The sequence below is a fragment of the Gigantopelta aegis genome, chromosome 3, assembly GCF_016097555.1.
Source record: "Gigantopelta aegis isolate Gae_Host chromosome 3, Gae_host_genome, whole genome shotgun sequence".
Classification (NCBI taxonomy): Eukaryota; Metazoa; Mollusca; class Gastropoda; order Neomphalida; family Peltospiridae; genus Gigantopelta; species Gigantopelta aegis.
Window position 1 is genome coordinate 9324210 of NC_054701.1, and position 118797 is coordinate 9443006.

The following is a 118797-nucleotide window of genomic DNA, read 5'->3' on the forward strand; positions in this document are numbered from 1 at the left end:
TGAAAAGAAAATCTACCCTGATCTGTTAAATAATAGATTAAGCCATCACATTCATATTGAATTGTCATGTCTACATTAAACGGTGTTTACGTAGCTGAAATATACATTAGCCAACATATGTGTAATGTAATATAACATATTAAAGGAAAACTACCCTCGGTGGATGATGTCCATATACCTTCGGTAGTTAAGTATGGTAAAATCCACGCTTTTGAAATTTTAAGAGTCATCTTTTCTGAAAACCACTCCTGACATGGATAGTAAATATGCAGTAAGATTATTGACATCTTGTTACAAAAAAAAAAAAAAAAAAAAAAAAAAAAAATCAAACTTTTACACATGAAAAGAAAATCTACCCTGATCTGTTAAATAATAGATTAAGCCATCACATTCATATTGAATTGTCATGTCTACATTAAACGGTGTTTACGTAGCTGAAATATACATTAGCCAACATATGTGTAATGTAATATAACATATTAAAGGAAAACTACCCTCGGTGGATGATGTCCATATACCTTCGGTAGTTAAGTATGGTGAAATCCACGCTTTTGAAATTTTAAGAGTCATCTTTTCTGAAAACCACTCCTGACATGGATAGTAAATATGCAGTAAGATTATTGACATCTTGTTACAAAAAAAAAATTTAAAAAAATCAAACTTTCACACATGAAAAGAAAATCTACCCTGATCAGTTAAATAATAGATTAAGCCATCACATTCATATTGAATTGTCATGTCTACATTAAACGGTGTTTACGTAGCTGAAATATACATTAGCCAACATATGTGTAATGTAATATAACATATTAAAGGAAAACTACCCTCGGTGGATGATATCCATGTATCCTCAGTAGATACATGTAAGTATCATAAAATCCACCCTTCTGAAATGTTACATGTCTGTTTTTCTGAAAACTACCACTGACATCGGTAGTAAACATACAGTAAGATTATTCACATCCACTTAAAAAATAATAATATAATTTTAATGGAAATGTAAATGCACATATGTAATAAAATGGAAATCTACCCTGATCAGTTAGATAGTTGATGAATAATTCATATTCATATTTAATTTTCAGTGTCTACATAAATTGGAGGGGCCGGACGTAGCCCACTGGTAAAGCATGGTCGGTCTAGGATCGGTCCATTTTTATTGGACCATTGTGCTATTTCTTATTACAGCCAGTGCACCACCACTGGTACATGTATATCAAAAGCTGTGGTATGGTGCATATAAAAGATTACCTGCTACTAATGAAAAAATATAGTGGGTTTCCTCTCTAAGACTATGTCAGAATTACCAAATGTTTGACATCCAATGAATCAATGTGCTCTAGTGGTGTCATTAAAAAAAAAAAAAAAGTGTTTACTTATACATATGTATTTCACACACGCACACATTTATTTCAGCTTATTTCCGTGCTTATATCCAATTAAGGTTCAAGCACACTGTCTTGGGCACACACCTCAGTTATCTGGGCTGTCTGTCCAGGACAGTGGGTTAGTTGTTAGTTGGTTAGTGGTTAGGGAGAGAGAAGAGGGTGTAGTAGCCTTACACCTATGCATTGAGTCCTTAAGAACTTGCTATGGGCTAGAGCCGGTACGGGGTTGCGAACCCTGTACCTACCAGCCTGTAGTCCGATGGCTTAACCACTGCGCCACCGAGGCCGGTTACACACACACACACACTCACACTGTCACGTATGTATGTATGTATGTATGTATGTATGTATGTATGTATGTATGTATGTATGTATGTATGTATGTATACATGTATGTATACATGTATGTATATGTATATTAAAGGTAAATGAACCTTCAGTGGTACTTTATTCAAATCTATTTAATAAAAATCATATTTAAAAAAATAAAGAAACAGAAATCTACTCTGATCACTTAGATAATTGATTAATTTTGTGTCTACAAAAGTAGACTTTTACTTTGAGGAAATAGACATTAGCCAAGAAGTGTGTAATTTGTTAACTACATCAGTGGATGACTTCATGTGTACTTGGTAGTGAGATAATGTATTTATAATCCAACCTACTGAAATCTTAAATTTATAATTTTCCAAAAACCTACCGTAACTACTGTTGTGTTGTTGTTGTTATTATTTTTATTTAGGACAATTGTTATTACAAATAATTAAATAATTATAATTAACAGTAGTGGACAACATTTTTTGTAATCGGTTTGACCTGTACTCATTTATACAGTAATTATTTTAAATTATACATTCTGTAGTTGTTGAATGATTTTTGTTGTTGTTGTTTGTTTATTTGTTTATGAAATTAAGTTGTACAGACGTGCATTACAATTTTGACGTTTAGATAACCGTAACCACTGGTGTAAAATTCATCAAAATATCGGCGGGATTATCCCACAGAAGAAGAGCAGGAAAACAACAAACAACGACATTGATATACGCTACGTAACATTCAATTACACAATTTATTAAGCACACTGTATATTATTAAATACTTGTTACATTAATATCTACAGTTGGAATAATTTATATATGTATACACCAGAACATTACTCGATGTCGTAAAATCTCGATGTCGATCAACCGTTTGATCATGAATATTCAGTAGACGCTCACTGGCTGACAACTCTCAGTGTCTACGATTTAGTCTCTCCCTCATATATAGGGGACAGGGCTAGCTCTGGATCCATTCTATATTAGGTTTGGTTGGTCTTAGATCACATAAACGTTAAATTAACAGTTTAGTTTTGATACATTTGATGGTGTTTGCTTAGTGGCGGTCAAGTACAAGACCCATGGCTGGGGCATAAAGGGATAACATTCCCATTTTGCCCCATAGGCATTCCCATTTTGCCCCATAGTAAATCGTTTAAAAATATCAAAACATTTGGTCGATCTTTTGTTGAAGTGATGGTCCTAAGTTTGTCAAGACATGCAATAAATGGCTTATGCCTAGGCTACAGCCAATTCTCACCTTGGAAAAGGCAAAATCTATTTTTTTAATGGTGCCTTTATAATTGCAGGTCTTTCTAGATAGTAGCATATAAAATGGTGCGTACATATAAAAGAAAAACCAACCGCCAATCGTGGTCTGAAAATTCCATGGAACGAGCAATTAATGAAGTGAGATCTGGTCGACTTGGATACCTTGCTGCCAGCAAGGAATATGATGTTCCGAAATCCACACTAGAGCGTAGGGTGAAAGACAAGAACAAACGAGCAACTGGTTCAAACAAAGGACTTGGTAATTTTGAAACAGTATTCCCAAAACCATTGGAGGAAGAACTGGTGAACTACATATTAAGGATGGAAGAGATATTTCATGGACTGACCACTGTTGATGTGAGATTGCTGGCCTTCCAACTGGCGGAGAGAAATGGACTTCCACATAAGTTCCACAGTGAAACTGAGAGAGCTGGCAAAGATTGGCTGGCAAAGTTTCTTCGCAGACACTCTAATTTGTCAATCAGATGTCCTGAAGCCACCTCTGCAGCCAGAGCTAGAGGTTTTTATCGTCAGAGTGTCATGGCATTTTTTACTTTGTTAGAATCACTGCAAGACAAGTACCATTTTGAACCAGGTAGGATTTATAACGTGGATGAGACAGGAATAACCACAGTGCAGGGAGTCCCATCTAATGTCATTGCTCTCAGAGGCAAGAAGCAAGTCGGCACTCTAACATCTGCAGAGCGTGGCACACTGAGCACTGCTACTATTTGTATGAACGCACTTGGCAATTATATCCCACCAATGATAATTTTTCCTAGGGTGAGAATGAAAGAGCATTTGAAGATGGGTGCACCTCCAGGATCACTTTGTGTGGTCCACAAGTCTGGCTGGATGCAGACGGAGCTGTTCGTAACATGGTTTCAGCACTTCATGAAACATTGTAAGCCATGTAAGGAAGACCCAGTCCTACTTGTCCTGGATGGCCACGCAACTCATACTAAGAACCTGGAAGTGATCGACTTGGCAAGAGATAATGGTGTGGTAATAGTGTGCCTTCCTCCCCACTGCAGCCATAGATTACAACCACTTGATGTTTCGTTCATGAAACCTCTGAGCACCTTCTACACACAGGAGGTTGAGAAATGGCTCCGTCATAATCCAGGAAAAGTGGTTACAATTTATCAGGTAGCTGAATTATTTGGACAGGCATAAATCAGAGCTGCCACTTCTCTCACTGCTGTCAACGGGTTTAGGAAGACAGGCATTTCCCCAGTGAATAGGGATATCTTCCAGGAACATGACTTTGCACCTGCCGAAACGACAGATGTACCTATGCATGCTGCAGATGACATTATTGACGCTGCCTCTCCAGTCATTCATACTGATAACCGGCCAGACGAACACTACTATTGGTCCTATCAAGCCAAAGGCGCCCACTCCTCCAGCACCATTGCCTAAGGCTACCTCTCAGAGTCTTGTCGTTCCATCCACTACTGATGCTACCCAACCACAAACACCCACCTCTACACCACTAGTGCCTAAGGCTACCTCTCAGAGTCTTGTCGTTCCATCCACTACTGATGCTACCCAACCACAAACACCCACCTCTACACCACTAGTGCCTAAGGCTACCTCACAGAGTCTTGTCGTTCCATCAATTACTGATGCTACTCAGCCAAAAACACCTACACCAACACCACCAGTGTCTAAGGATGCGTCGCCAAGTCTTGTCATTCCACCCACCACCGGTACTATCAACCCACAAACACCCACCCGCACAGCACCAGCACTCAAGGATGGGTTTGAGGTTCCTCCTGCTGTTTCTTTCACTTCTGGAGTGGCCTCTCCTAGGGCAAAACCGATGTCCTTTGTTTTACCGTCTGTTATTTCTCCAATCCCGAAGCTCAAAGAAAAGGTTTCTGTGACACGTAAAGGCATAAAACGTGGATCAACGGTTGTATTAACAAGTAGCCCATACAAGCAGCAACTCCTGGAACAGCAGAAAGCAAATACTGTGAATAAAGTGATTAGGCCTAAAACAAAGGGGAAAGGAGCGAAATGTGGTAGTAAGCGTGGCAAGGCCAGCAAAATGTCTACAGTTGTAACGGAGGGGCCTGCTGGAAACAGCATTGATGATGAAGATGCACAGTGCTTATATTGCAATGATGTATACTCTAATTCGGCTGAAGGTGAAGTTTGGGTTCAGCGTACCACCTGCAAAGGGTGGTCTCACCAGGACTGTGCAGGGGTTGAAGAGGATGACTTTATTTGTGATATCTGTTCTGACTAAATCACCTTAAATCTGACAGTTGAGGTTCAGAAGTTGAATAGTTATGATAGTTGAACCGTTTTTTCTTGTTTGGCCTACTCTGTGAGTTAAGAGTAAACTGTTGTTTTATACAAGGTTTTTACTTATTTACTGATTACTTCCGTAAAGTGATTAACTTTTCCCTAGAATTCGGTTTATAAGTTTGTGTTTGGAGGTTGTTCATTGCATTTTAGGTTTTAGTTATAATCTATTGTGAACAGGTGTTCATGCGGTGCTTTTATTCAGTTAAAATAAATGTTTTGCAGCTTTGATAGTTTGTCAGAGTTGTTTATTTTTCTGTGATCTATGGAGGGAGAATGTCATCCCATTATGCCCCATCCATTTCAATTTGCCCCTTTACCAAATCCCAATTTACCCCGTAAATGGGGCAATATGGGAAATTTCAGACCCTTTTGAAATTTTCACAATATTTGGTTATGCTCTACAATTGCCAGCTGTTGTCTGGTATATTGATAGTTTATAACCTAATGAAGCACAATGTGTTACATTTGCCCTTGTAACGCATATCCATGGCCAATGAGAGCACAACAAACGTTAAGTATCTCGTTATGCCCCAGTATAAGTCGATAAAGTGACTCTGCATCATATATACATACAAAATAAATAAATTAAATAAAATGTTGTATTAAGCTTGAGATTATATTATGATAAAGATATCGTGTATGAGATTATATGATACAGATATCGTGTGTTTCGGTATCGTCAATAACTTATATCAGAAATTTAAAAAATGTACATTAGGCTAATGGTAGGCTATAGTATGATGATATTGATGATACCAAAACACAATCTGGTAATAGCCTATATGTATTTAATAGTTAACTAAAAATAGTTATGCTCTCTATGGAAACAATATACAGTTTTATATAATTTGTGGAATATGACCTATAGCCGTCACGATCTTTCATTATTTATTCAAATGTATACTTCTGTGCTACCCAGTACAGGTTCTGTATTGTACAGCATTATATGATTTATTCCAATAATTTATCTCTCAGAATATTTGTTCGTACTAAATGCTTCCCGAGGATATTAAGTGTTTTAATATTACCAGTACTTAGAATTTGAATAAATTTTAAAACACTTGGACGTCTTTGGTAATAATATTTTATAAATTTGGTTCTTATATTATTGAATCTAGCACATTGGAGAATAAAGTGATACGTTTGATTCCCAAATATCTCAGTTTGTATCTTTTTATCCTGAAACCAATACTCTTTGTATTATCCAATGATATTAATCGTTTCAAGCAGCCATAAACTGCTAGCCTTGTAGCGTGACCTAGCTGACTTGACTCTTTTTCTTTGGCTGGATTTTCAATTGAATATTCTTAATATTTCAGAAATTGTACATTTATTTTTAAAAAGTAATTGTAGACGATGCAGACAACATTTTTCTGAAGTCTGAACACATGAATTGTGTATGTTATACTGCAAAAATCCTGCTTGCTTTAGCTTGAGCAAATCAAAAGTTAGGAATAAATAAAAGTTGATTTCCCACTCTTCTCGAGTTACAGGTCAATGGCGTACGTCATCGGCTTTATCCTGGTCAGGACGAATGGGAAATTCGGCTCGTTAAGCTTCTGGAAGTTTCCCCTTCTTACTTCCACAGGATAAAGCCGATAATACACGTCATTAACTAGTTTATCCTGGTCAGGACGAATGGGAAATTCGGCTCGTTAAGCTTCTGGAAGTTTCCCGTTCTTACTTTCACAGGATAAAGCCGATAATACACGTCATTAACTAGTTTATCCTGGTCAGGACGAATGGGAAATTCGGCTCGTTAAGCTTCTGGAAGTTCGCCGTTCTTACTTTCACAGGATAAAGCCGATAATACACGTCATTAACTTGTTTATCCTGGTCAGGACGAATGGGAAATTCGGCTCGTTAAGCTTCTGGAAGTTTCCCGTTCTTACTTTCACAGAATAAAGCCGATAATACACTTCATTAACTAGTTTATCCTGGTCAGGACGAATGGGAAATTCGGCTCGTTAAGCTTTTGGAAGTTCGCCGTTCTTACTTTCACAGGATAAAGCCGATAATACACGTCATTAACTAGTTTATCCTGGTCAGGACGAATGGGAAATTCGGCTCGTTAAGCTTTTGGAAGTTCGCCGTTCTTACTTTCACAGGATAAAGCCGATAATACACGTCATTAACTAGTTTATCCTGGTCAGGACGAATGGGAAATTCGGCTCGTTAAGCTTCTGGAAGTTTCCCGTTCTTACTTTCACAGGATAAAGCCGATAATACACGTCGTTAACTAGTTTATCCTGGTCAGGACGAATGGGAAATTCGGCTCGTTAAGCTTCTGGAAGTTCGCCGTTCTTACTTTCACAGGATAAAGCCGATAATACACGTCATTAACTTGTTTATCCTGGTCAGGACGAATGGGAAATTCGGCTCGTTAAGCTTCTGGAAGTTTCCCGTTCTTACTTTCACAGGATAAAGCCGATAATACACGTCATTAACTAGTTTATCCTGGTCAGGACGAATGGGAAATTCGGCTCGTTAAGCTTCTGGAAGTTTCCCGTTCTTACTTTCACAGGATAAAGCCGATAATACACGTCATTAACTAGTTTATCCTGGTCAGGACGAATGGGAAATTCGGCTCGTTAAGCTTCTGGAAGTTCGCCGTTCTTACTTTCACAGGATAAAGCCGATAATACACGTCATTAACTAGTTTATCCTGGTCAGGACGAATGGGAAATTCGGCTCGTTAAGCTTCTGGAAGTTTCCCGTTCTTACTTTCACAGGATAAAGCCGATAAAGCCGATAATACACGTCATTAACTAGTTTATCCTGGTCAGGACGAATGGGAAATTCGGCTCGTTAAGCTTCTGGAAGTTCGCCGTTCTTACTTTCACAGGATAAAGCCGATAATACACGTCATTAACTTGTTTATCCTGGTCAGGACGAATGGGAAATTCGGCTCGTTAAGCTTCTGGAAGTTTCCCGTTCTTACTTTCACAGGATAAAGCCGATAATACACGTCATTAACTAGTTTATCCTGGTCAGGACGAATGGGAAATTCGGCTCGTTAAGCTTCTGGAAGTTTCCCGTTCTTACTTTCACAGGATAAAGCCGATAATACACGTCATTAACTAGTTTATCCTGGTCAGGACGAATGGGAAATTCGGCTCGTTAAGCTTCTGGAAGTTCGCCGTTCTTACTTTCACAGGATAAAGCCGATAATACACGTCATTAACTAGTTTATCCTGGTCAGGACGAATGGGAAATTCGGCTCGTTAAGCTTCTGGAAGTTTCCCGTTCTTACTTTCACAGGATAAAGCCGATAAAGCCGATAATACACGTCATTAACTAGTTTATCCTGGTCAGGACGAATGTGAAATTCGGCTCGTTAAGCTTCTGGAAGTTTTCCGTTCTTACTTTCACAGGATAAAGCCGATAATACACGTCATTAACTAGTTTATCCTGGTCAGGACGAATGGGAAATTCGGCTCGTTAAGCTTCTGGAAGTTTTCCGTTCTTACTTTCACAGCATAAAGCCGATAATACACGTCATTAACTAGTTTATCCTGGTCAGGATGAATGGGAAATTCGGCTCGTTAAGCTTCTGGAAGTTTCCCGTTCTTACTTTCACAGGATAAAGCCGATAAAGCCGATAATACACGTCATTAACTAGTTTATCCTGGTCAGGACGAATGTGAAATTCGGCTCGTTAAGCTTCTGGAAGTTTTCCGTTCTTACTTTCACAGGATAAAGCCGATAATACACGTCATTAACTAGTTTATCCTGGTCAGGACGAATGGGAAATTCGGCTCGTTAAGCTTTTGGAAGTTCGCCGTTCTTACTTTCACAGGATAAAGCCGATAATACACGTCATTAACTAGTTTATCCTGGTTAGGACGAATGTGAAATTCGGCTCGTTAAGCTTCTGGAAGTTTTCCGTTCTTACTTTCACAGGATAAAGCCGATAATACACGTCATTAACTAGTTTATCCTGGTCAGGACGAATGGGAAATTCGGCTCGTTAAGCTTCTGGAAGTTTCCCGTTCTTACTTTCACAGGATAAAGCCGATAAAGCCGATAATACACGTCATTAACTAGTTTATCCTGGTCAGGACGAATGGGAAATTCGGCTCGTTAAGCTTCTGGAAGTTTTCCGTTCTTACTTTCACAGGATAAAGCCGATAATACACGTCATTAACTAGTTTATCCTGGTCAGGACGAATGTGAAATTCGGCTCGTTAAGCTTCTGGAAGTTTTCCGTTCTTACTTTCACAGGATAAAGCCGATAATACACGTCATTAACTAGTTTATCCTGGTCAGGACGAATGTGAAATTCGGCTCGTTAAGCTTCTGGAAGTTTTCCGTTCTTACTTTCACAGGATAAAGCCGATAATACACGTCATTAACTAGTTTATCCTGGTCAGGACGAATGGGAAATTCGGCTCGTTAAGCTTCTGGAAGTTTTCCGTTCTTACTTTCACAGGATAAAGCCGATAATACACGTCATTAACTAGTTTATCCTGGTCAGGACGAATGGGAAATTCGGCTCGTTAAGCTTCTGGAAGTTTCCCGTTCTTACTTTCACAGGATAAAGCCGATAAAGCCGATAATACACGTCATTAACTAGTTTATCCTGGTCAGGTCGAATGTGAAATTCGGCTCGTTAAGCTTCTGGAAGTTTTCCGTTCTTACTTTCACAGGATAAAGCCGATAATACACGTCATTAACTAGTTTATCCTGGTCAGGACGAATGGGAAATTCGGCTCGTTAAGCTTTTGGAAGTTCGCCGTTCTTACTTTCACAGGATAAAGCCGATAATACACGTCATTAACTAGTTTATCCTGGTCAGGACGAATGGGAAATTCGGCTCGTTAAGCTTCTGGAAGTTCGCCGTTCTTACTTTCACAGGATAAAGCCGATAATACACGTCATTAACTAGTTTATCCTGGTCAGGACGAATGGGAAATTCGGCTCGTTAAGCTTCTGGAAGTTTCCCGTTCTTACTTTCACAGGATAAAGCCGATAATACACGTCATTAACTAGTTTATCCTGGTCAGGACGAATGGGAAATTCGGCTCGTTAAGCTTCTGGAAGTTTTCCGTTCTTACTTTCACAGGATAAAGCCGATAATACACGTCATTAACTAGTTTATCCTGGTCAGGACGAATGGGAAATTCGGCTCGTTAAGCTTCTGGAAGTTTTCCGTTCTTACTTTCACAGGATAAAGCCGATAATACACGTCATTAACTAGTTTATCCTGGTCAGGACGAATGGGAAATTCGGCTCGTTAAGCTTCTGGAAGTTTTCCGTTCTTACTTTCACAGGATAAAGCCGATAATACACGTCATTAACTAGTTTATCCTGGTCAGGACGAATGGGAAATTCGGCTCGTTAAGCTTCTGGAAGTTTCCCGTTCTTACTTTCACAGGATAAAGCCGATAAAGCCGATAATACACGTCATTAACTAGTTTATCCTGGTCAGGTCGAATGGGAAATTCGGCTCGTTAAGCTTCTGGAAGTTTTCCGTTCTTACTTTCACAGGATAAAGCCGATAATACACGTCATTAACTAGTTTATCCTGGTCAGGACGAATGGGAAATTCGGCTCGTTAAGCTTTTGGAAGTTCGCCGTTCTTACTTTCACAGGATAAAGCCGATAATACACGTCATTAACTAGTTTATCCTGGTCAGGACGAATGGGAAATTCGGCTCGTTAAGCTTCTGGAAGTTCGCCGTTCTTACTTTCACAGGATAAAGCCGATAATACACGTCATTAACTAGTTTATCCTGGTCAGGACGAATGGGAAATTCGGCTCGTTAAGCTTCTGGAAGTTTCCCGTTCTTACTTTCACAGGATAAAGCCGATAATACACGTCATTAACTAGTTTATCCTGGTCAGGACGAATGGGAAATTCGGCTCGTTAAGCTTTTGGAAGTTCGCCGTTCTTACTTTCACAGGATAAAGCCGATAATACACGTCATTAACTAGTTTATCCTGGTCAGGACGAATGGGAAATTCGGCTCGTTAAGCTTCTTGAAGTTTCCGGTTCTTACTTTCACAGGGTAAAGCCGATAATACACGTCATTAACTAGTTTATCCTGGTCAGGACGAATGGGAAATTCGGCTCGTTAAGCTTCTGGAAGTTCGCCGTTCTTACTTTCACAGGATAAAGCCGATAATACACTTCATTAACTAGTTTATCCTGGTCAGGACGAATGGGAAATTCGGCTCGTTAAGCTTCTGGAAGTTTCCCGTTCTTACTTTCACAGGATAAAGCCGATAATACACGTCATTAACTTGTTTATCCTTGTCAGGAAGAATAGGAAATTCGGCTCGTTAAGCTTCTGGAAGTTCGCCGTTCTTACTTTCACAGGATAAAGCCGATAATACACGTCATTAACTTGTTATTCTCTCTTTATGCGACCAGCTGACAGTGTAGTTGAATTTATCCGCTAATTCCATCATAGGAATGAATTTTATTTTCTAGCTATATAAATAATCACCATTGTGCAAAGTTTATGAAAATAGTAGTAGTTAATTTACTTTAAGCCGTGTGGCTCATAAGTATACACATTATATACAATTATACAAAACATATAAACAATAATCAACAAAAGTATATACCAGTATCATCACTCAGTAATTTGCGCGTGTAACATCTAGGATGGACATGTAACAAAACACTGAGCTGTTAAATGGACAATAAACAAACATGTTGTTGGCGACCACGTCATCCCCGGCAACATCCCACGACAGTCACGTCCCCCTCCACACGCCTGTAATTAACAGACCACAATCAAACTCGAGTAAATGACACGCCGCCAGAAGAAATGAGAGTTTCCAACGCGGCCAGCGCGGCACAGGTAACATCAATTACGGACTCTACGCAAGGTAAACGTTCAGATCGGACCGCAGATTTGACGTGTTTGCACATAAAATGCGAACCCCGCAATAGACAAGCTATCGTGTTTAATTAGGGTAAGACTTGTTTCGGTGGAGGTTGGTCCACATCAGAACTTGGGATTAGCCAGTTTTATCTACTGAGGGGACAAAGACTAAACAGGACACTAGTACAGTGGTCAAACAGGGGTTCAACAGGTCCACGACTTTCGGGATCACTCTCTGTACTGTAAGCGTATTGTCATCTCCACCTCATCCTCCAGGACGTGCAAGGAATAGGTGTTGAGGTAACCCGTCGTGTGCACGCATCCTAAAGACACCAAGACACAAAACAGGGCAATATTTAAAGCGATAGCGATGACACGGAAGTCATTGTTCTGCAAACAGCTGGTTGTGTTGAAGTCCTCTCGTTCCTCAGGTATTGGAAATTCCAGGAATTCTACAAAAATGTCTCATTAGTCTTTTGTGTTTTATCAAAATATTTTTTGTTGTTTTCCAAATAGAACTGTCATAATTTCTTTCATCGTGTGAATATTCTTCATAGCTACTCGTTTTATTAAGATACGTGTTTCTTCGCAGTATTTGTTTCTGTTTAATAATTTATTATTTTCACCCTCCACCATGATCATATTTAATAATATACCGTCAACGTGTAAACTCGCCTTCTTGATTACGTTTGTGTTGCTGGTTGTGGTAACCCAGTGTGGTGCGCAGAGGGGATGTACCAGATACAAACGTGCACGTGCGCCGTGCCGAGACTGCACGTACATCAGCTTTGTTCGGAAGGAATCGGACTGCCGAAGATACAGTGTGTGCGTGAACGGAAGGCCGTTCTTCTCCACGATGAAGTGCCAACAGAACATGCACTGGTCCAATAAACGACGCACGTGCGTAGTGGCCGGAAGTCGGGATGATGATTGTAAAGTAAAATCATTTCTGAAGAAAACATATTGGAAAATTAATAATAAACCAGGTAAGTACATTTTATTCTATAGCTTAAAACTTTAACATTTATTATTGTTATAATGATTATATTATTATTATTATTTTTTTGTTTTTTGTTTAACAACACCACTAGGGCACATTGATTAATTAATCATCGGTCACTGGATGTCAAACATTTGGTAATTCTGACACGCAGTCATCAAAGGAAACCCGCTACATTTTTTTCTAATGCAGTAAAGAATCTTTTTATATGCACTTTCCCACGACCTTTGATCTACCAATCGTGGTGCACTGGCTGGAACGAGAAATAGCCCAATGGGCCTACTGACGGGGATCGATCCAAGACCGACTACACAGGCGCGTGCGCGGGGGGGGGGGGGGGGGGGGGGGGGGGGGTCGTAATATCAAACGGGCGCTTTACCACTGGGCTACATCCCGCCACACTATTATGTTTATATTGTACTGTATTGTATTCTATTACATTATTTATTTATTAATTAATTATTTTGTTTATGTTGTGTTTGTTGTTTTTTAATTTTACTTTTAATAATGTAAAATGTTTGGTTCTTAAAGCAATACCATTTGTCATGTTAATATTTAAGGACTATCTAATTTATTTTAATCGGTGTTTCAATATTGGTTTTAAAAATGGTCCTGTAAAGAATATGATAATTTGAAGTGGGTACAGATAATATGTATTAAATAAAAAAGAATTCCTGAAATGATGTTTTGTTTGGCTATTTTAAATACATGTATTAGTATTTTTAAATAGCAACACGTTTAGCCTGAATTCTCTAAACAAGTTTCTGTGGGCATTTTAAAGACCGCGCCCCGTTTTACGAAGCGATCTTCGCGCCAAGATCACCTGAAATGCATATGGTGGCAAGGCACTTAATGTGATCTTAGCGCTAAGATCGATTCGGAAAACGGGGCCTGGGTTATTAATTAGTTTTTGTCATCAAAGCAATCGTTTAAAATGGAGCGCTATGGAGTGGCTCTTCTCGCACCTGTTTTCACACACTCATGTCAAACAACGCAGTTACCTGTCGCCCACTAAAAGTCCCTCCCCTTGAAATGTGAAAATCGCTTGGCATTTCTAATCTAAACAAACACCTCTGTTCGGTGTCATGACATTTTCTCGTTATGTGTTTAGGACAGGACACCTTTCACACGCTCACAATAAGGATGTGTTGGGTAGCCTGTTGACTGCTTTAACAAGCTCACAATAACGATGTGTTGGGTAGCCTGTTGACGGCTTTAACAAGCTCACAATAACGATGTGTCGGGTAGCCTGTTGACTGCTTTAACAAGCTCACAATAACGATGTGTCGGGTAGCCTGTTGACTGCTTTAACAAGCTCACAATAACGATGTGTCGGTAACCTGTTGACTGCTTTAACAAGCTCACAATAACGATGTGTCGGGTAGCCTGTTGACGGCTTTAACAAGCTCACAATAACGATGTGTCGGGTAGCCTGTTGACGGCTTTAACAAGCTCACAATAACGATGTGTCGGGTAGCCTGTTGACGGCTTTAACAAGCTCACAATAACGATGTATCGGGTAGCCTGTTGACGGCTTTAACAAGCTCACAATAACGATGTGTCGGGCAGCCTGTTGACTGCTTTAACAAGCTCACAATAACGATGTGTCGGGCAGCCTGTTGACTGCTTTAACAAGCTCACAATAACGATGTGTCGGGCAGCCTGTTGACTGTTTTAACAAGCTCACAATAACAATCTAATTAAAATTAGCTCCACTATTACATGTGGATCTAACACCTGCCAGTTGGAGCTCATGTCCACCAATCAAAACCTTACTTGCAGAATCCTGCCAGTGATTTAAAACTAACAACACTGCGTAGTCCCCAATGTCCAGGTAACATTTCGTCTGTAAATAATAATTTAAATATTGACCAATCACACTTCGCCTTTTATAACGTTATTTGGGAGCATACACATTCTAAAAATATCGGGCGAGTCTATTTTAGTGGCCGCAGTACAGCGAACCATACCAATACGTACGGGGTGGGTTATCAGTCTTCAATTTTACATTAAAAATTATTTATTTATTTATAAAAAAACCCAACTAAATTAGTCTTCAGTTTTACATTACAAATTATTTATTTTATAAAATAAAACATGTTTTAAGGCATTCGTAATTCACACGATTCATGTCGTATACCCTCAGGATAATTTGGAATGTTTTCAAATTATTTTTAAATCACTGGCAGGATTCTGCAAGTAAGGTTTTAATTGGTGGACATGAGCTCCAACTGGCAGGTGTTAGATCCACATGTAATAGTGGAGCTAATTTTAATTAGATTGTCACAATAATGATGTGTCGGGTAGCCTGTTGACTGCTTTAACAAGCTCACAATAACGATGTGTTGGATAGCCTGTTGACGGCTTTAACAAGCTCACAATAACGATGTGTCGGGTAGCCTGTTGACGGCTTTAACAAGCTTACAATAACGATGTGTCGGGTAGCCTTTTGACGGCTTTAACAAGCTCACAATAACGATGTGTCGGGTAGCCTGTTGACTGCTTTAACCAGCATGTCGGTTTTCTTGCCCTGAGCTTTTGTAAGGTTAATTTCGTGACACGAGAAGATGATTTCCTATTGATGGTGTTTTATCATTAAAATACGTTTACCCACCGTACCTTCCAAGTTGCAAATACTAACATATTTTAACTATATGGTTCTATTGATGGTGTTTTATCATTAAAATACGTTTACCCACCGTACCTTCCAAGTTGCAAATACTAACATATTTTAACTACATGGTTCTATTGATGGTGTTTTATCATTAAAATACGTTTACCCACCGTACCTTCCAAGTTGCAAATACTAACATATTTTAACTACATGGTTCTATTGATGGTGTTTGATCATTAAAATACGTTTACCCACCGTACCTTCCAAGTTGCAAATACTAACATATTTTAACTACATGGTTCTATTGATGCTGTTTGTTCATTAAAATACGTTTACCCACCGTACCTTCCAAGTTGCAAATACTAACATATTTTAACTACATGGTTCTATTGATGGTGTTTCATCATTAAAATACGTTTACCCACCGTACCTTCCAAGTTGCAAATACTAACATATGTTAACTACATGGTTCGCTAAGGTTTTTGTTGTGATTTTTATTAATTATGTTTGCCCACTCATCAAATTCAGAGATGTAGACAAGTCTCTTCTACGTCCTTCATTTTCTCCTTCCTCTCTCTCTCTCTCTCTCTCTGTCTGTCTCTCTCTCTCTCTCTCTCTCTCTCTCTCTCTCTCTCTCTCTCTCTCTCTCTCTCTCTCTCTCTCTCTCTCTCTCTCTCTCTCTCTCTCTCTCTCCATCGTCAGCTTCTTTTTTCTCATTCTCTTTCTCCTCTTTGTTCATCATCATCATCATCATTCTGCAACAGAAGCAGCAGCAGAAATAACAGCAGCAGCGTGCGGTTGACTGTGTAGGTCAAAATTGTTTCACCAAAATGTATTAAATGTATCACAAAAACCACATAGTAACTCATCATTCAACTTTTGTTTGTCTTTAGTAAGAGTCCTTTCCTGTTGATTATCCTTCTAGCACGAAAAACCTGTGGTGCGAAGATTTCGCCAAATATTGTTGGCGGGTTTCAGACTCGACCTGGCGAATGGCCATGGATGGTGTCGCTTCAACTCAAGGACAGATACTCCCCCCAGTACATCCATTTCTGTGGGGGAGTCGTCATCGACGAGAAGTGGATTCTCACCGCATCCCACTGCGTTGTTAGTAAACAGTGAGTAGTTTGCGTTGTTAGTAAACAGTGAGCAGTTTGCGTTGTTAGTAAACAGTGAGTAGCTTGCGTTGTTAGTGAAGTGAGTAGTTTGTGTTGTTAGTAAACAGTGAATAGCTTGCGTTGTTAGTAGTGAGTAGCTTGCGTTGTTAGTAAACAGTGAATAGTTTGCGTTGTGAGTAAACAGTGAGTAGTTTGCGTAGTGAGCAAACAGTGAGTAGTTTGCGTTGTTAGTAAACAGTAAGTAGTTTGCATTGTTTTGTAAACAGTGAGTAGATTCCGTTATTAGTAAACCGTAAGTAGCTTGCGTCGTTAGTAAACAGTGAGTAGTTTCCGTTGTTAGTAAACCGTAAGTAGCTTGCGTTGTTAGTAAACAGTGAGTAGTTTCCGTTGTTAGTAAACAGTGAGTAGTTTCCGTTGTTAGTAAATAGTGAGTAGTTTTCGTTGTTAGTAAACAGTAAGTAGTTTGCGTTGTTAGTAAACAGTGAGTAGCTTGCGTTGTCAGTAAATAATAAGTAGTTTGTGTTGTTAGTAAACAGTAAGTAGTTTCCGTTAGTAAACAGTGCGTAGTTTGCGTTGTTAGTAAACAGTGAGTAGTTTGTGTTGTTAGTAAACAGAGTAGATTGCGTTGTGAGCAAACAGTGAGTAGTTTGCGTTGTCAGTAAACAGAAAGTAGTTTGCGTTGTCAGTAAATAATTAGTAGTTTGTGTTGTCAGTAAACAGTAAATAGTTTGCGTTGTCAGTAAACAGAAAGTAGTTTGCGTTGTCAGTAAATAATTAGTAGTTTGTGTTGTCAGTAAACAGTAAATAGTTTGCGTTGTCAGTAAATAATAAGTAGTTCGTGTTGTTAGTAAACAGTGAGTAGTTTGCGTTGTCAGTAAACAGTAAGTACTTTGCGTTGTCAGTAAACAAAAAATAATTTCAGCACTGTTACTGATTTTGGTGTGATTCATGTGGAAAGCTACATGTCGTTACTTCCAACTATTCAATATAATCCTTCCTCTTACTACACTTACTTGTATCGGTTATATAAAATTATATTCAAAGTTTAATTACAAAATGGAACTGTTTCTCCGTAAACTTCGCCGAGATATCTAACGTTTGTGATTCACAGATGTTAAATGTGATTCGCTTTAGAAGGAACTGGAAGGAGATTCTTCCGAGGAAACAATTGACGATAGCGTACGTTATCTACTACCCAGTACTAGTGTGCAACTGAAGCTGTAGCATGCAACATTTATTTGATACTGTATATGTGAACTAGACTGATTCCAAAAGATGTTACGAACCTTGACTCACTGTCAGGTTTTTTTTTCTAAACAGGAGAGTTGATCGTAACCATGATATCTGGTTACAACTCAGTCTGTAGGAAGACTAAGGGGTGTCTGAAGGCATGCACGGATGTGCACAGAATAATATATCACAAAAAGACCTGTAAATATTTTTCAGAAATGTTGCTCATATTATCAGGTACATTTAACGGTAAATCTTGTAGAATCCACAGTAAAATGGAACATTAAGAAAAGTGGTCGTGGTGTGTTTGTTGTTGGGTTGGGTTTGGGTTGGGGTTTTTTGTTTGTTGTTTTTTTGTGCGTGTGTGTTGTTGTTTTGTTTTTTTTTTGGGGGGGGGGTTGTTGGTGTTGGGTTTTTTTTAGGAGGTCTTGTTTGTTTCTTAACTTGCCTGGGGTTGTTTTTGTTTTTGTATGTTTGTGTGGGGTTGTTGGGGTTTTTTTTTGGTTTTTTTTTTTTTTTTGGGGGGGGGGGGGGGGGGGGTTGGGTTTTTTTTCTTTTTCTTGTTAGGTGGTTTTTTGTGTCTTTTTATTTGTTTGAGGTTGTTTTTTGGGTTTTTCTGTTTTGTTTTTAATCTTTTTTAGCATTTGAGTATTGATGAGAATACCTTTTATTCAGGTTATTATATCGATTGCTTGTCAGCTGATATTTGTGTTCATTGATTGATTACTTCAGACGTGTGAAGGGTATGATCTCGGTAGTATTCGGAGCTCACCAGCTTTCCAAACCCCACAAGACACAGCACAGACGAGGAGTGGAGCATATCTTTCTCGTAAGTTATGCTTTAATTCGCTCATCTTCATAATGTCTTGAATGCCAACCTCGTGAAAGATCGGACGTCTACGTCTGGTTTTCTGCTCCAGGTTTTGGTTTCTATATTTCGCAACTTCTAAGATACCTTAGGCCATGCTCATCTTATTCTGATTTAAAAGATCGACATATCGCTCTGGTAGGGACATTGAATGATCAGGCTATAACATGTATATAAGGACTCCTGAAAGCCTTCAAGACATTTTATGGTAGACACTTAGAGGCTATTTTTAGATATACGAATCACTGACTAAAATGGTGTCTGATGCATTAGCCTATTTTGACCTTATACATGCCATTTCATTGTTTTGGTGAAATCCTGTACATTTCAGCTGGATTTGGTGGCTGTAGGCTATGCTTATGATGTGGGGCAGGATATGCTCATATTTCGCGAACACCCGATATCATCACTGTTTTTATAGTAATTCATGTGTGCATGCCATCACAGATGCATATATTGCATTGAGCTCAAACCTTGTTTTCTAAGCTAGTCCTGAGAGTAGCAGTCCTCTTACAAACGGCGAAAGAGGGATGAAACATGTTACGGATCTCCCAGAATGGCCTCCTACAAACGGTGTAAGAGGGATGAAACATGTTACAGATCTCCCAGACAGTGGCGGTCCTTTTCAAACGGCGCAAGAGGGATGTGTTAACTACCACAGTGGCGGTCCTCCTACAAATGGCGCAAAGAGAGATGAAACATGTTACGGATCTCCTAGAGCATGGCGGTCCTACAAACGGCGCAAGAGGGATGAAACATGTTAGGGATCTCCTAGACAGTGGCGGTCCTACAAACGGCATAAGAGGGATGAAACATGTTACGGATCTCCTAGACAGTGGCGATCCTACAAACGGCACAAGAGGGATGAAACATGTTACGAATCTCCTAGACAGTGGCAGGGCGGGACGTAGCCCAGTGGTAAAGCGTTCGCTCGATGCGCGGTTGGTCTGGGATCGGGCTATTTCTCGTTCCAGCCAGTGCACCACGACTGGCATATCAAAGGCCGTGGTATGTACTACCCTGTCTGTGGGATGGTGCATATAAAAGATCCCTTGCTGCTAATCGAAACGAGTAGCCCATGAAGTGGCAACAGCGGGTTTCCTCTCTCAATATCTGTGTGGTCCTTAACCACATGTCTGACGCCATATAACCGTAAATAAAATGTGTTGAGTGCGTCGTTAAATAAAACATTTCCTAGACAGTGGCAGTCCTCCCAGGGACGAGCATCTCGTTGTGGACCATGAAAACCATCACGGCTTTGCCTAAAACATTCTTTCGACTCTGCCTTGTTCAGGATAAGATTTTGATTATGGAATACAGTTTTATCATTCAGATTTAGATCTCACTGATTTGACCGCAATAGGTCTGTTCTGAATACAGCGAAATATCATTAATGTACTGACGTTATTAACTGTAGAAGAGTTCTGTATATTCATATGTGTGTTCTTAAATTAAATCTTAACAATTGAGTGTTTTTTTCAAATCAAATGTTTTGTACTTAATTAGGACATATATATTTTGGACACACTGGTTATGTCCTAGCAAACCTTTGTCACGAAAAGGCACCAAGTGTCACAATAAGGATGGTTGGTCGGGACGTTTGAAGAAGATTGAACAACGTGCCGTCCCTATCAGTAATCCCTTTGATCCTTTAGATATGAAAGTGAGTGATAAGATTTGTGATTCATCACAAAACTCGCAATCACAAAAATCAAAGGGAAAGTCTAAATTAACCCCCATACTTCCTCCCAATGACTAATTCAGTCATTCAGTGGAACTGCAGTGGGCTTAGGCCCAATTTTGATGAATTAAGTCTTTTAATGATTTAATCTATATCATAAGTTTCATGAAACTGAAAATAGAGCATCTGGGGGTGTTTCCATTCTTGTTAATGAAAACATTCCTCAGAGTATAATAGCATTAACTACAGATTTACAAGCTGTAAAGGTCACGGCTCATAAAACTGTTACTCTATGTTCAGTTTAATTTTAATCCAAGGGATCTTCAAGATCTTATTGGCCAGCTCCCTACTCCCTTTATTATTATGGGAGATTTCAATGGTCACCACACTTCGTGGGGATGTGAGGATGTAAATATTAGAGGTAAACAATTGGAAGACTTAATTCTAAAAAATGATTTGCTTTTATTTAATGACAAAAGTCATACATATTTTCATTCTGCAAATGGCTCTTTCACTCTATAGACTTAACTCTTTGTAGTCCTTCACTTTTTCTTGATTTCTCCCGGAAAGTTGGTTCAAACCCTTATAGTAGTGACCACTTTTCCATTATTTTGGAGAATGATGGACCTCCATCGCTTGAAAGGGTTCAAAGGTGGAAGTTGACGAGGGCAAATTGGGTTCAGTTTCAGCATCTGTGCAGCACTCGACTGCAACAATTTGCCATTACTGATGCTGATGATCCCATGTCTTTGTTCACTTCTATCTTGAAGGACATTGCAGATGAAACTATTCCTAAGACTTCGGCAGTGCCAAAGCGTTTCGATAAACTATGGTTTACTGAAACATGCAAGGATGCATTCAAAGAGCGAAACAGGTTAGTTGAGAGGTTCAAACGTGAACCTACTGGGGATAACCTGGATGCGTTTCGTATTGCTAGGGCCAAGGCTCGCAGAGAGATTAGACAGAGTAAGAAACCATCTTGCAGAACTTGTGTCTCCAAGTTGAATTCACAAACATCAGTGAAATTTGTTTGGAATAGGATCCGTAAAATCAAAGGTAAAGAATCCAGTAATACAGTTCATCATTTGTCTGTCAATGACACAGATGTCACGATCGTGACATTGCCAATCATTGGCAGATAACATTTCTCATAATTCATCTTCTGCTTTCAGTACAGATGCTTTTACATCTGTCAGAACTAAAGCTGAAAAGCAGTCCATTAATTTTTCATCTGAAAATGCTGAAGTATACTACAAGAGGCATTTCTCTGTGGAGGAATTGCAGGATGCTCTTCGTGGAGCCCATGATACTTCAGTAGGACCAGATGAAATTCATTATCAGTTAATAAAACATTTACCTGAATCATCTTTGATGGTTCTTTTGAATATTTTTAATAACATCTGGATTTCTGGTGACTTTCCTTCTGATTGGAGGAAAGCAATTATTATTCCTATCCCCAAGCCTGGTAAGGATCCAACTAATCCTACTAGTTATCGCCCTATCGAATTGACAAGTTGCATTTGTAAAACGATGGAACGAATGATCAATCGTAGACTTGTCTGGTATCTTGAATCCCACAAATTGCTTACTAACGTGCAATGTGGGTTCAGATCCAGACGTAGCACGGTTGATCATCTTGTTAAGATTTGAAACGTTTTGTAGGGAAGCTTTCATCAATAATCAGCACTTGGTTTCAGTGGTTCTTGATTTGGAGAAAGCTTACAATACCACGTGAAAGTATGGGATTTTAAAAGACCTCCATGGCTTCCAATTTGTATTTCTCAATTTTCAAAAGATAGATCTTTTAAAGTGCGGGTGGGGTCGACTTTGTCCGACTTTCACCCCACAGGAGATGGGTGTGCCTCAAGGTAGTATCCTGTAAGTAACTTTATTTTCTGTGAAAATTAACAGCATCACCCAGTGTTTAACACCTGGTATGGATTGCTCGTTATATGTTGATGATTTCCAGATTTGCTATATATCGTCCAATATGAGTATCATTGAACGTAAGTTGCAGCTTTGTTTGAATAAACTTCAACAATGCGCAACTGACAATGGCTTTCGATTCTCAAAGGCAAAAATGGTTTGTATGCATATCTGCCAGAAAAGAGGTCTCCACTTAGATCTACAGTTATTTTGGGACAAAAATCCAATTCCAGTTGTGGAGGAGACTAAATTTCTGGGGTTATATATGACAGGAAGCTATATTTTGTGCCCCATCTTAAATATGTTAAAAAGAAGGGCTTAAAAGCTCTCAATATTTTAAAGGTTATTGGTAATACGGAATGGGGAGCAGACCGAAAGGTGATGCTCCGTCTGTATAGATCTCTTGTGAGGTCAAAACTGGATTATGGATGCATTGTATATGGGTCAGCACGCAAGTCTTACATGCAGATGCTAGATCCTATACACAACCAGGGACTTAGGCTTTGTCTTGGTGCGTTTAGAACATCTCCTGTAGATAGCTTGTACGTTGATGCACACAAACCTTGTTTGGGTGCTAGACGTGCAAAACATTCTCTGTAGTACGCTACCAAGATCAAATCTTTACCAATACATCCTACACATAATGCGGTGTTTGACAATAAATATATGAAGTTGTTTGATGCAAGGCCAAATGCTATTCGTACATTTGGACTTCGCATTCAGCAGTTTTTATCGCTTTCCAACATTGATTTAACTGACACTTTGGAAACTCATTCATATTTTGTTTTACCACCTTGGTGTATTACACCACCTAAAATTGTGTTTGATCTGGCGCATCTGAAGAAAGATCGCACAGATGCTGTTGTGTATAAGCAATTTTTCATGGAAATTCAAGACAAGTACCGTGATTACATTCCTGTGTATAAAGACGGATCACGGGATGGGAATTCTGTGGCTTGTGCTACAGTCTTTCCATCATTTCCATGGGACTGCCTGACTCGGCATCAATCTTTAGTGCTGAAGTTTGGGCAGTTATTAAAGCCTTAGAAGAAATCAAGGATTCTAGTGCATCCAAATTTATTGTTTTTACCGACTCACTTTCGTGTCACCAAGCTTTGCGCAATATGAAGCTGGACCATCCCTTAATTGGGAAGGCGATACGAAAGTGTGTCTTTTTATCTATTGCCAATACAAATTTATTTTTGGGGGTGCCCAGCCATGCTGGCATCAGGGGTAATGAAAAGGCAGATTCAGCTGCCAAGTCTGCTTTGGATTTGCGTCATGCCAGGGTTGGTGTACCGTATACTGATTTTAAATATATACTGAAGAAAATAAGAAACTTCCGCTAACTTTGCTTGAACATAACTTGATGAAAACAAACCGGGGGAATAATTGTTATATATGCGTTTAAAGAGTGTTCCATGATGCATCGTTTGGTGCAAAAATCATGGTCATAGGTTTAACAGAAACTGGGAGAAATTTTGACCAAGTGTGGTAGGGGTTAAAAATAAAAACACCCACTTAATAACGGGTATGACCACCTCTTGAATTGACCACTGCAGTGCATCGCAGGCGCATAGAATTGACTAAAGTGTTGATTTCTGCCTGTGGAATATTGTTCCATTCCTGAATGAGCGCTTGACGAAGTTCGTTGACGTTAGCGGGTGGGTTGGGACGACGCCTCAATCCTCTGTCCAGACTATCCCAGACATGCTCGATGGGGTTGACATCAGGACTTTTAGCGGGCCAGTCATCAATGAAACCAATGTTATTTGTCCTTAGAAAATTTAGTGTCACTAGCTGTATGAGAGGTGGCATTATCATGCTGAAAAATCGAGATGTTGGCGTTGTTATGGAACAGAGGAATGACGTGATGAGCGAGAATGTCATCGCAGTAACGTTGAGCATTTAAATTGCCATCAATGACGACTAGTGGTGAACGATAACCATGGGCAATGGCTGCCCAGACCATGACAGAACCCCCATCACCGAAACGAGCTCGTTCAATAACACAACAGTCAGCATAGCGTTCATTTCTCCTTCGGTAGACGCGCACCCTGCCATCACCACGTTGTAAAGAAAATCTGGATTCATCCGAAAAAAGAACGGTATTCCAGCGTCGCCGTATCCAACCAGTGTGTACACGTGCCCAATTAACACGATTTGGACGATGACGTTGCGTTAAAACGCATCCGACGTAAGGACGTTGTGCATGTAAACCGTTCTCCCGCAGACGATTACGAACAGTTTGCCCACTGATTCGGTTATTATGAAGCCCAGGTGTGTTAGCAGCAGTAGCAGTGGCAGTTTGGAATCGATTGCGCAAATGCGTGTTCATGATATAGCGGTCTTGACCATGCGTTGTAACACGCGGACGTCCACGACGTGGCAAGTCGTTGGTGCTTCCTGTCGTTCGAAATCTTACGCGAAGATTTCGTATCGCTCGACTAGAACTCCCAACATGCCTTGCAACGTCTTCTGTCGACATGCCAGCATCAAGCATGCCAATCGCCCGTTCTCGTAAATTATTGGGTATTCTTGGCATACTAAAAATGCTACAATATAAAAAACGTTAATTGTTTTACAAATTTTGAAGCGTTTTCCTTCACTTGACAACAATGTCAGTAAGACAAGTAAAACAAATTGACCGAATACTACACGGGACATGTCGAACCATGCATGCACGTGCAAATTGAATTTCACGTTGTCGACGATTAACAGTGCAAAAAGAATCGATAAAATTCATGAATCCTGATAATACAGCTCAAGGCTAATACTACCTATATAATTTCATTACACAATGAATTCTTTAACACAACAAATACTATATGTACAAATCGGAAGTTTCTTTTTTTGTTCAGTATAGTATTAACAAATTTATCTTTTGCGACTTGGCAACATGATTGGGACGGTGCGGTTGCGAACAAGCTTCATGCTATCAAGCCAGTCTTGGAAGAGTGGCAGTCCTCCTATAGACAGTGCAGGAAGGATGAAATAGTCTTGTGTCGTGCCCGCATCGGTCATACATATTTGACCCATTGATTTATCTTAAAGAAAGATCCTCCACCTCAGTGTGAGGACTGTCAGGGTACTCTGACGGTGCGACACATTTTGGTGGAGTGTAAGCATCTTAAAGAAACTCGAAAAGATATATTTGGACTACGAAATGTGATGGAATCCTTTCGATTCCATCCAGAACTTATTTTACAGTTCTTACGTGATACTGACTTTTATTTTAAATTTTAAATATTATCTAACTGTGATATTTGTATTTTTGCACTGTTCTTTACACTGTGTTTTAATTTAACTGTTGAATTTTTAATGTTGATCATCAATTTTTCTTGTTGCATTTACCATAGTTTGACACCCAATACCCGATATATTTTTCGTGCTGGGGTGTCGTTAAACATGCATTCATTCATCCACTGGTTATGGCCTTGTTTTTAATACAATCTAAAACTTTGTTTGTGTTTACCAATGTACCAAAATCACGATGCTGTCCACTGAAGTTAACAACTATTTATTGTGTTGTCTAATTTGATATACATTATTACTATTAATTTATTTACTTATATTTTTATCTATGTATATCGGTTTGTGTGTCTATTATATCTATTCGTTTATATTTATGGCGGTGAAACAAAATTAATTCATTTGATCATAAAATGAAATCGGAAATTAAAACATTTCATAATTCTAATTCCATTTGTTTCAAGCATCCAAAGTATAGAGACCGTGGTAGTTTCCCAAACGACATTGCCTTGTTGAAACTGGCCGATCCTGTCGACTTTAATGACGGAATAATTCGTGACATATGTTTACCGGAACCTGGCGAAGACATACGGGACGAAGGCTACCGATCATCAGAACTCGGTTGCTGGTTGGCTGGCTGGGGTGTGACGCAGAGTAAGTTTTAATCAAAATTATACCTAACCATATTTTTGCAAAACAAACCCAAAGAAGGAACCACATCGTCAAAAGGACATAGTTAGCAACTGCCGCTCCTCTTCCCTCTCCCGCCCCTAAAAAGAAGATAAAGCTGACCTTTCTAAAGTACATTTTCCCTATTGGCCCAGATCTGTAGCACGCTCTATATATTCCATATTTTAAATACATGTGGCAGTTACCAAACAGGTTCGTAGGAGATATTATGTAAAGGGAACATATGCTATTCTGGAGGGGGTGGGAGTGGGGGGAGGGTGCAAACACGTGTCTTTGGTTTATATAATAGTAGGACAAACAAGAAGAATGTGTTACCTACATTATGGGGACAGACCTTCTCCCCGATTCTTAGGGGCCTGCAAAATTGTCATTGGGGCGGCCAGGGTGTCCTTCTAGGTGGAGAATATCACCATCGGCTTGTCGGTTTACCCAACATGATTTTCTGTTTGCAGGATCTGGGAATGGCGATATTTTGCAGGAACTGAAGACGAATCTCGTTAACTTCACGTTCTGTAGGAAGCAGTGGGGAGACTTCGTGACGAAGAACCACATATGTGTGGGGATGGGGGACAAAGGCGCCTGTAGGGTAAGAGTTGTGTCTTATTCCACGAAGCAACTTTTTGTATCATGCTACCCAATGCATGGACTTGGATTATTCAAAGCTGCTAGTGTTGGAACTCGTTTGGAATTTGATCATTGATTATAATCTGTTGGCACCAATGGATCAGCTTTCGATTAAACAACCGGTTAGGACTATATGAACATAAGAATCATCTGAAGTATAAGGACCGTGCAACTAGATCTAGATTTTACAGATGTTTCCTTTTACCTTTAAACATATTTAATATGTTTTCTATGTGTCTATATAAAACATCTCCAACCCAACATATATACACTAATTCTATCATATAAATTGGAGGACAATTATAGTTAACATTTCCCCACACAGTCTATTGTGGATGTTTATAATCGATCACGACATCGGCTGAGCCAGTCTAATTAAAATTAGCTCCACTATTACACGTGGATCTAACACCAGCCAGTTGGAGCTCATGTCCACCAATCAAAACCTTACTTGCAGAATCCTGCCAGTGATTTAAAACTAATTTGAAAACATTCCGAATTATCCTGAGGGTATACGACATGTTTCGTGTGAATTACGAATGCCTTAAAACATGTTTTATTTTTTTTATAAATAAATAAATTATTTTTAATGTAAAATTGAAGACTGATAACCCACTCCGTACGTATTGGTATGGTTCGCTGTACTGCGGCCACTAAAATAGACTCGCCCGATATTTTTAGAATTTGTATGCTTCCAAATAACGTTATAAAAGGCGAAGTGTGATTGATCAATATTTAAATTATTATTTACAGACGAAATGTTACCTGGACATTGGGGACTACGCAGTGTTGTTAGTTTTAAATCACTGGCAGGATTCTGCAAGTAAGGTTTTGATTGGTGGACATGAGCTCCAACTGGCTGGTGTTAGATCCACATGTAATAGTGGAGCTAATTTTAATTAGATTGCGGCTGAGCCTAACCGATCAATTTACGATTACAACCGACCATTGGAACATCACCAAAAGCTGCAGAGTGAAGCAGTTACATTTTGAAGGTCACGCTAGCCTATTCATATTTAAATGTCTGCCAAAGGCTTTATTAGACAAATTGTTGGAAGGGAGGGTGTCACTGCACAGTTTCATAAACGTATGGGTCTTTTAGAATCGTTGTGGGCAGTCAATGTGTATGTGTATGTGCGTGCGTGTGTGAATTAAAACTGTTCTTCGGGCACACAAGCCATCGCCTCATTAGCACTCCTAAAACCCACACTACCTGTAATATCTCGGAGATAAAACTGCAGGATGAAGGTTATTTCTTTGCTTCTTTTTTAAAGGGACACGCCCTAGTTGTTAACTATTACGCCGTTGTTTTTCGCTATTAAACCAATTTTCTCAAATAAAATTGCACTTTACTTACATTTTATTATTTAGAATATACATTTCCATTCACCTGAAGTGTTTTTTTGGTAATCCTGGTGTTTGTAATGCCACAAAATGCATTTTTCGTATTTCTTAAAGGGACATTCCCGAGTTTGCTGCATTGTAAGATGTTTCCGACTAATAAAATATTTCTACGATTAAACTTACATTCTTGTTTAGAATGTCAGTGTCTGTATATTCAATGTGTTTCTGGTCGTCTTAATATTTGTAAGAAGCCCAAACTGGATTTTGTCTTTAAATAATTTCGTACGTACGAAAAAATTGTTTTTAGGAAATAAAATGAAATTTAACCTAGTACAAATATTAGAACGGTCAGAAACACGTCTAATATACAGCCACTAATATTTTATGCAGAAAAATATATTTGATATATAATTACAATCGTTAAAATGTCTCTGTTGGTCGATAACAATCTTAAAAATTGTAGCAAACTCAGGAATGTCCCTTTAAAAACGCACGTGCGTCTGAGAAAAAACCGTTGAGCAGACAAGGTCTAATCTATTTTTAGAGGGGTTCTTCCCGTTTCAACGTCACAGACGTTGGTATACCACGTGACCGTATCATTTTGGTTCGGTTTGTTTTCTCGTGCACGGTTCGCGCAATCAACATCCGATTTGTTGTCGTTTGCTTGTTCATTTGTGAGGTTTTTCTTCACAGTTCGTGAACATTTTCATTAACAATAAAGTTCAGACAAGTAAGTATCTTAATACAAAACGTTACAAACCCTTAAAACCAATAATTTTGGTATGTCTTACGATATCTGGAGAGGGGATACAACCTTGGGGGTGAGGGGGGGGGGGGGGGCACAAGCTATATTGTTATCTTTATTTAAATGGAGTAGGACAAAAACAACACCTTTACATTTTCGTCCTGGGGAGGGGAAGTGCCTCCCCACCTCTGGTTCCTACAGACTGTACTACTACTACTACTACCATCACCACCACTACCACTACCACTACTACTACTACTACTACTACTACCACCAACAATAATAAACGGTGCATCTAATTGCTAATAACAATATGTTAGCCACTAGTACCCGGTGCCGAATAGCAAATGTAGGCTAATTGCGGTTTATATATAAAATGTATTATTTCAAACACTGTAGTATAGTCAACATGGTCAGTGACGGGACTATCATTGTCGTCTTATTCCGATTCAAGTAGCATGATTGCTGCAGCAGCCACTACCTCAACAGAAGCACCCATTTTGGTAAAGTAACTTCCTGTTCCAAACTCATTCATTTCGCTGTCCAGGACAGAACAGTTGGAACATGCCCAGGAGAGGTGAAAGGAACGCACCCCAAGTCTGTGTGCACTCTGGGAAATGTGTCGTGAAATAGGCATTTCTGTGCTTCGAGCGACATCTACCGGTGACATCAGATTACTAACTTTCAAAATGATTTCAAGTAATTGGGTCACGGGGATTCCCATGGTATTTATCGATATAAAACCTGCTTTTTCACTCTATTTTATAAAAACGTGATCTAAGTGTGTTACAATTTTGTAGATTAACCAAAATTAGAATTAATTTTCGTGGGCTGAAACTAGGGCGTGCGACTTTAAATTAAATATATTATATATATATATATATATATATATATATATATATATATATATATATATATATATTTCTCCCTTTGTCGTCATCTTTTAGCTCTTTGATGTCATTCAACATTTGATTAATTTGCAGGGCGATTCTGGAGGACCATTGATGTGCTCCAAGGGAGGGCGGTTCTACATTGCTGGAATCGTCTCGTGGGGCGAGGAAACGTGCATGGAATATGGGTATCCCAACATCTTCACCAAGGTTCAGATATATTCACGCTGGATACAGGATACGATGAAATCTAACCCATGATTCCCTGTATTCCTGATCCTTTTTGTTTTTAGCCTTGGCGATTGGCGCTTCGCCTTCCTGCAAGCCATGGTTGCCAGGCACAACAGCATACGGGTTTTGCGTTGTCATGCTCACACGTTTGGAGGCCAGGAGGCCAGAGTTGATGATCGCTTTTGAAAGACCAGTATGATGATAATCGGAAAGAGGAATCTTCGGGTGATGTACAGACAGAGATCTCTCTGGTGATTACAACCAGGGAATCCTCTCATTCACGGTATAGACCAGGCTAGGGATTGTTCAAGCCATCTTAGCGCTACGAAATTGTAAAAACATCGTAGGTTGTTACGTCACTATAGCACACACCACAGGACGTCATAGCTTACGATAGTTTTACGATTCCGTAGTGCTAAGATAGTTTCGAAAATATGGGCCCTGGACTTAAGACACAGGAAATTGGTTACTTGCAAGTTTGCGTGTACCAAACGTGTTTGGGAAAGTCGACGAGTTCTAAACTCTGCAACAAGGTCGAATGGTAGACGTTTTGTGTACATAATTATTTCAAACAAATTCATTTGTTATACGACATAATGATCATTGCAGTTACGGCATAATATTTTTCTCATATTGTAATATTTTGATTATATGTTTTGGTTTTTATTCAACAGATTGAGCAATATATTTTTGTTTCTTTAGATTACTATTGTTTATATTATAATATATATATATAAATATATTATAATTTATATATATACATTAAATTTTATTATATATATACATTAAATTTTATATCATTATTTTAATGGTATATTATAGCTTTTATCGAGTTTGCTATATTTGCTATATTTGTACGTTTTGCCATTTGTATCAAACATATTTTTCATTGTTAAGGGGCGTTTTTAGAATGATCGTTTGCCAATATAAATATATATTCATATTTCAAGAAGTAATACACTTTGTGGCTTTACACTTTAATGTATGTGCGTGTTTCTGGGTGTATTGCGTGCGTAAATCAGGGCCGTACCCTGATAAAAATTCTAGGGGGGAGGGGGCACTACTTTTTATAAATAAATGAAACCCTATACAAATTAAACCCTGAGTTTTAAAAAAGTGAGATTCTCAGGGGGGCAACTGCTGCTTCCCCCTCCCTGCCCCCCCCCCCCCCCCCCCCCGAAGGGTACGGCCTTGTATATTTATTAATTATTGACCGTCATTGGGGGTAATATTATGTTTTATGGACCAAAGAAATTGATATTGATCGAGGCAAATGAAACATATTTTTCATTATTCGAATTATTAGCAGTTGACGTTGCATTACGTTACCTACTCATTAATTGGATAGAATTTTGTCTCATCTTCATTTTCATTGGTTAAATTTCCCAGGGCAATATCACTTTTGATGGACCGGTGAGACCGTCTCAGGGCAGTACCACTATTTACAGACGGTCATGTGACTTGTTTTTCGACCAATAAGAATACAGATATATTCTCATTATGTAATAAATAAATATATTTTAGTTGAATAGTGTCTCACTACATATTGGAAACTTTCAAAATTGTCTGTCTCTATATTTTAAAATCTTTACTTTGATAGTTTGTCATGTAATTTGTTATTTGTATAATGCGTCGTTATTTGAAATCCCATTATTGCTGTGAACCGATAACTTGCGTGCAAATTTTACGGAATCGTTACACACTAGACTAAATATAAAATTTGCGTATGCGTAGTTTAACTTGGCGACCATGCTGGCGAAAATGCACGTAACGAAGTGGCATAGGTTAAAAGGCGTGTTCCCATAGCGGGGAAACAAAATGAATAAATTACTTTGGATGCATATGTAGTTTGTTGTTTTGTTCAGCTTTGAAAACGTGTAATCATAAATAGAGAAAACTGAACTCTTTTAAAATAAGGGGTGGTATACAGCTCATACAGACTATCTCATATATGTACTGAACTCTTTTAAAATAAGGGGTGGTACACAGACTATCTCATAAATACTGAACTCTTAAAATAAGGGGTGGTATACGGCTGGTACACGGACTATCTCATATATACTGAACTCTTAAAATAAGGGGTGGTATACGGCTGGTACACGGACTATCTCATATATACTGAACTCTTAAAATAAGGGGTGGTATACGGCTGGTACACGGACTATCTCATATATACTGAATTCTTAAAATAAGGGGTGGTATACAGCTAGTACACGGACTATCTCATATATACTGAACTCTTAAAATAAGGAGTGGTATACAGCTAGTACACGGACTATCTCGTATAAATTGAACTCTTAAAATAAGGGGTGGTATACGGCTAGTACACAGACTCGTATGTACAGCTCCGATGGACCAGATAAGTAGTCGATACGAGGTGTTCACACCGGACAAAATTTAAAGTTTGTTTTGTTTAACAATACCACTAGAGCACATTGATATATTAATCATCGGCTATTGGATGTCAAACATTTGGTAATTTTTACATAGTCTTAGAGGAAACCGGCTACATTTTTCCATTAGTAGCAAGGGATCTTTTATATGCACTATCCGACAGAAGATAGTACATACCACGGCCTTTGATATACCAGTCGTGGTGCACTGGCTGGAAACTAGAAATAACCCAATGGGTCCACAGACGGGGATCGATCCCAAACCGACCGCGCATCAAGTGAGCGCTTTAGTACTGGGCTACGTCCCACCCCCGAATTTTTACCCCTAGCAAGACTTCCGTTTGTTCCCCTCAATTAAGTACACGCACATCCTGCTTTACCGTGGTGGTGTTTTATTTGTTGTTGGGGGTTTTTGTGGGTTTTTTAGGGGGGTGGGGTGGGGGTTGGTTTTTTTACCTTGATATGTCATTATTAAACATACGGATACATAAATACATTTGAAACGACCTTTGGCGGTATTATTTCAAATTGCGTTTAGCCAATGGAAGAAATAATAAATTCGTACATAAAAATGTATTTTAGACAATCGATATTGAGATACTAAATAGCATTACGATGTTCAGAAATGCATTGGTTATAGCGATTTTGCAGCCTCATATGGATATAGGCACGTTAATAAAGTAACAATAACAGCGATTTAACTCCAAAGCAAGAAATTGTACGTAAATTGTAATTTTAATAATGTAAAAAATATTGTATTTGCCGAAAAACTTTTAAAATGGTTCCACAATCGGAACTTTTAACGGACTAGATCTTATGTGAATCCTTGTTTAATTTGATACATTTTATAACTTCGTTATTGCTTCATAATATTACTGTTTTCAATACAATATAAAATATTACTTAACGGTTTGTTACTGTAAATTTTCTAAATAAAGGTACTTCTATTATGTTACACGTGCTATATTTTTAATACCTAAGCATTTAGAATAATAAATGATCTAGTTGGTTCGTACCTGTGACGCTCTATAATTCTTTCAGTTCCCTACATTCGCTTGTTTAAAGACTGGTTTCTGTAACGGGTAGGCAACCGACGCAAACCAAAACATGGAAATCGAGGATTGTAAAATATTCTCTGTACATCCCAACCCCCGAATAAAGATTATATATGGTCTCGAATAAATATAACCATAACTGACAGTTTGAAGTTTCCTCTGAACATTAATAATTTTTAATCAACAAAAGAATGATAATTTTATGAATGTGGCATAAAGGTGAATCCTTTCGAAGTTTTATATATAAGGACCACACAAATATTGAGAGGCAAGGTATCTTTTATATGCACCATCCCACAGACAGGATAGCACATACCACGGCTTTTAATATACCAGTCGTGGTGCACTGATTGAAGCGTTAAATAGCCCAATGTGCCCACCGACGGGAATCGATCCCAGACCAGCCGCGCATCGAGCGAGATACCTGACATAAGAATGGAAAAAAATGAAGGGTTTTTAATGTACCTGGCAAGGATGACTTTAAAAAAAGTTTAATTCAGTCTCGTTCATACATATAGCATATGGTTTAAGTCTGGAGACTGTTAGTCTTGATTCTGTATTAAGCATTAGGCCACTGGTCTTCATTTTTAAACCGACGGTCTCCGATTCTAGCTAAGGGTGTTGTTCGAGACGGCAGAAGACGTGACACAGCACATCTAAAACTCTCATCAGACTTCACACAATCACAGCTTCGTGGTACCGAATTCCTCAGAACGTGGATCGTACTAAACCTGTAATTAAAACTTCTCCAATGAAATCGTCGGCTGCCGTTTGTCCAGAATTCTAATGACTTCTTTCTTTGAAGTCTTACATTTACTTTCGGATGCAACGTGCATTATTAGCAGGGCAGCGCGTCCACACGTAATGTAGAGATAGAAATGCCAGATTTGCAACATTTGGTGCTAACTGCACTTTCGGTATTTTGTGTACACAGATGTAAGTCGATCTTAAAGAAGCTATTAAGCTACAAACTTGTAGCAAATAAATGAAGGTCTCTAGAGGATTAGACACGGTGTTATCCGGTCTTTGAAGGGATAACTGCTTGTGTGCGTATGCAATGGTGGTTTTTCAACATCACATAGACGTTAATCAAGCGGGTGAAACCGAAAAAGGGTTTTGCCGTCTCTACGTCTGCGTTTTAATGGGACCGAATTAGAACGAATTTCTGAATTACTATCAGATACTTTAAACACGAACTATAAAATTAATACGCGCATTTTTTTTTTTAAATCCACAGTTTAAAAAGAAAAGTATTATAAAAGAAAAATCAAACAAGATGAAAAAATAGTATTGTAAACTGAAGTACACTTTTGCGATAAACTAAGCATTGTTCCAAAAACGAATTTACGGCGAAGTATGTGGAATGGGAATCCTGTTAAAGGCAAAGCACGTGGCAGCAATTGACGGCACCTTGTTAAAGCATCCCTTGTACTGCCTTTTTGCGGAGATATAATTTTGATTATAAGTGTTTTATTGTTCAGATTACGTATATTTGTTTGTTTGTAACTTTGTTTTGGGGTTTGTTTGTGTGTTTTTTGTTGTTTTTTTGTTAGTATGTATGGGTGTTGTTTTTTTAGTATGTATGGGGTTGTTTTGTTTTTTGTTAGTATGTATGGGTTGTTGTGGGTTTTTTTTGCATAAATCAAAACACGTGGAAGTAATGAGGGATTATTCCGAAAAGATGTACTGCCTTCATGCAATGGAAACACATGCATATGTTGATAATAACAACAAAACAAAATAGGATATTTTCTGTCATCTTTTAATACTTTATTGACTTCGTGTATATGTAAAGCTGAGAATTGGGGGGTTCAATAATTGACCAAATCCGTTATTGTGTTGTTTGGTACCAAGTACATACAACATGCATTGTGTAAAGTTTATTGAATATTTGAGCAACATTGTTTTACCACTGGGATAAAATAACAATAGTTCTGCCCAAACTTGAAATAATAAAGTTAGTGATAATCAAGCACACATTAAAATATATTTATAAATAATACATTCTTATACAACAACACTAAACTGAATAAAAGTACACACGTATATATTTAAAGTACCAATGCCAGTATCACAAGTTCATCTATTTACATGTTTTATATTTTAAAATATTTTATAAAATACTAATATTAAATTTTTAAAAGGATTTTATTGAATTAAATATCTCACTTACACAAACTAACACCTGTATCTGACCACTTGATATTGTAGTAGACTAAAACCATTCAGATATGCTTTGTATAATAATTAAGTCAAAAGTCACAGGTAAACTATTTATTGCATTAGTGTTTATAATAGTCCACCATGAAGCCAGTTAATGAGACCATCTATATGTGAGACATAAAAACTGTATATCTAAACATTCATAAATGATATTTTATACGAGTTACATGAGAAACTGTTAATCACGAGGCAGCTAAGCTTATATTAATAATCATTTGTGTTTTAAATCCACTGCCCTGGGCATAGTCCATAAACAAAGAGTGGAAGATATTTCTTTTTGTTATGTTAGTGGAACTGCTGATGACCCTGTCTTCCAAACCAACATTCATTACTTTAGTAAAAACGTAAACAAAAGCACAAAAATCATGAAAATGCATAATACGTGTACATGCATGCACAAACGGATGCACACACTCACTGACACACACACACACACACACACACACCCAACCAACCAACCAACCAACCAACCAACCACACACACACACACTGGTTAACATACAGAAGTTCTATTATAGACAGGTTTGTGGGTTTTTTAAGCAAAAGGTCCAGTGATATTCTTTTTATTGTACCAAAATATAAAACTTAATCATTATACTTGCACCAGCAAATAAGATTTCTGATTAGGGGGAAACGTTTCAGAATACTGAAAGTCACATTATAAATGTCAAACAAATATAATATTATACAAAAAAAGTTTTACCATGTTTTAATAATTCATATCAAGTTACTGGCTGGTCACTTACAGGTCTTTTTATTATGAAGCAATCTATATTTTAATGGGTTTTTGTAAGTTTTTAAAAAAACAATAACCATTTAAAGATTATTTTCATTTTAAGCTTTAAAATGTCTTTAATGTATGGTACAGCAGTCAGGTTGAGTAGAATTTAGCTATCTACAAATTTAAATTTAACCTTGAAAAGGTAACAAATTTGGCAAGTTTATATTACAATATAGCACTCACAACTCAATGTATACATTTTGCGAAATGATATTGTAATATTGTATAATAAGCAAGATATGTGAAAAAGTCAGTTTTGTGTATAGTCCCCACCTAAGGTTCACGATACACATGGAACAATGACTGTCCTATGATGCAGCGACGGAGAAGGTTAACAACAGACACACGAAAATATACATTAGTCGAATACTGTACAATTTCAGCAGCTCTGTACCACAGATTTGGTTTGTCCATTAAAATGGAACAAAAAAGTAAATATACAAAATAAATACAGACATAATTATGTACATTGCTATATTACAAGATATACACTAAACATTATTACAGGCAATCAGACAACACTCATGTTAAATAAACAAGACCCCACCCTACACCATGTTAATACCAAATTAACGTTAAAACGTGCTGTTCTGGCTACAAATTCCTTCAGATATTTGGACTGTCTGTCCAGAACAGTGGTTACTGTTTATGGAGAGAAGTCGATGTGGTGACTTTACACATTTCCAGCAAGCTGTTAAATACTTTCTTGGACTGGTACTGGGAATCGAACCCAGCACCTACCAGCCCTGAACCTGATGGATTAACCATTACACCACTGAGGCCAGTCATTCAGTTATTACTAACATCTTAGTGTGTTTATCTTTATAGCTTTATTTTATTCACAGCTAGCAAGCATTCAATCCAGTACACCAACTCCTTATCAAAAACTAAAACCTTAACTGAGATTGTCAAATATAGCTTTTAATATGACACAGGAATTTAATCATAAAAACTGAAATGGTATTTAAAAAGCTGAAAATTCTACACCACACTTGAATAAAGGTAACTCTTCAGCATTTTACATCATAACTATAAAAATTATTTTATACAAATTATCAAATTAAAATAAAAAAAAGCTGTAAAATGACTCCCCTGTATAACTTATTACAAGTGATGCATTTAATCCGGCAAAACTAAGTTACTACACTCAAAAACATGTTAAGCTATATTCCTGGTTTTCATTATGAGATCAAACAAATATTAAAACATTATTTTACATTGTTATAAAAAATATCTTTTAACAATACACATGACTTGTATATATTAAACAAACAAGGGAGACAGCAGCATTAAGTATCACATAATAATCACTATGCATATTCATTAACAAGTGCACATCAAAACAAAACAAAAATAGTTGGTCAGCAGTCTTAATTGTAAAAATATAATTGTTCTTGCCACAAGAGACTCATTCATCTTATTCTGGCGCCAGAGATATATTTGGTTTGCACATTCTGTCTTGGAAAAACCATTAAACAAAATGTTTCTCACTTTGAACATTTTTATTGTTCATATGTGAAACAAAGCAAAGACAAATGTTGCCAAAAACTGATGTCCGGTTGGCTGGGTTTTTAGTATTATAATTTGATGGAACAGGGTTCTGGATAATCAACAGTAATGTAATTATAAAGTAACAGAATATTTAATGCTTTGGTTTTCACATTTCAATGAGAAGTAATGCTACATTTTTATAGTATCTACTGAAACCTAAACTATAAGATAAACGAAAGGCCACGGCTTGGAACTGTGGTTCAATGACTGTATGGGGAAAGGTTAAATGTACAGACACAGTAAGAAACAAATAGGAAGGTACATGTGTATCAACAATCACAAACATCATGAAAAAAGTTCATAGTTACTGCATGTGCACATTTTTATATTAAAGGCACTGTTCATAATTAGGCAGTGTACATGTATAATGTTGTTGGATATTACAACCTTTTTAATTGTTACATATAGATTACTTACACAACTTCTTATTTAACTTTTCAATTTTGATAAATACAGCATGTTTCTGGTCTTATAGTGTTTGAAAGCTTCAAATTAATTTTATGCAATTCAAGAAAATGTAGTTCTTCAAAAACAGCAGAAGTAAACAACAGCGAATAAAATATGGAGATTATGTTCAGACATGAATAAAATGTCACTGTTCTTTATTTTGGGTCATCAGTATGCATGTGAATAATTTAAAAAAATAAAATAAAATAAAATAAAATAATAATAATAATAACAATAATAAAATAATATAAAAACATATCGATATGGACTGCATAAAATCATTATTGTAATGTGATCCTAATACAGTGAAACATAATAAATATCACTGAAAAAACATCTGTATTTTTTTTTTTAAACTTGTCAAACAGTCAGGAGTAAACAATACATGGTAAATTGTCAAGATGAGTCAGAAATTTCCCAAACAATAAAATAAATAGTATTATGTTAATTCGAAAAAATGTCTGTCAAAAAGTGTCAAAGTTAAATTCATAAGGTTTTTAGATGTACAACTAACTGGCAGCATTTGAATAGGGATTTGCTTTCTGTGAACGAGTATTAATTTTCTTTTTTTGGGAGACATTATGAACTCAAGGCACATGCATTAATGTTATGATCTTACTTGAGACAGAATACTGGTTTCAGTAGGGATTTTGTAAACAAAACAAAACATTGTCAAGTTTTCAGTTTAAATATAAACAGGGATTGCCCATAAACACGTGTAAATCATCTCAATTGTAAAGAGACCCTGCAATTAAAGTAACTGACACAATACATCCACACACACCTTGTTAATAACAGCCTCGTAGCTTGGTCTGAGCAAATGGATTTGTAGTGTTCATAGTATCAAAGTAAATTAAAGAAAACATTTTTGTTTTTCATTCCTCAGCTGAAGGTTTTGTAACCTGCATTAAAAATGTGTCATCTAATATTCATATGGTGAGATCAAAACTTCTCAACTGTTAAAACACAAACACTATAATTATGTAAGGTTCAGGCACTGTAAAAAATCACCAAAAAAATCACAGATATGCTCGACACTAAAATGACACTGATACACATCACCAGCTAAGATCATCCATGTATTAACAAGCCACTGAATCCAGCAGCTTCTTGCCTTGTGTATAGGGCTTCAGATCGGGGGACGTGCAGGTCAAGGTCACATCGGAGGGACTACCAAATGCAGGTTGTGTGTATGACCTTTCAGCCATGTCGGGCACAATTCCAGAATCGTTGAAGCTGTCAACTGATTTTCCGCTGTCTGCTGGTACAGCATAGAACAGGTGATTGTCCCGATCTTCCTCTGATAAAGGCTCAATGTTGCGTTTAAAAAGGTACTGGCAATCTCTATTGTACAAACTGTAAAGAAACATACTTTTTTTTTTAGTAAATTTACAAACACACACCTCTATTTACAGACAGCAAACAGAACATTTCATTTGTAATAAAACTTTAATCATCTCTGATGAATTTAAACAATGACTCCGACCTTCACACAAAACTATTTTGAATGGGTTTTCAACAGATTTCATCAATCTCTGTTGGCACGGATTTAAAAATTGATATTAACATTCTCTTACCATCTAGTGATGTAAACTAATAATAGAACAATTGATCAAATGTCTGTCCTGGGCAGCATCTAGCCTGGTGCTTATAAAACATTTAGAGTCTCAACTCAAAGACTTTAATAGTAATGTTTGTTTTGTTTAACGACACCACTAGAGCACATTGATATATTAATCATCGGCTATTGGATGTCAAACATTTGGTAATTCTGACTCGTAACATTTTCTTAATGCAGCAAGGGATCTTTTATATGCACTTTCCGACAGACAGGAAAGCACAAACCACGGCCTTTGACCAGTTGTGGTGCACTGGTTGGAATGAGAAAAAACCCAATCAGTTGAACAGAACCACTGAGGTGGTTTGATCCTGCGACGCAAGCACCTCAAGCAAGGGCTCAAACAACTGAGCTAAATACCACCCCAAAGACTTTAATAGAGCCTCATCGGCCTCGGTGGCGTCGTGGTAGGCCATCGGTCTGCAAGCCGGTAGGTACTGGGTTCGGATCCCAATCGAGGAATGGGATTTTTAATCCAGATACAGACTCCAAATCCTGAGTGAGTGCTCCGCAAGGCTCAATGGGTAGGTGTAAACCACTTGCACCGACCAGTGATCCATAACTGGTTCAACAAAGGCCATGGTTTGTGCTATCCTGCCTGTGGGAAGCGCAAAAAAAAGATCCCTTGCTGCTAATTGGAAGAGTAGTCCATGTAGTGGCGACAGCGGGTTTCCTCTCAAAATCTGTGTGGTCCTTAACCATATGTCTGATGCCATATAACCGTAAATAAAATGTGTTGAGTGTGTCGTTAAATAAAACATTTCTTTCTTTCTTTATCGTCATGACAACACTATACAAACTGAATGCATGTGAGGTCATTTGAGATTGCGTCTAGACTCTTAAACGTTTTATACACACGGGCCCAGATGTTAGTGTTAAATGAATGAGAATCTGGTACTGGCATTACATCTTCATCATGAGAATCGGGCACTGGCATTACATCTTCATCATGAGAATCGGGCACTGGCATTACATCTTCATTATGAGAATCGGGCACTGGCATTACATCTTCATCATGAGAATCGGGCACTGGCATTACATCTTCATCATGAAAATCGGGCACTGGCATTACATCTTCATTATGAGAATCTGGTACTGGCATTACATCTTCATCATGAGAATCGGGCACTGGCATTACATCTTCATCATGAGAATCGGGCACTGGCATTACATCTTCATCATGAGAATCGGGCACTGGCATTACATCTTCATTATGAGAATCTGGTACTGGCATTACATCTTCATCATGAGAATCGGGCACTGGCATTACATCTTCATCATGAGAATCGGGCACTGGCATTACATCTTCATCATGAGAATCGGGCACTGGCATTACATCTTCATTATGAGAATCTGGTACTGGCATTACATCTTCATCATGAGAATCGGGCACTGGCATTACATCTTCATCATGAGAATCGGGCACTGGCATTACATCTTCATCATGAGAATCGGGCACTGGCATTACATCTTCATCATTGATCTGGGCAATCAGTCTGGGCTGATATATGCTATGAACCCAACACTTACCAGCTTTAAACTGCAATCTTGCAGTACCGATAAAAAAAAACCCACCACAAGAATGCTTTAAATACTCACTTGAAATCTTTGCCTTTCAGTTTAATTAACTTGCCATGCTCGTAATCCACCGCTGGGATCTTGTTGTTTTCCATCAGCCAACTCCTGGTGATGAATGGACCGGGCTTGAACCCTCTTGTCTTCTCCACCTCCTCCCCCCTGACAGCCGAAAACAGTGGCAGACCCTCAGCCCGGGCGTCGGTGTCCACCTTCGGGTTGAGCACGACATTCAGTGGTGGGATTTTCCTCAACACGAGACCCGGCTTGCAGAGTGTGTGCTTGATGGGCGGATCCTTGAGCAGTCCCTGGAGCCGGTCGATCTGGTTGCTGGAGTAGAACCCCCGGTCTCTCATTTCCGTCTCGGGGAGAACCCTGTGAACGTGATGTGCCGTGTCGTCCACGACGATCTTCGACTGCCACGTTTTCAAGTCCTGCAGTTTCTCCTGCAGTTTCTCCTGTCGGAGTTTCTCTCCGGCTAGGTGAATGGTCATGGGCTGGGTAACACCAAAGTCAGGTAGAGGTCGACGGTAGAGCTCTATGTCATGGTGGCGATAGTCCCATGGGAATCGTTCACGCTTCAGTGGAGACTGTAAGATGTTCACATGCAGGATATTCTCTTTCCATGGCTAAAAATTTTAAAATTCATTTTTCAATACATACACAAATTTAGAAACTTGGGGTAAGTTCAGTCAACCGCTTGTCGCTAACACTCGCTAAACTGATTTTTGTGCTACACAGTAACCGAATGACCACTTCTGGAACCAATCAAAATAGTTCGCAAATGTTAGCGAAAAACGTCTGGCTGATAGTAACTTATATTATCATACACACCTGACAATAACTTATAATAAAAAATATACATTATTTTAATATGAATATGAATAAAAACATTTAGGAATGTGTAACACTATTAAATACATATAAGATACCATATAGTAATATTCAGTTAAATAATCTGTCACGGTAATAACTTCATGACTGAAAGATTAAAGAAATCATTCATTAAGTGGAATAACAAACAAATTAAAAGTTTAATGAACATCCTTTTTGTTGTCAGATCCTATGATTAGTATTACTAAGGCTGGATTACACATTATGATTTACATTCTATTTGTTATGTAGTCTGTGTGCTTTGAAGGAAAGTGAAAGCTAAAATGTTAGTACTCTCAACAACATGCACTTAAGGCTGCAACTGAAATCAGTAACATCATGTATTAGATTAATGATACAATCCAACCATTTATAAAGAAGCTTCACCTTAGCATGTTGCATGTGTTGAATTAACGTAGCACAAAAACATAAGGAACAAACAGTTAATACAATACATAACATAAATTTATTGAGTATTTTAATGAGTTTTAGTATTCATAATTTTCAAGGATAACAGAGATTAACAACAAAACTTTGCTATAGTAAGACATGAAAACACGACAAAACAACACAAGACAAATGACGATACAGGTTCCAAAGAATGTGCCCCAAGACAACTGCAACGTGACCACACTGGTAAACGAAGGTCTGCTCATACACAACAGATATGGTGGCAGCTGTGGGATTTGCTTGATAACCATGTGGTGGCAGCAGTGGGATCAGCTTGTAAACCTTGCAGGAATACTGTCCAGCAGACAATAAAAATTCAAATCATCATATCCCTTCAAAGGTCATCTTCATGGACCTAAAAGGACCAGACAAGTCCTTGGACTTATCACCCCGTATAAAGTGGGGGAAGATACGTTTTCTGGAAAAGATGAAGAATCTATTTTACCTGACAATACTAATTATGAAAATAGAATTGTTTTATTCTTAAACCATTAGTTGACAAACATTCTGAGAGTACTGCTAAAGCAATACATGTCCCTTCCCGGGACCAACACATTTTCGTAAACTCCTAAATTCAAGGGCCGTAACAGTGAAAATTGGATAAATAACCATGAAAGTTACACTTGATCTGTAACAGTACATGATAAAACTGTAAACAGAATTTTAGCTCAATATCTTGAGTCATTGAAAAAAAAAGTATGGAATTTTTTTTATCTCCTAAGTTCAAAGGCCAAAAATGGGTAAATCGCCTGAAAGTCTCAAAAGATAAAAAATACTGCTAATCAATATAAAATTAAACATCTACAGTCTAAACACGCAAATCATTCTTCTTTAACCTTCTGACTACCGCAGGCGAGATATCTCGCCCTATATCATGCAAACCGACATACTGTATACTGCATACGTACAGTACATGCATTCATTCATATTTCCCTGACGTTTTGCACATGGCACTGACCAAAAATAATAACAGAACATTGACAGAGACTAACCATGATAATGACAGCTGTACTTTTTTGTTTTTGCTTGAGAAATACCTGGGCATTGAGTTGAAAAAGGGTTTTCAGCAAGTATTTTCGTTTGACAACAGCAGAATGTCAGTCATTTTCAGGAATTGATAGCTGATTGTGACAGGTAATTTCCCCAAAAGAATTGTGGTCCGAAAAACACAGTAATTGGGAATAATGGCTATAAGTACTGGACATCTGGCCACAAATGTAAATGCTAGTTTATAATTTTTTGCCTAATTTTTGTCAACATTAACTGATCTAAAATATAATTTTTTTAAAAACCCATGAAAATGATACCTGATTCACATAATATATTATGAACATTATTTTGTGCATTTATAAAAATTGTAAATGAAAACATGTGGGTAAAAGTTTAAAATGTGTACCTCCTCAGCGTGGTTTTTGTCAACAATTAACCGAGTAGTCAGAAGGTTAATCAAGATGTGGCCATTCTGACTGGACAGTTTATCTCAAATCTCAGCTGTCACACTTATAATTAAATCATCTGCTTTTATACTTTCTGAACAACTCCATCATTTCTGGTTGGTTATGATGCAATGCATCAACATATAAAAGCATGATTTAAAACAATAATTAAAAAAAAGAAAAAAGTTATGGAACCTTAAAGTGTTAAAATGTTAAAGCGAGGAATATTATGATTTTAAAAACACACACACACACAAAAACACATATACACAAAAACACATACATGTATACACAAAACCAAAGAATTAATTAAACAGTTTCAAAAAGAAAAGACTACAAGCATGCAGCAACAGAACAGTTGAAATTCCAACCTAACAGAATGAACTATTGTTCACAACTTAATTTGGAATTAATATGAGGACCATCACCTCTAGTTTAATCTTTACTCAGATATGATTATGTTGAAATTATTAGCTCATGAGATCTGCATATTGATGAAATTAAGGCTGATCTTTATTTATTTGACCAGATGTTTAGAGATTTTCAAAACTGTCCTTCTGTTAAAACAGTTAGTAAGTGATCACATTTAAAACCAAAGTAAAAGATATCTTGTAGTAAAAAAAAAAAAAAAAAAAAAAAAAACCTCTAAAACATTGCCTCTATTATAATTATAATTATGTCAGTATAGTCTTTAATGCTTTAATGTGTGTTTTAAAATACTTGTTTTATTCTCATGTTACAGTGTTCTCGCTGGGTAAAAATTAAAGGAGGGTGGCAGCGTGACACCCTAACCTTAAAAAAAAAACAAAAAAAAAACACCAACAAACTGAAAAGCCCCCCAAAAAAGAGGAATTTGGTTACCATATATTATTGTGTGTTTTGTGAACTTTGTGAAAAGACATACTCCTTACTTTGCCCCTCAGTATTTGGTACAAAAACGTTGTCCGAAATACAAGCAGACTCATCTGTAGGTCTACAGTTAGTTGAACTGGAGATGTTGTTGGTCCGACATTCACAGGCATTCGTTTTGCTGAACCGATCAAAGTTTTAGTATTATTAGTTTAATAAAGATTTCAAGATATATATGAAAAACAAAGATTGAAATTGAAAAGTCACCCCCTGATGTGGGATAAAAAATTTCCGTTCATTTTATTTCTTTCTTCATCAAATGAATCGATCGCTTTGATATCGCTTGCTGATAAAAGTTTTGTTTTTGTAAAGGCAGTGTATATATTATTTGGCACCTAAGATAAATGATTTTACTAATTACTTCCGTTGTTTTAATAGCAGTGATATCTCTCCCAAAACGAAAAGTTTTTAATATTTTATAAAGAATTGTCGAATAAACAAATGACAGAAAGTAAAAATCATCAGTTACAACCAATTAAATCTGCAATTGAGGACAAAATATCAGATGATAATTAGTGGACACAAAAGACAGAATGACCGTTTTGATCACATGATTTGTCACTAAATTAGTGGGGGGTTTTCAGTCGGAGATTGCCGAATCGATAAATAACATTATATTTTCATTTCTCAAATAAAACATAACTTTTATTGTGTGTATCAGACATACAAATGGATACAGGTATGGGACAAAATAGAGGCTGTTAAAACATACTGTTAAATTATAATAACCGTCATAAGCTACTGAAGTTTTTCGTCGGTTGCGTTTTCGTACGTGCCACGGCTTGATTCTGACGTTCAGACCAATCAAGGGTTTTTTTGGTGTGGAAAAAAGTGTGCATTTGGAAATAGCGGAGACAGGTGCTGTAAAATATAGTAGGGTGCGGGAAAATAAAAGTGGGGCACAGCAAAATAAAGGAGGGCAGCAGAACATGAATGGAGGGCGGCAACATGCAATAATGGGAGCCCGCCCCACTTAAATGGAACAGCGAGAACACTGTGTTATATATGTTACAAGCAATGTGTAAAATCAGGCAATCTGTAGAATGCCTGAATATTTCAGGCTATCTGTAAATTGCTTGATTCACTCAGGCAATCTGTAGATTGCCTAAATATTTCAGGCAATCTACACATTGCCTGACTTTTCAAGGTAATCTCTCGACACATTGCCGGAAATGAAAGATCCTTCATTCATTGACAACAATTGTTGTAAAGGTAAACACAATTAGTGACAAGATGCAATATTATGTAATCATGTAATTTATTTGAAAGAAAAATTCATATGCAATCCGTGACAAAGGCACCACACAAGTGGACCATATGGTCTATCAAGACCATTTGACAAAATACTGTATCCTGTGCCCACTGACATTTAAATGTGCAAAGGAAGTAGCCTTTCAGTTGATGGACATATTTCTGCTCCTCGGTGCCCCTCAAATTCTACAGAGTGATAATGGCAGCGAGTTCACAGCAAGCCTCGGCACCCTCAGAGTCAAGGATCCGTTGAATGGCTGAACTGTGATGTGAAAGATATGTTGATTGCATTGCTAGGTGATAACAACTCAACAAACTATGGAACTGCGATTTGTTCAATTCCAGAAAAATATAGTTATTCAGGCATCAAGCAGACACCATACAAGGCTTTATTCGGTACTGATGCACGAATTGGATTGCGTACCTCTGCCTTACCAACTGACATTCTGGAATGCATGGTGTCTGAAGAGGATCTCATTGCGGCATATGCTACAACGGATAGGTCGTCAAACATGGATGCTGCAGAATCGGGTGGAACTGAGCAGACCACAGTCAATGATGTTCCCGAATCCTTGTCAGGTATGTTAGCACTGCATGTTCAGCACTATATGGCACACTATGTATGTTATCACCGTATAGTATTACTTTCAAAGGAACCACTTTAAAATTTACTCCCTACTTTCTGCATATTATTTCTTTTTCATACAGATCAAAAAAGGTTCACAACTATGTAACAAGTAATACTATTAATAATATGTGAATATAACAGGTTTTTGTTAATGGATGACAAGATTTTCCTCTCGGTTTACTTTACATCTAGAACAACCAGCTCAACTCTGAGTGCAGCAAGAGAACATCTATATTCAACGTAAGGGATCAGCTGGTGGTCAGATGGCGCAAGCAGAACGCATGGTCAAACGAAGCCATCTGGAGCATGTTGCTGGTAATCCAGGAGACAACGTGACCATTCCTATCCCTTTGGTAGACCGTGGTAAAGGGGATCCTTGTAACATCATGGGTGTGATTTGTCGATCGAGATGAAAATGACTTGTACCGCATTGCAGTTCACGCAGGATTACTTAAAGGACGATACAGCAGGAACCAGTTCGATCTATGTAACCAAAAGTTATATACTTTAAGTAGTGAAAGACGAGTCATTGGGTGGAGGTCAGGGTTATGCAAAATGCAATTGTGCTTTTAGTCCAGGTGAGGGATAAAAGCATGAAACTTTGCACAAGTGTCCAACACAACATTCTAAACATTTACAGAGGTCGAGCCAATGTGAACTGTACATAATATAGCAACGGTCACTAGGCAACATATTTTCCTTAGCAACCAGTATATATAATGCATTTAATATCTAAAACTTTATTCTTCATACTAACATCAATCTGGAGCAATTGTTCACTGCACAAGGCTTAACAAACTTTGCTAGGCAACACATTTAAGTGCTTGTATCACCATCTGAACAATTTTTTTAATTTATTTATTTACAAAAAAAAAATCTGAGCATTTTTTACCTGTCGCTTATTTTTCACCTAGTTGTAGGGATCAATAATAATAAAGAGTAAATGCATGCTCCTATTGATTATTTATTCAATCATTATCCATGAATTTTGTTTCTTTTCTTTGCAGGGTCTGCTATGTGTAGCTTCTAATTAGTAGTGGAAGATGTGGGGATGGCCAACTAACCTACCCGTGCATGCTAAAAAAATGGCAAGCCCCTCACCTACCCCTACCCAGACAACGGACTGGTCTAAATGCGTCCTCTGTCAGCTAGACAGCAAAGAACATTTGATACGTCCCACTGCTGCAGGTTATAAAACCATAGCTGAGAACATCCTTCAATTTAATGAACTCCACTGCATACCAGTACAAATAGATGTCACAAGATTGGACCATGGAAATGGTGTGGAGTCCACATTAATTAAGGAACAGAATGCAAAGTGGCATAAATCCTGTTACTTGAAGTTTGGTACAAGTAACCTGCAACGTGCCAAGGAGCGGAAGCACAAATCTAATGAAGAAGCAACAACCTCAAAATGGATTTTCACAAGAAGCAGTACTGGAGAAGCAGGGGCCTAATTCACAAAGGTCTCTTAGGCTCTGCTAGACAACAAAGCATCCTCTTTGTAAGTCTTTTAGCATTGCACTGCGATATCGCAAAGTTGCGAGAGTTTAGTGAATTAGGTCCCAGATACCTACATACTTGTCAACAGCAAAAGCCCAGTGTGCTTCTTTTGTTCCAAACCAGAAACAAAGGAGAAACTTCCTGACATCTCCACATTTCAAGTAGATTTCCCTGTGCGGAAGTGTGCACATGAGCTCCAAGACCAGGATCTTCTACCAACATTAAATGCAGGAGCTGACCTTGTAGCCCTTGAGGCAAAGTATCATGCAAGATGCCCAACCAATTTGTAAACCAGAGCACGTGTAATGGTCCCACAGGAGCCAGGTACCTCAAGTGACCAAACATGCAAAGGCATCGCATTAGCAGAGCTGATATCCTACATAGAGGACAAGAGACAAGATGAGGACATTAAGGTGTTCAGACTTGCTGATCTTAGCAAGCTATACACCGAGAGGCTGGATCAGCTTGGTGTGGCTGTTAACTCACAAGTAAATAGTAAGTACCTTAAAGACTGAATTCTCATGCATCTACCTGGTATGAAAGCCTACAAGGAAGGGAATGAGGTGTTCATGGCCTACGAGAATGATACAGGCACTGTCCTGCGACAAGAATATCAGAGTGATTGAGATGAACAAAGTGTCATGATGACTCAAATTGCCAACACGATCCGACATGACATTTTTACACATAAGGTGACATTCTCAGGGTCTTTTGACCAGACCAGTCAAGTGGAATCTGTGCCTCAGTCACTTCTGTCATTAGTCAGCATGCTCATCAATGGGTCAAATATCAAGGATCAAACATGCAACATAAGCATCAGTCAACCAGTGCTCACCATTGCTCAGCTGCTCATGTTCAACTGCATCAAGAGGTGCCGGTATTATGGAAACGTACAACATGTCTATCACAGCAAAGATCGGGAGATGCCACTACCGGTCTACGTGGGACTTAAGACCCATGCATTAACCAGGGAACGGAAGTTGGTTGATAGCCTTTTTGTCCTTGGTGTGTCAGCCTCATATGATCGTATCATGGATATAATCACATCACTGGGCAATAATGTCTGTGAGTATTATCACCAGATTGGCACAGTCTGTCCTCCCCAGATCCAAAAGTGTCAGTTTATCACCGCGGCCACAGACAATATAGACCATAATCCAAGCTCAGCTACCTCCAAAGGTTCATTTCACTGTACAAGCTTGTCCTTTTTCCAGATTGTTGTCACTGAGAGTACCACGAGTGATGACAACAACCGTGGTTTCACACATTCAATAACACCTTTGAAGGGTGTATACTACCAAATCAAATCCCATAGACGACAATAGTAACATATGTGGCTAAAACTCCTACCTGCAACGTATCAACCGACATAAACGCCACGGATATAAATACTACCACCCCTTACACTTAAAGTGAATCAGAAAAAAATGGGGGTCAAGCTGCTCGTTTCTGAGATAATGGGTAGCGTCTATGACTACCCTAGTTTCGCACAAAATTCGAGTACTTTTTTTTACAGGTACCCCATACATGTTTCAAGCACAAGGCTACTTGACATATTGGTACTAGATGAAATAAAATTGCACATTTTTTTTTACCCAGATGAAACTATTATTTTTTACAACCAACACACTCACATTTATAACCAATCACAGGACTTGTGGTGTTCACTTCTCTATCAAAAGTTCGGTGCACCTCGAACTTTGACCCAGCCGGAAGTTATTTGGTTTAGTACTACCTGAAGGGGCAAAGAAAGGTGATTTGCAGAGCAGCCTCTTGTTGTTATCGATGGTGATACTGTACTCTGTGTACCTGCACGAGACACGACCAACTTAGCTCCCTGCAATCATGAGGAAGCAGATTCCAGAATCATGGGACATGTTGCTGATGCCATCATGCAGGGCTTTCACAAGATCCTTGTTCCTTGAACAGTAGATACCGATGTAGTTGTATTAGTGGTATCGGCTGTGCAGCAACTAGGAAGGATAGAACTCTGGATTGCATTCGGTACTGTCAAGGACTTTCACTACATCCCGGCTCATGAGATATGTGCATCACTTGGCCCACAAAAATCCTTGGCACTCTCAGTGTTTCACACTTTCACAGGCTGCGACACTACTGGGGGCATACTACAATGCCAAATCGCCAGTTACCCTCCCCTGTTCAGAACAGTGGAGGCCCATGTGGACAAATTTGCCAGAAGTCAGAGCATCCTGCCCAGAGCTGCTGAAGTGTGCATGTAAGAGCAGGTGTAGAAGGTACAAATGTGTACAAGCGCACTTAGAATGCAGTTTACTGCACATGCAGGGGAGATTGTGACAATGCCTAAAGCTATGGCAAAGGTCTGGTCTGAAGATGGTTCAAGGTGATAACATAATTGAGAACAGCTGGTTGCTACCATGAATGTGTTGCCTAGCAACAATGTTTTTATTTGAGGTATGGTGTATAATACCCTTGCTTTCATTGTTTCCAGGAATTAGGTCTTCTATTGATAAAAATACTGTTTGACTTAAGTGAATCCCATGTTCACAGGTAGTCTACTATGTGTACATAGCCAGTTGCTATGGTAAATAGGTTGCTAAGCAACTAAATATTTAATGTTTTGTTACTTTTTGATAACAATTATGACAACGTGTATAGATTATTTACCCAAAACATTTATCTTCTGTAGGATATTAGGCAATATGAAGTTGAAGCATCTTTTATGAATAGATAATAAATATACAAATAGACAGTTGGTATGATTTTTCTGTTGCCTAGCAACAAAACAACTGTTATTTTGTTTTCTGGTGACACTAATTGTTTTAAAACATGTCTACTGATAGTTCTGATGTTCTGAAACATAGCACCAACCTTTCCGAATGGAGTAGATAGGCTTACAAAGCTTGTTGCTAGGGTAAATATGTTTTCTAGCAACCATTGCTAAGCAACATGCTGTATTCAATGGTTCCACCCTTGAAAATTATCAGTATAGGCTGAAGAATGACTGTGACATGCTTTTTACTAACTGAGAAATTCTAGCTGTGTATTGCACCCATCGCTTACACTAATTTAGTGGCAAACGATGCTCGTCAAACCACTGCAAGTGCTACAAGGCAGCTGTAAAGTGCAACAGCAGATGCCACTCCAATCTGACCTGTCTAAACAAACAAATATATGTATGTGTAGAAGTACGGATTTGTAAATGTATTAATGAAGTGCATCTCTGTATGTGATTAATTATCAATTATGTGTTTGTTTAGTTTAGGTTGTTTTACTTGTTTTAATGTCTTTATCTCAAATCCATAGCAAAAATATTCAAATTGCATATTAAGACTGGTTAAAATTAAAAGTTACTGTGAACTGGCTTCTAATCCACTGGAAAATTGTATTAATGATGTGCATCTATGGATGTGATTAATTATCAATTATGTGTTTGGTTTAGTTTTTTTACTTGTTTTAATGTCTTTATTTCAAATCCGTAGCGGAAAAAAAGGATTAAAAGTATTTTTTTTAAAGTTAATTACTTCGATGTCAAGCTTTTCGTTAGTGTTTTGTTTATGGAGAATGTCTTTGTGGAGATTTTTCTTTAAAATAAATTACATAATTAAATAATATTGCATCTTGTCACTAGTCGTGTTTACCTTTACAACAATTGCTGTCAATGAATGAAGGATCTTTCATTTCAGGCAATGTGTATAAATTACCTTGTAAAGTTTAATATTGAAATATTTAAGCAATCTACAGATTGCCTGAGTGAATCAGTTAATTTACAGATTGCCTGAAATATTCAGGCATTCTACGGACTGCCTGATTTTACACATTGCCAGTAACATATACATTAGAGAGTAACATAATGGAATCCCACACTGATTCTAGACACACTAATTGTAAACACACTCTAATCAAGAATTTCCCAACCTTTGCCATTTAGAAAGTTCTCAAAACATTTTCACATTCAGCATGGTGTGTGGACAGAACATGAATTACATACGTAAGTGAGCTCTTCCAGCCTGGCGTCATCGGGCTTGTCCGGGTGGACATTGCTCTGGATCATCGTCTTCTTGCCGGGGTAGATGAAGCCGCTGTCGGTTCGCCACCGGCTCCTCATATTCTCAAGCTCTTCTTTCCTGAACTCCTCCGGGTCCACGGGAATCACAGTCATGTTGTTGTAGGCCTGTGAGTAGGTGTAGCGAGTGTCGGGATTCTAAAATAATAAAACGACCAACTATCAGTAGAACATAGAAGACAGAAAGAATATTATGTTTTCATGGTCTCTTCTTGGTGTCAAAGAAAAAAAAGTAAAGTTTGTTTTATTTAATGACGCCACTAGAGCACATTGATTTTTTATTTTATCATCGGCTATTGGACGTCAAACATATGGTCATTCTGACAGGTTTTTTTAGAGGAAACCCGCTGTCGCCACAAATGGTGCTCTTTTACAACAGTCAGCAAGGGATCTTTTATTTGTGCTTTCCACAAGCAGGATAGCACAAACCATGGCCTTTGTTGAACCAGTTATGGACCACTGGTCGGTGCAAGTGGTTTACACCTACCCATTGAGCCTTGCGGAGCACTCACTCAGGGTTTGGAGTCGGTATCTGGATTAAAAATCCCATGCCTTGACTGGGATCCGAACCCAGTACCTACCAGCCTGTAGACCGATGGCCTAACCACGATGCCACCGAGGCTTGTGGTGTCAAAGAAATCAGTGACATACAGTGGTGGTGTTGCGAGCGTAGGCCCTCGGATTTCAAGGAAACAGTCGTGTTCAGTACCGTCAGCAGTGTATCAGTAAAATCACGGAACCGAAATTTCGTTTCCCATGATTATTATATCTATGCAGTGCAGGGTGTTTTTTTTTTTTTTTCAATTTTTTTTTTTTTAAAAGCATGGATTACACAGTAAAGGTGGGTATATTTGATACCGAAATAAGTGCCATATTCAAATTGAAATCAGAATGCACATCTTAGTTCATGTGCGGTGGCATTTTGGCTCCAAATGCACGTTTACCTCATAGCAAGAAACTCCTAGCAAAAATTAACGTCATACCATGGGAAATTAAAACAAAAAATTGACGCGCAAGGGTCAAAATTGATGCATGCGCTGCTTAGAGACCAGAATTTATTTTGTTTGGCCTAAGATATATATAAAAAAAAAATTTCAAATAGTTTTCGATGGGTTCCCATGATCACAAGGCATGGAACCGAAAAGTGTTTCCCATGAAATTTTAAATCCTATGGCCTGGAGTGTATGCAACATGGTTCACAGACATTTATCACAGTAATCATCCTCCTCTATAATTTAATGGTTAAACGTCACATCCTCCTACAAAAATGTTTTTGGTAAATAATTTCAGCTTGGTCTGATGTAAAAAAAAAAAAAGAAGCAAAAGTGTTTTGGAAATACTTTTACTATTTTTGTGTGCAATTTAAAAATCAATCGTCTGTACAATAAATAACGTGTAGTAAATTCCATAGTATGAGAAAAGGTGTTCCCTGTAGGATGGACTATAGTTGTTTTTTGCGTGCCATAACGAGTGCATGTGATAACGATTGAGAGCTGTATGTACCTGAGCCAACATCAGCCTGATTTTCTCCGCAGCCAACACGCCAGTATTGAGTCTCTGCGTGCTGTAATTGTGAGCAGGGTTTGCGTCCACTTGTACCATCACTGGTTTTGTCTTCTCGCGGTCCTGTCGGTTCTTGATGCTGTGTACATGGACATCATCCTGAAATGACAAAAAATAAACTACATTCTAATAAAACAACACAAATGATAACATTTAAAACACCTTTTGTACAATGACAGCTAAACTAAATACCAGTGTTTATAGGTGTTTTAAAAGTTAAAAGTTAAAGTTTGTTTTGTTTAACGACACCACTAAAGCACACTGATTTATTAATCATCAGCTATTGGAGGTCAAACATGGTGTCATTTTGACACAGTCTTAGAGACAAAACCAGCTACATTTTTCCATTGGTTGCAAGGGATCTTTTATATGCACCACCCAGGCAGGATTGCACATATCACAGTCTTTGATATACCAGTCGTGGTACAGTGGCTGGAGTGAGAAATGGCTAAATGGGCCCGCCGATGAGGATCGATCCCAGACCGACCATGCATCAGACGAGCACTTTACCACTGGCCTACATCCCGTCCCTTATAGGTGTTTTAAGACGTGAGGAAGGGAGGAGAATAATGCATCACTACCATCATTTTTGTTATGCTTGGCGAGTCATTAGAATTATTTTTATGCATATGAACCCACATTTGATCAATTTTGTATGTTATGGGTCTTTGAAAAACAAATTCCTCGCTGTCAATTATCATCATGACATCATGATTTTGACTTGATAACAGGGGAAAATATTACCTACTTATATATTCTTTACAAATATGAAGAACAACAAATACACGAAAAACATAATTTTCCCAGTTTAATTATGACAGTGCTACTACTACTACTACTTACAATATTGTTCTTGATGAAATTGCCCAATTTAATTATGACGGTGCTACTACTACTACTACTTACAATATTGTCCTTGATGAAATTGCTGGCTGGTGACGTGTTTTTCCGCTCGCCGATGCGTTTGAGGAACTCTTCGTTGAAGTTGTCGATGGGGGTCCACTGTCGACTGGTATGAGGACGAGACACTAGCTTCTCGGAGGACAGTACGGGCAGCTTGTCACTCATGTCTTGTAGCTCTGTTAAAAACAAGCACAACACATCATTGGCTACAGTAGGCATTTTCTTAAAGATGGACTTCAGTTTTTGCCCCATCCCAAACATATTGCCCAATAAATACAAAAAAGTTTATTTTTGTATAACAACTCCATTATAGCACATTGATTTATTAATCATCGTCTAATGAATGTCAAACATTTGGTAATTCTGATATATAGTCTCAGATGAAACCTGCTACATTTTTCCATTAGTAGCAAAGGATCTTTTATATGCACCATCCCACAGACAGGAGAGTACATACCACAGCCTTTGATATACCAGTCGCAGTGTACTGGCAGGAACAAAAGATAGCCCAATGACAGGAATTCATCCTAGACTGACCTCACATCAGGCGAGTGCATTATTACTGGGGTATGTCCCGCCCACTGCCCGATACTAGGACATCAAAGGCCTTGGTATATATTGTCCAGTCTATGGGAAGTGCATATAAAAGATCTCTTGCTTCTTTGAGCAAGGTGGAGCCTGTGTGACAGCAGCAGCAGGTTTCTGTCTGTCTGTCTGTCTGTCTGTCTGTCTGTCTGTCTGTCTCTCTCTCTCTCTCTCTCTCTCTCTCTCTCTCTCTCTCTCTCTCTCTCTCTCTCTCTCTCTCTCTCTCTCTCTCTCTCTCTCTCTCTCTCTCTCTCTCTCTCTCTCTCGTGTCAAGATAACTGTGTTGGACACTAAACACCCTGAGATGTCATTTTACAAATATCCTGTTCCTTATTTTCCAGTATGCACTACAATTTCAATGAAAAAAATATATATATTACCTTCGAAGTCCTTAACTGTGAGAGGCACACCAAACTCTCTGCTCATAGAAATAATCATCTCAGTTGTAGGGAAAACGTCGTTTCTGACCGCATCCTTCAGGGTCTTCATCGTGCTCAGCTGAATAAATTGACAAATGCAAAAAACATTAACACTAAAAAATAACCATAGTTGAATGTGTTTTTTAAATATGAAAAACAAATATACAAACCGTGAGTTACACTATAAGTCAAAGTAATATTCCTTTCAATCAATTTTACATAAAACACACAAATTCTTTTAACCAAAAGTCCAAAATAATATACAGAGGATTCGTCATGAGTATTTTTTAATATGGAAAATATCAACCAAGTATGTTAATCGGTATTTGTCGAGGCTCTGCTGAGACAAATACCGATTAACTATACGAGGTTGATATTTTACATATTAAAAAACACGAGTAGCGAATTCTATTTATCCTATAACACTTCTAAAATAACATTTTAATTAAATGTTTAGTAAATCACAGTACTAAAGTCGCCACCATCGGTAATATGACGTCATCACGATTAGCACAAATTAGTTTGACGTTATGCATTTTAACTAAATCTTTGTAAACATTATGGCTCAGAAACACAGGTTTTATCGGCTTGTAAGCAAATGACCCATCCACAGCAACACATTACCTAGAGACCTTGCAAATTTGCATACCATTATTAACCGGGTTAATGCACTAAAATTATCACATGGGTTTATGGCATGGATATCATGAGTAAATTATAGGATAAATGTATATAAATACTGTAATAACAGGATATAAATTATGACACAAATATTTTATATTAAAAAATATATATATAAATTGTCCAGTTTTTATTTTTTATTCCAAATTTTTAAACTTAAAAGTTTATAATTTTAGTCACTGGCACATTACAACATCATAGAAAGTAATAATTTTGTTTATTCCAGTGTAATTTGTTCTGTAGGTATTGGATTGCAAACCCAATCCTATCACTATGCCTCGCTGTGTACCACACTATCAACAATGATGTTTTCTTTTGTTTTACGTTTAAATATTAAAAACTTGTGTGAATTTTACCTCCTTCAGTTTGACGAGAGCCTGGAAGCAGGGTTTTGGAACCATGTCTCTGACATACAGGAGCGACTGTTCAGTGATTATAGACAGGGGTTCGTGCAGCTTGATACGACACAAGTCGACATCCAGCGGTCCATATAGCCTGGAGCTGAAGCTGACGTCCGAGTTGAAAAGCACCCTTACATCTGTATGGCAAAAAAACAACATACAGTAGTTAGTACTTAATCACTAGGAGACAATTAAAATATTTCCACATATCTGAACAGTAATATCCTGAGACAAGATGTACTACTGGTAGTCAACAATACATGTGATTTTCTTACGTTGCTATTCAAAATAAGCACTTGTACATTTGTGCTGACAAGAGAAAATCTGTCCAGACAAGCGAAATGTACTTCAATATTTATTCAGCGGACAAGCATTTATAAATATTTGAAATGCTGTTTCATTTTGATCAATGAAAAACATTGTCCATGCATTTGAACAAAACTGACAACTTATTTGAACTAAACATATTAGTGAACAAGTATATTTCTAGATGTGCTGGTTCAGTGGACTGTTGAAAAATGTTAGCTTACTTCTATCACTGGGCAAATTCATCAAATAGTGTTGACAATAATGACACATTTTTATTACTCTGGAAATAGTTCAGGATGCTTATATATAATTAATATGTTTATGAAAAAAATACACATTAAAAAAAAGTTTAAATATGTGTTTCTGAAATGTAACACTTACAGGCTAGGCTAGGTAACATGTTCTCTATCAATCATGAAGCCCATATATCTTGTCACAGTATTGGTTTGACAAAAAAACATTATCATACCAATTCATGGCTATCAGAGAAAAAATATTTTTTGCGAGGTCAGATTAACCATACCTTCATTTTCTGGCTGTGGCAGTGCCTCCCAGAGAAGGTGAACAGCCTTGTCAATCAAGCCCTCCAGGACATACATGTGCATACTTCCATCCATCACTTGGAATCCTGTGATAATATCCAGACTCGGACTGCTTATCTGCTTACTGCAATAAAACAACAACACAGAACACATGGTTAAGCACAAGTTATCAAACTTTTAAGAGATCTATTTAATACATTACAAACATACAAAATGGAAATATTAAGATTATTTACACAACAATAACAAAATTACCAATCTGGCTTTCTAGAAATGTAGTTAGATGTGCAACAAACAATATACTAACAGAAAACTTTAACTTTTTTGTATTCATCTAGATCTATGCAGAATCCATTGCCTAATTAAACCTACCCAACTGAAACAATGACATGACAACCACATTTATCATCGAGTGATAATACATTCATTAGTCTTATATACTCAGGTTAATAGGCCACAGATAATCTTTAAAACTATAAACAATAATTAGTGAAATGACAAACAGTGCAATATACAATGTGATTATGTTTTCCTCATTCAGCAATATTTAAGCAGTTTTTAAATTCATCAAGGGAAAGCATTTAATCTCTTATTGTTGAACAGTTCTTGGTGTAAACCACAGCTTGGGTTGTGACACACAAGATATGATGGGATGGGTTGACTGCTCTGAGATTATGAGTGAACGGACAGACAGGAAAGGGAAGGGATTGTAAAGGGAATGGAGTGGGAGGGAAGGCACAGGGTAGGACAATGCACGTTCCATTAGACCAAATCAATTCCTATTGCCGATAATGTTAACGTTTACTAATAAAACTGATATAAGCAGCGTTTCAACACACCCAGGAAGTACGGCAATAGAAAGTGTGGCACCTCACATCTAATCTAGCTGCAAGAAAATGGGGGGTCACGTATCATTTAAGAGATTTAATTTATGTTTTTAATAGCAACCGTCATTTTTGCTGAAAATTGCAGTTCCATTTTTGGGGGTACCCCGCATTAGTTTCAACCTCTGGTATATACTGCATAACAAATGTATAACAAATAAAAGTGTATTTATTTATTGTCAATGGATAATAGTATTTGCACAAATAATCAATGTCACATATTACTACCAATCACACCCACAGCTGCTTTTACTCCGTAAATATTTGACGGTGCACGTCGAACTTTGACACAGTACTCTCTTCTTTGGTACTATGCAACCTGCAAGGCAGGCCTTCAGGAACCGGACCTAGGTCTCACTACACAGATCACTTCCATGTGAGAATTCATTCATCACGGTCCACTATAGTTCCTAATTGTGACACAAGTTATGATTCACATATTCACTTCTAGGAAATTAAAACAATATGTATGTTTCATGGTAAGCCTTCTGGCTGTATTTTGCCCATGCTATTTTGTAATATTGTGCATTGACCTTTTGGGACATGAGTGTATAGTGTAAGAGACAGTCGGAGTGAATCGGTTAATGAACCACCTGTTCAGACCGGTATTACAGCCAGATGCGGTCATATAGCAAAAAACTGAGACGGAAATGTTCTCAATTTTGGAGTGAAAATAAATGCTTATATAATGTATGTTTCGCAATGGTGTGTGTTATTAGTGCCAACGAGAACCCGTTCTATTGGCAATGTTCATTTGAAGTTGGGCAATTTAACATGGGTTTCAATGGCAGATGACATCTGTGTAGTGAGACCTTATACAATTGGATACTTTCTCTTTTTTTTTTATCCCACTGCCCCCTTTCCTTTTACTCCTTTCACTTCCATCTCATTTCTTCCCGATCTGGCAGCTCCTCCTATTTTACAACTTCTTTCACAGTTCACCTTCACATCCCAGTCCTTGTCTCTCCAACCGTGACATGTGCTCATTTCTTGTAGCTATCCGTGCCACATATCTGTCATTCAACATTAGCTTTTACCTGTGGGCGTAGTCTGATCACTTCGGAGAGTGTTCAGTAGTTACTTCTGGCATTGCTAAGAGGAACATGTAACCAGCTACTATGCTTCCCTACTACTGGTAGTCATTAGTTAGACCAGCTTTATTAGCGACAGAAGATGAGGATGCCAGGTGGTTGCAGGGAAGTACACAGAGACTGCACCCATGGAGGAAGTTGAGAAAGGTAGGCGATGGTGTGGACAGCTCAGAAGACAAGAGTCAGAGGAAACTGACAAAAAGGGTCAAAACAGATTGAAATCATAGGAGAAATTGGAATGTTTTATTTATATTATAATAATGAGAATGGTAGGCAGAGGGTGATAGATGAGAAAGATGAATTAAAGTGTAAGCTAGCTTGGACAGGATTTGTCGTCAGCTTGATTGTCCAGCAGCTTATCCACTAGACCACTCCAATTACTTGTGTCATGTTTACTTACTCAGATAGTTTGTAGGTGGAGAGAGCTGCATCAATGACATGATCCGGCATGTCGTCTAACTCCAGAGAATGGGCGTTGATTGCGGTGATCATCTTCTGTAGCTTGTGTAGCAGCTTCACATTTTTGTAATCAAATATAAACACTATTCGGCCAAATGGACACTGCAATGATATAACAGTGAAATAATCAAATATAAACACTATTCGGCCAAATGGACACTGCAATGATATAACAGTGAAATAATCAAATATAAACACTATTCGGCCAAATGGACACTGCAATGATATAACAGTGAAATAATTAAAGCAAACTTAAAGCTTGTTTTGTTCAATGACATCACCAGAACACCCCGATTTATCAGCTATTGGATGTCAAACATTTAATAACTCTAACACAGTCTTAGAGTAAACCTGCTACACTTTTCCATTAACAGCAAAGAATCTTTTATATCCACATTAATTCCTGCACAGGACAGCACATTCCATAGCCTTTGATATACAAGTCATTGGTCACTAGCTGCTATGAGGAAAAACCAATTCACAGAATCGGACTACTGACTGGTTTCAGATTTTAAGACCCAAGCACCGCAGGCAAATGGTTTACAGACTGATCTAGATTCCCCACCTTGCCTAGCTCCCAATTAAAGCAGGACCATTTTGCTTTTAAATTAGGTTTATTACCAGTATATGAGTGGTTGGAATCGACCAACAGCATAAAACTTTACATGTAACCCTCTTTTATAGAACAGTTTCCTGTCCAGAAACAGAGCTTTACACGTTTCTCACCAAAAAAATTAAAAAGCAAACAAGATATATTTTCAATTATTACCTACGAGGTACAGCATAACGAGGGTCATATTTATTGTACGATTTCCCTCCTATGTCATAACTAAATCGTATGTCCTCCTGACATTGTCGTTTAACGATTGGCTGTTGTAAGAGTACATTTCTTTCTGATTGGCTGACACGACATCCCACAGATACTACTTTCTTCATTAATACATTTTTATTTCGAGTTTAAGCTGATCACATGCCATAATGACAAATACATGTTTTTAATTAATTTAATAAAACATTAATTGATTATTTATGATAACTTGTATTATATTACGATGTAGTTGTGAAACATCAAACACTTAATTATGAATATAACGTTCACAACTGTTAGAAATCTATACTAAGGTCAACAAGTCACTTTTCGCACCCTTGTTTTGGCTTCGTACATAATAAATGTAGCATATCTTACCGTAATTTCACTTGAAAGCCATATTTAGTAAAAGGTACAATGTTTTAATCACAAGATTTTCTTCAAACACATTCAGGTGCGTTAATAATGTAAAAAAAAAAAAAAATCAATAACAATTTTGCATTGGAATTTTTCCAGCATTCTTAAAACGGAAACGTCATGTACCCAATTTATAGTTATTGTAAGGAGATGCAAAGTGACGTCATTGGAATACTGACGTCATTCAAATTCAAAACTAATTATTTCAATTACTGTGTATTTGTTTGCTTTTTAGTATACACATGCTTTACAATTTACAGCTGTTGATACATGTGTACTCTTTACTTATGGGCGTATAAATATCACGTAACTTTAGAACAGGTTGTGATTTGGTTTTCAAGACATTAATGAACAAACATTACTCCGCCATTAAGGAAACGTTAGTTTGTAAACAATGTTGGAATGTTCATTTAGCAAGACAGTTCTACGGTAATAAACAGAATATTACATTCGTGTCCATGACAGACGATGTTTACGACACTCGTACCTAAATTATCGCATTTCCCTCCCTATCGCTCGGGAAATATGATAATTTAGGCACTCGTGTTGTAAACATCATCTGTCATGGACACTCATATAATATCCTCTATATCTGCTACAAATATGACTAACGCAAAAGCTGATATTTCATGTGTAATAAATTATCATTGATCTCAAGCCTGCTCTTACTCAGGTACAATAAACTATTTACACTACCTGATTCGTCAATGCATACAGCTGGATTGCAAAAGGCTGAGGATTGGTCAAAGGAAACGACAGTTCAACTTTGACCTTTAGAGATGAGCTGGCTTTGAAGTAGTGACCAGCTAAAAGAGGACGATCAACTAAAAGAACAAACATCTTTAATATGAGAAAATTTAAAAAAAACAAAAAAACATTTTGAAACAAATGTACTATAATTAATTCATAATAATATTATAATAAATGAAAATTCAGAATTCAGTTAAAAGGACAAGTTACGCTGATTTTAATAATAATCAAATAATACCGACATCACTAAATGAGATATTTCTGACAGAATTGTCTTAGGGTCCTACAGTAGAGATATGAAAACTGAAATTCATAAAATAAAATAAAAATATATTTTTATAACAGTAACCATGGCCTTTAACCAAATGACAGAAAGTAATCACAAATATCTTAGCAAGAAGGTTCTATGGTAATAAGCTATTCCTTTGGTTTAGTAGCAAGATGTTTATCTGCACTTCCCCATAGACAGAATATTTCATAACAAGGTTTCTGATATACAATTTGTGGTGCACTGGTTGGAATGGGAAAAAATCACAATGATCCATTATGAATAATCCATGTTCAGAAGGATGCTCTATCACTGAGATACAATTTCCACCCAACTCCGAACCTAAACAAAAGTGATTCCACAGCCTAGATAGGAATGTCATCAATTTGTTAAATTCTAAGAAGTCTGTTATAATTCATTTAGAAAAAAACACGTCAGATTATTAACAATATCAGAACTCTTGTCTACCTGTATGTACTTATTACATAGTTTATTAAACAATTTATGTATAAATGTATGGATTAGTGTACAATAAATTACATATAGTTGTTACATGCAAAAAATACAGAAAAAGAGAAATATGTTCTTCTGTTTTAAACTCTGATAAGCACCTGGCCCGTCCACAGCTCCCGAGATGCCGATCAGTTTGCCGTCGTGTTTGCCGTCCTGCCCGAGCACGTCAGGGATCAGACAGTTGTGTATGGGCACCTTCATGTACAGCAAGTGGTGGCCGAGCAGCAGTTCTGACAAGTCAAGTCTTGCCACGCCGTACGGATCCCACGGCTTGTCGCGACCTTCGAAAGGGTTATAGAGAGTCCTCCTACCTGTATGAAAAGGAAACGAAAAATTACATTTACTGAAAACTAAATATTCTGTAGACATCTCCTACCAATATGAAAAGCAAACAAGAAATTACATTTACTGAAAACTAAATATTCTGTAGACATTACCTAATCTAAATTATACGTACATGTATATTATTTGTACTGTGTTGAAACACACATTATAAAACAATTATGTGACATACCAGCCTGAAGTGTCTCTACTTTACATCTATATTCTCTAGGTCAACTCTTCTCAATCCTTACCAAAGTATACTTTTTAATACGCACAAAAAGATAGTAATATTAAGAACTAAAGTAAAATTTTATTACCAGTTGAAATATGCATAAAATAAAAATGTGGGTGTGTAGATCTCATGGTTCACTAGTTTAGAAATATTGGTCTAACAATGTAACAATAATTATAAAACCTGATCCAGGAGTTGTTTTGCTCAATTATTTCTAAGGGTACATTCAAGTGTAGTTTAAAATTTCAAGAAACATAAAATATCTAACTTTATAAACAATGATTAAATTAAAATACAGTTAGGAAAAGTAAAAATACATATTCAGAGCTGCCAACCCATCGAAGCAACACAACTCTATACTCTCATCCTCACCATCCCAAAAAAACAAAACAAACCCTACACACTAAACAAAGGGTATTCCCAACAACCACCCTAATCGATGTCCCCTACTACTTACTGGCGACCGTTCCAACGTTACTGATCTTCTCATCCTCCAGATCGTCCCCGAACAGTGTCGGCTTCAGGCTCACTTCCTCTTCCTTCCGGTCCCTGTCGTGTACCTCTATCTCCATCGCTGGGCCGTTTAGGTATTCCTTCAACTGTCTGGGTTCCATCGTACCTAGACGCAATCAAACACAGGTCACAAACGACAAATACTGGATGTATGACAAGTGTTGGATGGTGAAATTTTTTTTCATTAACCCCAGCAATCTTATTATTTGCTGTTATGTTGTTAAATATCTGGTAGATATTACTCTTTGTCCTGGATTTAAGCTCTTTTTTCAAATGTGAATTAAATTGAATTTGGAAAATATGTTTCATTATTAATTTGCCAAAAACCTAATTTAATAATGGCCTGCCTTTTGTAGATCCACCAACACTTTGGCCGATTGGCTAATTAAGACTTGAATCCAGCTACCGATTTTCTGACCAAAGGTGTTAACAAAGTTTGGATCGAGCTTAAATCCTGTGGGTCTAAATGACCCAAGGAAAGCCACTATTGCTGCACAGGCTATTCTTTTACATTAATTAGCAATGTAAAGTTCTGCCCTTGGTGATCAGTGCTGGTCTGGCTGAATCGGGATTTTAAAAGTTTTAGCCAGCTAACTAGCACTTTTAATTATACTCAGTGAAGTCATGAGTAGAATCCAGGCAGTGTAGGTCTGTGTGTGTACTTCCACGTGCACTATTGGGTAGTTTAACATCTCAAACCATTAAGTGCAGAAATGCTTAGAAGGCAACATTGTTTCTGACATTAATTACAGAATTTTAACCCATTGTTTCTTAGGCTGATCCCATGTACCACAGGACTGTAAAGGCGTATCTAGGCTTGGACCAAGTATAAAACATTGTGGTTACTCACCCAGCAGCACCACATTGATGTCGTCCCAGTAGATGTTCCTGTCATGTTCCTTGCCACTAGTCAGATGCTCAGGCTGTTGGTGAAATGTGTACTTGCAGTACACCGGGTGGCATCTGAAAAACAGACGTTATTACACAGGGCACTAGTAATGACTGCCATGTCTTGCATTGTTTGGGTTTTTTTCCTTCAACCATCTTGGAAAACTCAACTGCTGCAGGTCGAAGCATGTGCCCGTAACAGGTGTGCTTAAAACAGCTTGCTCTGTTTAGTACATTAAATCTTTACTTTATCTCATCTTGCCAGAACCTAAAACAAAATTCTGATATTCCTTAACTGAATTAATTAATTATTATAGTTTTATCCCACTTTTTGTAAAACACTAAACAGCATTTATTCATCAATTCTCATAACCCAATTAATTATACAATTTTATTCCACTTTTTTAAAACATAAAACAGCATTTGTTACCTTCCTTGAAAATTGTATCTCATTTTCGTTTAAGCACTAAACAACATTTGTTAACTTACTTGAATCGCAGTTCTTCGTACGAAATGGGCGTCTGAGGAAGGCCTGTGGCAGAGATCAGTTTGATAATCATTGGGTTCAGGTCCTGTTTCTGCTGGTCGGACATGAGTGGCCCGTCAAGGCTGACGGTGACGAACATATCCTCGATACCCACCACAGGCTTGTCCAGCCTGCCAGTCAGACACCTCATACCTGAAACATCACACAGCTGTTAGAGCTACAGTCTTAGCAATATATGTGTTATTTAACCATTTCAAATACATCATTCATGTTTTGTTTGTTGGTTTTTTGGGGGGGAGGTTTGGTGGGGGAGTTTGTGCTGTCCTTCTTGAGGAATGATTAGGCTTGCATCAGAGTAATTTTATTATTTAACCATTTAAGATGGATCCTCCAGATATTTGTTTTATCCGTGACATGTTATTAGGAATTTATGTTGCATTATCTTGCAACCACTATTTCTATTGGCCAATTATGCTGACCGATTAAAGCAAAGTCATAAATGTATACCAGCAGACGTCAAACGCATAGCTACATTACAAAATAACTCATTTGACCTCTAGGTCATCATACAACGTAGCTGAAATAACAGAAATAATAGCTTTTCCCCTTACTTTTTATGGTCTGCAGACCGAATGAGAAATTTTCCATTCTTACCTTCACAGGATAAAGCCGATATCCTATGTCATTAATTAGTTTTATTACCCTAGAAGGCACTCATAACGGGGAAAATAAAAATTTCTCACTGAGAAATTATCATGCATTGGTCTAACGAACAATACTATTGGATGATTTGACGCTTACAAACCAATGACCTTGTCTGTACTAAACATGACGTCATCACAATTTGGCACACATACACAATGACGTCATGTAGTTTAAAGAGTTTGCGTTTACGGCTCTGTTTTTGGTGTTAAATTTATAACAAAATGTCATTTTAATGCAATTCATCTATGAACGTGATTAAATTACAAAGTTATAGCAATACTCAGAACAGTGCATAAAGTGGTTTATATCATTTCTATATGTGTACGTGCATATGTGTGTTGAAAATAAAGTATTTTAGAGAAAAAAAAGAGAATAACAAACTCGGCACCAGTTATTATCAAATTTATGTCCCTCGTGAAATAATTTTTATTTGTCACTCGCTAAAGCTCTTAACAACTGAAAATGATTTCACTCGGGATATAAATTTGATAACTGGTAACTCGTTTATTGTCCTCTATATTCTCTATTAAGATGAGATGAGACTGCAACTTTTATCGAACTCGCCGTTTAAGTGGAGCTATCACTCTCACTCCCTGAAACTAGCTCCTCTTAGAATGTGAATTTATATGGCATCAGTATGGCAATACCTTAAATGGCTCTCCATGATATAAGGGGAGCAATTAATCACTCCCTTCAATTTTTTCACAGCAAGGTTTGCTTTAGCACAGGGTGAGGTACATGAAAAAATGTATACTCCAAGCAAGAATCTGTAAGAAAATGATATTCTAAGTGTTGTACCATGTTCTGTCCGATGTGTTTATTCTGCATCCACTGTTTGAATTGACAGAACATGATGACCTGATAAAACAAAGTTATACCACGTACCATGCTAGTAGTAAGGTATCACATGTCATGGGACGTGTTGACTGACTCCACTTGTTTGCCATGACTAGATATTCAGATCAATTGCATGTTGCTTAATCATTAATTATGATCAAAATAATGTTTGGTATCGTGGTAAATAACCCAATTATTAAAAACTCACATTTATTTAGCTAAAAACTATTTTTGAAGGTTACAAATGTAACATATTACGTGAATGAATAATGAATATGTTATGTCATAGTGCGAACAGCTTACTTCTTTAGCTTATCAAAAGCTTGAGATAAAGTTGATTGTTGAGTTGCAGGATAAAAATAACAACAGGTTAATGACATAGGTTATTGGCTTTATTCCGTTCACCTTCAAGTGCCTGGTCATGGCCAGTATCTTAAAAACCGTAATATTTCTCTTAAGTTTACCAACTCATAGAAACCATAACTTGAATAATTTTTCTCAAAAAAACATTTCTTTTCTTCAAAGGAATAATTATTAAAATTATTTAGGAAAATTAGCAATAGCTATTAAAATGATGTAGTCAACTGCCTGTTAAAGTGTTTGGTGCGCTGACAGCGAACCGAGTGACTTTAACACGGCTGTACCTGAAAACAGCATCGCCATCCGAATGGGTACACTGCACACTCCATTAACCTTGGCATGTTCCACGGCCGCATGGGCCTCGGCATCAACTTTCCTCTTTGATAATTCCTTATGCAGTTTGGTCATAGACGCTGGAAGACAAATGTTAAAAAAACACATGTTAATTAAAGACAATTCAAGACACCTAAAGGTTTTTTTTTTAAATCACAAGATTGGCCAAATGCTTACAGCTGCTTTATACAGGATGGCACTTTTCCAGTACATATAATTTTATACAATCGTTTGTTTTGATTTTCTTTTTCCATTTGATCACCAGCAGTCATTTTTAATTACCCTCCTGATTTTAAACCAAGTATTTTTACAAAGTGGACTGGGTTTGGTTTTAATAACTGACAAATACTCAATGCAAACAAAATTCTGGTTCACTTTAATTCAGTTGCATAATACAAACTATTATCAGCGATTATATTAAAATCCATCACATGCAGTAACACACTGAATGTACACAAATCAATACGCTATGTAAGTAACTTTATTTAAAATAGCTCTTGAAGAAAACAGCTTATGTTGACAAGAAGTGACTTCAAGTAAACCTCAAACCTCAGTGAACTAACTTACTCTCTGACTCTACAGAACGAAGTATTGACTCGGGCCGCGACGGACTTGGGTGTGATTTATGAGATTTACTCGACTTCTTAGACGACTGGGAACGTCGCTCCTCATTTCGGCTCCCTTTTGATCCTTTGCTGGAGTTGGTTGGTCGCTCAGCCCCTGCCAAGTTACCTAGTCGGCTGAAGGTTCTGTAATATAAATAATACTAACATGTGTAATAAAAATAATACTAACATGTGTAATAAAAATAATACTAATATGTGTAATAAAAATAATACTAACATGTTTTATAAAATAATACTAACATGTGTAATAAAAATAATACTAACATGTGTAATAAAATAATACTAATGTGTAATAAAATAATACTAATGTGAACAAGAAAAATAATGGAAAGGAATGTTTCCTAAACAATTCCCCGACATATGAGCTTAAGTTTAATGAGCAACTATTAGATGTTTAATTATTGTTAACAGAGTCACTTGTTCTAGAAAATATGACAAGAAAACATGTTACTGCCCAGTATGCTATTCTTATTCAGTACCAGCAAGGAACCTTAAAGTTACAGGAAACGTCAGGCAATATTACAGTATTTACAACTTATACAGTTACAGAACAGTCAGAAACAGAAAAACTAACTCGATGTGTCGTCAAGGCAGGGGGATGTGGGGGTTGGGGTCACTCCTACAAACCATTGCTCCTCAACAATGACTTACTTAAATGCAAAATAGTATCACTTGAAAATCAAGAGTAGCAGAAAGAGGTATGTAACTAAGAATGGTTGCCTTGCTGAATGAGTTTACCTTCTGAAAATAATGAAGTGTATTATTATTACTAAGTCATCAGATCAATCACTCTCAGGGTATTCGTTAGGTTTCCTATCTCTACCAGTGCCTCATGACTCATGTATCAAAGTCTGTGGTATGTGATGTTCTGTCTGTAAAAGTGCACTAAGAATTCCATGGAATTAAATGTCTCACGTAAAATAAACTTATTCAATGTAGCCGATAGTTGCATCCAAATGTTCACCTCAATTCATGTTAAAATATAATAATAATAATTTAATTAAACTTTAAAAAACATTTCATTAAAAAGAACTCAAGTTTTTTTTAACACGCAATCGGATAAACATTCATAGATATGACAATAAACCAAGTTGATGCTGTGGCCACCGCCAAGTCTGCCACTGCTGGTAAAGTGATATTTATATCTTTGTTTTTACTAATAAAAGCCAGACAAAAGAGCTAACCTTACATCCTGACCACAAGAATTCTTGAGTTTGATGGCCTTTAGAACCTTTGGCGTGGGCGTCAACGTGTCTCTGTCACGCGGACTCCTCGGACTAGCAGCAGACTGCGGGCTCTTCTCCCGCTTGTTGCTTGGAGGCGAATACGGTTGCTTCTGATCCTTGGATACTTTAGATTCATAGCCTAGAAATAGGACACATACAAGACCAAATAACAAACATCCTTTCCTCACAGACCATCATCAGTTACTTTATTTATCAATGGCGTTTGGCACATCATTATAATCTTAGGTCCTGACAAAAGATTCACTGATCAGACAAAGAGCAGACTCTTGCTTTATGTCACAAATAGATATCTACAGGAACATTTAATACAGCTTATATGGCCAGTAATATTCAAAGTACAGTCTGTTTGGGTGCAATCTAATTAAAATAGCTCCACTGGTTAATTACTATTACCTGTGGATCTAACAGCACCCCGTTGGAGCTCATGTCCAGTTGACCTTTCATTCGACCATTCAAAACCTAACTTGCCAGTGATTTGAAAACATTCGGGATTATGCCGAGGATATACGAAATGATTCAGGTGAAAGAAAGAAATGTTTTATTTAAACGACGCACTCAACACATTATTTTACAGTTATATGGTGTCAGACATATGGTTAAGGACCACACAGATTTTGAAAGGAAACCCGTTGTCGCCACTACATGGGCTACTCTTCCGATTAGCAGCAAGGGATCTTTTATTTGCACTTCCCACAGGCAGGATAGCACAAACCATGGCCTTTGTTGAACCAGTTATGGATCACTGGTCGGTGCAAGTGGTTTACACATACCCATTGAGCACTCACTCAGGGTTTGGAGTCGGTATCTGGATTAAAAATCCCATGCCTCGACTGGGATTCGAACCCAGTACCTACCAGCCTGTAGATTGATGGCCTAGCCATGACGCCACCAAGGCCGGTTGATTCGGGTGAATTACGAAGTATACCGGAAACTAATTTCAATATAAAATTTTATATAAAATTAGTTTTAAGACGGAAAAAAAACCTGTGATGGTATAGCCATAAAATCTGTTTATACTAGTATACAATCCAGAGTTTATTACTGCACTTTCCCCCCTGTTTTTTCAATGTTGAAATAGACCAACAAGTTAGCCTATTGCATACATAGTCTGGCCCGATATTTTTAGAATTTGTATGCTCCCGAATAACGCTATAAAAGGCGAAGTGTAATTGGTCGATATTTAAATTGTTATTTATAGATGAAATGTCACCTGGACATGAGAGTCCACGCAATGCTAGCTGTTAGATCTACTGGTAGACCAGTAGAACTAATTTTAATCAGATTGGTTTGGGTGGATTGTCCATCATGGCCCATCTACCGACTATACTCTATACAGTCATCATGTACATGTTGGTAAACCCTAACGATACGGAGTATATTCGTACCTCTAGCACCCCACAATTACTGTACTCCCATGACATCTTGGGTATATCATATTCAGGCTAAGAATCCATTTGTCCAGAAACAGGCAGACTTGATGACTGTGGCATTGGAAATGGCAGAGGTTTACAATATGATCAAATCAGACAACTTACTGAGGGGATGATAGGAAGAATCGGATCCCACAATTATCCATGTTTGGAGTGGTTATACACACTACTGATGATAGGAAGAATCGGATCCCACAATTATCCATGTTTGGGGTGGTTATACAAACTACTGATGATAGGAAGAATCGGATCCCACAATTATCCATGTTTGGAGTGGTTATACAAACTACTGATGATAGGAAGAATCGGATCCCACAATCATCCATGTTTGGAGTGGTTATACACACTACTGATGATAGGAAGAATCGGATCCCACAATCATCCATGTTTGGAGTGGTTATACACACTACTGATGATAGGAAGAATCGGATCCCACAATTATCCATGTTTGGAGTGGTTATACAAACTACTGATGATAGGAAGAATCGGATCCTACAATCATCCATGTTTGGAGTGGTTATACAAACTACTGATGATAGGAAGAATCGGATCCCACAATCATCCATGTTTGGGGTGGTTATACACACTACTGATGATAGGAAGGATTGGACTCCACAATCATCCATGTTTGGGGTGGTTATACACACTACTGATGATAGGAAGAATCGGATCCCACAATCATCCATGTTTGGGGTGGTTATACAAACTACTGATGATAGGAAGAATCGGATCCCACAATCATCCATGTTTGGGGTGGTTATACACACTACTGATGATAGGAAGAATCGGATCCCACAATCATCCATGTTTGGGGTGGTTATACACACTACTGATGATAGGAAGAATCGGATCCCACAATCATCCATGTTTGGGGTGGTTATACACACTACTGATGATAGGAAGAATCGGATCCCACAATCATCCATGTTTGGGGTGGTTATACACACTACTGATGATAGGAAGAATCGGATCCCACAATCATCCATGTTTGGGGTGGTTATACACACTACTGATGATAGGAAGAATCGGATCCCACAATCATCCATGTTTGGGGTGGTTATACACACTACTGATGATAGGAAGAATCGGATCCCACAATCATCCATGTTTGGGGTGGTTATACACACTACTGATGATAGGAAGAATCGGATCCCACAATCATCCATGTTTGGGGTGGTTATACAAACTACTGATGATAGGAAGGATTGGACTCCACAATCATCTACTGATGATAGGAATTGCTATCATACTCTTTATACTTCCAAACATCATTTTCTGCCATAAATGGTCATTCTTAATTGGCAGCAGAACTTGGCAGTTCTATACTTTAAAAAAAAAATCATTACAAACTACATATGGTATCACTGAATGCATTAATTATGTCAGGGCTTGGAGAGATAAAGGGCCAAATTTACTAAGCCTGTTTATGTCTTATATACATGTAGGGCATTGACCCCAGTATTCGACCAGTACCCAGTATTCGACCAGTGTATTTATTTAATTACCATACTCCTTTAAACTGAATAGAATATAGATTTTCCCAACATATTTTGAACATATGCGACAGGGTGAACATTTTTCTTCCGGAAACGCAATACCAGACGATAACCATGTCAATGGACGTAAGTATATATTCATCGACTATCGTGGTAATACGAACGTCGGCCATTTTTATAGCATGCTATTACACCATCCAACATCCCGTGAACATTTGCAATACTTTTGATCCATTTGAAATCTTTGAAAATGTGTTTAATCTTAATATTTATAATCAAATGGAGCTGGCAATGCAATGTGACCTCAGTCATTATAATTTCAATCACGTGACCACGTGATCAAATATGATAGAGAGGGTTGCCCCAGTATTCGACCAATAGAAAAGCTTGAGGATACATTCCCAAAATAAACTTCCAAGAACCACAAATTTACTAATTTTATGTATTTTGGTGCTGTTTGTCAGGACTTGCACAATTATCTTTTCTTTTATTTTCAGTCTAACAGCATTATTTGTAAATTGAGATAGGACCAAAGAGACTTCACCAAGTAATTGTGCGTGTGTGAATGTGTTTATAAGTATGTGCGTGTGTGCGTAAATGCATGAATATGTGTTACAGTTCTTAAAATCAACACTTTTTGGATTTAGTTGTTTGATATATGCTGCATTTACTATAAAATAAACTTCAAAGTTTAGTTTTATTAGTTAATTAGAAAGTGGTCGAATACTGGGTCAGCTGGTCGAATACTGCATACTGTTCCTTGCGGCACTTAAACCTACTCTAGTCGGCATATACCACATGAACAAAACATGGGTCTATTCAGTGAATAGTACTGCCAGTAAGTATTTATGAAGAAAAACAAATATGAGCAAATGCCAATAAAATGAATATGTTATAATCCTTTCTGTCTTAAGTGGTCGAATACTGGGGTTGTTGCCCTACCTACATACATCTACAATGCTTAAAAACCTACGTTTAAAAACAAACAGGCTTCGTAAATTTGGCCCGGTATATTTTGCACTAGGCAAGGTGAAAAGAATATAAGGGGTGCTTAAACTTTCTCCTGGTCCAATGCTCTTAATAATGTATTGAGACTAATTTCACAATATCACAGCGATGCAGCCTACAAACTGCATGCACTGACGTCATTACAGATTAGAGTCTAGACTCAAGTCTTACAAACACAGGCTCAGGAATATACATTAGGCCAAAAAAAACAAAATTGTTTGTTTCCGGTCACCCGACCGACCCTAAATTTTGCCACCGACCCTGAACTCTTTTTTTTCTGCTGGGGTGGGGGTAAGCGCACAGAGAAGTTGTGGTCGTGGATCGACAAAGCAGACGACAGAAGTACTCAAGTAGGATACGTCAGTGTGTGTGTTAAATAGAGGTTGAGGAGTGTGTGCATGGTTTTTATACACCCCCACCCCACTTTTTGGCACCTTCTTACACCGTGCCCTGGACCCAATCACTGGTGTTGTTAGAAACTGGACCCAGACTAGACATGCCTGGACGTTGAATGGATATGAGCATAACCAATTTGTTTGAAATTGGAATCATTAACCAGTGTTCTACGTTGCGACCAAAATGGTCGCCAATGCGACGAAAATGTTGGCGTGGCGACTGACTGAATTTTTTATCGTCGCCATCTGGTGACTGACTCCAAAAATGTCTAAGTATTAAATTATTTGCCATGTGCTTTCAGAGTCCTAGCAGCGAAAACAAATGAAATTTGTTGACATCATTGTGCAGTCGGAACATTTCACTATTTACGAAGTTGTCCGATTGATCACTGTGAATTCCGTATTAATTGTCGGTACAATTCGGAACTCATCGTTGATTTTAGTAATTTGGCGAAAACAATCCAGATACTTAAACACATTCATAAATGATACAAAATTAGTAGTGTCGCACTGTGGCGAGTAACATTTTAAGCTTGGCTAGTAAATTTCGTTTGTCCACTAGCCAAAGAAGAGTAAGTTATAAAACCGAGTGTAGAACACTGTTAATAACATGTGCTCTTATTAGGTACCACGGTAATTGGTGACACACGAGATCGCATGACAGTACGGTAATGTGTGTGGCGATTAAACGGCTTTTATTACAAACTGCTAAATACTGTAGGCCTATAGAGGAAAATATATCGTATTATCGTAACTCCAGTCATCTCATACATTGTAGATTTATTTTCCAAAAACAACAACATGCGATCTCAACAAAACAATCAAGGATTTCTCGATACCACATGCACTAACTGCAAGTCATCGCATTTTTTTCCGCATGCAAAGGTGAAGGTCATTTCAAGAAGACGTGGTACAATTTTCGTTGTTGGCTACTGCTTAGGCCTAGTACCCAGAATTTGTTAATATACACGGGTGTAGCCTGTAGGAAGATAACAAAAAGTGGGGTGGGTGGGTACACACGTATAAAATTAATATATAAACCATTGATGCTGCTACAAAGTACCCCCTTCCCCGCTTCCTACGCCAGTGATGTAGATAGGCCTATCAACTGCTGAGCATGGGTAATAATTAAATAAACGGAATATTCAAGAATAACCACAAACATTAAACAGTTCACATTTATTTCAGTGTTTCAGTTAATTGGGAATAAATTAATTTGGGTGATTTTAGCATGGGTCCGTTCAATAGGCTAATAAACATTAAAACTGTAAGTCCGTCCAACAGGGAACGCCATAGCCCGAGTACTCCGACTGTAAGAGAGCTAGACGGACATTTGAACATAAACACGCTCTCATTATTTATGTCCAAATGTCTGTCTAGCTCTCTTACAGTCAGAGTACTCAGGCTAGGAACGCCTTTTTTATTACTATGAAATTTACTACAAGTTATTCATTTCTAAGCCGATTGATTTGTAAATTGCACACAAAATTAGTATTGTTTTATTATTTCCAATACAAGTTGGACAAATCTGTGAAGTTTTTGTGCAGTCATCTATTGACTGGATAAATCTGTGAACTTTCTGTGCAAACATCTATTGACCAACTTGGACAAATTTGTGCAGTCATCCTCTGACAAAATTGGACAAAGCTATGAAGTTTCTGTGCAGTCATCTACTGACTTTTATTGGTAAAAGGAATAGTTTGAACTTTTTTTGTTTTCCTGTCTTTTGAAAATGGCATGTGAAACATAAAACTGACATTGACAGTGAAATTGTTTTTATTTCTCTCTGGCTGCAAAGAGTAAACTAAGATTTTTCAGACAGCTTGCCTTCATGTCTTTCATCTTGAGACTGAGTTTTTCTCTGGCAAACATATTTAAGGTAGGGTAACCTTTAAACTATAAAAAAAAATAATAATAATAAATAAAAAAAAATCTCCTACCTACCTACCCTACTTTTTTTGGCCATGTTACCTGAAACAATTTTTTTTTTTTTTGGGCCGTATTTGAGAACAAGAAAACTATCAAAGAACAGCGTTCTCACCTTTTCGTCTATGCATGTTGTCTTTGGGAAATGTGATTAATGTCGGTAGAGGTCGTACCGCGACTGCTTTTGCTGGCTGTATTTTTGTGAAGCTATTCATCTGTTTTAGTACCAAGCCTTTAACTCCACCAATTTCATCAGCATCCTCACCTGAAGCACCAAACTCTTGTATACAACAAATATGACAATGTACAGCATATAAAAACAAAGACTGCTTGCCACTCCACCAATTTCTTCTGTATCTGTGCAGTTAATCTGGTACCATTATGATCCTCAATTAAAAAAAATTCTGTTAATACAAATTCTGCTTTTATAACGTTTTTTACTATCACAAAAATATTTTAAAACCTCAGAAAGCTATAACACCAATAATTTTATGGACATATACAGTCGAACCTCGTTAATCCGGACAGAATGGTTTTCCCACAAATTGACCGGATAAACGAATTTCCGGACTACTGAATCATGTCCAGAGTAGTCTCCCTTGTATTTAAAATTAAAAAAAAAAAATCAAGCAGAATAACATGGCGACCTCGTGACTTCATTTGCCTATCAAAAGCTCTCAACCAATCACAGAACAGTTTGGATGTTATCCACGCCTTCTTGTTGTCTCTGTACCGAACATACAGCTCTGGGTTGAAATCAGTTCCAAAACAACGTGGTCTTCGAGCTGTAATCTCGTGAAGTTTTCTTTTCTTTGGTTGGTTTTTCATAACGACAGTTAGAAAATGGTGTCAAAACCTTAAAAGTTTGATCTTTATGCCCAACCAGATGGCAACAGTAACTCAAAATTGATTATCCTCAATTGAGTGGACATTGTTAAGATAAGAAGCATTAAATTAAATGGAACATCGATCAAACGAAATTTCTTACAAAATGTGCATTTCTCAATAAGTATGTAAAAAAACAAACATGTGATATCCCTTAACTTTGACCATCTTTTGTCGACCAATTGTAACAGTAACTCAAAGTTAATTACCCTTAATTGACTGTTCTAAAGATTATAAAACACAACAGGATCAAAGAGCAGTATATCGAACGCAGTGCACCGAACCGAAAAGTGTGTAAAACAAACAGAGGTGTGGATTGCCTGGCTAGTCTTAACTGGTCGCGTTTATTGAAGGCAGGGGATTTGTTGTTTTAGCAGTAACTGGTTAAATGAAGCAAATTTCGTTTATTCTTGACACTTTGTTTTGGATTATGACCATCCGGATCCGGAAGTTGAATATCCGGACTAATTTGCAAAGTAGCCATTTCGTTTTGTCGCTCATCTGTCCGGAAAGTGGGGTTTTCGGATAATCGGAGTCCGGATTAACGAGGTTCGACTCTACCTAAGTATGATGTAACTACAAATGAAAACCAAAATGAATCTTGTTAAGAATTGTTTGTTATTTGTTTTATGTTCATCAGGGCTTGAAGAGCTGTAGCAATGCAAGTTTGTTCATACCCTTATGAACGTAATAGAAATAACAGACAATTATTACAATTAAATTTAAATATACTTACTAATAATAACAATAAAAGTTCACATTTTATTTTGAATTATAAACCAAAACACTCAAAAAGACAAAGTACCAAACTGCATATAACATCACATCATCAGATACGACATTCCCTAACACAGTAATTTTTACGTTCATCAAGAAATAAACTCATGTTGTTACGGCTGGACCAATGGGATGATGCTAAATTGTAATGAATGTAACAAAAATTTAATAATTTATTTTATAATGCCATCATTGTGCATTAAACAAAATGTCAAATGTCAAAAGACTGTAAGATTAAATATTTAGGCTGCAGGAGCATGAATACTTTAGAATGTCTGACCAGGTTTTCCGTGGGGCAGTCTGAAAGCCTTGGGTCTGTCGAAGCGAGCTCGCGTGGAGACTTTGTCCTTGGTGTCCCACACCCGCACCTCCAGGCGGTGGTTGAACATCTGCAGCAAAACTTCTCTTGTCACTGTCAGGGTGTGGCTGAAACAAATATAGTGTTGGTTAAAATACTGGCACAAACATATAGCTATTATATAGACAGACAATATATTTCAAAACCATTTACTTGTCTGTATCATGACAGACCATTTTTGTAGTTAGTTAGTTTGTTGATAGGTATCTTATTTATTTTATGTCATGGGGTGTTGTTTTTGTTGTTTTGTTGGGGGGGGGGGGGGTTTGGGGCGTTCTTTTTGGAACAACAAATTATTTTCTTAATAGGCTGATCTAACTATATACTATACAAATGAGAAAATGATGCTTTACCTTTAACCATTAATATAATTTAAACACTTCATATAATACTTGTATATAAAACAAAACATTTTGGACCCACAAGTATATTGCTGGTTGTTGTTGTTTGTTTGGTTTTGTTTGGTTTTTTGTGGGGGTTCTTCTTAGAACAACAAATTATTTTCTTAATAGGCTGATCTAGCTGCATATTATACAAATGAGAAAATTATGCTTTACCTTTAACCATTAATATAATTTAAACACTTCATATAATACTTATATATAATATAAAACATTTAGGACCTACAAGTATGTAATATTAAGTAAGTACAGCTTAAACCCATGAATGATTTTTAAAGTTAAAAAATAAAAAATAAACTAAAATTTTAATATTAATAACTGAAACAATTAGTTAGTATTACAGGGTATCAAATATACCAGAACAAAAAAAAAACGTTTTTAAATGTAAAACACAGAAATAAATATATGTGCATGTTCACATAAATGAATAACAAATATATCCTTAGTTCTTATCAGCAAAACATTAAAGATAAGAACAATATTTATAAAGAAACTTTAAAACAACAAAGAATAACTCACAGTCCGTGTTTTCACCACCAAATGGCCGGCACGACCCATCGAGTAATCCCCAGCCTGAGCTGGAGACGAACTAGCAGAAACACTGGGAGCACTTTTATTGTTTCAATTACTGAAATAATGCTTTCTAACCAGCTAATCAACGTGACTGATAGCTGCAGTCGCTGTTGACATAATTACCAATAACTGTCCCGCAGTAGAAAATTGCAACACGGAAGGTAAGCATTTATCAGTGCTCTCGACTGTTGACAGATCAATAAGTGCAATTTCCTCGTCACAGCAATAGCCATATAACAACCAAGCCAGTTAATAACTAACATTCCTGCAGGACCGGTTTTGCTTTTATTACAATATCTCAGACATTATGGTCCTGTCAATATTCTCTTGGGATATTAATAACCACTTTGGCTGAGAATTGAAAGAACTGTATGGTAAACTGATTTATACATGCAGGCATTTACAAAAATATCACAAACAAAGAATATATCATCTGTGGCAATACAACTAGAATAAACATTAGAACCTCCACCCCACCCATCCCCCAATATTAATTTTAATGAGGTCGAAGTGTTTGTTCAAATGTTTCTATTCACAAAAAACCCATGAAGTCTGGCAATATGTGCAAGTATTGCAGGTCTTTCATTTAATTAACATATATAAATTCTATAAAGCCTTTTTTAAAATATGAATACATTTAGTCTTAATATACATTTTATATATTCTATGAATGGATATACATGTATGTTGGTAATTTTTATATAGATGACAATAACTGCTGTTTAAAATGTGTTAAAGCGCATGAAATGCAGTGTCCAATTTCAAAACATTTCAAGCCCAAAACCACCTAGTAGAGGCACTTATGGTCTGTTTTGTTTTTATTACGTATACTCAAATGATTTTCTGGCAAAAAGCCTGACTTGGTACCTAATAGATGTATATTTTGTGCTGAGGTGTCGCTCAACATTCATTCCTTCATTGTTGGTACTAAAACCTGAAGATCAGTTCTTTTAAAAGTAAATATTTCCTGTTACTACCTGTTGGCCCAGGCGACCCATGTGACCTCCCCGTCGACCCAGGTCTTGATGACGCGTGCGTCGTGCCGTTCCATGTAGATCTTGGCGGCCATGCCGTAGGTGACGAGGTCGGTCTTGGTGAGGTCGTCATCGTCAGGCAGCAGCACGTACTCCAGGTGGTAGTAGTTCTGGGCCCGCGGCGCCTCCATCACACGCTTCTTCTTCCTCGCCTGGTCATCCGTGTCCTGCTGCAGGTCCACGTCCGCTGGGCAAACCAAAAGAAAAATAAATGGACTGTTTGTTTAATGGCACCCCAGCACAGTGCTTAACAAGCAACTAACATTTAGTGATGTTCTGATGATCAAAATTATAATGAAAAATTTATCAGCTTGGTTATAGGGAAATAAAAAAAAGTTTGTTTTGTTTAATGCCATCAGAAGAGCACATTGATTTATTAATCATCGGCTACTGGATGACACACATTTGAGAATGTTTACATACATGTATAGTGTTAGAGAGAAAACCTGCTGTTTTTCCATTAGTAGCAAGGTTTTTTTTTATATGCACCATATTAATTAATACTGCCACATACAGCCTTTAAAAGAAAAATGTTGTGCACTTGCTGAGACAGGTGGGCAATCAATCGTATAATATATCACGTCTCAGGTGAGCACTCTACCACTGAACTACACCTATGCTTCTTGAGTGGAGAAGGAAGGAAGGAAGGAAATATTTTATTTAACGACGCACTCAACACATTTTATTTATGGTTATATGGCATCAGACGTATCGTTAAGATAGAGGAAACCCGCTGTCGCCACTTCATAGCCTACTCTTTTCGATTAGCAGCAAAGGATCTTTTATATGCACCATCCCACAGACAGGATAGTACATACCATGGCCTTTGCTAAACCAGTTGTGGAACACTGGATGGAACGAGAAACAGCCCAATGGGGCCACTGACGGGCTTGAGTGGAGAATACAGGGCTTCTAGATCATGGTAGCCCCACTCCCATGGCTAGTGATATTCAATGTTGGGCTAGTAAATACATGTAACTACTATTGCTATGCCCGACGGCTAGTAAAAAAAAAAGGAGTCAAATGTTGTAGTTAAGTTGATTTTGTAATTATGAATATCCTGCCCCTACCCCAACCCTGCAATGTTAGTGCTTTTAAGCTCTATCTCCCCTTTAGGTGACATATCTGATTATTACTATTATTTAGTAAAATTGTATTAACTTAAAGTAAAGTAGAGTTAGTGAATTTTTAATTGTGGCTAGTAAATTTTATAAATCGCTGATCCAATGACTAGTGGATTTTATCAAAATTCTAGAAGCCCTGAGAATGATAGTATCATAAGAATACCTGATTATGATGGATGGATGATTGGAGAAATGGTTGGTTGGATGAATGGATGGATGGATAGATTGATGGTATGATGGATGGATGGATGGATGGATGGATGGATGTCCATTCTTAACAATAGATATTGTATTGTGATGTGTGTTCTGTTATGTATGTTATTGTCCTCGTTACATATTGAAACTGCCAATGCCTCCCTCTCCCTTCACAATATAGCCTAAACCTAGTCAAATACTGGTACAAGTTCTATAAACAAACCAATGAGTAACTTCATATCAAACAAAAACATAAACATTTAAACAAGCAAAAACAAAACACAGAGAGAAAAGTCAAAAACACATTACATGTGCATCAAGCTCTCAGTACTGCGTTGAATGGACTGTTTCCAGTAATTAAGTTGATTCTCATGCAATCACATGTTTATAAGATTTTTATTATATGTTTTATTATAAATGAAACAAAAAGAAGATTATTATTTCACAACAGGCAGGCTTTCAAAAGGCCACAATTTGCAACAAGAAATATTTTTAAAAACATGAATAAATAACACTGACAACAAAACTGTTAAAATGTGAGCAATTAACACATGTACCACAATGCCCAAATTACTTGGATTATAAATACGAGGTCAACACTGACACACACTTGTCTGTTGTAACTCACACTACTCAGCCTAATTTTCTTTTATGAGGCATGCTTGAGAGGCCTCTCTTTTTTTTTTATCCCTTTTTCAATATTTATAAGTACCAATTATTTCATACCATTAAGGTATCATTACTGAAAACATTTTGTTCAGTATCTTGTTGCGATTCGCTATGGAAATTTTAGTCTCAGATATTGTTACACAATTTGTAAATGTTAAATATTAGTAGTTGTTGCTTATCAATTTTCAGCTGGTTAGTAACTGTTGCCAATTAAAATTTAGAAATTACAGGTAGCAGTAAAGAGTATGTTTTATGTACTTTCCCACATGTATGTATGTACAACTACAATGTATTAAAGCCGTTACACCAGTTATAGGTTACTGGTTGGAATTAAAATAAAACACTCTACTACTGAGCTACATTCCAGTCTTCAATGAGATGAAAAGAAAGAAAGAAAAAAAGAAAGAAGTTTTATTTCACGGTTATATATAACACTGGACACATTGTTAAGGACAGTCACCACAGAGATGAGAAAGGAAACCTGCTGTCACCACCCTGTGGGTTTATTCCTTTTTATTAGCAGCAAGGGATCTTTTATATATGCACCTCCAGACAGACAGGATAGTACATACCATGGCCTTTGGTATACCAGTTGTGGAGCACTGGTTGAAATGGAATTCACGACCATGTAATCTGAGTCTAAACACAAAACAGTCATGAGATGGAATTCACGACCATGTAATCTGAGTCTAAACACAAAACAGTCATGAGATGGAATTCACGACCATGTAATCTGAGTCTAAACACAAAACAGTCATGAGATGGAATTCACGACCATGTAATCTGCGTCTTAACACAAAACAGTCATGAGATAGAATTCACGACCATGTAATCTGCGTCTTAACACAAAACGATTAACGACTAGTGAATAATGGATGGTTTTGTCATAATGATACCTCTGTATGCACACAATCAATCCCAAAGGTGAAGTGATGGAAAGTGAGTAACTACACCTGTCACAACACATCTGTAAACGAAGCATGCAATCTCCGCCACAAGGATAAATAATTAAATGAACTAACGGAAGCCATTCTGTGATAAGCTGCAAGATCTAGCCTGGAGAGTCAAAGAACAATGATCATGGTTTAAAAGCTATAAGGTTTTAATGCTGGTAGGTACTGGGTTCACATCCAAGTATCGGCTTCTATGCAAATTGAGTTTTAAAGGCCACTGTGTACACCATCTTCACTATGTACACCAACTTCACTGAGGACACCATCTTAATTTTCACCAAGAAGTGATCATTAACCTCTTGGTCTGCCCTGAACAGTCAGCTCAGATAGTTGGGGTGTGTATGTGTGTGTTTGTGTGTGTGTGTGGGGGGGGGGGGGGGGGGCCAGGACAGTATGCTTGAACATTGATTGCACACAAGAACAAAAATCTAATTTAAATGAAAATGGATTTATGTGTAGTAGAGTTAGATAAAAGGTAATTATATTTCCAAAGGAGAAATAACTGTTGTTTATACAACTGTCGCTCTTCGTGCATTCATATAAGGTCTACAGATTGGGTGTTTTGTAGCTGGGTACATGTATTGTCAGTTTTCTCGCTGACAAACAAAAAAAAGGGGGGGAATTTTGCTCCTCAGTATTTGGAACAAAAAAGTTGGTACGAAATACAAGCAGACTCATCTTTTATGTACCTTTGGTTGAACTGGAGATGTTGTCTGTCTGATATTCACGGGCATTTGTTTTGCTGAACCGATCAAAGTTTTAATATTATTATTTAAATAAAGATTTCAAGATACACATGTATATCAACAACAATAAAGATTTTTGTAAAGTGTTCCCTAATATGGGATATAAACAAAATTCTGTTCATTTTATTTCCATCTTTATCGAATGAATCGATCACTTTGATATTGCCAACTGATAAAGGTTTGTTTTTAAAAAGGTGGTGAATATATTATGGGTGTATAATAAAAAGTTTCTAATATTTTATAAACAATTGTTGAATAAACAAATGACAGAAAGTAAAAATCATCAGTCACAACCAATTAAATCTACAATTGAGGACAACATATCAGACGATTGTTAGTGGACACAAAAGACAGAATTATTGTTCTCATCACGTGAAAAATTTGGCACAAAATAAGTGGTTTTTCAGTCTGAGATTGCCAATTGATAAAAAATTAATGTTTTCATTGCTCAAATGAAATATAACTTTTACTGTGTGTATCAAACATACAAATGGTATGGGACAAAAGGGAGTCTGCTAAAAATAGTGTTAAATTATGTTACGGTAACCAGGGGACAATATTTCGAAATCTGAGGTAACCGGAAGTCAGTTCACATGGTTTTTACCTAGGTAACCAATTGTTCGGTTACGTGAATTATATTTGCGTAACCCGTGGGTTACCTGATTGGTTTCCTCAAAATTATATTTTAAATACATAGTTTTTAGCTCAAACATAAAGTTAAAACAAATACAAAAGAAAACATTTTACCCCAAAAATATGTCTTTAATGCTTGCTAAAGTTAACAATAATATTATTATAAAACAACAGAATATCAACCCCAGTACTGAAACAAAATACAGGGGCGTAAGCAGACATTTTTTTTAGCATTACGCACGCCCGAGCCAGGGAATTCGGGAAGCCTCTCCCCTGTGAAAATTTTGAAACTCAGAACCGCTATAGATGCATTCTGAAACTTTTCGGAGGCATTTTTTTTTCTATCTTTTTTCGAGTCAATTTTAAGAGGATATATTATAGAACAATTACATACAGCCTCGACCTATTATGTTTTTGCATTACGCACATGCGTACAGTGCGTAATGGGCACTACGCCTTTGGAATAGATACATAATTATTTTAAGGGATTCCTTTTTTCATTTTGTGCTGGTTACGCCAATTTCACTTTATCGATGGTACTTCTGTGCTACAGTGACGTTCAAAATGTTTGTTTTGTTTTGTTTTGCTCATTATGCAATGTTAGTATTTTTCAATTTTTGTGACACTTTTGGAGTCCTGTTTACATTAAAACTGTTCTTAACATATGTAAACTTATAGGCAATCCAATATTATGTTTACATATATTCCTTTAGAGATAAATAGCAGCAGATAATTTAGCCGTCCCCAGCAGTCTGAGCACATTTCTTTAAAACGTTTGGCTCGACTCTATACTGAACATTTACTGACTCTATACTGAACATTTACTTTAGACTGGTTGCAAATTACAACTGTTGAAATATAACGTCGCTTACTGATTTGCTTTGCTGCGCATCAAGTATCTAAAATTCAGCCTAAAACATTTGTCGAAATACTAGTAGTATGTCTGTGTGAATAAACGTCCTGTAATCGTGAAGTTTGCAAGTTTTAATTTCTGAACGTTTACAGGTCATGATGTAACCAGTTTGCGGTTCGCGTAAATTTAATTTTGCGTAACTGACACGCGAACAGAACGGCGGTTCACGTTAAATATTGTGCCCTGGGTAACTGTCATAAGCTGCTGATGTTTTTCATCAATTGCTTTTCTGTATATACTGCGGCTTGTTTCTTTTGATGTCCAGTGTGCAGACTGATTTTTTTTGGGGGGTGGGGGGAGTGGGAATTTGGAAATAGTGGAGATGGGTGCTGTTAAATATACTGGGGTTTGAAAATGCAATAGCGGGGCAGGCCGCCCCGCTTAAATGGAGCAGCGAGAACACTGTATTGTCATATAAATTTATAAATGCAACAGAAACAAAATGTGGTCATGCATGCATGCTGTTACCATTGATGGCACCTTTCTTAGCACGTTGGGTATGTTTTCTTCTTGACTTTCCTAGTGAGTCTGTGATATAAAACAAAGGGTCACAAAAACATAATATGATTGTGATGTCCCTTCTTAGTCTAGATGTTCTACATGTTTGTGGTGTCTATAAATACAAAAACAAATTTAAATGGGGGGTCAGATTTAGACCTTTAGATCTTTCAAGTGCTAAATCTGGGCACAACATGGTCTTGATACCATATTGTTTTTAACAGACGCTGAAAGGTTGCAGATATTCAGAAAAGTTATTTAAATGTACAGAATTAAAGCTCAACATTACAGAGGTTTTGAGGTGAAATATTGTGCATGCTTATTTTGTGCATACTTTTATGGTGCAATATTAAAGGTCTGAGATAAAACTAACTGAAGAGTTAAAACTTTTGTAAAATACTATCTACATATTGTAGGCAACGGAGAAACTGCTGTGATAGCCATGTTAGTATAGTGGCCTCCCTCTAGAGGAATTTCACTGCTTTAATGACCTCCCTCTAGAGGAATTTCACTGCTCTAGTGACCTCCCTCTAGAGGAATTTCACTGCTCTAATGACTTCCCTCTATAGAGGAATTTCAGTGCTCTAATGACCTCACTGTATAGAGGAATTTCAATGCTCTAATGACTTCCCTCTATAGGAATTTCAATGCTCTAATGACCTCACTCTATAGATGAATTTCAATGCTCTAATGACTTCCCTCTAGAGGAATTTCACTGCTTTAATGACTTCCCTCTAGAGGAATTTCACTGCTCTTATGACTTCCCTCCAGAGGAATTTCACTGCTCTTATGACTTCCCTCTAGAGGAATTCTCACTGTTCTTATGACTTCCTTCTAGAGGAATTTCACTGCTCTTATGACTTCCTTCTAGAGGAATTTCACTGCTGTCTTCCTTCTAGAGGAATTTCACTGCTCTACTGTCTTCCCAGGAATTTCACTGCTCTACTGTCTTCCCAGGAATTTTATTTCTCTGGTGACTTCCGTAAGGTACTTCACTGCACTAGTGACTTCACAAAAAATTGCACTGATCTAGTTACTGTCTCGGAATTTTAATACTCTAGTGATATTCAAGAATTCCATTGCTCTGTAGTGACTAAGCTCTAATTTTGCATGGTTTCACTAGATGTATTACATATACACATTTAAAAAGTATTTGCAACTAAAATAACAAGAATATTTGTTTTTACCTGTTGGTACTGCCATGGCAATATTAACGGTAAACGTCACAGAATGACAATTTGGATCGACATCAACTTTCCTTTTTTTCTTCTTTGTTTCAAACACCAGATCGTGAGAGCTGCTAACTTTTGCAATGCTGGGCTGGGCATTGAGATCAATATACGATGAGGTGGCCATCACAGGAGCCTGACTCGCTGCTGGTGCAAGTGGATTGAGCAGCATCTTCTCACCCTCCCCTTGCTCATCTTTAATCCCTTTCTCACTCTCAGACTCTTTTACTGATGCCTGCTGCTCTTTCTCCCGGTTGGAATCTGAAGAAGCAGGTAGCCCAGCACTGGAGATCATGACAGACGGAACATCAGCACTGACATCTGCTGTAGAATCTGACATTACAGCACTCACGTCTGCTTTATCATCAGATGTCACAGCAGTAGCGCTGTCTGCCTGGGCTTTAGATGTGTCAGACATTCTAATGTAAGTCTTGTAGCAGTTTTGACATCCACCGAGTTAGACAAATCCCGTAAAATGTTCAGTTCACCCCTTAAGAAGTTCTCTCTGTTTTGTGTTACTCTGAGATTCTTTCCATATGCCTCAGACGGTTATGTCTGAGATTGTTTTACCACATCAGTTTATGCTTTTCGTTACAACTTCTATGGAAAATAAATTATTCTGCATCCAGTCTGAAAAACATAAAATTACATTAGATCCATGAATATATTTCACTATGATATCAAACAAACAAAAATTGTAGGTTTACAACTGGAAGTCAGTTCACCTGATTTTTACTTAATACACATGCAGGGAACATTTTGTTCAGTATCACATCGCGATTCGCTACGCAAGTTTCAGAGATTGCTACACAATTGTAAAACATTAAGCATTAGTAGCTGATCAATTTGCAACGGACTAGAAATATAGCTAATCAAGATTTTGAAAACATGTAGTTAATTGATTTTCCAGTTATGTAAATTATATAGGGATCACACTGCAACATATTTTGTTGGAGCCAATTTTCAGATAAGTAGACTATTTCCTTGAAAATTATTCAAAAGTGGCTAATTTAAAGAACATTTTGTTAGCTAAATATTAAATTTTGTAGCCATTTTGTATAAAAATTAGTGACTGGCTAATCTGGCAATGTACAGGGTGAGCCCTGTTATATTTGCATAACCTAATCAATTACCTCAAACTTGTACTGATATTAATCATCTGATGTTTCTAATTTTTAACTTCAAAGCATGTAAAGATTAATTATATAACTGACTGGCTATTCATGTCAATTTAAAATTGCATAAAGCACACGCGAAACAGAAAGACTTTCGCATGAAATATTGCTTTACACTTTGTTTACAAGAATGAGTTAATTCTACAAATTTCTATCGTTGGATTGCTTATTATTCACATGAATTGATTGGAATATATTTGATGCAGTATAATCACAAAATGTATATTTAATTCCTTTTGCATGGACAATATTCATGTTCATTGTTACCCTAACAGTCTGGGGAATCGATGGTGCACATTTTGATAGGGACCCCAAAGCCTATGAACATGTGTAAGGTGAGGAGTCTTATTCATCAATGCTACCAAACTACATTAATTACCATACGTAAATGTTACACAGGGCTACAACTTGAACAGCTGCACTGACGGCAACTGCGATATGAATTGCTGTAGGTCATTATCAATGGCAGTTTTTTTATACTGGACACAAATTATTGCCATCAGTTCAAAGGATGGTGTTTGGTTTTTAATTTTGTGTCTATTTGTTACTGGTTTAAAGGGACACACCCTAGTTACGGCTATTTATTAACCATTACGGCGTTGTTTTTCGCTATTAAACCCCATTTATCACAAATAAAATTGCACTTTACTTACATTTTATTATTTAGAATACACATTTCCATTCACCTGAAGTGCTTTTTGGTAATCCTGATGTTTGTAAAACCACGAAATGCATTTTTTGCATTTTTATCACACGACGTTCTGTCGAGAGAAAAAACGTTAAGCAAGCGAGGTCCAGTCTATTTTTAGAGGGGATATTTCCATTTCAATGTCACAGTCGGTTTGTTTTCTCGTGCACGGTTCACGCAATCAACATCCGATTTGTTGTTGTTCATTTGTGAGCAAGTGTCTCAATACAAAACGTTACAAACCCTTAAAACCAATAATTTTGCTAATGTCTTACGATATCTCGAGAGGGGATACAACCAGGACAGAACAGTTGGAACATGTCTAGGAGAGGTGAAACGAACGCACCCCAAGTCTGTGAAATTTGTCGTGACGTAGGCATTGTTGTGCTTCGAGCGACATCTATCGGTGACATCAGAATACTAACTTTCAAAATTATTTCAAGCAATTGGGACATGGGGATTCCCATGGTATTTATCGATATAAAACCTGCATTTTCACTCCATTTGATAAAAACGTGATCTAAGTGTGTTACAGGTTTGTAGATTAACCAAATTATAATTTATTTTCGCTGGATGGAACTAGGGTGTGCGGCTTTAAAATGCTGTTGGCATGCTCAATATTTACACAGCACAGGTGAGCATTTTGAATATGACAACTAGGCTAATTCATAAGTTCAAGCCCTGGTTACTGGCTCCAACAATTAAAGATCTGCACCTGAAATAGGTGGGGGGTTTGGGGTTTTTTAAAACAGATTTCATTATTATTACAGTATTTTTAATTTCTAAAAATTGCAGGTTCAATCATCAATGTTCAATTTTTAACTGCAATTTTGTTTATAAATATAGTAATATAATACATTATTCCATGGTCCTTTAATAAAAGTGCCAATAGAAAAGATCTTTTTAGCACAGAAATAACTAAATAATTTTAAAAGCCAAGATTTGGAGAATAAATACTTACAAACAGTCAAGTGTTGCAGCAGCTTCCTACGTTCAAAACTTTGCCGACTTCTAAAACCACATCACTTCTGTAATTTGTAAGGTATTGCGCTGCTAAGAATAGTTTCTAGATCTGACAAATTAAATCATACTGTCACACTAATAAATATATGTTACGTTACAGAATTCTTTATTTTGCTATGTGAATCAAAAGCTTAAAACGATATCACTGAAAAGAAAGAGTTATATTTTGTGCAACTATTATTGTGGAGTAATATTCCGGAAGTAAAATGTCTGGTTGCTACAACAATGTCGAGCTTTGATGTATGCCTACAGGGGCTATACTATGACTATGAGCTATACTAAATTATTAAATACATTTATTTCTATAAATTCAATAGCATATTAGATTATATTTAATAAAAAATAAAATCTAATGAGTAACTATTTTTTATTCTACTTAATTTGCTTTGAAGTAACATAGTGATAATATATATTATAGGCCAAGACAAAAATAAAACCGTTTTCCGTTCGAACAAAAATAGGCTTACATGTTGGTGTGATTTATAGATTTGTATTGCATTTGATTCTTTCTCTATCTCTGCCTCTGCCTCTCTGCATCTCTCTCTCTCTCTCTCTCTCTCTCTCTCTCTCTCTCTCTCTCTCTCTCTCTCTCTCTCTCTCTCTCTCTCTCTCTCTCTCTCTCTCTCTCTCTCTCTCTATCATCTTCCGGTGTCACTGACTGATTGTTAGATATTATGTTTCTTACAAGCAATAATTGTTTCAAAACTTGGTCTATATTATATATAACGAGCAAAAGCGATTTTTATACATACATGTATGTATGTGTGTACGTATGGAGGTATTTGCGTCGCAGGATCGAACCATCTCGGTGGATCCATTCAACTGATTGTTTTCTCTCGTTCCAACCAGTGCATCAAAACTGTTTGTGGTAAAGTGCATATTAAAAAGATCCATTGCTGCAAATGTTAGGACAAATGTAGCGGGTTTCCTCTGATGACTACGTTTCAGAATTACCAAATGTTTAACATCATCAATGTGCTCTAGTAGTGTCGTTAAAAAAAACCTTAAACAATTAGTTTTAACATAAATGATATCTAGTGGACACAACTTTAGGTATTTTTGGTACTCGGAGCACTCAGTTTCAGGTTAACAAAGCAGTTAATTGCGATATTACTTATTTCATTGAATAGGATGGCTAATCACCTAGGGGCAGCAAATTGTATGTCTTTAACTCTGCCGCCCCAGCTCCGAGGCCCCTGGTCATATATACAAATCATTAATCTAACGATATTGTCGGTGGAGTTCATACTGGCCTTAGGATTGTTCAATAAAAGTGGATTCAAATCTGTAACGATTGACATTTCACTCGCGGTTTTGGGGTTGTGTTATTTTCAGCTTTATTATTTTTATTCTTCTGGAAGTCAAAAAATTACTTCCTGGTCAACAGGTGAAAGAAATGTAAATGTTATCTGAATCATGTAACACTCAAATAAATTAGGCGGTGGGGTTTGGATCTTCTTGACACTTCAGTGGATGTATGATAGGTAAGTAACTAAAATGCTTTTAATTAAAAACAACACAACCACTGGCACTTGCAACTTGAAAAGAAAACACAGTGGCCATGTGTCGTGAGAACTTGTTTGACAGCTCCGTTTCAACGATGCCGATTCGGCGACAGTGTCGCTGTCAATCCTGTATTATTTCTCGTTCAAGAAATAGTTTTATCCTAGGGCCGTTTTAACCTTTTACCTTGTCATTTGCCCCGGCCCAAGTTCTTTAAGAAATAAAGTTTACTAAAGAAATCGGGAAGGACTTTCCTTTGGCACTGTCACGTATAATGAGCATTATAAATACTTATAATAAATAGTTAGGGTTTGGATTAGTGACAGTGGTATAATATCCGCCCGGTCCCCTCCATTATTATTTTTAGTTAGGGTTGAGGGTTAGGGTTAGGGTTAGGGTTGGGATTATGGCTGGGGTTAGGGCTAGGGTTGGGGTTAGGGTTGGAGTTAAGGTTAGGGTTAGGGGAAGGGGGGACCGGGCGGATATTTTTCCGTGACAGTACCTAAGGAAAGTCCTTCCAGAATTCCTTGTGATTAACGAAAAAAACCTGAAAGCTGGACTCTTCCCCCTACAAACTCATCCCAGCGTTTGGTCAACTCACCCCAAACTTTACTGTGTGTAAATAATTGTGACAAATTTAAAAATGGACATCAACAACTTTGGTGTCATTTTATTTATTAATATTACAGTGAAACTCCGTTATTACGACCATTTATTAAAATTGTTTTATATTCGGGAGATCCAATAATCAATTACAATGAATTGTCAAGCTTATTTTAACAACGTCTATGAGTTTGTTCCTTATATCCTTAAAGGAACGATCAGGCACGGAATTTGGACTCTGACTGCACATTATTGCTAAAAATATTATTATATTTAATTTATAAAATGGTAATGATAGGAATTGACTAAACAGTGTGGGGCGAGTTGACCAACGGCTGGGGTGAGTTGACCAACGGCTGGGGCGAATTGGTTTAGGGACGAGTTGACCAACGGCTGGGGCGAGTTGGTTATGGGGCGACTTGACCAACGGCTGGGGCGAGTTGGTTTAGGGACGAGTTGACCAACGGCTGGGGTGAGTTGGTTTAGGGACGAGTTGACCAACGGCTGGGGCGAGTTGGTTTAGGGACGAGTTGACCAACGGCTGGGGCAAGTTGATTTAGGGGCAACTTGACCAACGGCTGGGGCGAGTTGGTTTAGGGACGAGTTGACCAACGGCTGGGGCGAGTTGGTTTAGGGACGAGTTGACCAATGTCTGGGGCGAGTTGGTTTAGGGACGAGTTGACCAACAGCTGGGACGAGTTGGTTTAGGGGCAAGTTGGCCTGCTGCTCAAAAACCCACCCCAAAACATTAAGAATTTCATTACATATATGATATGTGAGGTATCCAAAATATGTCAGTAACCAAGTTTTGTCACCTACTTTCACCAGCTCGACTTAGTACTTAACAATCATTACTTTAAATTTAAATTACGAATATCATTTCAGTTATATTTTAGATTATTACAGGACTTAATTAGGATTACATGGAAATGATCATTTTCAGTACCGTGTCGGTAGAGTGTCTGTAAAATCACAAAACCAAAATTTTGTTTCCCATGATTAGTATATCGAGTACAACTAGTCAACCAGGCCTGTAGCCAGGATTTCGAAGGCGGTGGGGGGGGGGGGGGGGTCGTTTAGGCTTCTGATGAGGCACGGAGTGCTCACACGAGGGCGCAAAGTGCCCAAGTTGCGGGGGGGGGGGGGGGTCCAGGAGCATGACAGGCATGTGCTACAACAGCTTGTTCTGAATGTACGTGTTAAAACCTATGACCTGACCTGACCTTGTTGATGTGGCATGCATGAAGTCATGTGACAGGCACCTACTGCTAATTCATCTTCCTCCAGTTTAACACAATTTCTACAAGTCAAGTAGGCCCAATAAAAAAACTCACAGGTGACAGGCAGACAAAAACAAATTGCACAAACTGTGCACGAAAAAACAAACAATGGAATTTAAAAGCTAATTAATGCAGTTAGGGACATTGACGATACGTGTAATGACATTCTTGGCACTGTTTTATGAAGCGATCTCAGTAAGGAGCTCACCTTAGGTGCATACATGTAGCTACCCTCTGCACTTAAGATGATCTTTAGGCTAAGATCTCTTCATAAAACAGGGCCCTACATGACCTTGTTACACAGCACAAGTCATTTTGATCCAAACTTGACTGACCCTTCCAGCTTACATTGGTCTGCATACCGGTAGTTACAAAATAAAGAGGCCAACTTAACCCAGTCCTTGATTACAGGTGCGGATCCACAGTTTTTTGCAGGGGGGGGGTCTACATGCAATAAGGGAAGTTTTAGTGGTGAATGCACATTAAAGTAAGTGGAAAATGTTGTTATGAGCAGGGAGGAGTTGAGACATCCTTCACACACACACACACACACACACACATACCCTTGATCTGCTGCTGAATCAAACCATCTAAATGATTAAACAGTTTACCTTCATTTGTAAAACTGAAGCATTTTAACAGGTAAACCAATTAAGTGGGAGATAATTGGTACCAAACAGTCATGCTAGGGCAGCAAGTTCAATTAAATGGGGGGGGGGGGGGGGATCAAATAGTCATGATGGGGCAGCAAGTTCAACTAAATGGGGGATTGGTATCAAATACTTGTAGTCATGATGGGGCAGCAAGTTCAACTAAATGGGGGATTGGTATCAAATAATTATGATGGGGCAGCAAGTTCAACTAAATGGGGGGGGGGTATCAAATACTAGTAGTCATGATGGGGCAGCAAGTTGATAAACAACCATGTTCAGTGATTACATGACAAATGACATGAAAGGAAGCATGGATTATGTGATTATGTGAACTGTCATATTTAAATTGAAATCAGAATGCACGTCCTAGTTCATGTGCAATGGAATTTTGGCTCCAAATGTTGTTTTACGTCATAGTAAGAAAACCCCGGCAAAAATTGTCATGCCGCAGGAAATATATATTTTTTAATTTCATACACGAGGGTCAAAATCGACGCACACACTGACCAGAGCCAGAACTTTATTATGCTTGGCACATCCACCAATTATAGTTAAAATTAAAATTATTTGTTTCAAATGGGGGATTCCCAGTCTGCAGTTCGTTGCGGTAAGACGTGTTTGTGCACACTGCATGTGCATTCACGGCTCAACTTGGGAATCCTTCACTTTTGTTGTTTTTGTCAACGAAATGAAGTTTTCTACTGGGATGTATGCTGCCATTGGAACTGATTGAACACTGGAACGCTTCTCGTTTCGACAGTCTGCACCACCAGGTTGGATTCTTTTTTAGCGAGATTCCTTGCCTCCACGTCATTTCTCCGTCTGACTATGTTGACTTGTATTTTTTGTGACTCGTATGACGGCCATTCTGCAGAACGCCACGGTTGTTCGCGTTTAGTCTCTACATGTCCGAGCCTGTCCTAGCAGCACTGGAAGATTGACCGCCCCACTCTAAGAAGAAATAGGAAGCGGGGTCTTACCCTACTACTCTATTTCTAGACTTTACTTTGTTTTATTGTGATACCATCTCGTATCCTCCGGAGTCGGGGCCCGTCCGTACCACTATACCAACCCATGACGACTGGACTAGCTATACCCTAGTCTGATTCTCTCTCGTTCAGGCGGATCCGGCTTCTCAAGATCTGTATTTCAGCACAGCACTACACCTTCAACATCTAATGACTGTCAATCTAGGGGTTTTCTTGACGGGATGCAACCCATCTCGTCCCTACAAGCTGTGCACCCTAACGAGGCCACTCACGTGGACATATAGATCGGACTTTAAAACTTTTAGACCTTCGTTCACAAGTTCAGGTCGAAATTACTTTCTTTTTTTAATATTATTAAATAGTCCGATCCTCTCTTCTTTCTCTTATTTATTTTTGGACTGTCCTTCTAAAATGCTCCAAATTATATAAATATTCGACCGAGCAGTCAATTCTTTTTATTTTTAGCGTGTAACTTTTCTTTTCTTTTCTTTTTTTAAATTCTATTAACTTTTTTACTAATTGCTATTTTCAAAATTCTGCCAATTTTCAACTCTAACACACACACCCCCCCCCCCCCCCCATCTTATCTAATTTCTTTTTGACCACCCAATCTAATCTAGCGACCAAATTTAATGAGTAGAATTTCCTTTATTAATTATATTAGAGATGCGCATAAAAATTTTAAAGGCCCACTATTTAATTTTTGGATGTAAATTTCAAAATTGTCCGCTTAATTTTGTTCTGTCCCGGGACAAGTCCCTGGCTATCCAGAGACAGACCCCGGGACGGACATGCTCGAAACTCTAGTGGTATATGAGCATGTAAAAATTATTCACACTTGCACACTCAAATGGCTGTTTTGTAGGGGGGGGGGGGGGGGTTTAATATTTATTTTTTAATACTGTAATTATAATCAATAGTGCTATATATAAATCTTCCAAAATCTGTGTCAGGGACATGAAATCATTTGTTAGAGATATAACCGTTTTAAAATGAATAATCAAATGTCATTATATTTATGTAAGGTATAGAAGAGGACAGTGCGTGTGGTTTAGACACCGGGACATTGTGACTCACTCTAAATCTAAGCTGTTTATTTTTATTTAATTTTTTATACATTTGTTTAGTCACCTTTAACATTTTCAATTTCCTGATGACTTTTTTGTTTGCTGCATGCTGGAAACAGGATTCAGACCTTATTGCTTTGCAAGGTTTGATGAGCTGCCAGCATTTGTATTAATAGTAATTTGGCAGTAATCATGTTTCCTTCTCACTGGTTGTTTACTGGCGAAATAACACGTACAGATCTAACATGGCATTTCAGGCACTATGTTTCAGGTAGGTTGCAAGTGATCATTAAATAAGCGGTGTGTAGAACATTTACGTGATGTGGGTGTATTGGCTACATATATATATTACCGGTAATGGCTAGTGTGTCAATCCCTTTCATTTAAAATTAATTTCTGTGCTTATGTTCACTTAAGGTTCAAGCATGCTGCCCTGGGCACACTCATTTTAGTTACCTGGACTTTGTGTGCAGGTCAGGGATTAATGATTAGGTGTTAGTGAAAGAAAGTTGGTGTAAAAGTTAAAGTTTGTTTTGTTTAACTACACCACTGGAGTACATTGATTATTTTATCATAGGCTATTGGATGTCAAACATTTTGTAATTCTGACTCGTAGTCGTCAGAAGAAACCTGCTACATATTTCCATTAGAAACAAGGGATTTTTTATATGTACTTTTCCACAGACAGGAAAGCACATACCACAACCTTTGACCAGTTGTGGTGCACTGGTTGGAATGAGAAAACACCAGTCAGTTAAATGGATCCACTGAGGTGGTTTGATCCTGCGATGCAGGCACCTCAGGTGAGTGCTCAACCGACTGATCAAAGTTGGTGTAATGCTCCAATTGCACTACATTGTAGTGTCTAACTAATGAGCTATGGACACGCCTCTAATCACCGTAAATTAATAAAAGGTTAATTAAATTGTTGACTTGGAGGACCCCGGGGCCTAATTCACTAAACTCTCATGACTTTGTGATTTCGCAGTACAATATAAAAATACTTACAAAGAGGATGCAATGTTAAGAAAGCCTAAGAGAGCTCTATGAATTAGGCCACTGGTCTGTACTAGTTAGACCAAGTTTAAACTGTGTACATTTACATTTACAAACAAACAGTAAAATTAGACTGGATCTGTAAATCTGATATCTTAAACATTATGTAAAAGCTAGATATTTGTGGGTTTGTTTATTGTATTTTATTTTAATTAAAAAGAAATAGGGTTGTTGTTGGGGGGGGGAATGTTGGTTGGGTTTGGGGTTTTTTCTCTTCTTTTTTTCTCTTTTTTTTACAACATTTAATTTTTTAATAAGAGATTGTGGTGTGTAGGATGGGTCTGGGTGTGTATGTGTTGGATCTAGCTGATTGTATTGATGAACTATAAGGACACAGTATGACCCTTTTATACTTCCTTCAAAAAAAAAGAAGAAAAATGGGTACAGATAAGTATATATATGTAAATGTATGTAACTGCACATGAAATGTAGATATTACATTTTTGTTGAAAAATATTATTTTCATGAGCAATCAAATGCACATTTTTCATCAGTCTATGTGTTTGGGCACTCTATAATCAATAATAATGTGTCTGGCACAAATAAATGTACCAATTTTTTGTATTGAGAATAAATTATGTTCTTTAGAATCAAAAGTCTTGATAGACTGAGTCTCTGTAGTTTACAAACATCATTACATTTTTAATAACTTACCCATGTTTGTTTTTGTTATCTGATTGGGTGATATCATATGACACATATTAATTTTTATGTAGCTTGGTCTTGTACAGAGATAGGGTTTTGAATGTTATAACCAGTGTGAAGTATTGAAATTTGTAATTCGAAAAGCTGTAAAAAGGTACCTGAATCGAACCACCGAAATGTGATAAGAGTAATTTATTTATTACTAATCAACGTTTGACTCTCTAATATTCAGGTGGAAACGCTAGCGGCAAAGAGAACTGTCAGTCTTCGCAGAAAAACGATGGCTAAAGCCAAAAGGTTGAAAGATATCCCACGTGAAATCCAGTTACTACCATTCTTCTACCCGGAAATTAAAGACAGTCACCAGGTGAGTTTCACAGTTTTGTGATCTTTTTCTGGCCGTACATCCTGGCATACCAGGGATCGAAATAGTGGCCTGCAAAAAATGAAAAGCTGGCCATTTTTTTTAGACCTACTTAAAAATCGCAGGTCATTTATCAAGGGACAGATGTTGGTAAAATTATCTTATCTGCTATTTAGCTTGTGATTCTGTTGTTTTACATGTACTTTTATAATGCTCTAAAATAAATCTCTAGAGATCCTAATTCTCCCCATACTGGAAGGAAGGAAGGAAATGTTTTATTTAATGATGCACTCAACACATTTTATTTACAGTTATTTGGCGTCGGACATATGGTTAAGGACCACACAGATATTGACAGAAACCCTCTGTCGCCACTTCATGGACTACTCTTTTCAATTAGCAGCAAGGGATATTTTATATGCACCATCCCACAGACAGGATAACACATACCACGGCCTTTGGTGTCCCAGTCGTGGTGCACTGGCTGAAGCGAGAAATAGCCTGATGGGCCCACTGACGGGGATCCTAGACCAACCGCGCATCAAGCGAACACTTTACCACTGGGCTATGTCCCGCCCGCTCCCCATACTGTCCCAAACCCTCCCCTCGCCGTTCTGTCTTATTTCTAGCAGGCCATAGTTTGTTCTTAGCAGGCCCTATTTCTTTTGTCCTGCTATTTATAAAAAATAAGAGCAGGCCATATTTTACTTCCTATTTCTAGCCCTGCTTACATGTCTGCTGTATGAGCTGTCTACAGTCCAAACAGTGCATGTTGATTATTGGTCAGTGAGAGTTGGCATAAGTAGTCAAACACCTCGTTTCAGCTGTTATCTCACCACTGTTGTTTTTCAAAGTAAACAAACATTAACCTATGTAGAACTTAAATGCGGAAAACAAATTAACTTTTTGTCTTAAAGTACTACAGTCAAACTTTGATAACTCGAACTTGAAGGGGACGACGAAATAGTACAAGATTCAGGGAGTTCGAATTTTAAAAAATTTGAATAGCACACCTCAAAATTAAAACTGTATTAGAGATGGATAATTTTGTTTGATAATATTGTAAGACACCCGTGCTACAATGCCCCATCCCCTCCCCCTCCCCCAAACTAATTGTCTGTTTACACACGCCTACCCAGCTGCTGGCATCTTCGGATGTATATGGTACATCCATTTAGTGTATATGTTAAAACTTAGTAAACATCAAAAGAAAAGAGTTAACTCATGTGAATATGTATTTGTTTGAATGTATATATAAAAGACTTGGTGCTCCTATGAAAGATGACAGCAGACGTGTTCTCCAACACTAAATCTAGTGTCACATGGATGATATTGTGGCACCTACACCCAGTCCTTCAAATCTGAGGTGAATATTTGTATGTGTACCTCATGCGCACTGTAATTTTATCTTAGAAGCATTTAAAAATATGTTAACATAGTTCCAGCCCTAGTACTTGAATATCATAACACTGATTCAGTGATTGCTAAATGTACACTATTGAAAACCTATTTTCATTTCCATCAGGGCATGTATGTGCAGTTATATTCACAATTGTTCCTATGGAATGTAAATCACTCACCTGGAGCTTATGAGGTGAGTGATTTATCACTCATCTGAAATTTTCAAATGTGAAATACTACATACTCCATTTCAGTTAACATTTTAAGGGATTTTGTGAATAATTCCAGTTTGGTTTGATGTAAAAAGAAAATGAAATTTGTTTTATAAATAATTATATTTTCTTGATAAATTTATCTTACTATTTCATCATTGTTTTCTTAATCCATCTTTACTAGTTGAAGGTTCATTTCTTTTTAATGTATGTAGGAGTAAAAAAAAGAAGAAGAAAATGTAATTTCCAAACACTGTGAGCAATGACATTGATCACTGAGTGAATACTGCTGTTTTGTTTATTTAGTGACCAATGTTTTTACAAATTACACATAAAAGTGCAAGATCAAGCAGTAATGAAGGGACATGTTAACTACTTTTACACACAAAAGTGCAAGATCAAGCAGTAACGAAGGGACATGTTAACTACTTTTACACACAAAAGTGCAAGATCAAGCAGGAACGAAGGGACATGTTAACTACTTTTACACACAAAAGTGCAAGATCAAGCAGGAACGAAGGGACATGTTAACTACTTTTACACACAAAAGTGCAAGATCAAGCAGTAACGAAGGGACATGTTAACTACTTTTACACACAAAAGTGCAAGATCAAGCAGTAACGAAGGGACATGTTAACTACTTTTACACACAAAAGTGCAAGATCAAGCAGTAACGAAGGGACATGTTAACTACTTTTACACACAAAAGTGCAAGATCAAGCAGTAACGAAGGGACATGTTAACTACTTTTACACATAAAAGTGCAAGATCAAGCAGTAACGAAGGGACATGTTAACTACTTTTACACATAAAAGTGCAAGATCAAGCAGTAACGAAGGGACATGTTAACTACTTTTACACACAAAAGTGCAAGATCAAGCAGTAACGAAGGGACATGTTAACTACTTTTACACATAAAAGTGCAAGATCAAGCAGTAACGAAGGGACATGTTAACTACTTTTACACATAAAAGTGCAAGATCAAGCAGTAACGAAGGGACATGTTAACTACTTTTACACATAAAAGTGCAAGATCAAGCAGTAACGAAGGGACATGTTAACTACTTTTACACATAAAAGTGCAAGATCAAGCAGTAACGAAGGGACATGTTAACTACTTTTACACAAAAGTGCAAGATCAAGCAGTAACGAAGGGACATGTTAACTACTTTTACACATAAAAGTGCAAGATCAAGCAGTAACGAAGGGACATGTTAACTACTTTTACACAAAAAAGTGCAAGATCAAGCAGTAACGAAGGGACATGTTAACTACTTTTACACAAAAAAGTGCAAGATCAAGCAGTAACGAAGGGACATGTTAACTACTTTTACACAAAAAAGTGCAAGATCAAGCAGTAACGAAGGGACATGTTAACTACTTTTACACACAAAAGTGCAAGATCAAGCAGTAACGAAGGGACATGTTAACGACATGTTAACTACTTTTACACACAAAAGTGCAAGATCAAGCAGTAACGAAGGGACATGTTAACTACTTTTACACATAAAAGTGCAAGATCAAGCAGTAACGAAGGGACATGTTAACTACTTTTACATAAAAGTGCAAGATCAAGCAGTAACGAAGGGACATGTTAACTACTTTTACACATAAAAGTGCAAGATCAAGCAGTAACGAAGGGACATGTTAACTACTTTTACACATAAAATTGTTCATACTGAATTATGTTTTTGTCATAACAGTTTACTTTTGAATTGGTTTTATAGGTGATAGGTTCCTTTACACTGCTACATAAAAGCAGTTAATGCAACTCCATTTTAAATGTCATAAATGGGTTTTTAATATTCGGTAACGGAGAGACATGAAATGCATATCACATAAAATGACTTGCCATTTTTGTTGTTACACATGTATATCTGGTGTGCTAGGCATCCAATATTGGAACTTGTATAACAGAAAAATCAAGCTAACATATGTATAAAACAATAATATAAATCTGAAATACATCACTCATTAATTATATTTTTAATAAAAATAAATTCATGAAAATAGAGGGACAAAGTAACGGAGGGAGACATTTTGTGGCTTTGTATTTTCATTCATATATGATCCAATAAATGAGTTCAAATGGATTTGTATATCAATAAATAGACAGTAAAAGTATAGTTTAACAGATATTTTGTTTTGGATCATCTGAACATTGTATATCCAAGTATATGTGCATTGCCAAATTTACTTACAAGATCAAGCAATAACGGGTGGAGATTTTAGCTACTTTTATGCATAAAATTGTTTATACTGATTTAAGTTCTTGTCATATCAACTTACTTTTGGATTGGTATTGTAGCTGATGGGTTCATTTATAATGTTGCATAAAAAATATTTAATGCAACTCTGTTTTAATTGTCATAAATTTGCTTTTAAAATTGGGTAACAGGATCATTAAATGCAAGTCATAAAATGACTCCATTTTTTATTTAATTTTTTCATATTTGCTGCACATGCTAGGTATCCAGTACTGGAACTAGTATAACTGAAATCAAAAATATAAATCTAAAATATATCATTCAGCGTACACTTTTTTTTAAAATGGAAAAATGTCGATCAACATTTTTCATTTGGGGATGTACACTTTTAGGGGGTGGAGGGGTGTGGTCAAAAGTGTACGGTTTGTACGCTTGTGAAAATGTTGAAAATTATGGACGGCCCCTAACAGTGTGCCACATTTTTATGTTCTATAGTGTGACAGAATCATGCAAATAACTGTTAATAAATTTCTCTGATTTGACTGATTATGTTTCCATAATCCAGATGATAAAGTTTCATGTACTGTATTTGTATGTGCATGTTGAGGATATTAAAGCTGGATGATTAACTTGAATAAACACATCAGTCGCACTGTATATATCTGGAGATAACTAGTGAAAAAATGAAAACAACCATTTTAATTGTGCATTTTGTCAAAAATATGATAACCCTAGTTTTTGGTGTTCTCTGTAGCATCTTTTATTTTTTCTATCACACAAACTGTTTTAATGTACAATGGCAAAAATGTCCCTTTGTTACCGGTAACGGGAGGACAGCTTTTCAATTGGTCACAATGACTAAATTTATATAATTAATTTTTTTTTTTAATTATAACTTATTAATAATTGTAAGCTTTTAATTGATCATATGGATTTAAAAAAAAAGAGAATAATTTGCTTTGACATAAAAAAAATAGAAAAATTAAGTTTTTCAGTAACGGGATGACACAAGTATATTTTAATTAATTAATACTAATTACTTGTAATATTTAAAAGTAAAAACATTTAGCTAAATATGTAAAGTAAAGTATGTTTTAATATTTCTTCTAGATACTTTTTTACTGTCTAGTACAGTCTAAAAAAGGTAAACATTTTTGACAAAAAGTTACTCTTGTAGTGGCAGTTTGCTTGATTTTGTCCAAATATAGAACGTTTTCATTGTTTCCAGAACACTTTGTCCAAATATAGAAAGTTTTTATTGTTTCCAGAACACTTTGTCCAAATATAGAATGTTTTTATTGTTTCCAGAACACTTTTCCAAATATAGAACGTTTTCATTGTTTCCAGAACACTTTGTCCAAATATAGAACGTTTTCATTGTTTCCAGAACACTTTGTCCAAATATAGAACGTTTTCATTGTTTCCAGAACACTTTTCCAAATATAGAACATTTTCATTGTTTCCAGAACACTTTGTCCAAATATAGAACGTTTTCATTGTTTCCAGAACACTTTGTCCAAATATAGAACATTTTCATTGTTTCCAGAACACTTTTCCAAATATAGAACGTTTTCATTGTTTCCAGAACACTTTGTCCAAATATAGAACGTTTTCATTGTTTCCAGAACACTTTTCCAAATATAGAATGTTTTCATTGTTTCCAGAACACTTTGTCCAAATATAGAACGTTTTCATTGTTTCCAGAACACTTTGTCCAAATATAGAACGTTTTCATTGTTTCCAGAACACTTTGTCCAAATAAAGAACGTTTTCATTGTTTCCAGAACACTTTTCCAAATATAGAACGTTTTCATTGTTTCCAGAACACTTTGTCCAAATAGAGAACGTTTTCATTGTTTCCAGAACACTTTGTCCAAATAAAGAACGTTTTCATTGTTTCCAGAACACTTTTCCAAATATAGAACGTTTTCATTGTTTCCAGAACACTTTGTCCAAATAGAGAACGTTTTCATTGTTTCCAGAACACTTTGTCCAAATAAAGAACGTTTTCATTGTTTCCAGAACACTTTTCCAAATATAGAACGTTTTCATTGTTTCCAGAACACTTTGTCCAAATATAGAACGTTTTCATTGTTTCCAGAACACTTTGTCCAAATATAGAACGTTTTCATTGTTTCCAGAACACTTTGTTCCAGAACAAGGTGGCAGGATGTAGCCCAGTGGTAAAGCGCTTGCTTTACGTTGAAGGTGGCGGGATGTAGCCCAGTGGTAAAGCGCTTGCTTTACGTTGAAGGTGGCGGGATGTAGCCCAGTGGTAAAGCGCTTGCTTTACCTTGAAGGTGGCGGGATGTAGCCCAGTGGTAAAGCGCTTGCTTTACGTTGAAGGTGGCGGGATGTAGCCCAGTGGTAAAGCGCTTGCTTTACCTTGAAGGTGGCGGGATGTAGCCCAGTGGTAAAGCGCTTGCTTTACCTTGAAGGTGGCGGGATGTAGCCCAGTGGTAAAGCGCTTGCTTTACGTTGAAGGTGGCGGGATGTAGCCCAGTGGTAAAGCGCTTGCTTTACGTTGAAGGTGGCGGGATGTAGCCCAGTGGTAAAGCGCTTGCTTTACGTTGAAGGTGGCGGGATGTAGCCCAGTGGTAAAGCGCTTGCTTTACCTTGAAGGTGGCGGGATGTAGCCCAGTGGTAAAGCGCTTGCTTTACCTTGAAGGTGGCGGGATGTAGCCCAGTGGTAAAGCGCTTGCTTTACCTTGAAGGTGGCGGGATGTAGCCCAGTGGTAAAGCGCTTGCTTTACCTTGAAGGTGGCGGGATGTAGCCCAGTGGTAAAGCGCTTGCTTTACGTTGAAGGTGGCGGGATGTAGCCCAGTGGTAAAGCGCTTGCTTTACCTTGAAGGTGGCGGGATGTAGCCCAGTGGTAAAGCGCTTGCTTTACCTTGAAGGTGGCGGGATGTAGCCCAGTGGTAAAGCGCTTGCTTTACCTTGAAGGTGGCGGGATGTAGCCCAGTGGTAAAGCGCTTGCTTTACGTTGAAGGTGGCGGGATGTAGCCCAGTGGTAAAGCGCTTGCTTTACGTTGAAGGTGGCGGGATGTAGCCCAGTGGTAAAGCGCTTGCTTTACCTTGAAGGTGGCGGGATGTAGCCCAGTGGTAAAGCGCTTGCTTTACCTTGAAGGTGGCGGGATGTAGCCCAGTGGTAAAGCGCTTGCTTTACGTTGAAGGTGGCGGGATGTAGCCCAGTGGTAAAGCGCTTGCTTTATGCACGGCTGGTCTGAAATCGATCCCCATCAGTGGGCCCATTGGGCTATTTCTCGTCACAGCCAGTGCACCACGACTGGTGTATTAAAGACTATGGTATGTGCTATCCTGTCTGTGGGATGGTGTTTAATAAATCCCTTGCTACTAATAGAAAAAATGTAGCAGATTTCCTCTCTACAACTGTCTGAATTACCAAATGTTGGACATCCATTAACCAATGATTAATAAAAATCGATGTGCTCTAGTGGTGTCATTAAAGAAAGCAGATTTTGTTTCCAGAACACTTTTCTTTTCCTTTTTACGTCAAACCAAACTGGAATTATTGACAAGAAACACTTACAATGTTTGTTGGTTAGAAGTATAATTATAGTCACTGAGGTATAATTATAGTCACTGAGGTATCAGCAAACTAACATTCCTTTCCTTTTTTCTGTATAATTTTGTTTTACTTTTACAGGCAACAGACTTTATTAAGAAGTACGACCCATCAAGTGGTGGTTGTTACCTGGTGAGACAGAGCTCTAAGGGAGATAACTACTTGACTATTTCTGTCAGGTACGTTTCTATAGAGAATAATACATGAGTGGCCATTAGATACCATTTATCTCACAATGAGTTGTTTTAAAATGTATCTAACTAATGAAAGGACACAAATGTATTATTCTATTTCTTATATATCCTCAAAAACCAGGTTGTAAACAAATTTTAACATCTTTTCCGACTAAAAGTTATTTACAGCCGTTGCACTTGTAGCTGACTTACGCATCACAGACACATGATTGTCAGATTAACTGTACATTACGGTGTAATCAATTTCCATTGCAATGTTTTTTTATTGGACATATGGCATTGGTAACTTGGTCATCACCTAGGAGCAGCCAGTCATATGTCTTGAAATTGTTAACACACATACAGGTACATGTGTAAACGACTGTTATTAAACATAACACCTGATGTTCTCATCAACAGATGTGTCACAATAAAAGAATCCTTCACATGTGTCATATACTCAAAGAATCCTTCACATGTGTCATATACTCAAAGAATCCTTCATATGTGTCATATACTCCAAGAATCCTTCACATGTGTCATATACTCAAAGAATCCTTCATATGTGTCATATACTCAAAGTATAAACCGAAAATGATAGTATAATTTCATTATGACATCAGGTTTCCTTGTTTTTATGAAATATAAAAAGCATTTCTTGCGTTATTTTGCCATTTACATGACGTCACCCAATGTTTATATCAGCTCAAACTATAGAAGTCACGTAGTCATGCAAGACTGTTTATTCCGCATGGTCTGACGTCATGGAGTACGCCTGTCTTGCATGGTTAGGGGTGGGAGAATAAAAGAATCCTTCATATGTGTTCATGTGGGACAGAGTTATTCCACCCGAGGGTGCATAATTTGTTGTCAGGGACAAGGCTTGCAGAGTCCCTGACATCATGTTATGTACCCGAGGGTGGAATATCCTTGTCCCACATCGATACATAATGGAGGATTATTTTTCTCCTATCCAGTAGATGAAAAACAAGCATTTTGGGAAAACGTGAAAAACCTACTTTTTTTGTTTTTTTATCTTACAATAAAATAATCATAACCATTGAAAAGATCGTACACAAAAATGATTTATACTCAAAGTTTAAACCGAAAATAATATTATAATTTCATTATGACAGCAGGTTTCCTTGTTTTTATGAAATATAAAAAGCATTTCTTGCGTTATTTTGCCGTTTATGTGATGTCACCCAATGTTAATATCAGCTCAAACAACAGAAGTCACGTGGTCATGCAAGACTGATCTATTCCACATGGGCTGATGTCATGGAATATGCCTGTCTTGCATGGCTAGGGATGGGAGAAATTAATGTTACTAATTGTGTAGCATCTGACACCTGTATAATTAATAAACAGGAACACTATCTATGGGTATTTTTGTTCTCATTGTCGTCTTTTGTTTCTTCCGTTTACTACAAAGTGAATTTTATTATATTTTAAAACAGTTTATCTTATTTCCACCATTTACTAGAATGTAGGTTTTTTAAAATATATTTTTTAATGTTTTATCTTAATCTCTTTCATTAAAAACACTGTATTTCATTGTTAACTAACAATTTAATGCAGAATTTGGATTTTGGGACAAGATGAAGGTGAGTCTCAAATGATCCAAATATTTTTGCTTAAAGTTCATTTGCTGTACTCCAAGATAATTTATTGGGGTTTTTTTTAATTGTAGTATCTTCTTCGTTTTTCTTTATTTGCAATTGAGTGAATCTAATAATTTAGTACAGTACTATTTTTCTCTGTTTTCCTATATTTGCAGCATTAACGACCAGTCCATTCGACATGTTAATGTTGTGTTTGAGCACTATGGGGATACCTACCAGTACCACATAGTCCCTGAAATCAGGTTCCCAGCTTTCAGCCAGCTCTGTCGATTCTACAAGGAACACAGAATTGGTAATCTGGAAAAAATTGACAATGTACGCTTGCTTTACCCAATCATGAGGCACTCTGACCCTAGCCATGGCTATGAAAGACTAGGGAACGTAAACGCAGGTTACTCGGCAGGTGGCTCGGATTCTGGGAGTAATCTACCACAGATGAGGTCTTACATTCCTTCAGCAGTTGGTGCACAACCTCCTTTTTCACCAGCAGGTCCAGGTATGTTTTTATTGTCAACATTTGAAGAGTCATGTTGTTGTTTCTTAATTTAGTTTGTGTTTTTTTAATTTGTTTTGGGTAGGTTTGTAGTCTCCTACTGGTCCAACCAGAGGGATCTGTAGGTTTCATCTCCATCATTTGAACTGTCTGTCTGTCTGTCTCTCTGTCCATTCCATGATTCCTGCCAGAAAATAATTTGAGTGTATTTAATAAAAACAAAACAAGTGCCCCCATTAAGTGGTTATCGATTTGAAATAGGACATTGCATTTCATGTACTTTAACACATTTTAAACAGCATTTCTCTTACTATAATCTTTCTACAAATTATAAACATGTATACATTAATTTCCAGTATTTTAAGTTATGTAATTTTACCCTTCTTACCCTGTGGCAGGAATCCTGCATGATCCATCTGTGTGTGTACACCATATATAGTTTTCCAGTCTCTTTTTCTTTTTCTGTTTGTTTGTAGTACCTAAAGCTATTGACCTGACATTCTGTGTATAAGTTTGGCATATAGAGTTACAGATTAACTTTCACTTTCATGGGGATTGGTCCATTTGTGACAGAGTTATGGCCCATATATGAATATTTGTTGGGCTCGGTAGCTGACAGAATGCTTTTTTTTAATAAATAACATATCACTGTCTCCTTCACTTTTTGTCCATTGAATTCCATTTAATTTCTTCCTGCTCTGGCAATCCCTCAGGGGACAATGTTAAAATCTTACAAAATTTAGAATCTGTTCACATAATTTTACCTACCGTATACACAAATATTTTCACGGCTAAAATAATTCGCGATCGGGCTTTCATTTTACATTTTTGCAAGGAATTATTTTCGCGACTGTCCGCCGATGATAAAATCAAAATGACCCATATTTCATTTGCAAACTCTTTTCAATGACTATTTCACACACATACTTAGACATGTTACCATGCTGTCAGTGAGACGTCAATGTTGTATGTATGTCTGATAAGACATGTTATCGATGGAACACGCACATGCGATACAGAAAATTGAAAAACGCAAATATCAGAAGAAATAACTTTTAATTATTGATAGTACCCACAAACTTCTATTCAAGGTTACAAAGAAAACAAACAAAACTGAGATTATGTAACAACTGTGTGTCACTTCGATCAAATCCACATGACGATGCAGGTTTACAGAACCACGTGACCTTTTGGATAATTTGGAGGTAAAGACAAAGTGCATACGAAACTCAGTATAAATTTAATAGGTACCTCTGACTGCTTGTCTTTTGTATCCATGAAAATTATACCAAATCGGAAATAAGTATGTGCGTAATTAAATTCACAGTGCTGTCAACGTGTTCGCGATTTTCATGGTATATTTTATTCGCGAATATTTTTGCGTATACGTTAGTGTTCGGTTATGTGAAATATATTTGCATAGGGTTAAGAAAATCATACAGTAATGATAAAGAGTCATTAATTTTGTCAAAAGATCAACTTAATAAAATAATATTTGGGTATGGCGCCATACTCATTTTACCCTCTGACAGAAACCCTGCCAATGGTGATGTTTAACGGATATATGAATATAATGAATTTTATCCTACAACTTACCCATGGTATCCATGTCATAAACCCATGTGATAATTTAGTTTATTAACCCGGTCAATAATGGTATGCAAATTTGCAAGGTCTCTAGGTGATATGTTGCTGTGGATGGGTCATTTATTTACAAGCCAACAAGACCTGTATACCTGAGCATAACGTTTTCATAAGATGTAGTTAAAATACGTGACGTGAAACTAATTTGTGCTAATCGTAATGCCGTCATATTACCGATGTAGGCGACTGTACTGTACTATATATCACATGAAAATGTTATTTGAGAAGTGTTATAGGATAAATAGAATTCGCTACTCATTTTCTAATATGTAAAATATCAATCTCGTCTAGTTAATCATTATTTGAGAGACTCAACAAATACCGATTAACATAGACTCGTTGATATTTTACATATTACAAAACACTGGTAATGAATCCTCTATTTATAATACATGAATAAAGTAACAATGATCCTTAGTTTGTAACTCTTAATTTTGGAGCAGACCCGTTCATCACTTAACCGATTGATGGTTTGGGTGAATTTAATGTTGCCTAACTGATACGCAAACATGGTTTGCGTCAAATACTCTGTCTTTCCCCTGTTTTTACTTTCATTGCTGTCCAACACTACATTCCAGTCTTAGCCAAGTTTATATAGATCATGGAAAGTCATGGAATTTGCAAATGTGTCACTCTTTTTAGGCCCAGAAAGTTATTTTCATCCCTGAATACATAACATGACAGGCAGTCGATTTGTTGCATTGTTACATAATCCGATTTAAAGTTAATCTCATCTCCCCATTTCATAACAATGTCATTTACTAATGCTAAATACAGGCACAACGGCAGTGTTAACTGGTGTGTTTGTGTGTGTCTGCGTGTGTGTGTATGTCTTCACCATCCACCACTGCAGTAAATTCTGTCACCCTGGTTTTCAGTACATTGTACAACAGTGTACAAGTGTAATGCTCTTTTTCATTTATATTGCAGCTAATGTTTGTGCTTATATCCAATTACGGTTCAAGCATGCTTTCCTGGACAGTGGGTTAGTGGTTAGTGAGAAAGAAGAGGGTGTCATGCTCTTACACCTACTGATTGAGTCGTTCAAACTCACTCTGGGTGGGAGCTGGTTCTAGGCTGTGAACCCAGTACCTACCAGCCTTACTTCCAATGGTTTAACCACGACACCACCGTGGCCGGTAACCCAATTTACAAGTGTAATGCTCTCTTTGTTTTTATTGATCCCTGTCTGTGGGCCCATTGGGCTATTTTTTGTTCTAGCCAGTGCACCATGACTGGTATATCAAAGGCTGTGGTATGTGCTATCCTGTTTGTGTGATGATACATATAAATGATCCCTTGCTACTGATGGAAAAATATAGTGGGTTTTCTCTCTAAGACTATTTATGAAAGTGTTTGACAGTCAATAGCCAATGAATAATACATTTATCAGTGTGCTCTAGTGTTGTCATTAAACAAAACAAACTTTAACTTTTAACTTTTTGTTTTGGCTTAAGCCAATAATTATTAGGTGACCTAGATTGAAGGTAATATATCATTCAGAGAAAATTTAGGTTGAATATTATTTTTAAATTTTTGAGATTATAGCAGCTGCTTTAAATTAATTCATTCATTTATCCATCTGTCTGTCTGTCTGTCTGTGTGCCAGCCAGCCAGTCAGCCAATCAATATCCAATCAGCCAGTCAGTCAGCCAGCCAGCCAATCAATATCCAATCAGTCAGCCAGTCAGCCAATCAATATCCAACCAGCCAGTCAGTCAATCAGTCAATTACTATTATGTTTTATTCTTCAGAGTTCCATTCGGGTACACCATGGCAACGTGACAGTAATCCCGCTGTCAGAGACAGGACCGGGAACTGGATGTCTTTAGACAGCCAGGGCAATGACAGACACTCATCGGGGACTAGCTCTGATGAACAAGGAGCATCGTCGGTTGCCACCAGTCCCATGCAGAGAATCCCCAATGTAAAGCCTCCTGTCAATGGAAAAAATAAACCAGCAAAGACGAAGGTTAATGGGAGGTTAGATCGTCCACCGTTACCTGTTCCAAACTGCAGCAACAAATCTGATGTCTATTACACCTCTCCCAAGGAGAACATTAACAAGATAGAGAACCTTAGGAAGATGCTCAAGTCGTCAGAAATGTGTGATTGTGGTATAATGCTCATAGACTCTGAGCTGTCTAATGGGTACACAATTCACAGGAGCCAGGATGAGAACTCGAAGAACCGCTTGTTCTATCAGAACGCTAAAGGCGAGACCACGTGGAACTTCCCTCCACAGTTACTGCTGAACCTAACTGAGGCACAGCGCCACACCATCATCCGTCTGAGCACCGAAAAAGGCATGGAACCGCCTAAGATTCTGTTCAATCCAGACTACAATATCGTGATGACGAGGTTGCTGGAAGAGAAGAGAAGATTAGAAGGGTCAGGTCAGACTTTTCCAGCACAGCCTGCAGTGGTTAATCCTCCTGGTACAAAACCACAGTTTGACGTGGCAAAACAAGTGGTTCCTCCCGGACAGCAGCAGCAGCAGTTCACAGGCACTGCTGGTTCTGTAGGGTGGCAAGGACCAGCACCCACGCAGTGGGAAAGTGTCCCTGCTGTTCAGATTGAGCAGACAGCAGCTTCGAATGGTCAGCAGCAGTATCTGTCGAGTACACCCACAAGTCCAAGTGCAGTGTATGTGTCTCAAAACCGGAAACAGTTAGACAATGGGAGTACATTTCAACCGGAACAAGGTCACGGTGAAGAGAGAGAGCAGACGTTTCCGAAACTACCCCATAAGAAATGAAGTAAAGCACAGCTGTGGTTGCTGGGTCAGCTTTTATTAAGGTCCACGACAGTCACTTTTCGCACCCTTGTTTTGGCTTCGTACACAATAAATATAGCATATCTTACCATAATTTCATTTGAAATCCATATTTTGTAAAAGGTACAATTTTTTAATCACAAGATTTTCTTCAGACACATTCAGGTGTATTAGTAATGTTCAAACAAGACATTTTCAATAGCAATTTTGCATTGGAATTTTTCCTACATTCTTAAAACGGAAATGTCATGTACCCAGTGTATTGTTATTGTAAGGAGATTCAAAGTGACGTCATTGGAATACTGACATCATTCAAATTCAAAATTAGCTATATTATTACAATGCTTCGCCACATTAAAATAAAAACTGGTCTACTAGCCTTGACCCCAGTCAATTTCTATAACAAAGGCTGGGGTTGGGGTTTTTTTTCTCATAATTCTGGACAAAATATTAATTTTAAGTTTCAAAAAAAGAAAGAAATAAAAAGTACCTTTTGTCAAATATATCATATCAAAAAATTACCATTGGATATGTTTTATTTACTGTGTACAAAGCAAAAACAAGGGTGCAAACAGTGACTGTCGTCAACCTCAGTCCTCTGTCTGGTCCAACCAGAGGGCACTTTAGTTTTCTTTCGGTATGTCAGTCTGTTTTGTTCCACATATAGTTTTCTAGAAGTTTTTTTTTTACAATGCTTCAAGATATTGAGCTGAAATTATGTGTACAGCTTTAGCATGTACATGTAGTTACAGATAAAGATTGACATTGGTGATGAAAGACCCATTTTTCACAGACTTGTGGTCCTTGAACTTAGGAGATATGAAAATGTGTTGGGCTCCAGTGTTTTTGGCAGAAAGAAATTTTTGGGTATGGCCTTATGAAATTGAATGCAACCACAGTCAACATGGGTATGTTGGCCTCCCCTAGAAACAAAATGGGTTAAGTTTAGGGTTAGAGTTGGCACTTTACCCTCTGGCAGAAACCCTGGGCTCAGTAGGGGACATGTATTGCTATAGCAGTACTCTCAATGTGCTTGTGCTAGCATGGCTGTAAAATTAACGAGCTTTCCATTATGTGTTTTACAGAGTGGTTTAAGTTTACAGTACCTCATTATACATTTCTGTTAAATATTAATTTTCACTGTTATTCAAGAAAATTATAAGTATATGTACATCAAAAACAGTCTAGTTAGATTTGTGCCTGTGTTTTAACGTGGTATATGATGTGTCTTTTGCCTGAATATTGACTTATTTTATTATTATTAAAAATGTAAGTACATGTATATTAAAAGCACAGTATAGTTAAATTTGTGTATGTGTTAAAATGTTGTCAGTAAATGCCCCCTTTTTTATTTCACTCCAGTTATGTCCATAATTGTGTCTGGCCAATATCATTCTTGTTACAGTTTTCAGAGCTCAAACTTAACGACGGCAATTGCCGTCACTGATATATAAATTGCCGTAGGTCAGGGACATCACCAACAGTACAAAAGTGCCATCGGTAAAGCTCCTCAATGATGGCAAACTGTTTACGTCTGGTGTACATTGTCTGCCAGTATATAACAAAAGTGCCATCGGTAAAGCTCCTCAATGATGGCAAACTGTTTACGTCTGGTGTACATTGTCTGCCAGTATATAACAAAAGTGCCATCGGTAAAGCTCCTCAATGATGGCAAACTGTTTACGTCTGGTGTACATTGTCTGCCAGTATATAACAAAAGTGCCATCGGTAAAGCTCCTCAATGATGGCAAACTGTTTACGTCTGGTGTACATTGTCTGCCAGTATATAACAAAAGTGCCATCGGTAAAGCTCCTCAATGATGGCAAACTGTTTACGTCTGGTGTACATTGTCTGCCAGTATATAACAAAAGTGCCATCGGTAAAGCTCCTCAATGATGGCAAACTGTTTACGTCTGGTGTACATTGTCTGCCAGTATATAACAAAAGTGCCATCGGTAAAGCTCCTCAATGATGGCAAACTGTTTACGTCTGGTGTACATTGTCTGCCAGTATATAACAAAAGTGCCATCGGTAAAGCTCCTCAATGATGGCAAACTGTTTACGTCTGGTGTACATTGTCTGCCAGTATATAACAAAAGTGCCATCGGTAAAGCTCCTCAATGATGGCAAACTGTTTACGTCTGGTGTACATTGTCTGCCAGTATATAACAAAAGTGCCATCGGTAAAGCTCCTCAATGATGGCAAACTGTTTACGTCTGGTGTACATTGTCTGCCAGTATATAACAAAAGTGCCATCGGTAAAGCTCCTCAATGATGGCAAACTGTTTACGTCTGGTGTACATTGTCTGCCAGTATATAACAAAAGTGCCATCGGTAAAGCTCCTCAATGATGGCAAACTGTTTACGTCTGGTGTACATTGTCTGCCAGTATATAACAAAAGTGCCATCGGTAAAGCTCCTCAATGATGGCAAACTGTTTACGTCTGGTGTACATTGTCTGCCAGTATATAACAAAAGTGCCATCGGTAAAGCTCCTCAATGATGGCAAACTGTTTACGTCTGGTGTACATTGTCTGCCAGTATATAACAAAAGTGCCATCGGTAAAGCTCCTCAATGATGGCAAACTGTTTACGTCTGGTGTACATTGTCTGCCAGTATATAACAAAAGTGCCATCGGTAAAGCTCCTCAATGATGGCAAACTGTTTACGTCTGGTGTACATTGTCTGCCAGTATATAACAAAAGTGCCATCGGTAAAGCTCCTCAATGATGGCAAACTGTTTACGTCTGGTGTACATTGTCTGCCAGTATATAACAAAAGTGCCATCGGTAAAGCTCCTCAATGATGGCAAACTGTTTACGTCTGGTGTACATTGTCTGCCAGTATATAACAAAAGTGCCATCGGTAAAGCTCCTCAATGATGGCAAACTGTTTACGTCTGGTGTACATTGTCTGCCAGTATATAACAAAAGTGCCATCGGTAAAGCTCCTCAATGATGGCAAACTGTTTACGTCTGGTGTACATTGTCTGCCAGTATATAACAAAAGTGCCATCGGTAAAGCTCCTCAATGATGGCAAACTGTTTACGTCTGGTGTACATTGTCTGCCAGTATATAACAAAAGTGCCATCGGTAAAGCTCCTCAATGATGGCAAACTGTTTACGTCTGGTGTACATTGTCTGCCAGTATATAACAAAAGTGCCATCGGTAAAGCTCCTCAATGATGGCAAACTGTTTACGTCTGGTGTACATTGTCTGCCAGTATATAACAAAAGTGCCATCGGTAAAGCTCCTCAATGATGGCAAACTGTTTACGTCTGGTGTACATTGTCTGCCAGTATATAACAAAAGTGCCATCGGTAAAGCTCCTCAATGATGGCAAACTGTTTACGTCTGGTGTACATTGTCTGCCAGTATATAACAAAAGTGCCATCGGTAAAGCTCCTCAATGATGGCAAACTGTTTACGTCTGGTGTACATTGTCTGCCAGTATATAACAAAAGTGCCATCGGTAAAGCTCCTCAATGATGGCAAACTGTTTACGTCTGGTGTACATTGTCTGCCAGTATATAACAAAAGTGCCATCGGTAAAGCTCCTCAATGATGGCAAACTGTTTACGTCTGGTGTACATTGTCTGCCAGTATATAACAAAAGTGCCATCGGTAAAGCTCCTCAATGATGGCAAACTGTTTACGTCTGGTGTACATTGTCTGCCAGTATATAACAAAAGTGCCATCGGTAAAGCTCCTCAATGATGGCAAACTGTTTACGTCTGGTGTACATTGTCTGCCAGTATATAACAAAAGTGCCATCGGTAAAGCTCCTCAATGATGGCAAACTGTTTACGTCTGGTGTACATTGTCTGCCAGTATATAACAAAAGTGCCATCGGTAAAGCTCCTCAATGATGGCAAACTGTTTACGTCTGGTGTACATTGTCTGCCAGTATATAACAAAAGTGCCATCGGTAAAGCTCCTCAATGATGGCAAACTGTTTACGTCTGGTGTACATTGTCTGCCAGTATATAACAAAAGTGCCATCGGTAAAGCTCCTCAATGATGGCAAACTGTTTACGTCTGGTGTACATTGTCTGCCAGTATATAACAAAAGTGCCATCGGTAAAGCTCCTCAATGATGGCAAACTGTTTACGTCTGGTGTACATTGTCTGCCAGTATATAACATTAGTATATTTAAATTATGTCTACATACAGAAAAATAACCTTTTAGTCATCTGTTTACTTCAGAAGTCTCTCTTGTTTTAAATTGCCATGGGCAGGCTTTAAATTGCCGTCGGTGGGCCGTTTTACGCATGGTAATTTTGTTTTAAATTGCCGTGGAAGACAAAATTTTAAGTTTGAGCCCTGAATTTTTATCAAAATATTGAATGGATGTGTTTAAAAAATGTTGGGGCATTTCATGCAACAATTTAGACACTCATAAAGGTGATGATATGTCAGTAATGTTCTTGAATAATCAATGAAATTAGGTATGTACTCCAAAACTATAAATCAAAACAATTATTTAATTGATACTTAGGCTATCTGTTGTAGCATAGCAGTTGTTAGGGATGTTTAGTGGAGAAGGTCTAATATTTTGGTCAGTTTGATGTTTCTGAGGCTAATTGCTTTTTACTTGCTAAAGAAATCTGGCTATATTTGAAGACAAATTATAAATGATATCTACCTGTAATAGACATCTATGCTCTTAGGGTGAGTTATGATTGGGTTGTTTGGTGGGGTGGGGTTTTGGGTTGGGTTTTTTTTTCCAATTTGTTTAATATATTTAGGGATAACTAATTAACTTACTGCTAAACTGGAGGGTTGGGTTGCAGGAAATAAGTCATATCTAAATTGACCATTTTTAATGATGCCTAATATGCCTGTACCCACCAACAGCAACCCTGGGGCTAATGCTATGGGTACTGTAAATCATGAAATTAATGCTAGTAAGATATGACTGTGAAAAATGTCAGAAATGTATTGAAGCATTATACTTCAATTGATAACATTGTAAAGAATTGTAAATGAAATGCAAAACTATAAAACAAACAACAATGCAAAAACCAACACACATGGTATGCTTCTGCTGTTTTATGTCAACAGAAAGTAATCATATAACAAGAACAATCAAACTTAGGAGAAGTGCATTCTAAGTGAAGTCCACTAAGCAGATTTACTATAACATTTTTCTTGTTTGTCTGTGATATTTTAACATTGCATTTACCAGACACATTAATACAAAATACTGGTGCACATTTTAGTGTGTATATGTCCCAACACAATAATATCATGATGCAGTATTTTCCTGATTTATAGTATATACATAACAAACATTGTATCTAACTATAGCATTACTCTAAAAGCATATTTATCGTAGCCATTTTTATAAGAACCACTATCTATTGTAACAGTGAGCATTCAGTTATTTGTAGTTTTTGTTTTCTTTTACGGGAAATTCAAATATTAGTTTATTGGTTGTGAGGTAGTGTGTGTCTGTCTGTGTGTGTGTTTGTCTGTGTGTGTGTGTGTGTGTGAGGTAGTGAGTGTGTGTAAGGTAGTGTGTGTCTCTGTGTGTGTGTGTGAGTGTGTGTGTGTGTGTGTGTGTGTTAGTATGTGGTGGTTATATGATAGTGTGTTTCACTGTGGTGTGTGTTAGTATGTGGTGGTTATATGATAGTGTGTTTCACTGTGGTGTGTGTGTTAGTATGTGGTGGTTATATGATAGTGTGTTTCACTGTGGTGTGTGTGTTAGTATGTGGTGGTTATATGATAGTGTGTTTCACTGTGGTGTGTGTGTTAGTATGTGGTGGTTATATGATAGTGTGTTTCACTGTAGTATGTGGTGGTTATATGATAGTGTGTTTCACTGTGGTGTGTGTGTTAGTATGTGGTGGTTATATGATAGTGTGTTTCACTGTGGTGTGTGTTAGTATGTGGTGGTTATATGATAGTGTGTTTCACTGTGGTGTGTGTGTTAGTATGTGGTGGTTATATGATAGTGTTTCACTGTGGTGTGTGTGTGTGTTAGTATGTGGTGGTTATATGATAGTGTGTTTCACTGTGGTGTGTGTGTTAGTATGTGGTGGTTATATGATAGTGTGTTTCACTGTGGTGTGTGTTAGTATGTGGTGGTTATATGATAGTGTGTTTCACTGTGTTGTGTGTTAGTATGTGGTGGTTATATGATAGTGTGTTTCAC

General features: G+C 37.5%; 5 protein-coding genes across 8 annotated transcripts; 4 read left to right on the forward strand and 1 right to left on the reverse strand.

Annotated features, from left to right (window-relative positions):
- Positions 1-3094: 3094 nt before the first annotated feature.
- On the forward strand, positions 3095-4153 carry LOC121368461 (jerky protein homolog-like). Its single transcript, XM_041493195.1, has one exon. The coding sequence runs from the start codon at positions 3095-3097 to the stop codon at positions 4151-4153; it is 1059 nt and encodes a 352-aa protein (XP_041349129.1).
- An 85-nt stretch (positions 4154-4238) lies between these two features.
- LOC121368462 (proline-rich receptor-like protein kinase PERK2) lies at positions 4239-5231 on the forward strand. The gene has a single exon (XM_041493196.1). It carries the CDS (start codon positions 4239-4241, stop codon positions 5229-5231), a length of 993 nt encoding a protein of 330 aa, XP_041349130.1.
- Positions 5232-12873: 7642 nt separating this feature from the next.
- LOC121369457 (chymotrypsinogen B-like) lies at positions 12874-31017 on the forward strand. The gene is made up of 6 exons (XM_041494557.1): positions 12874-13115; positions 16669-16861; positions 18824-18920; positions 26283-26472; positions 26961-27094; positions 30205-31017. Exons 1-6 carry the CDS (start codon positions 12986-12988, stop codon positions 30370-30372), a joined length of 912 nt encoding a protein of 303 aa, XP_041350491.1. The 5' UTR covers positions 12874-12985; the 3' UTR covers positions 30373-31017.
- Positions 31018-35534: 4517 nt separating this feature from the next.
- LOC121367489 lies at positions 35535-90409 on the reverse strand. 4 transcript variants are annotated; one of them, XM_041491688.1, is made up of 23 exons: positions 90293-90409; positions 87427-88098; positions 86222-86269; positions 80452-80695; positions 78423-78568; positions 76596-76745; positions 70163-70343; positions 68920-69101; positions 68304-68432; positions 66120-66309; positions 65593-65705; positions 64687-64848; positions 63772-63984; positions 62839-62966; positions 60859-61019; positions 58465-58607; positions 57588-57769; positions 56512-56629; positions 55550-55722; positions 54584-54742; positions 53006-53218; positions 42010-42614; positions 35535-40148 (listed from the first exon to the last, which is right to left on the reverse strand). In XM_041491688.1, the coding sequence occupies exons 2-23, from the start codon at positions 87884-87886 to the stop codon at positions 39875-39877; spliced, it is 4374 nt and encodes a 1457-aa protein (XP_041347622.1). In that variant the 5' UTR covers positions 87887-88098; positions 90293-90409; the 3' UTR covers positions 35535-39874. The 4 variants fall into 4 exon arrangements, with proteins under 4 accessions (XP_041347622.1, XP_041347621.1, XP_041347623.1 ...); XM_041491687.1 differs by having other exon boundaries at positions 86210-86269; XM_041491689.1 differs by lacking the exon at positions 86222-86269.
- A 1301-nt stretch (positions 90410-91710) lies between these two features.
- LOC121369458 lies at positions 91711-112775 on the forward strand. Its single transcript, XM_041494558.1, has 5 exons — positions 91711-91838; positions 98383-98517; positions 106003-106100; positions 107875-108215; positions 111611-112775. Exons 2-5 carry the CDS (start codon positions 98431-98433, stop codon positions 112612-112614), a joined length of 1530 nt encoding a protein of 509 aa, XP_041350492.1. The 5' UTR covers positions 91711-91838; positions 98383-98430; the 3' UTR covers positions 112615-112775.
- Positions 112776-118797: the final 6022 nt, after the last annotated feature.

What these genes read in the sequence shown, in the direction of transcription:
- LOC121368461 (XM_041493195.1), top strand. Translation starts at nt 3,095, where the DNA reads ATGGAACGAGCAATTAATGAAGTGAGATCTGGTCGACTTGGATACCTT.
- LOC121367489 (XM_041491687.1), bottom strand. Translation starts at nt 87,886, where the DNA reads ATGTCTGACACATCTAAAGCCCAGGCAGACAGCGCTACTGCTGTGACA. An exon ending in GATGGCGATGCTGTTTTCAG is followed by an intron (nt 66,310 to 68,303) that starts GTACAGCCGTGT and finishes GTGATGTTTCAG; the next exon opens with GTATGAGGTGTCTGACTGGC. An exon ending in CTCTCGTCAAACTGAAGGAG is followed by an intron (nt 56,630 to 57,587) that starts GTAAAATTCACA and finishes CAATTTATTCAG; the next exon opens with CTGAGCACGATGAAGACCCT.
- LOC121369457 (XM_041494557.1), top strand. Translation starts at nt 12,986, where the DNA reads ATGAAGTGCCAACAGAACATGCACTGGTCCAATAAACGACGCACGTGC. An exon ending in CACTGCGTTGTTAGTAAACA is followed by an intron (nt 16,862 to 18,823) that starts GTGAGTAGTTTG and finishes TGATTACTTCAG; the next exon opens with ACGTGTGAAGGGTATGATCT. An exon ending in TGGCTGGGGTGTGACGCAGA is followed by an intron (nt 26,473 to 26,960) that starts GTAAGTTTTAAT and finishes TTCTGTTTGCAG; the next exon opens with GATCTGGGAATGGCGATATT.
- LOC121368462 (XM_041493196.1), top strand. Translation starts at nt 4,239, where the DNA reads ATGACTTTGCACCTGCCGAAACGACAGATGTACCTATGCATGCTGCAG.
- LOC121369458 (XM_041494558.1), top strand. Translation starts at nt 98,431, where the DNA reads ATGGCTAAAGCCAAAAGGTTGAAAGATATCCCACGTGAAATCCAGTTA. An exon ending in TACTTGACTATTTCTGTCAG is followed by an intron (nt 106,101 to 107,874) that starts GTACGTTTCTAT and finishes CTATATTTGCAG; the next exon opens with CATTAACGACCAGTCCATTC. An exon ending in TTTTTCACCAGCAGGTCCAG is followed by an intron (nt 108,216 to 111,610) that starts GTATGTTTTTAT and finishes TTTATTCTTCAG; the next exon opens with AGTTCCATTCGGGTACACCA.